Here is a 140535-nt window from a genome sequence, read left to right as displayed (position 1 = left end):
GGACCTCCAATTTGGAGGGAAAGGAGGAGCAGCTAGGGAAGTGAGCATTCTTTCCTCTAAAGCAGAAACTAAGAATTCGCCCTCTGAAAGTACCTGGCGCTTTACCCAGACTCTAGAATGGGGATTTGTGAAGAGCATATGGGGTGGGAGACCTCCTCCCTGGTATGGAGTTGGGGGTATACTTCCCTCTCCACTTGCACTCCTAGTGCACGCGCGCGCGCGCACACACACACACACGCACACAGACACGGACGCACAACAGTCCCTTAGAGTAGCCACACTACACAAACTTGTCCCCTTCCTGTTCTGGCGGCGCTACCCAGCTCGATTCCCGCGCGCGCCGGCTCTGGCTGCCCCACTGTTCTGTTGCCTTGACCCAGACACGAGGCTTCGTGCCAGGCCTCTCTGCATCATCAGGGCACTCGCTCCCTCCCCCGGCCACCTCTGGGCCCCGGGTGCCAAGTTCCCAGGTCTGAGTGACAGCCTTTTCCCCTCCCCAGGGCCTCCCGGGTCCCCGGGCCTCACTCGTTCTCCATGGAGCTGCCGACTCCCTGCCAAAGATCCTGCCGGTCTTCGCTGGTTCTGCTCGGTTGAGCTGCGTGGCCGTTGCGGTAGCCGAGTCTGGTCCGCACAGTTAGGGCACTGTTCTCCGGGCGCAGTCTTATATCCCCAATCCCTGGAGTCCACAGCCAATGGCAGCTGAGCACGCCGGCCAGCCCCGTCTCCATGGTGACACACCCGGATTCAATCGCCCCAGGCTGGGCTGTAAATCTAACCAGAGTTCTTTCCAGAGCTGGTCCCTCTCCTCTTTAGAGGCATCCAGCCTTTCCTCCCTGAACCCATTTCCGTTCTCAGGGTTAGGATTTTCAGCAAAACAGGCCTACGTGGAGGAGGGGTAGAAGAAGGGTGGAGAGCTCCTGAACTGCCTATCTTCATTCCGGACTGTGTGTACAGCAAGCCGTGAGGGATTTAAAAAGAGAAAAATTTTAAACCTTAGACTGTGAAACCGCAGAATAAAAATGAAGGGAGCCTTGTCCCCTGGACAAGGGAAGCCGGGTATAACAATGATGACTTGGAGGTTGCAGAGGTTGCAGAAACACATCCAGGCCTAGATTCGAAGAAGAAAAACTATGGCAAGAATTCTAGGATCCTAGACCCAGACAGGATGGATGGCCAAAGTGTGGTTGCGTTCATTTTATTGGATCCAGGCAATTAGGATAACAAGACAAGGAATTATCCCGCGATGAAAATTCCTGCAAAAGACAACACAGTAGAACATCTTTGTAAGAATTAAGCTATTTCTTCTCCCACTCTTACAAGTTTAACAAACCTCACATCAAATTATATCTCAACAGCCCTTGCTTAGCTATTGGAATCCTCTACTTTTTCTCTCTCCTATCTCTAATCTTTCTTGTTTGCCATTTTACCCACCACCATTGCTCAAGTCACTGTTTTCTAATCCTGTTTTTCTCATTCATTATGCAAATATTTATTGAACATCAACCATGCACCAGAACAGTCCCAGTGCTGTGAACACAAGAGTGAAAATAATATCTGTAAAGAAAAACCAGTATATGTAAAGAACTGGGCCCAATGCCAAATAAGTGGTTTATTCTATCATCATCATAATTATTATATTAATTAGTACCTGGCAATTATTGTTATTGCATTATTAGTGCTACTGTTACTATCCTAGTAATTTTTATTACTATCTAGTAATTTTAGCAATGATAACAGCAGCATGATTTGTCTCATTACAAAAGCAAAACTTTCTTTCAAATCATACTGTGTCTCAGTGGAATATTGAAAGCATTATTTAAAATAATGGAGACCAGTCATAAGTAAAAAATCAGTCCAAGGAAATATCTATCAATATTTGATTGCTGAACAGTTTTTTAAATTCCCCAAATCTAATCCAATTTACATAGAAGATATGATTAGAACATAATTATGCCTAAGGAAGTTCAAAGCTAATCAATTAATTTTAATGAACTCTTGCCTAAAGGAAGTGTATTTATTTTTATTTTTTTGTACTGGGGATTAAACCCAGTAGGGCTTAATCACTGAACTATATCCTTAGAGCCACCACGATCACCACCACCTTTTTTTTTTTTTTTTTAATTTTGAGACAGGGTTTCACTAAATTGCTTAGGGCCTCTCTGTATTACTGAGGCTGCTTCAAACTTGCAATCCTTCTTCCTCAGCCTCCCAAATCATTGGGATTATAGGTGTGCAACACCACAACCCAGAAATTAAGTGTATTAAAATCACAAAGCCTAATGCCCTGAATACACCTGTAATCTCAGTTACTCCAGAGACTGAAGTAGAAGGATCAAAAGTTTGAGGTCAGCCTGGACAATTTAGGGAAACTATGTCTCAAAGTAAAAATAAGTTAAAAAAGAAAAAAAAAAGGCCGGGGGTGTTGGCAGGGATGTAGCTCAGTGATTGAACCCAGTTATCACAAAAAATCAAAATTAAAAAGTCACAAAAATATGATCTGCCATATTTATCTACAAAAGGAAAACTGAGGAACAAGTTCAACTTTCTGTAGTGTTTCTCCAACTTTCTGTGAGGAACAGTTTGATTTACGTCTTACTACAGAGATATAATGTTATTACCAAAAACATTGATGCACAACTATAATCCCAGCTACTCAGGAGAAAGAAGCAGGAAGATCACAATTTTGAGGCTAGCCTGAGCAACTTAGTGAGACTCTGCCCCACAATAAAACAAAAAAGGGCTGAGTGTGTAGCACTATGGCAGAATACCTGTCCAGCATTTGTGAGGACCTGGGTTTGATCCCAGAACTGCAAAAGAAAAAAAAAAAAAAATGTACCTTTATGTGGTAGGCAAAGATTGTTTACCAGACAATATCTTGGTCGGAGTGACATAATCTTCAGACCTTAACACACTTTACTCTGTTTGTTTGTTGTTGTTGTTATTGTTTTCCTTTCTTTCACCACGCTGGAGATGGAACCCAGAGTCTCACACACAGTAGATGTATATTCTCTAAGCTACATCTCTACTTCTACACTTTACTCTGATTCAGGTTCAGCAACCAAACACCTACATAATCATTTGGACCCTATTTTTTTTTTTTTTTAATCCTGGATTAACCCATGACCCTGAGAAGAGTTTGCCCTATGAGGCCTAGCAGGCCTTAGATCACATCTTCAGGCTTTGGATTGCTTAAATCCTGTCTGAAGTCCTGTCCTGTCCCTGTCCTTGTCAAATCATCTTTACTTCTCTTACTGTTTTCCTCAGAGGTTTTTAACCACTGAAGGGTACAGATTTGGGTATTTTGTACATTTATGGATTTGTTGTACCATGAACATAAACACTGGATGGCCATATACATGAACTACCTATTAAATATCTATTATTACCCATTAAGCCATCTCAAACCAAATGTCCATACTCCTACTTTATGACTATTTTGATCTGTTTTCAACAATTAAGTCCAAAGTTTCCAATTTCTCAGTTCATAGCACACTTTAGTATCTCAACAACTTTTTCATAGCACCTCTAGATCAAAAGAAACACCTAATATCTTTCTTTGCCTTTTTTCTCCCTCTAAGTTTGGTTTTGAGTAGTTGATTCATAACAATTTGGTAGCCATTTGAAAAACAGTACAACTTGAAAGAAAATATACTTTTCTTTTTTTTTTCTAAAATAACCATAAATAGTTACTAATAGGTTATGTGCACCTGCTGGGTACTGTACAACTTCTCAAACTTTTTTTATCAGAAAGATCTCCTAAAACTAATATATTTTGTCACAAAAAGCAATGTAGCACAATCTAATGTTCAAACTATGAATGACCTCAAGATAATTATTCAGTGTGCAAGAACTACCAAATAGCTTGGTGCAGTGGTACACTCCTGTAATCCCAGCAACTCAGGAGGTGGAGGCAGGAGGATTGTAAATTCAAGGACTGCCTGTATAATTTACAAGACCTTGCCTCCCCCCCCCCAACCCACTTTCTCTTTCTCTCTCTCACATACAGACCTACACACATATGCATGTATGTAAGTGTGGTGTGTAGGTCTATAGTTCCAACTACTCCAGACCAGAGGCTGAGGTGGGAAGATCACTTGAGCCCAGGAGTTTGATACCAGCTCAGACAACATAGCAAGATCCTGGTTTTGACAAAATAAACAAAGATACCCTATAGTGCCGCTACAAGTTTGCACCTTGGTACAGAGTTTGGAAACCATGGCCCCAGTGACTCCATTGCCACCTCATTCTTGAATCCATGTGGTGTAGATGAGGCAAGTAAAAGTTCTACTATGCCTCAGTTTTCTCATCTGTAAAATAGCAATAATAATAGTACTTACAATAATAGTACTTACTATTTTTGCAAGGACCACATAAAATACCTTTTAAATGTTTAGATAAGTGCCTGGCATTATGACGAGAGAGAGAATAAAAAAATAGAATATGTGGAATACATGCAAAAAGAGAAATTAAATTGGGACACTTTGGGTCACAGAAGCCAGACATGTGTCTTTCAACCCACTCTCCATGCTCTCCATGCAAGCTAGTTACTACTTGGTTGAAAGGCTGAAGAAAAATTAAAAAATGGTAAATGTTGGCCATGCTTATTATTCCTCATTGTCTTTTTCTATTTGATCTTTCTAGATTCTCCTAACCATAAATTGGATTTAAAAAATAAAACTAGAGGTACAGTAAGCCTATCAACACTAAATGGAATACCACACTATTTGAATAGCAATTTTGCTTAACAAAAGCTATTAAGCTTAAATAGCTACTAAATGATTTAAATTTAATAAAATTAAGATTACATAAAAATAAAATTTTAATTTTCTAATCATACTAATTCCATTTCAACTGCTCAGTGGCCATATCTAGCTAGTGCCTACCACATTCCCTAGCATAGAAACATATCTATCACCCCAGAAAGTTCTAATGTAGAGTACTCCCTTTATCTGTTTTAGTCACTGCTACCCTGTATCAACATACAAAAGCTATAAGTGTTTTAGTCTTTATTCTTATGGTAAAGTGTAAGTACTTTTAGAGCTTCTATTGTAAGGAACTAAACAATCATAGGGTGATTATAGTTTATGATGGGCTTATTATTCTTTCTTCAGACTTCTTATCCTTTTTATCTTCAGAGGGAATCCTGTGTCCAGCACATATTGAGTAACATACCCATTTTCCACCCTCAAGATCAAGAAGTCTTAACAATAGAAAATAGAAAAAGTCTGAAAAAGTGGCAGGGACAGGTTCTAAGGCATTGGGTATTGCCTTGGAGAATGGGGCAGTGTCTCTAGAAAGTGACTCCCCACGTCAACGATTATAGGAGCAGGCTCGGCTTCTATAATGCTATAAGAATTTTTATGGAAGACTCTTAGGATTCTTTAGGTGGGGAGCCTGTTTAATTTCCTCAACTGAGATCTCTCATTCTCTCTAGACCATAAGACAAAATAAGCCCAGTATACTCAACATAAATGAATCCCTTAAACCAGAACACACCCTACCCCACCCTATCCAAACCTCCATATGTTGGCTCACTCTGCGTGTTAACAGAAACCTCTTTGCCCTGAAACTGGAGTAAAGGTTTGTGTTGTTTTCACACAGGTGGTAAACTACCAACTCAGGGGAGAGAAAAAAGAAATAGGGTATATGGAATACATGGAAAAAGAGAAATCAAATTGGGACACTTTGGGTCACAGAAGCCAACCACTCTCCATGCAAACTAGTTACTACTTGGTTGAAAGGCTGAAGAAAAAAAAAATGCTTATAAACCTAGTTTCTTTCTCTTTCTCTCTCTCTCTCTCTCTCTCTTTTTAGTACTGGGTACTGAGGATTGAACACAGGACTACTTAACCAAAGAGCCACATTCTCAGTCCTTTTTTTATTTTTTATTTTAAGAAAAGGTTCTCACTAAGTTGTTTAGGACCTGGCTAACTTGCTGGGGCTGGCCTCAAACTTGGATTTCTCCTGCGTCAGCCACCCAAGTCGCTGGGATTTCTGGTGAGTGCCACAACACCTGGCAGTTTCTTTATGCCTTCTGGTTATGAACTACATTGTGTTTTCCCAAAAATGTATATACTGAATCCCACCCCAATGTGATTGTATGTGAAGATAAGGCCTCCTCTTACTCTCTTCTTAGAGATGGGGTTTTCATGTGTTCCCCAAGCTAGACCTCAGACTTTTGGGCTCAAGCAAACCTCTTGTCTCCACTTCTAAGCGGCTGGGACTGCGGTGTGCATCATCACAACCAGCTTCTATCCTTTCCAATCTGCTAACAGATTATGTGAGTGTGAAACATTAAACCATAAATCAGGTGGGGTATGGTGGAACTCGATTGCATTCCCAGTTACTCAGGAGGCTGAATCAAGAAGATGGGAAGTTCGAGGACAGCCTCAATTTAGCAAAATCCTGTCTATAAATAAAAAGTGCTGGGGATATAGCTCTGTGGTCCAGCACGCCTGGGTTCAATCCCCAGTACTGCAAACAAACAAAGCCAGAAGGGAGTTCCGTCAGAGACAGCATGAAGAAATAGTTGTTAGACCACCTCTTGAGCAACAAGCCCGGCCTGTTCCAGGAGTTGCAGATGCCCTGAGCCCCGCTGCCCACTGGCCCCTCGCTCAGGCTGTGAAGAAGCCCAGACACAGCGGGCTGGCGGGTCTCACATCCCAGTCCTGTCCCGCCCAGGGTAAGCCACAGCTGAGGACCTGGCTAGGTGAGAGGAGTGGCGGCCTCAAAGACACTGGGGGTTGGGGGGTGTCCCAGAAGGCAACAGATGACCCAGAGCTCCACCATGCATTAGACGTGGGGCTTCGCCTTAACGCCCTAGAGGGGAGGAAGCCCGGGCCACGGTGAGTGGATCCTTCAGCAACCACCCGGCAGTGGTCTTTGACCTACCAAAGAGAAATAGATTCACTGGATATTTGTAGAAGGCCTGTGTGTATGATATGAAAAAAACGGCTATCCCCTAAGCTTTTAAAAGAAAAGTTTTGCTACATCCAGACATCCTAGATGTAAAAAGTTTGCCCACGGATGATAAACTAGAGTTAGAAAATAACGTGTCTTATAAATATACATCTGTTTTTAAAAATCAGAAAGAAATGACTTCTGGAAGTGACTTTGAAATAGAGTTGTTAGGGGCCGGGGTTGGGGCTCAGTGGTAGAGTGCTCACCTAGAATGCATGAGGCACTGGGTTCGATCGGCAGCACCACAGAAAAATAAAATAAAGATATTGTGTTCATCTACAAGTTAAATATATACACACACACATATAATATATATAAAAGAAAAAGAAATAGAGTTGTTAGACAACCTCTTAAAGCAACACGAGGAGTGACACTAATCCACGTTTGTGCACAGGTTAGGCGTGGAGCAGAAGACTGAGAAGGAAGGAAAGGATGCCATGTATAACCATTGTTTTGTGTGTGCATTACTCATTACTTTACATGTATTGACAATGCTATGTAATTTTTTGAATTAGCTAGTCTTGACAGATGTTCTAAAGTGTCTGCTATATGTTAAAAGTACAAATAGTAAAATATAACACATTTTGTAAATTTCTTTTTGTTAAAATTGTTAAGAGGGCTGGGGATTTAGCTCACTTGGTAGAGTGCTTGCCTCCAATGCACAGGGCCCTGGATTCAATCCCCAGCACTACCAAAAAAAAAAAAAAATTCTTATGAAATGTTTTGTGGGCAGAATAGACAAACCCCCTGTTGAGTAGCACATTATGCCCTGAGGTTCTCCTGAGCACCTGTGCTTATAATGAAACAAGAGTAACCATTGTTCCTTGTGTTCATGCTTTTGTTTTCTTTGACCAGTATAGAGTGTATATAAAGGACAGATGGGTCCTAATTTACATCTAGTCTTTCTAGATATTAAAAGAGGTTGCCAGTGTATGACAAAAATAGAGTAAGCAAATGTTTTATGTTTTGTATTAAAATTCCTAGGAAAGCTTGTCTTCTGAAAATTTGAGCATGGTGGCCCACTGGATTGGTGAACAGCCAGAATGCTCATATTTTGAAGATATTTTCACATTAGAACTATTGTGACATGTGCACAGTTTATTCAAGACTGTTGTATACACAGTGGACAAATTGAGTCTTTACTTGAAACATCAGTCTGTCTACATGTTTAGAAGTGCCTGACGTATATTAAATATAAAGGTAGTAAAATACATTTTGTAAATATCTTTTTTGCTAAAATTCATATGAAATATTGTTGATTAGGAATGGAATTATTAAACCACCTCTGTGAGCAGTATAGTATCATCTGTCCTTCTTCAGTGATGTGGAAGAAGTGAGAGGGAAGCAATTGCAAAACTAATGTTATTGCACTGATATGTGGACATTTCCAGACATCATTTTTCTGTATGTTTTATGCATTTTGTTTTACTGTGTATATAATGTATGTTATGGACAAATGAATCCCAATTTTGTAACACCTAATCTCAACACATTAAAGAGATTGCCAATATATGACCAAGTAGTTAATAAAATCAGCACATTTTACACATTTTGTGCTTAAATTCATAGGAAATCTTGTCCTCTGTAAATGACTTTTGAATATGATATTTTTCAGCCATCATTAAAACATCACCTATGCCTGTACTTGTCCCCTGGACTGAAAGTAGAAGGAAGTGAGAAGGGAAAGATTCAAGGACAAAATAATCATATTAGAAGTTACCCCAGATTATAACCATTGCTACAGGTGCAATTTTCTTTAACAGTGCTGTATGCATAGAGGACAAGTTCTTGTATGAAATATCTAGTCAAGAAGTGCTTGATATATTTAAATGTAGTAGTAGTTGAATAACACTTTTTGTAAATAGCTTTTCAAAACTGATGGGGAAAATTCATTTGGAAAAGAAAGAGGTCTACAATAGCCTAAGCAATCCTTAGTGAGAAAAGTGAAGCAGGAAACGTCACAATACCAGATATTAAGACCAATGGTACAGAATAGAAGACACAGAGACAAACTCACATAAACACAATTATCACATACTAGACAAAGGTGCCATAAACATACATTGAAGAAAAGATAGCCTCTTCAACAAATGATGCTGGGAAAACTGGAAATCCATATGTAACAAAATGAAATTAGACCCCTATCTCTCACCCTGCACAAAAATCAACTCAAAGTGGATCAAGAACATAGGCATTAGAACATAATAGGGCCTACTAAAAGAAAAAGTAGGCCTAGGAACCAAATTCCTCAACAAGACTCCTAAAGTGCAAGAAATAAAATCAAGAATCAATAACTAAGATGGTATCAAACTAAAAAGCTTCTTCACAGAAAAGGAAACAAGAATAGATGTGGGAAAGAGAATAGAATAAAATGGTACATAACATTGCTATATTTATATATGAATATATGACCAGTATAACACCAGATCGTGTACAAACACAAAAGTGGGAAGTTATACTCAATGTACGATATGTCAAAATACATTCTACTGTCATGTATAACTAAAAAGAACAAATAAATAATTTAAAAACTGATGGGAAAAAATGAAAGCCAGAAGACTTGTACTTTTAGTCATTTTAATCTGTCACTTAGTTTAACTGACTAGATTAGAGAGTCTTGGTTTACACATCTGTAAAATGAAGAAAGTCTTAGCTTTCCTGTTCATTTCACAAAGGGTTCTGAAATCAAATTAATACAGATATAAAAGAGCTATCTATGAGCAAATTATAAATATCATTGCTTTTTGTATTTCTCTGCCTATTGGCCTACTCAAGACAGAACTAAAAAATTATTCCTGCATAATAATATAATAATTTTTATATTTTTAAAGTTTTCCCTGACTAATCTGACTAGATAGAAGTGATCTCTTAATTCCTTGAATTTGAATTACATTGTTTAATTGATTTGTTATGCAGCATGTACTGTATGATGAGTTTCTAGCATCAATTCTTTTTAATGTAATAAGAGATATCAGTGTTGACATTTTATACTGTCAACATTTATATTATTATCTCTCTGTATCCTGAGTGTGAGTTTCTCAAGGAGTGTCTTTCACAAATAGTAGATATTTAACAAATATTTGTATTTGACTTGATTGCTAAGATTCTTCTCAGTTGTGGTAGATTGATAACATGGCCCCTGAGACTAGGGGAGTATAGCTTTGAGTTCTTGTGTAGCATGCACAATGACAGAGGAGCTATTCCCAATGCTGCAAGGAAAAAATGGAAGGAAGAAAGAGAGGGAAGAAAGGAGAAGGAAAAAAGAAAGAAAGCTATAATATTTTGTGACTCTTTATATTCAAAATCCCACACCTTGAATATATATTATATAAATTATACATGACAGTTGATTGTATTTTGACATATCATACATCGAGTATATTATATATAATCAGGCCTTATGATTTGCGATGATCCCTAGCCTAGAATGTGGTTGTGACAGTGCTGAAGCCTATGCCTAAGATGACAGCAGCCTCTCCTTTATTCCTCTTGGTCTGTCACCTTGCTATAAAGAAGCCAGCATATTTGTATATGTACATACAAATACCATATATGTGAGGCCATCTTGGGCCATTGAGTTGTATTTGATCACCTTCTGGTTGCATGTGTGTAAATGAGTTCAAGTGAGATTAATAAAAGAACCACTCAGTCAACATCACAGAGTCATAAGAAAAAAAATACATCACTATGTTCATCACATAGTAGTAGATAACCAAGAACCAGAAGAGGTATTCCTCTAAGCTGTAAACATTTTCTTCTTCCTCTTTTATGGCTCTTTTCACACAGATTACCTTGTTTTCTGGGCATGCATCTTCTAACCACTACCAGACTATAATGTGTGAGGGTAACACTAAATTTAGATTCATCTAAAGGGCTCTGCCTAGAACTGTGGATTATAGGTGATTCGTCCATTCATAGAATACATAACAGCAACTTAGGGAGTTTTGGAACTGAAGACCTAGAGGGATTTATTATAAGATAGTTTCATCATAAGAGCACTTAGAGAGCCACTGTACTTTTCCTTACCCAACACCTGTATGGGCAGAGGTTAGTCTAGGATTAAAAGTGATCTAAAACATGGTGTATTCAAGCATTGTTCCATCATACCTTCCCTTCAGCGCCTAAACAACAAAAAATAAGTAAATAAATATCCTTTATATGGTATCCAATGCTCTCTTCTTTCTTTTCTTCTTCTTCTTCTTTTTTTTCTTTTTCCAGCGCTGGGGATGGAATACAGGGCCATGCATATGCTGTGTAAGCACTCTACCACTGAGCTACACCCCCTGCGCACTGTCCACATTTTTTTTTAATGCCAGGGATTGACCCCAGGGGTGCTTAACCACTGAGTTACATCCCCAGAACTTTTTATTTTTTATTTTGGGACAGGGTCTCACTAAGTTGCTTAGGGTCTCACTAAATTGTTGAGGCTATATTTGAATTTGTAATCTTCCTGCCTCAGCCTCAGAGCTGTTAGGATTACAAATAGGTGCCACTACATGTTGCAGAACCAGATTTAAATTAACATGAAATATAACTTTGGTGAGGATGGGGGAATCACAAAAACCATGTTTTGGGATTGTATATCAACTAGGGTGCAAATAATAAAACCTACTCCAAACCCAGAGTGAATGCTTGAGAATCTGTGTGCCAAAAATAGAAGAAAGAGCAGCAGACTGTCCTGTCCCCCCTGCAAAGCTACAATCCCTCTCCATTTTGCATCTTATTTAAGTGTGTGTTGGATTGAGCAGTGGACTCCAGATCCTCCTGCCTCAGCCTTTCCGGCCACTGGGATTACAGTGTGGCTTTTACTGGGGACCTAACTGGTGGAAGAATACTAGCTTCTGTGTAAAGTGGCATGAAAAAAAAAAAAAAAAAAAACTGTACTTAAATAGCAGAACCTAGATGAAGTGTCTAGCCCTTGTAGTATCTAGCCCCTAAGTGCTGGGAAAGCAGTCCCTTTATTATTAAATATTCTCTTAGAGATCTTCCATCTAATAGAATTAAAAAATATTGCCCTTTTTTGAGGGAGGTACTAGGGATTGAACTCAGGGGCACTTGGCTTCTGAGCCACATTGCCAGTCTTATTTTGAATTTTATTTGGAGACAGGGGTCTCACTGAGTTGCTTAGCATCTCACTTTTGCTAAGGCTGACTTTGGACTCCAGATCCTATAGCTTCAGCCTCCTCAGCCACTGGGATTATAGGCATGGAACCCCCCCTCCCCCACCTGACTAATATTGCCCTTTTTATCAATCAGCCATTTCCCAAGAACTAAAATATCTTCCTTTGACCTCTCAGTACTCTCTTTTCATAACTATGGCCCTTCCCATTACTGTTTTTGGTTAACTGAGAGAGATAACTTCTGTAACTAAAAAACAAAGATCTCTTGCTGATTCACTTTGGTAGTGATTCACTTAGGAGTTGGTAGATCCTGCAGGACAGCTTCCTGAAGAATCCAGTCTCATGTTTTGTCCTAGAAGTGACTCCAGTAAGAAAGGACTGCGTGATGATCTTTAACTTTAAAATTTACCCTATTATCCACCATTAATCCCCAAATAATAATTTACTCATCCTACATTTACATAATTAAGAAAGACTTCCCTAATCATTCTCAGAACAAATATTTGTTCACCTTGACACTAGTCCCCACTGTATCCTCAAACATCAAAGCCGTGACACAAAGAAATCAAGTTTCCTTCAGTTTAGGGGAAAACACTAAAATTAATCTCTGTTGGGGAACCCTGTACATTTAGTAAGCAGCTTAATAGGTCGAATAAGGAGTGGTCTTAACTTCTCTACTGAGAAAGTTGAGCTGAATGAATTTGAATGAACAGGAGAGGGTAGATATGTAGGTATGTTCAAATGTCTGAAGTTCAAGGTCATCTTCAACACTTATTAAAATAACCTCCATTAGCAATCCCGTAGCTAAGGGCAAAGTTAAGACAAGTTTAAAGACTGTCACGCCTGCCTAATACGGTGACTAAAATATCCTTGTATTTGATTTGTTAATACAATCAACAATTTTACCTCTTTTCTTTCTTTCTTTTCGTTGTTTTCCGGGTACTGCGGATTGAGCTCCCGCATGCTAGGTGAGCACTTTATTACTGAGCTACACCCCTAGTTCTTTTTATTTTGAGACAGGGTCTCGCTAAATTGCCCAGGCTGGCCTCTATCTAATTTTCGATCCTCCTGCATCAGCCTCTGCAGTAGCTGGGATTACAGTCCTCGGCCACTGCACCCGACTACTACCTTGGTATTTTAAAGGGTTTTTGTTGTTCTTTGTTTGAGCAGTGGTTAATTTTGTTTCTGGTATTTACCACTCTTCCACCCACTGCTCAATTATGCACATGCCCAAGGACTGCTGGTCATAAAACTGAGAAAAACGGCCAGGAATGGTAGTGGATTTTCAATGGAATTTCAATCCCAGCAATTCAGGAGACTGAGGAAGGAGGATAATAAGTTCAAGACTCTGTCTCAAAATAAAAATAAAAAGGGCTGGAGATGTAGCTCAGCAGTAAAGTGCTCCTGGGTTCAATTCCTGGCACCACAAAATAAAAAAAAATTGAGCAAAATGATGAGCTCTTATTTCAGTATAGAAGCACTCATAAAAAGATGATCTGTTTTTGTTTTTCCCAGTGCTAGGAATCGAACGCAGGGCCTTGGCACATTCTACACAATTGCTCTACCACTGAACTACATAACCAGTTCCCCACCTCATAATTCCATTAGGGAGAGGAGTTGGTAGATCCTGCAGGACAGCTTCCTGAAGAATCCAGTTTCCTGTTTTGTCCTAGAAGTGACTCCAGCAAGAAAGGACTGCGTGATGACCTTTAATTTTAAAATTATTTTCTTAATGTATTGTTACCCTGACCCCTTTTCTTTTTCTTCTTGTTTTTTTGGGGGGCCAGGTACTGCAGATTGAGCTCTCATGTGCTAGGTGAGCACTTTATTACTGAGCTACACCCCTAGTTCTTTTTATTTTGAGACAGGGTCTTGCTAAATTGTCCAGGCTGACCTTTAATTTGCGATCCTCCTGCATCAGCTTCTGCAGTAGCTGGGATTACAGTCCTCGGCCACTGCACCTGACTTTTTCCTTGTTTTTTAAAAAGGCTTTGTTGTTGTTGTTTGTTTGAGCAGAGGTTAATTTTGTCTCTAGTATCTACCCCTCTTCTACCCGCTGGTCAGAAAAAAACAAACTTCCTAGCACTTTTACTGCTCCTCCTCTTAAAATGCTTAAGCCACGCCTCAAATGTTCTGGCGCTAAGTTTGGGCCAGTAAAGTTGTGCCTCAAGGATCACAAGACAAGGGAAAGGAAACCACCAGCCAATGAGAGGCTAATTATAATGTGAAGAAAAGTCTTTGGTGGAGTCTTTGCACCAATGAGAAGCAGACGGGGCGCGTAACGGAGGGTGGGTCGTTTCCTGAAACACGTGACCAGTGAACAGAAGCAACCCTGCCCCACCTCCTGGTCTGGAGGTAGCGCGATGGGCCACGCTTCCAATGGCTGGCAGAACCTCCAGTCACGTGCAATTTTTGCAAACTCAGCCGCTCCCGGCAAGTCATGTGACAGTGACGTTGGCACGACTCTCCCCAGTGGAAAAGGAGAGCTGCTTTCACTGACCGGGAATTGGTTTACCTCCACGAATGATAGCATGGCGGGGGCGGGGACAGCCTATCACGTGCTGCGGGACAGACCGGGGCGGGACAGGCCACTGGCTGCAGGGTGAGCTGGGCGCGCGGCGCGCAGGCGCCCTGGGGACCCGGTAGCAGCGGCGGCGGCGGCGACGAAGGGAGCTGGATCACTGATCCAGGCAGGAGGCGGCGGTGGCGGCCATGGCGGCAGATGGAGAGCGTTCCCCACTGCTGTCCGAGCCCATTGATGGCGGTGCCGGGGGCAACGGTTTAGTGGGGCCGGGCGGAAGTGGTGCTGGGCCCGGGGGAGGCCTGACCCCCTCCGCACCTCCGTATGGAGCCGGTAAACATGCCCCGCCCCAGGGTAAGCCGGGGCGGGTCCGAGGTGTTCCCCAGGGTACTCGGAGGGGCGGGGCCGAGGGCAGAGGCGGGACCCAAGCGCCAGGTGCGGGACTGTTGCACCTGTAACGGGGCGAGGCTTCCTTTCCTCTGCAATCTCGACAGAGTCTGGGAACGGACTTGGGTTTTGAGGAAGACGATGGAAGCGGCGATTATGAGGAGTCCTCCGAGTTTGGTCACAAGAGTTGAAGATCAGAAAAAGTTCCCTGCCCCCGTGGAGCATCAGTGGGGCATGTCTGCAAGCAAACCCAGCACCTCTTTTTATCTGGTTCCTCTTCAGCATTTCCCCCGTTTCCTGAGGGGCATCCAGCCGTGTTGCCTGGGGAGGATCCGCCCCCCTACTCACCCCTGACCAGCCCGGACAGTGGGAGTGCCCCCATGATCACCTGCCGAGTCTGCCAGTCTCTCATCAACGTGGAAGGCAAGATGCATCAGCATGTAGTCAAATGTGGTGTCTGCAATGAAGCCACCGTGAGTTATACAAATCTATAAAATGGGCCCTGCTTTCTGGATCCTTTTTCTGATCTCAGTTTTTTTGGCCAAGGGATCTTCATAAAACCTAGTTTCAGTTCCGCGAGTATCACTTAGCAATTTCCCCAGAAGCCACTCACCAAACCTAATGTTCACTGTACTTCATCCTCACACTTATCCTGAATACTTAAGTGTGGTACTTATTTGCAAATGTCATGATATGTGTGTCTCTTTCCTGGGTAGAACCTTATCAGTCTGATCTCTTATCAAAAAGTGTTTTTGGAGAGAAATGGAAGGGATTGGGTTGCTTGCTGATGTTCCCGTTATTCTCTAGCCTATCAAGAATGCACCCCCAGGGAAAAAATATGTTCGATGCCCCTGTAACTGTCTCCTTATCTGCAAAGTGACTTCCCAGCGGATTGCCTGCCCACGTCCCTACTGGTAAGAGGCACAAGGAAGGAAAGGGCATAAATATGTAACATTGGAAAGCCAAAAAAGGATGAATGTTTATAAGAACAGAGAAGTGAGAGAGCTTCATGTTTGTTTAGAAGGAGAAAAGGCTATAGAGCATTGTGCCAAAGGAATATTATAGCCAGCTTCCTCTTTTTTCAATAAAAAGATTTGAGATGAAGTGGTGTTCTTGGCAGCTGGAGTTGTAGCTCAGTGGTCGAGTGCTTGCCTAGCACATGTGTGGCATTGGGTTCGATCCTCAGCACCACATAAAATAAATAAATAGGGGGGAAAAAGGTATTGTGTCCATCTGCAACTAAAAAAAAAAAAAAGGAAATGGAGTTCTTTAGGAGAATGGAGTGTTGGGGGCTGGGTGAATTTTTTTGAGGTTAAAAGGGCATTAGAGACCTAAAGTTTAAGTAGTGCTATTCCTCAGGATTCTCTGGGGAAGGGTTGAAGGATTTGTACAGAGAAGTAGAACTTGATAGAGACTGGGAAATGCAAAGGAGGAACAGTGTGGGGATTCTTAGGATTAAAATCTTTAATCACAGTCTTTTTTTTTCTCCCATAAAGCAAAAGAATCATCAACTTGGGGCCTGTTCATCCAGGACCTTCAAGTCCAGATCCACAGCCAATGGGTGTCAGAGTCATCTGTGGACATTGCAAGAATACATTTCTGGTAAGGAATGATATTGGGAAGGCCTGGGGGGAAAAGCTTGAGTAATGACTATGAATCCTGAAAAGGTATGTCCTGTGGGGACACCATTTTCCAGCCTCCTTCTGCCTCAAGTTTCTTTCTATAATTAATTTTCTATAATTAATTTTTCTTTCTCCATAGTGGACAGAGTTCACTGATCGAACCTTGGCACGTTGTCCTCACTGCAGGAAAGTGTAAGTGATTAGTGATTGAGCTTGTAATTGGGTGATGTATAGAGTTAAAACAACAAGGCTATTGTATCTATTCGTTTGCCTCCCTGCAGATCTTCTATTGGGCGCAGATATCCGAGAAAAAGATGTATCTGCTGCTTTTTGCTTGGCTTGCTCTTGGCAGTCACTGCCACTGGCCTTGCTGTGAGTAACCTTGACCCAATCCTTTTCATTCTTCAGTCTCATCATGGGCTAAGCTTTGGGAAATTGGTATCCTAGAAAAAGATGAAAGAAACTGGGGGCAAGGGAGGTTGTTTTAAGGTATAAGTGAGCCAAAGTTGAAGGTAACTGATAAGTCTTAAGTGAAAAGTAGCTGTCTTCTGTGTAGGAGTTAGGACAATGGAGAGGGAGTTTTGAGTTACTATTTGGAAGCCTATCTTCATTGTTATACACAAGAAGTACTAACAGATGGCTGGGATGATTATGAGTATTTTCCTGCCTAGGGGATGGGAGTTAAACAACCTAGCCTTTTGGAGGAAGGTCCCTAAAGGTAGTTGCACATAAAGCTTGAATTCTTACTGTTCCCAGGGCTTTTAGGAAGTGGCAGGGCCTCAACAGCAACCTCATCTTTCTTTTTCCTCCTCTTCATCAGTTTGGTACATGGAAGCACGCACGGAGATATGGAGGTATCTATGCAGCCTGGGCTTTTGTCATCTTGTTGGCTGTGCTGTGTTTGGGCCGGGCCCTGTATTGGGCCTGTATGAAGGTCAGCCACCCTGTCCAGAACTTCTCCTGAGCCCCTTGATGATCCACAGACTGTGTCTGGCCCCTCCCTGGTGGGGACAGTGACACTACAAAGGGAGCTGGGGTAAAAGGTTCCCTGGGCTTCAAGTAAGGAAGCCAAGCAGCTGCCTTCCTTTTCCCTGGGGAGAGGTAGGAAGGAACCAGGCCCTCACTTAGGTTTGGAGGGGTGGATAAGACCACTGCTGGCCATCTGCTTTCCTCCAAGGGTTGCTGTGTATAGGGTGAAGTAGGCAAAATATTGCCCCTAATCCTGGGTCCAGAAGATGGGTCTAGCCTTGTCCTTCCTATGCACTCCCTGAGAGCCATTCCTGTCCCTTACACATTCCAGGGCAGGGTGGGGGTGGGTAGCCCTGGGGGGTTCCCCTCCCTCTTGTGCACCATTAGGACTTTGCTGCTGCTATTGCACTTCACCAGGGCTGGCTCTGGCCTCAGTACCCTCAAGTCTCCCTCCCCACATTCCGTGTCCTGTGGGGGTGGGGTCAGCCGCTGCTCTGTACAGAACCACAGGAACTGATGTGTATATAACTATTTAATGTGGGGTATGTTCCCCCAGTCCTGTTATTTCCCGAAATTCCTCCTTCCAACCTTCCTTGCCTCCCCAGTTGCAGTGTTTAACTGGGCTGGGTAGGGTTGCTCTTGGGGGAGGTTAGGGACTCATCCTGTGCTTGTAAATAAATAAGGTCATGACTCTAACCTTTGTTAACTTGTATGTATAAAAAGATGAGGAAGGGATTCTACAGCCCCACAAAGGGTAAAACACAAAACACAGCAAAGACAAAACTATGACCTTTTATTTTTACAGATAAGTCTTAAAAAAAAAAAAAAACTGGGGCATGTGTGCACACAACAAAAAACTTGGGCTTAAAAGAAACCTTAGTAACAATAGCTTCATTTAAGGATTCATTCTTACAGAAGAGAAATAAAATGCAGATTTCTCTAGCAAGCTACTAAAGAAGGAACATTGAGGCCACGTGGGGGAAGCTATTTCCAAGACTCAAAATGATTCTAAGAGGGTATCACAGTGCTAGGTATAGGGTGATGGGACAGTGATCACTGCCAAGGGCCTTGGAGCGAATCTTGCTGTCACACAATGCAGGTAAAAGAGAGTGGGACAACAAAAAGTAATCAAGGCGCCAACCAACGTTCTTGGACCGAGCATTCATCATGTAAGTCCAAAAGGTATAGGCATATTCAGTGTTGGGGTACAAGTGCCGGAAACTGTCAGCCAGTGGCACAGCCTGCAGCAATTCTCCAAAGCCTTGGCGCTCCTGTGGAGTGAAGCCAGCATTTTTTTTGTTTCCTTTGGGGTTACGAAGGTCAATTTCTTCATGAGCCACATTGAGGTCCCCACATAGCACAAGGGGCTTGTGGGAAGCCAAGCCCTTCAGGAATTGGCGAAAGGCTTCATCCCAGCGCTGGCGGTACTCCAGCCTTACCAGACCCCGGCCAGCATTAGGTACATAGGCTGTTACCAGCACAAACTTGTCAAATTCAGCCACAATTACCCGGCCTTCCTGATCATGTTCCTCCTCACCTATAAAAATGAAAACAATCAGCATGAAAAGCCTATAAGAGAAGGTAATAAGACTCTGCGGAAAGAAAGAAGTACTAACAATTGGTTGAAGCATCACAGGCATTAGGAATCAATAGGGTCTCACCGATGCCATAAGAGACTTTGATGGGGCACTGGCGGGAAAGTAGACCCACACCACTGTATCCTTCCTTGTCCGAAGGAGCTGCCCAGTACTGATGGGATAATCCAGGCAGCTCTTGAAGTTCAGGTGGTAGTTTATTCTCTGAACATTTGGTCTCTTGGAGGCACAGGATATCTGGGGCTTCTTCCTTTACCCACTGGAAGTTTAAAAAAGAAAAAGGTGGAAAAAACATTGTCAATTCAGCAAACATTTATTTTGCAGTACTTGGGACTGAACCCAGGACCTCATAGACAAGCATTCTACACCTAAAACACATTCCAAACCCTCCAGAGACATTTATTGAACAATTTATGAGTGAAATTACTGATCTATACACAGCTCAGACACAGTCCCTATGCATAAGGAGTTCTAACAGTCAAGAAGCACAACGTTTACACAATTACAAATTACACAACTTGACCACTAATCACTAATGGTGGGGGATAATAATATTTTACACATTGTACTAAGGACTTTTTTTTTTTTTTGGTATATGCAGTGCATAGTCAGCTAAGATTTTGAAGCAGCAGTTACTAGGATGGAGAATATGCTGGATATAAAACAGAGGAAGTCCAGTATAGAGGTTTTTACAACATTTAAGGGAAGAGGAAAGGACATGAAACAAGAAATGGCAATGGAATTGATGGAATGGACATTTAAGCAAGACTTGATGAAGCCCCCAGTTGTACTTCCCACAAGAAAACTACAGACAAGTGCCACATATGGTGGCACACAACTTGTAATTTCAGCAATTCCAGAGGATGAGGCAGGAGAATATCAAGTTTGAGGCCACCCTTAACATTCAATGAGACCTTCAGCAAATTAGCAGAACCCTATCTCAAAAAAAAAAAAAAAAAAAGAACGGAGATGTAGTTCCGTGGTAAAGCACCCATGGATTTCCCAGTACCCCCTGCCTCCCCCTAAAAATCAACTCTAGGCAAGAGAAAAATAACATCCTGGTGTTTAAACAATGAGACAAAGTGATTAAATTGCAAGACCATTCAAGATTATGGAATATGTCTTCCCCTCCCTGAATTCCACTTACATCTAAACCTTTCTTCTTAATCCAGGCTCGAAGCCCATCAACATTCCAAGAGCAGATCTTGAGTGTGGCAGATTTGCCACTGGGTGAGGTTTTCTTATCTGGAGGGTCTTCATACAGGACTGGGCCCTCTCCTGCTGTCTCTTTTTCTTTTTTTTTTGCTCCTACCTTACTCTTCTTGGACTCTGGCTCTACAGAATGAATAACAGATAATGATAAAATTGGCAATTTGCAACCTCAATAGTTTACTATAGACTACTGAGAATCGATAGTTGCCTTGTCTTCTCTGCCAATTCCTGTAAAAGTATGATTCAGCTTCCCATTTATGGTTCATCGAGGAAACCATAAACACTGTACCGCAGCTTGGAGGGAGAGGGGTTTATTTTATTTCTTTTTCTTACCAGTTTTGGGCTCTTCCCCATCTTCTGCCGCCGCTCCCTTTTTCCCACGCTTTGGCATCCCTGTAACGAACGCCCTTCGGAACCAGTACCACGTCGCCCACCGAAACAGTACTTTTACCGTGTTGCCTACATTCGCAAAAAAATTGTGGAATCATGTAAGACTAGGATGAAGACTCCTCCGTACGGCGTCCACACACCAGGTCCCGCCTTTCAAACTATCTTATCTCTGAACTCTTTCCCAGCCTTAGTGCAACACAGGTCCTTCAGCCCCTCACCCACATTAGGTCATTTAAAAATGAGTCGTAACCTCCTCGCAAAACCTGCCCTCTGGCAAAGTAAGGATCTTAATTATGAGTCACTAATGGGCTGGCCGGTCATTTAGTAGGACAGCAACCCTGAATCTGACCTGCTTGGGTCGGAGCGTGGCACCTCCTTACCCGAACACAAAGAATGGAGCACGCTTTGCGCCCACGTGGGTGACTGATGTGGTTACGTGATCCACGCATGCGGGCGATTGGTCTGTTTGGAACCACGTGACAGAGAAGTGCCCGCCCTTCTCTGGCTCTTCTCAGGGGACTGAAGGCCCCACGGTTCCATTTTAGCGCTGTTTATCTTTTTGCCAGATTTATGACTCATCCTGCCACCTAGACCGAAGATCCTAACGCTATGCAAAGAGGGAAGAAATCAATGGGGAGGGCTGGGCTGAACCACAGAAGAGAAGTTGGGGACCAGATACGGATGTTAGGCTCAGAGACCCGTCCCGCGCCCCTGGCATTTAAAAAGACAGGTCCTGAAGGGGCTTTAACAGCTGCGGCGCGGTCGGCGCGGTGGTGCCACCCTTAGACGTAGTTCTGTGCTTGGCCGTGTGCCGTTTGCTTTCTACTTGTGGCTGCCACTTCATCCTCAGTGCCGCGGAATCTACTGCCCAGCACCGAAGCGTGAGGGCCTCCGTAGCTCCACCGTTTCTAGTAGCCTGCCGGCGTTTTTTCTCTGGCTCTACCATGCCGACGGTGCTGGGTTTTGAAGGCAGTGCCAACAAGATTGGTGTGGGAGTGGTGCGCGATGGCAACGTGCTGGCGAACCCGCGACGAACTTATGTCACACCTCCAGGCACAGGTGAGTCATTAGGGTACTTCTAGTTGCGGCTGGCTTCTCTGCACAGCATCGCCTTCCATCTTCCTAAACACGAGTGAAGTGGGTGCGCGTTGTCAACTTGTACAGCATTAGCTAAGAGTCTGGTTGGGATTGTTATGTGGCCAAATGTTACAAGGCTGGTGACTTAGAAGAGTCCTAGACATTTGAGTCTGTATCTTCTTGGTTCGTTCAGATTTTATTCAGCGTCTTTTATGAGCTGAACATTCAAAAATAGGAGTTATGAGCCTGGGGTAGAGTCGGACTTGTAATGTAAACAGATTCTTCTGCAGATGTGTCAGAATTTTCTAGAATAAGGGGGGAGAGGAGAGCAGAAAGTCTTATTAGTTTTGGTGTCAGAACTGGATAAGTATGTAAGATTCATATTCAGTATTCTGCTCTTAAAGTGGGAAAAGTAACACCTGTATCTCTGGGCCTTGAGGACTACATGAAACTACCAGACACATTATAATTTGTAATTAATATTACTTATAAGATATTGCATCTTGCCTAGCCTCTCTTATAATAGCTGCACAGATAGATAGGACAGTTGACTTGCATGTACCTGAAAACTCTAGAAACAAGTGCTGTTGTGACAGGTTATTACTTAGAAATATGTATTTATGTTTGCCATTAACTTTTCTAAGTACTTGGATACTGGAAATATAAATAAAATGGCTAATGCTCTGAGATACTTATGGTTAAACTGGGGAAACTATAGATAATTATAGTGCTGTATTTCTTCTGCGTCATCTACAGCAATGTAATTTTATGTAGGGTTCTTTAGAGTCATAGAAAAGGTCACCAGAAAGTATGGGTATCACTTTAATTGAATTCCAAAAGCTGAATAGAAATTGGATATAAAGAAGGGCAATTCTGAAAGAGGAACAGATTGTATAGAAGTTGGAAAAAGACTATCTAAAAATTTGGTAGAATGAAACAATTCTTCCTTCATTACTAAAACCTCCAGTTTTGTTTTTTACTTCTACTTATCTTCTACCGGAAAACTATGATCTTTCATCTGTGTCCATTTCTTAGGGTTCCTTCCAGGTGATACTGCCAGGCATCACCGGGCTGTTATCCTAGACATTCTGCAGGAGGCACTAACAGAAGCTAGAGTAACCTACCAGGATATCGACTGCATTGCTTACACCAAAGGTATGACTGGGAGAAGGGTAACAAAGGAGAAGAATACCTGGAATATAGTTAAAACAGCCTACCCCTTGCCTATGCCACCATCATTCTTTGTCATGTACTCTCATGTCTACTGTTTTCACCCGCTCTTTCTAATCTCTAGGATTCTAACTCCCATTTCTATGCCTCTAGGTCCTGGCATGGGTGCCCCATTGGTTTCTGTAGCCATTGTGGCCCGTACTATGGCCCAACTATGGAATAAACCATTGCTAGGTGTGAACCACTGTATAGGCCACATTGAAATGGGCCGTCTCATCACTGGAGCCACCAGCCCAACTGTGTTGTATGTCAGTGGAGGAAATACGCAGGTATTTATGGTACCTATTATATTTTAATAATTTCTGAGGCAGTCGACCTAAAAGTTTCCTACTGTACCTGAGTTGTAGGAACTGTAAAAACAAAGCTGGGCTTATCTGAACCTAGGTATTGTAGAAAACTCAAAACAGTTTTGATTTAGAATTGGGCAAGATAATTAGAACATTATGTGATTTTTCTATATGTGATTATAAAAATAAGGAATTTCTAATTTAGAAAAGGAAAGAATGATAAGGAGACTTTGACTATTTTGAAGTTTTGGGGTTTTTTGGTAGTACTGAGAATTGAACCCAGAGGGGCTCTAACTCAGCTACATCCCAGCCCTTTTTATTTTCTATTATGAGACAGGGTCTCACTAGGTTGCTTATACCTTACTAAATTGCTAAGGCTTGCTTTAAACTTGCAATCCTCTTGTCTTAGCCTCCCAAGATGCTGAGTTTACAGTCATGCACAACCACGCTGAGCTGCCACTCCTTGCTACCGTTTGATTTTTTAAAATTTTATTTGGAGATGATCTCATTAAGTTGCCCAGGCTGGCTTCAAACTTCCAGTCCTCCTGCCTAACCCTCCTGAGTTTCTAGGATTACAAGTGTGCACCCTGTACCTGGTTTTATTTATTTATTTATTTTTACTAGATATTGAACTCGGGCACACAACCACTGAGCCACATCCCCAGCCCTTTTTTGTATTTTATTCAGAGATAGTCTCACTGAGTTGCTTAGCATCTCACTGTAGCTGAGGCTGGCTTTGGTTAACAAAGGAGAAGATATCCTTCTGCCTCAGCCTCCCGAGCTGGGATTATAAACATGTGCCACCCTGCGCAGCTGGTTTTAAATATTCTTTATGATAAAAGTTTGCCACATATGAAGAGTGGACATAAGTGGATTGCCATTGCTATGTTGGGTAGGCCATGTATCTAATCTCATACGAGATTTTTTAATTCTTCGATTTCTTGTTTCCAAATATTACCGCACTGATAAGAATTACCTAGAATGACTCTTGTTCCCTGCCTCCAAGCAGGAAAACACATTTCCTACTCTATACCCTCAAGACTGCTTTTGAGGGATATACTAGGAACCTCTAAGCTGGAAAAATGTCTCTGTAATGTCATTTTTTGTGTATGCCCAAAGTATAGTGATAGGTTACCAAGTCATCTTCTATAGATTTAAGAATCTGTTGTAGGAATCCTTAGGGTTTTTAGGCTTCTCATCAGAGAAGAACCATATAGAAATTACCCACTCAGGGTTTGGGAAAATACTTGTTTTTCCATTTCTCATTGGAAACTAACAGCCATGTTGATACTCTGCTGCTTTCTTCCCCAAAGCCAAATACTCCCTTTTACAGACTTGAGGTTTCATGGACATCCTCATCGCCCTTAGGTGATTGCCTACTCAGACCGTCGTTACCGCATATTTGGTGAAACCATCGATATTGCTGTTGGTAATTGTCTGGATCGTTTTGCTCGAGTGCTGAAGGTAAGCTATTGAGTCTGCAGATAGTATAAGATATGGGCAAATTTCTGGGGAGCAATGGAAAATGGAGGAAGTAGTAAATAAATAGCTTCTTACACTTTTTGCACATCTGACTTCATCCTCTTTCATTAACTTTTTTTCTTTTTAACATGGATGGATAATAAGCACTTATATGTTTAATAATAAATATGTTATATCGGTATGTTATTTTTTTGTTACAAACATTAGTTTGTACCTACATGTAGTCATGATTCCATAAAATAAATAAATATATACACATATGTAAATGTTTTATTATACACATAAACACATACACAAAAAAAAGACAGGTTTTCTTTAGCTTGTTATGGAGAATGGCACACTAGAATGACAAGTACATCCATATATGTACAAGAATATGTTTCTGTATTTTATAATAAGCATGTTTGTATAGTCATCTACTTTGTTTTTTCTTCTAGATTTCCAATGATCCTAGTCCAGGCTACAACATTGAACAGATGGCAAAGAAGTAAGAGAACATATGATGGAAGAGGCCTGGCCGTTGGGGCCATTATTATATATGCTTTTGTCCCTGCATATATAGTAATGAAGTTTGGGAAGATTTTGGGAGGGAGAGCAGCCATCTGAATGTATGCTTAATGCCTTTACTCATTTCTACATAGAGGCAAAAAGCTTGTTGAGCTGCCATATACTGTAAAGGGAATGGATGTCTCATTCTCAGGGATTCTGTCTTTCATTGAGGTGAGTGTGAGAGGTAAGGAGGTGGAGGCACTTTCATACTTTTTCAGTGGAATATATCTATTCTGCTCACCATTGTATTTCCTGCAGATAGTTCTGCTCCATATCAGATGCTGAATATGTTCTCCTGGCACATGTTTATTGAATGTCTTCTGTGTACCAGCACTGTTCTAGATAATAGGAACATGGCATGGAGCAAAACAACAATCTGTGCCTAGGTGCTGTAGTTCACTTGTCTAGCATGTGCAAGGTCCTGGGTTCAGTCCCCAGCACTGAAAAAAAAAAAAAATAATAATAATATCCCTGACAACATAAAGCTCAGATCCTAATGGAGAGAGGCAGGCAGCTAAGCAAAAAAAAAAAAAAAGAGAGAGAGAGAGAGAATAATGAAATGTAGCATGTCGGATAATTATGAGTACTATGAGAAAAAATAGGCAGGGTAAGTAAGAGGTGAGAGATGCCAGGACAAGCATTCAATAAATAATCATTGAATCTTTTTTGGGGGGGGGGCAAACTCTCTTATTTTAATATTCATGTTAAAATACAAAACATAAACATTAAAACACAGAATTTGTATGATTACATGAATGGTGTGACTCTACAACATGTACAACCAGAGAAATGAAAAATTGTGCTCCAGGGCTGGGATTGTGGCTCAGTGGCAGAGTGCTTCCTTGCACATGTGAGGCACTGGGTTCAATCCTCAGCACCACATAAAAAATAACAAAATAAAGATATTTTAAAAAACGAAACAAAACAAAAAAACTTTACATAAATGTAAAAAAAAATTGAATGTAAATAAATGGAAGTCCCACTGCCCTACTTTCTAAACAAGTACAAGGATATATACAAAAACAAGATTATTTTGAACTTAACTTTACACCCTTAAATGAGAATACCTGAGATGTGGGGTAAAGGAACATGTAGAGCAAAGACCCTGATGTGCTTCGAAGAGTATAGTCTGGATCTGTAGATGAAGTCTCCTATAATTGGGTGTGGGGATGGGATAGGAAATGGGGTGAGGTTTTCTTGTTTAGTGAAATCAATCAGTCATGTGACTTTGCTTCTAAAACATAAAAATTAGGGCTTAGAATGTAACAAAGTGGTAAAGCAAGTGCTTAGCATTCATGAAGTTCAATCCTCCCCACAGCAGTCCCACCCCACCAAATCTGAATTTACTATGGAAATGCAAAGACTGCTAGGACTTTATATATTTGCAACTTTCCTGATAGTATGTTCCCTGGCTCCTACTCAGGAAAATCAATAGCATTAATTTAGTGTACTTCAAGACACGTCAAATCCTAATTATTGAACCTTAAATGAATGTTGCCCATTGTATAGCTGGGTGAGGAAGGGCAGTATGTGCTAAGAATGCTGGTACTTTGAAGTGTGATGAAACATGGTGATCCTTTGAGTGTGCTAATTTTTGCTCTCATTACATTCCAAACCACTGTTCATTTTTTTGTTTTCCCTTTATTTGTAGGATGTAGCCCAACGGATGCTGGCCACAGGCGAGTGTACTCCTGAGGATCTATGTTTCTCCTTGCAGGTAATGAATGAAAAAGTGGGACAAAAGTTGAGGCTAAAGTCTGATTTTTTTTTTTTTTTTTTTTAATTTTTAAAGTGGGTGTGGTAGGGTGGACTAGGGATTTAACCCAGGGTAACTCTACCACTGAGCTAAATCCCTAGTCTATTTTATTTATTTAGTTAGTTAGTTATTTTTAAAAAATATTTTCATAGTAGATGGACACAGTATCTTTATTTTATTTTATGTGGCACTGAGGATTAAACCCAGTGCCTCACATGTGCTAGGCAAGTGCTTTACCAACTGAGCTACAACTCCAGCAAGTCCTTTTTTATTTTTATTTTGACATAGGGTTTTGCTAAGTTGTTGAGGCTGGCCCCAACTTGAAATCTCCTGCCACAGCCTCCCAAATACCTGAGATTATAGGCTTGCCCCACTGTACCCAATCTAAAGGAGAGATTTTATACAGTAGAGCAGAAATGAGCTGGGATGTGTCTCTGACATTTTCATATTCTCTGTTCTCCATAGGAAACTGTGTTTGCAATGCTGGTAGAGATCACAGAGCGAGCCATGGCGCATTGTGGTTCCCAGGAAGCCCTCATTGTGGGAGGTGTGGGGTGTATGTATCATTGAATGGTGTTCCTGATTCATATTCTTGGCTTTATGTATCTTCCTCTTAATATTCTAAATCTATGGGTTTGGGAAAATGATCAGTTTCATTTTTGCCCTGTGTATTCCAATTCTTGCCCCCAGTTCCCTGCTTTATTCTAGTAAGTACACATGAAGTGTATGACTGGACTATGGAGAGGCTGAAACTAAGCTAGCCTTGAACCTTACTATTTCATAGGTAATCTGCGGCTGCAGGAGATGATGGAGACAATGTGCCAGGAACGGGGAGCTAAGCTTTTTGCCACAGATGAGAGGTAAAGCCCCTTTCCCTTTCTTCTTTTTTTCTTCTCCCATTATTGTGGTTTTCTGCCCTTAATCACAAGTTTCATATTTTCTTTCCTTTATAGATTCTGCATTGACAATGGAGCCATGATAGCCCACGCTGGCTGGGAGATGTTTCAGGCTGGACATAGAACGGCCATCAGTGACTCTGGGATTACACAGAGGTGATTTACTGCTTGGAGGAGATAGATAGGATTAGATAAGGGAGGTAGGCAGAAAATCCAGAAACTTGAGGGTAGAGAAGATAGAAAATATTAAAGGCTTGTCCCTCACCAATTTTCCTCATTTTTCTGCAGGTATCGTACAGATGAAGTAGAAGTGACCTGGAGGGACTAACAAGATTAACAAGATAAGAGTACGTAGTTCCCTAATTAGAACTCAAAGGACCCTGGCCCTTAATCTCTCTCCTGATGTGGGAATCTTGGCAGTGCTATGGACTCTGCTCTTACCTGGCCTTGCTGTGGACTCTGATGTGAGGCTTGATGTCTCATATGGAACTTCTAGATGACTCAGCAATAAAATGCTTTTGGTTTTGTATGTTGGTCTTGGTTTGTGTTGTTAGGACCAATATAGAGTTAACACTGGGTGAATTCTTATTGATGGAGTCAGTGGATAAGGACTCAAGGGTATCACCCTTGCTGACTGCAGCTGGCTTCAGAGGCTGCCACTCAACAGCAAAGCATGAGAGGAAATCATAGGTACTATCATAACATCCTCTTAACAATAATATCATCACAATTCAAGGTATTTTAGTATTAGGCCTTATACTGACTGCCTTACAGTCATTTCATTTAATTTCTTTGAGTAATTAAACTTCCAAATTTGTAATTAAGGGCAGAAAACCACAATAATGGGAGAAGAAAAAAAGAAGAGAAAGGGCCTTTACCTCTCATCTGTGGCAAACTCAGGACCTCTCCTCAAAATAGCCTGGTCTAATTTGTAGGTCTAATTTATAAATCAAGAGTTTACCCCTCTGTACACTTTCTCGTCTACTCCTATTTGCACTCCTGCTAGCAGACCTGAGGGGGGCCCAAAACATACCTCTCTTCTACAACTATCAGAACTAATCCCATCTTAGTCACCTCATCAGTTATACCCTCTTAACCATGTATCTCTCTACCCTCTTTTTTTTTTCCCCCTCCCCATCTCTTTCCCTCTTCCAATTCCTGAAACTCTTCTGTGCTCTCTGGAACTAACAGTCATTTATAAACATCTGTATATCCCATCTCTCTTCTGTTCCTTTCGCATTCTTGCTTTGAGGCCTGGACCTCATTCCAACTCCCCACATTCTACCTATACCACTGATTGAACCCAGGGGTGATCTATCACAGAGCTACATCCCTAGCTCTTTATTTTTGTTTTGAAACCTGATTTCTTGTGAGGACTGTGTTTCTCCTAGTGCCTTTGTGGTGGTCATGATTTCTCTTCTGCACTCATTGTACCATTGAGAATGGAGGTGGTTCAGGTGTCTTCCTTTCTCATACTATTTTCAGACCATTTTTCTTCATCCCCAAAATCCCTTTGAAGCATTTAGACTATACCACACCACACCATTTTTGTCATAATCCTGATGATTTCGGTATTCATGTAGGTCATCCTCCTTTTCTGGTCATATTCTAGACCTGTATCTCTTCCATATGTCTATCTCAAATATCCCACTCTCATACCAATACTTTCTGTCTTTCCAGATCTTTCCCTTTAGTATGCTCAATACAGCAATTCATCCCTTCACCAGGACCTACAGTCCTTTGATCTTACTCCTTTCCACTGACTCTATTCTCCATGTCTTCATTTCCCTTCTTCTCAAGCTGAATTCCAGTAGTGAGTATTGAATAAACTTCCTGTCCTTTGCTATTTTATTTTTTCTCTTATTCAACTCATAACCTACTCTTTACCTAGATCCATGCAACTGAGAGGGTGAGCAAAAAACAGCCATGCTGCAGATCTGTCTTAAGTTTATCACCTAAAGTGGGTTCTATATGTTATCCAGCCATATTCCATCTCCCTAGGCATTTTACTTGCCCTCTGATAACTTAGATACCTACTGACCCTCATAACTAATATCCCTCTCCATAGTCTCATTCTTGACTTGTTTCTATTTTGGTGAGAAAATAGAAATATCATGAACATTTACAGCTTCCACTACCACATCTAACTACCTTCCAGCACCTGTATTCATATACTTCAAATTTCCTCCGTTGTTATAAACAAGTGGTTACCAACCATAATTGATTTTGTTCCTCAGAGGACATTGGGTTGTCAAAACTGGGAGGTAGGTGCTGTTGGAGAAAAGCCAGTTATACTATAAAATATCCTCCAATGCACAGAAAAACCCCACAATCTCTGTCCTTAAATATCAGTGGTGTTAAGGTTGAGAAATCCTGCTACAAATGGTCATGATCCTGTCCACACACTTGTGCAGTGGATCTTATTCTCTAGTTTTTGAGCACATAGCTCAGCAATTCTCCCTCCTTCTTTGTAGTCAGTAATTCCCTTTTTCCCCTGAGAAAGAATGCCCTCTTGGCCCCATTTCCCCTTCCACTGCTTCCTATTTTTCTGTTCCACTTCACAGCAAGAGTTTTCTTCCCCAGAAATTCCATCTGTATCAAAACTGTTCTTACCGTGATCACTGATGACTTGGTCATAGCTAAGTCTAATTATGCATTCTGCTTTATCTTATAGAATATCGGTGGCATTTGACACTACTTTGAAATATTTTCTTTACCTGGCTTTAGAACATATTCTCTGCTTCCTAGCTGACCACCCTATGTCCTTTGATAGTTTCTTGCCATACTCTCCTGACTTTGCAGAGTGCAGTCCTCAGGCTGCTCTGTTTTCACAGGTATTGCACTGATTTCATCCAGTCTTGTGCATTAAAGCCATTTTTGATGTGGGTGATTCCCAGTTTTATAGTTTCAGTAAGAAATTCTCTTCTAAATATATCTAGTTGCCCATTAGCATCTTGGATACTCAATGTGCATTTCAAATTTAACATATCCCAAATTAAATATCTCTTTGCCAGTTTATTCCTGCAGTCTTACCAATTTGACCTCTTCTACTTAAATCCATGCTTTCTCTGTCTCAGCAGCACTGTCTCTTTTGTTGTTCATTAGGCACTACAGGTATGCTGACCCTTAAGACCTTCACACTTTCCTGGAAATCTTCTCCCAGATGAAGGGTCACTCCATCATAGTCTTCCAAGTCTGCTCAGCTCAGTTCCCCACCACCACCACCACCAAGTGAAGCCTTCCCAACAACCCTCCTTAAAATTGCTTTCCTTCAGCACTTCCTAAGCCCTTCTCTGTTTTACTTTTTTTTCATTCTATACAATCATCTTTTTCTTTTTTTGGACTAGGGATTGAACCCAGGAGTACTTTACCACTGAGCTACATCCCTAGCCCTTTTGTATTTTGAGGCAGGCCCTTACTAAGTTGCTGAGGTTGAGACTGGCCTTAAATTTGTGATTCTTCTGCCTGTGCCTCCTGAGTCTGGGATTACAGGTATGGATTACACTGTTTTTGGCTCTTTTTTTTTTTTTTTTTTTTTAAACTAGGGATTGAACCCTGTGGTGCTCTACCACTAAGTTACATTCCCCAGTCTTTTTTGTATTTATATTGAGACACAGTATCATTAAATTGCCCAGGATAACCTTGAACTTGAAATTCACCTACCTCAGCCTCTCAAGTCACTGGGATTGCAGGCATGGGCTAACATGCCCACCTTAATCATTTTTTGTGTGTGAGTGTCCCCTACTGGGAATGTGGTGGAATATTTTAATCTTGTTTTATTTATTGCTCTATCTTCCAACTCTTAGAATATGGTCTATCAGATATATGCTATTCATTTTGCTGAATGAATAAGTTGGAAAAGTAAACCAAAGGGTTGATCAGATGACTACAAAAGAAAGAGACAAAAGGATTGGGGGCTGGGGATTTAGCTCAGTGTCAAAGTGCTTGCCCAGCATGTGTGAGGCCCCAGTATTGCAAACAACGATAAAAAGAATTAGAATCATATGAGGTTGGAGAAGGTAAATTTCTATGTCTGTATAGAAAGTGGCTGCACTTTTTTTTTATTTACAAGAAATTAGGCAGTTGGTTGAAAATGTACTGAGAGAGATTTAAAATCAGAAACTTTGGAGTGGAAAATAGATACAAATAGAAGTTAAGTTCTTGAATGTCTTTAAGAACAGGAGTGATCTCTGTCTCTTTAGGCTTGGGAAGTTAATTTTATAAATGAGCAGCAACTGTATTACTTCACATTAGCCTCAGGTATTAATTTCCAAGTTTTATTAATTTTATGAGGTGGAATGGATCTTGAAAAGAAGAGCTGCTTCAACACTGTTGCCCCAGTTTACATTGTTTAATTGAGGAGTTCTTTCCAGTTTTTTATTGGTGCATTATAGCAGCACATAATAATAGAATTTGTTGTTCTATATTTGTACATGTACAAACAATATAATTTGGCCAGTATCATTCAATTCTTTCCAATTTGTGAAGCCAAGAAACTATAAAATCAGACTAGGGGTATAGTTCAGTGGTAGAGCACTTGCCTGGTGTGGGTGCCTGGGTTCTGTCCCTAGTATCATATAAAAAAAAAAAAAGAGAGGGGTAAAGGAAGGAGGAAGGGAAGGAAAAGAAACTACAATCAAGACTCCTTAGCCCTAAATTGGGGAGTCTTCTTCCCAGCTCAGTTCTTTTCTTGAGGCTTTTACCAGCAGTGTAGGATAGAGGGTCCTGCTACTTTCAATGAAAGAAGTCAATGGGGGACTCCAGACTCCTGAACAGCATCTCCAGCCAGGTCAGGTCATGTATAGGACCCCAAGACTGGCTATCCAAGAGATCACAGGTAGGCTCCTGGTACAAAAGGCAGCATGAGGCATGGAGCCTGTCCCTCAGTGTGTCCAGTCATTGGGATAGACCTGTTGCTAGAATCTCTACCCCTGTAGTTTGAAATTTTTCCAGACTCTCATGACTAGGACAGCATTTTGGGAATATTGCCATAGTACTTCACGAAGATACATGTTCCACTCCAACAACTTGGTTAGGAAGGATGGACAAAGGACAGGGAGAGCTGCCATTGTCAGGTTCCACTTTGGGACAATGGCCCTGTTCCTGTATACATTCGTTTGATTCTTATGCAGGTCATGCTCTGAGATATAACCTGAAGAAAGAGTATTGAGAGAGGAAGGTTCAAGTCCCCCTTTGGTGGTAGCTCCTGCAGCTGATGTAAGGTCACCAAGTCTTCAAATGACTTCTGGATGCAGAGAAAGGAAGTCTCAGATATAGCAAGGAGCAAAGAGTATTTGTCATCTGAAATTTCTGTCCTTGGGAATTGAGAAAACAACAGGGCTTTTTCACTTGGGTTTTTCTCTATTTTACTGCCTAGTCTTGCATTTCTTCCCAACTGGTAACCATAAACCCATTCAGATACAGATAGAAGCTAATGTTCCTGTTTCCCCATAGCCAAATCCTCACAGTAGCCCTCTTTCATCAAATTTCAGCTCCTCCCTCTTCCTTTTTTGCTTATCACATATTCAATTAAGTTATAAATTGTCTGACCTGACACTTGCTTCTTTGGACTCTTAGCTATAAAGGAGGAAGATGGGAAGAGAAGTATATAGGGCATAGAGCTCAGTGCTGACCTTTTCTTCTTTTGTTTTTAAGATTTGCCTATGAGTTCAGGCAGTATCAACACACGTTGGAAGCCATACATTGAAATATTCTGCGGAAAGAACATATCCTAGGCAAAGACAAGATAGGAACTGGACTTTTATTTATTTACTTTTTAGGCACTGGACATCAACCCCAGGTTCTGAGGAAGGAACATATTCTAGACAAAGATAAGACAGGAACTGGACTTTCACTTTTTCTTTAGGTGCTGGGGATCAAACATATGCATATGCTAAGCAGGCAGTCTACCACTGAGCTATATTTCCAGCTCAGGAACTGGATATTTTACCTAGTCTCCCAGTAGTTTCCCTATACTTTCCTGTACTTCCATCAACAGCAGGTATCCCAGTACCCTTCCCTCCCCTGCTATCTTCTGCACTTTGAGCCCCTGAGCATAACTGAGTTTCTGTGTTCAGCTCACTGTTTGAATTTCTTCTCAGCTACGCAGAGGGCCTGCTCACAAAGTCTTAAAAGACACCGAGGGGGCTGGGGTTGTGGCTCAGCGGTAGAGTGCTTGCCTAGCACATGCAAGGCCCTAGGTTCGAGCCTCAACACCACATAAAAATAAATAAATAAAACAAAGGTATTGTGTCCAACTACAACTAAAAAATAAATATTAAAAAAAAAAAGACACTGAGTCTATGTTTTCCTTGCATGTCACTAGATAGGGGATCTTCAGAGTCAGCCCTATAAAGATAAGAGGAGAGGAGATAAGCAGCCTTCCTGCTTGCTTATTTATTATTTTAATTTTATTTATTTATTTATTTGTACCTGGGATTGAACCCAGGAGTGCTTTACCACTGAGCTACATCCCCAACCTCTTTTTATTTTTTATTTTGAGACAAGGTTTCACCAAGTTGCTTAAGGCTAAATTGCTGAGGCTGACCTAGAATTTATGATCCTCCTGCCTCAGTCTCCCAAGGCTCTAGGATTGTAGGCATGCACCTTTTCTTGAGACTGAAAAAGACGGTAGAGCATGAAGGCCTCAGGGGTGGGAGGAAGACATTGTGTGTTTTGTCAATGCAGAGTGTATTTTCTAGCCCTTTCTGCTTTATTTCGCTTTTCTTTACTTCCTCCTCTTTTTAAATAGCTAACTTCCCTTTCTTGTTTTCTGGAATTTGGAGAGTTGGTGTTTTTTCAGGAGCTAGAGACCCCCTACCTACTCTTATCATTGAGCTAGGACACATCCTCTGTCCACTGGCCCTGCTTGGACTGGAATGTGGTTTGAGGCTGCTAGTGTAAGGATGCCGCCCAAAAAGAGAAGAAAAGAATGAAAATACTTTCTTATCCAGCTGTACAAGTGCTCCTAACTCAGTATCATACCTTCCTTACTAGAATTGTTGCTATCCCAGAGAAATGTTATATGGCTTCTTGTCCCATTGACTAGCCACATTCTCCTTTCTATTTACTTTTTTAGGTGCCTGCTTCTCTTCTCTACTCTTCAACTCTGTTTTCCCTAAAACAGAACCTGTTTTAGAAGGAGTTACTATTGAGTGTCTCTTCCTGTGTCATCCAAATACCCTGGATTTACTGGGAAATGTTGAGGTAAAACAAAAAAGAAAATTATCTTTTTGCATCTTTGCTTGAATCCATCTATTCAGTGAGGACATTCCAAGAATAAGATATGCAGTATTATTAGAATTGGGGTACTGTTAGAAACCCTACTCTAGAATTGGGTGATATCACCACTCTAGTTTATCCTGCTACTTTATATATTTTAATCCAAATTTCTCCCCCCTGAATTTAGATAAATATTAAAACTTTCCCCATACCCTAAAGTTTCAGGGGAACTAAACATACTGGTAGGCTCTTCAAAGGAAAAGTCATTTCTTTCACATTTTTATATCCTGGCTCCCAATTCTCTTCAGTCTTATTAACTCTAGATATGTTCTCTTACCTCCCAGACTGCATATTTTGTTTTGTTTTTGTTTTGTATCAGGGATGAAACTCAAGGGTGCTTAACCACTGAGCCACATCCCCAGCCCTTTTTAAATTTTGAGATAGGGTCTCACTAAGTTGCTGAGCCTGGCTTTCTTTTTTTTAATTAATTTTTTAATTTATATATGACGGCGGAATGCATTACAATTCTTAGTACATATAGAATACAGTTTTTCATATCTCTGGTATACAAAGTATATTCATGTGTCTTCATACATGTACTTTGGATAGTAAGGTCCATCACATTTCACCATCATTTCTAACCCCATGCCTGCTCCTTTCCCCTCCCACCCCTGAGGCTAACTTTTATTTTTTTTATTTTTATTTATTTTTTTTTTTCTGAGGCTGGCTTTTAACTTATGATCCTCCTGCCTCAGCCTCCCAAGTTGCTGGGATTACTGGTGTGTGCCACTGCACCCAGCCCTCTCACACCACTTTTTTTAAAAAAAAAAAATATATTTATTTATTTATTTTTTAGTTTTCGGTGGACACAACATCTTTGTTTGTACATGGTGCTAAGGATCGAACCCGGGCCGCACGCATGGCAGGCGAGTGCGCTACCGCTTGAGCCACATCCCCAGCCCTCACACCACTTTTGAAAGCCAATTTCTATACTCCCACACCTAATCTTTCTCTTAGGCCCACCTGTTTTGACTCACCTTGAGATTAATATTGGACAGCCAAACTTAACCTTCCTGGCATCCTTAAGAGGCAGACACCACAGTTGTGGTCAAAGGCATCACTTTTGAGGAGGGAGGTATGTGAAATAAAAGCAAATACAGGAGAAAGAGCTGGAGTAGATGTACCTTTCCTATACTATGTAGGCACTGCTGGTAAGCCAGGGAAAACAAAGCTCATCATGATTATGTGCCTTTTCATTCTCATTCATTTCTGACCCTTTCTATGTCCATCTTCTGCTTCTCTATCCCACACTTACTATAGAATGCCTACATAGTACTCCACAGCAGATACAGGCATCTTCTGCCAATTATGCTTACACCCAAAGACCAGAAAGTTGGGTTTCAGTCTACCTGAGACCTGAATGGAGGAGCAGTGAGGAAAGAAGGGGGAGAGGTAGGGAAAGGAAGGACAAAAAATGATCCAGTTAATCCAGCTGACTTGCAGAGACTCTGGGTCCCAGAATGAAACTTGCAGGTGGATATGATGTATAGGCAGAATGAATCTTCCAGACATTCAGCCAGTTGACATGATTCTCAGACTCTTGAATGGCATGGGGTTCCTAAAAGGGGGAAATAGGAATGTGGTGAGGACTGCACTGCCTCTAAAGCACCCTTCTGCTCTCCTCTCACAGTTCTTATATTCTCTATGTGCACTCCCTTGTCATTCTCTCCACCTCTTTTTTTGTTTCTCTAGTCTACAGAGGGCACATTCCCACAAATCATGGGACTCATGTTCTTGGTAAGGCTCTCACAGAGTTCACCTGTGCTGGACATTCAGTGGGCATGGGGGATGGGTTAGCACCAGGCCCTGAGGCCTATAGAAAGGAAGGAAGGTATAATGTTGAGAATAATGCTTGACTCTTCTCCACCCATTGAGGGATTTTAAAATTTTAGGGCAAAAGAAGGGTGTTAGAGATGCTTCTCCATCTCATGGCATGATAGTGGAAGCTGGGAACTCACTCTTGTGGTTTCTGTCTTGTCATGGAACCATCCTTTCTTAGGGAACTCATCTCTTCTGTCTCCTTTTTGTTCCTCTAGAATTCTGTTCCCTTTCTTTTCTTCTACTGCCCTGCTCAGAATTTAGAAAGCTGATTTCCTTTATGTTTAGAGCAAGGATTAAGAACTCAAAAGTCTACAGGAACCAGTGACATAATAAAGAATAATGTGAATTAAATAGGAACTGTGGCAAACTGAAAAGTACATGCCTCGTCTCCAGGGACAGCAGCTATTGATTTCGGCAAAGTACATCATGTAGGTTGGAGGCCCAGAATTAACAAGCCTGGATCTTAAATGTTGGCAATATATTTTGAAAATTGTGAATGCTGTGCCCTCTGAACAAACCTCATTTGCAGATCCCAGTTCATAGACCATCAGTTTTCAACCGCTGCCCTAGAGATTCCCTTACCAGAAGTTCTTAAGATGGCCCTGCACATTGGTCAGGCTCATGAATAGGACAATGCCATGTGATAGGTGCCCACCATGTGATAGGTGCTCCAGTTTGCATCTGCAGAGGAAGGAGTGGTAAGTAAGGATTAAAGGTAAGGCATTACTTGTCAGGTAGAAGCAGAAATAGAGACTTAATGGTGATAGCTCTGGGCTTTTATTGGGGTCAGCCTCCTGCTGTAGCTCACTTCCTCACTCACCACCTGCCAGTCATTCACCAGGTTTCTTGTAGAACATATGGAGCAGTGGCAAAAAGATAAACAGCACAACAATGAGTGTAGCCCACCAAGTAAGGAGGAACATGATGAGCAGGCAGGGTAAAGAGCCCAATAGGGAAAGCCAGGGACTGTACCAGTGGAAGGAAGGGTATCAGCCCTTGCAGTACCACTCTTGCACCCAAGGATTCTCTCCTATAATTCCAGCAGCTCTGAAGGCTGAGGTAGGAGGATTGCAAGTTTAAAGCCAGCCTCAGCAATTTAGCAAGACCCTAAGCAACTCAGAAATACCCTGTCTCTAAATATAAAAAATGGTTGGGACTTTGTTTCAGTGGTTAGGTGCTAGAGGAACATTTGGAGATGATCCAAGTTCATCAGTTCTGCCAGCCTTGGACCTGACCCTAACACCTGTCCATATTAACCAGGCAATTGGGTAAGGGAAGTGAAGTTGATGAGGGCATAGGAGTAGAGGAAACAGTTGGAGATGATGGGAGCAATGGCATTCAGCTCAGCTTTGAGAGTGACTAAAGGTCAGCCTCCAAATTAGTGTCGTGGGATCAAGATCTAGAGAGCTGAATACATTGTCTTCTGGTTTCCCTTTCCCTGTTCTCAATTCCTCATTCCCTTGCACACATGTACCAACACCCACTACCACGTTAGGAGACAAGTTTCATTTATTTTGAGGACTGGAGAGATAGAAAAGAGGCTTAAGCATTAGGCCCTAGAAATCAGAGTTAGGACTCTGGGAGTCATGAGAGAAAAGGTAATTAACAGTGTCTGGAGTAGAGTAGGGAGGGAGTTGAGAGGAGAGGGCACTCACCAATAAGAATGAAATGGAGGGGCACATCTATAATTAGTGGAACAATGTGGCACACTCCTATAATCCCCGCAACTCAGGAGGCTAAGGCAGAAGGATCACAAGTTCAAAGCCAGCCTCAGCAACTTGGTGAAACCCTAAGCAACTTAGGGAGAACCTGTCTCAAAATAAAAAATAAAAGGGACTGGGGATGTGGCTCACAGGTTAGGCATGCCGGAAGGTTCAATCCCCAGTACCAAAGTACATTGATTTCATGCCCTTTTTCTCGGACCATGAGCATGGAGTCTGCCTTCAGCCTCCTAATGTCAGCTGGAATCCTCAGTGCCACTCTGTCCTCTGCCCTTTCCTGCTTTATTTCAGTCCCCACTGTCTTCCAGGTTAGTTGGTATCTTGGTAAGAGGCTTAGGGGAGAAAGGAGAAAATGTGGTAGACAGGGCCATCCCAAGAGTATAATTTTGGGAGGAAGAACAGCAAAAGTGGCCTCATTTCTCAGTACCAAGGAGTTAGATAGTGACTTAAAAAAATGGAGGTGACAGTGACTGGTTGGTATTCTGGAGATGGTCCAAGTTCAAACAGCAAAATTTAAAGTCTAGGGCTGGGGATGTGGCTCAAGCAGTAGCACGCTCGCCTGGCATGCGTGCGGCCCGGGTTCGATCCTCAGCACCACATACAAAGATGTTGTGTCCGCCGAAAACTAAAAAATAAATATTAAAAAAAATTAAAGTCTACCTGTAAATCAAGGCAAAATATGAAAATGGTGCCAGTCTTCTATCTGCCTCTCAACAGTCTTTTCTCTTCCCACATTCCCAGGAGGCTTACACACCTCACCCCTTCTATCTTTTCTTCCTATTAAGATACCTAGGCTCCTTCAACTCTTCCCTCTGTGCTTCCACTATCCTGACTCTTTAGAGTAATGGGCTCTTATTCTCCTATGTGGGACCCTCCCTAGGATAAACTGTACTCAGTCATTGGCTTTTTTGAGGGGAAAGCTATGACAAGAAGGAGGAGCCTTCATTCTGCTCACCTTCCTCATTGCTGTAGACTTCATTCTGTTTGTGTTTTTGTGGGGAGGGGTACCAGGGATTGAAACCAGGGCACCTAACCACTGAACCAAAGTCCCAGCCATTTTTTATATTTTATTTAGAGACAAGGTGTTTCTGAATTGCTTAGGGTCTTGCTAAATTGCTGAGGCTGGCTTTAAACTTGTAATCCTCCTACCTCAGCCTTCAGAGCTGCTGGAATTATAGGCATGCAATACTGTTCTGGTAGAGGCAGGACCTTTGATCTTAACAACTGCTGAAATCCCAGCCATGTGGGCACTCCAGCCCCAGGCAGCTCCTATTCCACACACCCACGTCAGTCCTATTTCCTAAAGCATCTCAAATCATATGGAAGCTTGAAAAATGCGATTCAGATTAGACATTTCTTTATAAGAAGAAAACTCTACCCCAAAGCAGTAGGTCTGGTTAGGTAGATACCTCCAGTATCAAAAGGGGGAACAGAAGTATATGCCTAGGGGTAGCAGGAGTAAATTTAATTATCAAAGAACATCATACAGTTCACTAACAGAGTCATAGGGAGAAGAGGTAAGGGCCGGTACCACAAGATAGCTGCCTGTGCACTTTTTTCTTTTCTTTGTGGGCCAGTAATGGTACAGCCCAAGAGTGCTCTTCCACTGACTATATTCCCAGCCCCCCCTTTTTTAAATTTTGAGATAAGGTCTCCCTAAGTTGCTATGACTGGTCTTGAATTTATGATACTCCTGCTTCAGCCTCCTGAGTTTCTGGGATCACAGACTGACTGTGCCAACATGCCCAGCTATACACTACTTTTTTGTGTGTGTGTGGAGAAAAAAATTACTTTTATGTAATAAAAACTTTATAGAAATATGTTATAAAACAGTTTGAATCAACACTCCTAAGCAGAGCATTTAAAATATAAAGACAGTAAGTTTAAGTAAGTTAATAGTTTTGATGACAACTAAAATTTGAAAATGTATAAAATACACAAAATTATGAAAATCATTATATTTAAATGCTAAAGTCTTACTCCTAGACAAAAGAACAGATTTATCTATATAGAGATGGTGAATTTGCTAGTAATTCTAGCTACATGGAAGTTTGAAGCAGGGGAAATGCAAATTCAGCTTCAGCCACTTGGCAAGAATCTGTTTCAAAATAAAGTCAAAATGTGCTGGAGATGTAGTTCAGTATTATAGCACCATTGAGTTCAATCCCCAATATAAATACATATGCCTGCACATATTTATATAAACAAATTTTGATAAATTAAATGAATAATTACATAAATAGAGTAAACAACCATGACACTATATACAAATCATAAACAAAACAGGGATAATATTTACACATGTAAGTAAAAGCATATTTGACTTTGTTAAAAATGGGCACGTGGTTTACATGTGTTTTAATTTCAACTTACATTATCCTCAAGTAAAAAGTCAGAAAATTTTTCTTTGAGTTTTAACATATAGGTATAAAAATTTTAAAAAATTCATTGATGTGAGAAAACCTACTGAACAACACTGAAGCTACTGGGGCTGGGGATGTGGCTCAAGCGGTAGCGCGATCGCCTGGCATGCATGCGGCCCGGGTTCGATCCTCAGCACCACATACCAACAAAGATGTTGTATCCGCCGAGAACTAAAAAAATTAATATTAAAAATTCTGTCTCTCTCTCCTCTCTCTCCTCTCTCACTCTCTCTTAAAAAAAAAAAAACACTGAAGCTACTCTGTTATATATATGGGAAATATGATTTAAGTGGAACTCAAAAAGAGACATGAATTAAAGAAAATATAACCCACAAAATTCTGAATAACTCTATTACTTTAGAAATTCTTCTTTTTGAAGTTTTTGTAGTAATACATGGACAGAATGCTATTATTTACTTTGCTTTTTTACAAGTGGTACTAAAGATCAAACCCAGTACCTAACCTGTGTGTGTGTGTTTGGGGAGAACCTCAGTCACTGAGTTACATTCTCAGCCTTATAAATCCTTCTTCAAACTACATTTATCAGCTGTACTTACATTGTCACTAGGAGCAGATATTTTGAATCATTGCTATTCATTACAAGGCACAAAAAAATTTTATGGAGAATCTGTAAGTATTCATAAAAAGCTCTGATGAAAAAATTTTAGTGAACAAATATTTAAAAAGTAGCAAAAATTGTGGAATGTGATGGACATCATTATCCAAAGTACCTGTATGAAGACAAGAGATATGAAAAAATTGTGGTATATATGTGTAATAAGAATTGTAATACAAAATAAAAGAGTACATTTGTAAAAACATAAATTGGCATAAATATACTTTATACACAAAGATATGAAAAATTGTGCTCTATATTTGAAATAAAAATTGTAATGCATTCTGCTGTCTTGTATTTAAAAAATAAAATCAATAAAGTTATATATATGTATAATAAAGTAACTCTTCTATGATATTGGTATATTACAAAGATTTAACCTATAAATATTCAGAAATTTGTGTAGATTTTCTAGGGAGTTCCCCAAGATCAATAAACATCTATCATTATGCAAATCCTCACAGGCATTAGGGAGTACTTTTTTAACTTTAATATAGAGAGATCACTGGAGAACAAGAAGAAGCTTAAAAGATGGGGTCCACACAGAGCAGGGTATGCTCTTTAATAAATACAACAGAAAGAAACCTAGGTTTGGAAAAAATACTGGATTTTAGCTTCTCAGTTAACATTTTAAAATGTGACTTCCTCTTTGACATTTAGACATCTTATTCTTTGCTTCATTGATTTCTACATACTTGGATATATAGCTACTATCACATTTCTCTTGAAATTACAAGGTTACTCCATTGGGGACAGAAAAATGACCAAGGATTACTTAGGGACAGAAAGACATGTTTGTTAAAAAAATAAAATATGGCTCATTTTGTTATTTTGGGATAACTGTGCCTGTTTTGTAATACTATTCTCATTATAAAAAAAAAAGAAAAACAGGATATCATAGAAGATTCTATACAATTATTTTTCTAATTTTTTTGACAAAATACTTGTCAAAAAAATATTTTGAAAGACAAAATACTTGGAATGATTTTCAGTTTCCAGATTGTAAGCACTGCTTTGCAATGATAGGTTAAACATAAAAAGAAAAATCTTTAACATTTTTTTCTACATAAACAAATGCCCAGTCTTCATCATAAAATCAAGAACCTTACACTTTTTTCATGCAGAATAGAAACTGCCAAAACATATTCCACAAATTTAAAAAATTAAACATTGTCAGTGAATTAAAAATTCTGAAGGGGGCTGGGGATGTGGCTCAAGCGGTAGCGCGTTCGCCTGGCATGCGTGCGGCCCGGGTTCGATCCTCAGCACCACATACCAACAAAGATGTTGTGTCCGCCGAGAACTAAAAAATAAATATTAAAAATTCTCTCTCTCTCTCTCCTCTCTCACTCTCTCTTAAAAAAAAAAATTCTGAAGGAAGTTTATGCTCACCCACAAAGACCAGGTTTCTATAGACCTCTAACATCACATCACCATATAAAGTCTGCTGAGCTGGGTCCAGGCAATTCCACTCTTCTTCAGAGAAATCAATGACCATGTCCCTGAATGTCAATGGTTCCTGAAAGTCTAAAGTGGACAAATCTACGCAGCACACAAGGAAGCCATGCAGAGTTAATTCCTTTTCAACTATAAACAATGGTTCCCAATTCTGGATAAAGTGTACAGTCACTATGGCATTTTCATGCTTATACACATGGCATGAAATGCTCTTCAATATCCAAAATCCAAATTGCATTAAAACAATGTAATTCATGTCCCATTTCCTGGCTTTCAGGGTTCTCAGCATCCTCCCTGTGATTTGTTTTCAGATTCTGCATAGCATAGAAACCTGGGCTCCGGATCCAGGACAGAAAGCCTACAAAAAGATCGAAAAGAAAATGTGTACACTACTTGCAAGTGACAAAGATAATGTGAGTGATGAGTGCATAATCACTTATACCCTAGTCCTCTGGGGAGGTAGAAACCAGGGCTCTAGGTCATTCTGCACAGAAGGCAGGCAGAAGGCTTTCTTGATGGTGACAAATGCCCAAATTGAAGAGTATGGTGCACACTATGCTCCCTTGGGGATAACCATAGCAGGGTACTAAGAACAAAAGTTGGACCATTCGTGGAGTGAAGGATGAGAAGGAATGCACCCCTATCCTGGATAGCCTCTTACCTTGAGGTTCCCAGAGGACTGGCCCCAGCCAGGACTCCAGGAGCTAAAGGAAGAATCTAGACAAAGTGCCCCTCAAACTGCCCTCTGGACCATGCCATTTTGGGACCACATATGCTAAGAAAATATTTCCTATTTGAAAGAACAGCAAGGAGAGTTACTGACTTCTCTTCACTCAGCTAGGATCCTCATTATCTCCTTCCCAGTGAGTCAGTGAGTTGTTAGGCTAGAAAGGAGGGAATTTTGCCTCCTAACTCATCCAAGGACTTAGATGACTCTGACTGGTGTGATGATCAATTTGCAAGTGACAAAGATAATTAGAAGTCAAGGGTCTTTTCTGGGATCCAAGGGGAGGTGACTTTCTGAGGCATTCATTCCCTTTAATTTCTCAGCCACCTTCCTACTGTCTCACCCTTCTACCCAAAGAAGCTAGTGGCTTGTTGACTGAGGTCTCAGCAGAGGAGTGTCCCCAGGAATGAGAAGAGGATCAGGAAGAAGAAAATAATTTGGACCTGACCAAAGAAAGGCAAAAATGTGAATGGAAGGGGAGGGATAGTTACTCCCCCTCCTCACTTTCCTCATCCTAGCTTAATGCTCCTCTCAACCCTATAGTTCCCTTTCCCACCAACCTTTTCCCAGAAAGGAGTCCTGGCAAAATGGGCGTCCTTTTCTTTTTTTCCCTTAAACTGCAAGTTATCCCTCCCCATGCCAGAGGGGTAGATCTTAAAATTATAAACATACGGGAATAGTAAATAATATTTCTTATCTACTGTCCTCCCCCCACCTTCACTCTTGTTCAACACTCATCCCAACACATCCTCAGAATAAGGCCTCTTTTCTTTCCCCTTGAGGAGCTGTGATATAGAGTCTCTCCCAGCAAAACCATCCAATTTCAGGTCTCTGTCCATGGGAATCTGCTTCACCAGCTCCTTCTCCTTATTTAGCTTGGCCTATTCAGGCTGCAGCTGCTTTTGCCCCCCACATACAATCCCACATATTTCCCCATTGCTCCTTAGCCCCATCCAGTTCTCACTGTCATTCCCTCAGCCTCCTCATCAACCTCAATTCTCTGGCACCTGCCTTAGATTCCCACTTATACAGGCCAGTGTCACTCTCAGAAGAATAGTTACAGTCATCACACCAACCACCAGTAGCTCATCTTCTGGATCTATGTTTAGCTGCTGTGCCCAGTGTTTCTGGAAAGGCAGAATGCATACACCACAGAGTGTTTATTGGCTGAGTTGATGCCCCCTCATGTGATTTGAAAGATTTGCCCAAGCTGGAGTCACAGTGCAAGGTAAGACCTTCCAGTATCAACAGACTTGAGACAGAGTACAAAGAGGGAAAGAATCAGCACTATCCAAATCCCAAAGTGTGCCTAGCCACAGCTACAGTGTTGGCAGAAGCAAAAAACGATCCCCATGGAAATGCCAAGCTCTGGACCCAGACTACATGAGATGAAGAAATATGTGCCACCTAGGAGAAGAGAAAGGAAGAGCTGGTCTGTGATCTCAGAGATTCCTAACAGGACTGGGGGCTCTGAGAGATAACAGTCACAACAGACTCACCAGCCTTCACTTTGCCATTGGCTGAGATGCCTGTTATAGGCAAGGTGCTAATCTTAGTGACTGAGGCCAAGAGCAGGATGATGAGCCATGTGAGCCCTGGGTAGGAATGAGAATTCATTCATTCAGGCCGTGTTCCCTAAATCCCTTCCTACTTCCCAGAGCTCTGAGCTCATACTTGTGTCTGCCTGAGCAGTCATCCAAGGCAACAGCAGATAGAAGATGAGCACATAGCACAACTGTGGAACAAAGAAGTGAGGGAGGAGGTCATTCCAGTGCACGCTAATTCTCCAGCTCTCTTCTCCATTGCTCAGAAGTATCCTCTATGTTCTCTGGAACAAAGTCTCTCATCAACCTACATACCCTACTTTGGAAATCGTGAGCTCTAGTCTTAACATGATCCTCATGACCCAGCCAAAGTGTTCTGGCGTCTTGCCGGTCCTGGCCCGGAAATTATCTGGATCATCTTCTCAAGAGTGTGGCTTGGCACAGGACTTCTCTGCAGAGGTGGAAGTTATGCTGTCCTCTGGTTGAGACTGTACAGACATGACTGAAATGCCATGACCGCTGTGCAACCAGGAGCATGGTGACGGGAAGGATTTGGGGGAGGAGGGAAGTCCCAGGCTTTAATGGAAACGAGTGGTGGCTCAGACAGCAGATTTTTTTCCTATCTTTGAGAGTTCTCTGTGGGGCATGGGTCTTTCTTACCATGGTGGAGCCACACAGAGCCTCCAGGAATTGTTGGTTGTGGCACAGATATCCTGGGACTGTAGAATTGTCATACCACTCATAGCTGGATCCAAAGTCCCTGTCCTTAGAGGCAGATGACAACCAGAGGGCAGCTAGAGATATGTCTCTGAAATGTATTTCCTCCACTTACTGATGATGGCTTAAGATGCTGGCCGCATTGTTTTGCTACAGGTAGTCTGGAATGTCTGGTCTGGGGAAAAGAGTATAGAAAGTGGTCATTATCTTCCCTTTCCCTAGCCTAGTTACCAAGAGTTGCCTCTCTAAGTCAACCCATTTTGGGGAGTGTGGCCTGAGGATTAGGCTTACCCAAGGAATGCTACCCCTGGTTACCAGGGTATGAGGGCTGTAAATGGGGAAACAGAGACAACTCCAGAAGTCGGAGGGGATGCAGTATTGGTAAAATCACCTTCCCATTCCATCCCCATAAGAGCGCACTCACCTGAATCATTTCTTTCCCTTGATAAGTCTGCTTCTTTGGTCAGCCTATCAAGATTGGGCCAGCCCTTCTATAGATTAGGGCATCCACCCCTAGCAGCCTTTGGCCCATCCTGACTCCCTAGAGAGGGGAAGGGAAATACATTTCAGTCCTCTTCCTAAATTCTTTCCCCAGGATGATATCCAGAACTACCTTGCAAAGTGATTATCCTGTTTTAGGATTTTCAACCAAGCATTCAATCTCAGGATGAGAAAGAAGGGAGTAGCTGTTGGTGTGCCACCTCAAACACTGGGAATACCTGTGTATACCCAGCCCAGGACACTGGTCCCCCATACATTCCCCTTGTTTTGTCCTCATCCCAGTGGTCCAGGTTAGAGTCTCCAAAAACACAGTGCTAGGTTTTTGGATCTCACCTTGGAATACAGAAGAAGCTCTGCTCTGCCAAGGTGAGGCACCTAGTCATGTAACACCCCCATCACTTCACTAACCCTTTCTCCTTTGCCCTGTGCAGACCAGGCCAGGCTGTTTGTGTTTCATATCAGTATTGTTTGCTCCAGGGTCCCAAGTTTATCATGCACTGAAGAGTCATCAGTAAAAGCCCAGGACTAACTTAAAACACTCTTCTTGTCCAACTCAGTGTAGTCCAGACTCTTCAGCCTCCTACTCCACTGCCCACTGGGTGGCCACAACCTTCTGGCCTGGCTCACTTTACCAGATGCCCACATGCTCCTTGGCCTCCAAATTCCCCTCACTCAGCACCTCCTAGTGACTTACAGGTGGAAGGGTAGGGGAGTCATCTCAGGACAGAACCCAGGAGATTGGGTGTCAGAGTTTGGGCACTGGGAACCCAGCCTTTAGCCCTCTTGCACCAGCTATAATTAGCCAGGTGGGGCTACTGACTGGGACAAGGGTGAGTTCCCTGTGCACACAGCAGTCCCAAGCAGAGAGAGTAGAGTGCTCAAGTGAGAGAGCAAATAGAAGGCTGGTGTCTCCTAATGGGAACTAAAAGGATGGGGGCAAGATGGGAGGGGTTGGGTCCCTGGTCTTGGATCTTTACATTTCTTGCATGCTCATTACACTGGGTAAACCCCATGCTTGGCAGTGGTTAGCCCACTACTCTAGACTTGAGTGTCACCTTAGGGTGGGGGGTGGGTGATTGGAACAGGGGAGGGACTGACAGTTCCATGAGGTGAAGCCATGGTACCTCTGGTCACTCTGGATACAGCTAAGATAACCTTCTCTCTTGCCTGCTCACCTGCAGCAATCCAGCAGACCTAGGCCATGAGCCTCTTGGACACAGCACATCATCCCTCGGACCTGCAGCCCGTCTCCCTTCCCCTGCAGAAGGACGGTTTTGAACACCCTTTGCCCACTGAAAGAAACTCCTGGCCTTCTTCCCCAGATGAGGATCCTGATTTACTGTCCTTTCCTCTGCAAGAGCATGGCCCCAGATCCCTGGTCCCGGGGAACCTTCCCTCCCCGGCTTTGTTCCTAGAGGAAGAGGAACAGAATGAAGACGACGGAGACACAGCCAAGCTGGAAGGACTGTGTAGTGAGGAGCATCCGAGCCAGTTCTTCGCAGAAGCCCAGAGGCTGCGGGAACACAGGCTCTTGTTAGACGAAGAGGTGACAGTCAGGGGACGGGTGTATGGTGTGCACCGGGTGATCTTGGCCGCAGTCAGCAGCCTCTTCCGAGACAGGCTGCTGAGCGGCGGAGCGCCGCGGCTTGGCTTCAGCCTGGATGTGGCCCCGGGGGGCTGGGAGGCCGTGCTGACCTTTGCCTATGAAGGGGTGCTGGGCCCCGCCTCATTGGGGGATGTGCTGGCTGCGGCCGATGCCTTGCGGGCGCCCCGGGTAAAGGCCGCGGCACAGCGGAGATTCGAGGGACCAGGAAACGCCGGGGAAGAAGAAAAGAAGCTCAGCCAGGCACAGGAGCTGAGGGAGAATCTGCGCAGCATAGAGCTTCTGTACCGAGAGGGCGTCGGGTGTGACCTGGAGCTGGAGGCAGACGGCTACAGGTTGCGGGGTGAGGGCCTGTGGGGCATTACATGGCTGCAGGTGCAGATGCTACAGAAATGGTGTGCAAGCAGCAGGTGGTTTGAACTCCACCACAGCGATTTTGGTACTGCTGTCAGAATTTCTCTAGGGTGACTTGTGGCGCTCAGCCAGTCACCGAGAACTGCGCGTGCGCAATACAGTTGTTTTGCCAAGGCGTCGGATAGATTTAAAATGACCCTTCAGGCTCTGGGTTTTTTCCTGCTCACTAACAAGGAATTTTCAGCCAGCTGGCTGGATTTAAGGGTACAATCCGTGGCAGTAGAACAAGCAGAAAGCGACTGACTCAAACAGATTAACTAGAGGCCCTTCTTGGCATCTTCTGTAGTACACAGGAAAAGGCAGAGGTATTGGATGGAAAACAGTGTGTCAACAGTGTGCTTGACAACATGCAGACTTAAGGGTTCTGCAGCTAATGAGCAAGGTTTGGTACTGTTTTTTTTTTTTTTTTTTTTCCAGAATCTTAAGGCTAGCAGGTCATGGCACTTTGACTTTAGTCACTAGGAAAGCTAAGTAAAGTAGGGTTGAATAAATTGAGTATTATTCAGATTCTTCTAATACTTAGTGAAGTACAGGGTACCAGGAATTTTTACACATGACATCTCTTTCAATTCTCACTGAAAACTAGTGAGATAGAAACCATTGCCCCTAGGTGCAGATAAGGAACATTAAACTCAAGAGTTCTTAGCTGATGAAAACACGAGTACAAGCTCACTCTTATTAGTTCAGTCAGCTTCCACTAGGCCTTGCATTACTTCCTCTGCAGTTAAACCAAGATACATACGACTTGGAAAATGGATGTGACACTTAAAAGTTCAAAGTTACAAGGAATTAGTTTAGAAATTATCTAGTTCAGCTCTTTACTGACAAAGAAACCAGACCCCAAAACATGTCCAAAGTCATATAGTTACTGCTCGGTACAGGAATGACTGGGGACCAGAGTGTTTCTGGAACTCCCAGAAAGAAAACTATCCCAAAAGCTTTTTTTTATCATTTCTGATAGCATTTGATGGAAGGGGACTTTGAAATTTCATAAAAAAAATTTCACTGGGGCTTGAAATTTAAATATATCCCTATCACCGTCTAGGAACCCCTCACTTAAAGTGTTAGGAGGCAGTGATAAGTACAAGTGGTTGTAAGCCCTTTCATAGTTGGATCTGAGCTACAGGTTGATTGATGATATGGAAGCTGAGTGGCTTAGAATGTAGATATTCTCTGACAATATATAATGGAAAACTATCACTGACGTTCTTGGGAAGTGCTAGGCCACTACTTACTGCTTAAAAAGACAATGGAAAGCCATATCAACATCAGTTACCATTTGAGAGAGGCACATACATCATATTGGGCCAAAACAGCATGGAGTTAATAAACCTCACTAAGAGTTTGGCTCCTTTGTGACTTGTCAGAGAGGACTTCTAGCAGCATTTCCCCCTTTTTACTATGAAGCATCTCAAGCATATAGAAAAGTAAAGAGAATATTAAGATGAAAAGTCAAACACTTTTCATGCAGACTTAACAAATAACATCTTATTACTCATTTCATCTCTATTTTTTTTCTAAAGTTTAAAGGAAGTTTATGACATGTTTCTCATAAATGGTTAGGTTAAAAAAAAAAGAAGGACATTTGGGCTGGGATGTGGCTCACTAGTAGAGCATATGCTTAGCATGTACTACATACTGAGTTCAATCCCTAGCACCACAAAAAAAACCCCTGCTTTTCATATATCTACAATATCTTTATCATGCCCAACAAAATTAACAATAATTCTTTAATATAATATCACCTAGGGGCTGGCGTTGTGGCTCAGTGGTAGCACACTCGCCTAGCAAGCCTGAGGCCCTGGGTTCAATCCTCAGCACCACATAAAAACAAGTAAAGGTATTGTGTCCAACTACAACTAAAAAATAAATATTTTTAAAAAATCACTTAGTCCACATTTATATATTCCCAGATCCTAAAAATGTGCTAGTTTATTCAACCCAAGAATCAATAAAGGGCTATACAGTATTTAGTCATATGTCTCTTAAATTTCATTTAATCTAGCTGAGTGTTCTCTCCACATTTTTATGACTTAGTATATTGAAGAAACAAGATTAATTATCCTATAAAATGTTCTATTTCCTGATTTTCCCTTATGGCTTTATTTTGTTAGTTCCTTTAGTTTTTAAATTTCTTACAAACTTGACTTTAGATTTAAAGGCTTAATGAGATTTAGGTTAAATATTTGACAATGTTTGTTAATAGGACAGTTTCATAGTCATGAAGGCCATGCAGATAACCAAAATACTGGTACACAAGATTGGTTGTTGCAGGTTAATGTCAGTGACAATGGATGGTAATGATCTGCCCAGACAGCCACTGGATGGAAATAGAAAATAAATAACATCCTTTCTGTAAGATTCAGTTTCCTTTTCTTAAAACACGTAAATGAATTAGATGATTTTGAAGACTGATGTTCCAAATCTTGTGATTTCATGGACTATACCAAGATGAGCAGAGGGAAGTACAGAGGAAAGTTGGGACCCATGGGAAATCTTAAGCATTAAATCTTAGGCAAGAGAAGATGGCAGTCAGATGGGTTTGGGTTATAGCCATTCTTGAGTTGTACCACTTTTCCAGCAAAATCTAACAGAATGGATTATGGCACTGGCTCTTGCATTTGTAAAGAAAAGAACTTTATTCTGTGAATATAGAGAGACTTATATAAGTTGCACATTGGTCTGTTCAGTTTATTTTGTGCCCCCTTATAGAAAATACTGTCTATGACGTTGTCTTCATAACTTGATCCATCAGGATTTGTTTTCTAACTCACCTGGAACCAAAAAATTAAAGCATCTTGAAGCCACACTGAATATGAGACTCATGCAGGGTGCTCAAAAATATTTTGTGGGTTTTTTTTTTTTTTTTTTTTTTGAGACAGGGTCTTGATAAGTTGCTGAGGCTGGCCACAAACTTGTCATTTTCCTGTCCCAGCTTTCTGGGTAGCTGGGATGATAGGCATGTGCCATTGTACCAGGCTTAAAATGTTAAAATTCAAATTCTTGGCTGTCTCTCCCTCTGGAGATGGCCTGCATCCTCCCTTGAATATGTATTTCTTACTTTACTCCAAAAGATGTGTCTCCCCAAGATATCCTGCATTCTCCCTTGAAAGCATATCTGCTTTCCTAATAAATCTGACCAGATCTGCTAAGTCAGAATCCCTGGGGTTGGGCACTGAAGGCTGCATTTTAACAGGCATTCTGTGGTATTCCAGTGCACACCATAATTTGGCCTGTGGCCTTGGGTGGTTGGCCCACTTTGGGGTTGTCAACTTAGGATTGTGCCTTGTAACACTCTGGGTCTTCCTCTGCTTCTTCTCTCCTGCAGTGCACCGAGCAGCCCTGGCCTGTGGCAGTGAGTTCTTTGGGGCTATGCTCCTGAGTGGGATGAGGGAATCCCAGGGCACAGAGGTGTCTCTGCACACCATCTCTAGCCAGGACCTGCAACTCCTTGTCTCTTTTGCCTACTCTGGAATTGTTCGAGCAAGATGGCTAGGACTGCTGAGAGCTGCCCAGGCTGCTCTGCAATACCAAAGCTCTTCCTGCCTGGCTTTATGTCAGAGAGCCTTGGCACGAGACCTCAGCCCTGCCCGATGCCTGGCCCTGTTCCCCATGGCTGAAGCCCCCGGGTTGGAGAGGCTCTGGAGCAAAGCCCGACACTACCTCCTCACCCACCTGCCTGCTGTGGCTTTGTGCCCTGCTTTCCCTTCTTTACCAGCTGCCTTCCTGGCTGAGCTCCTGGATAGTGATGAGCTTCATGTCCAAGAAGAGTTTGAGGCCTTTGTGGCTGCACGGTGTTGGCTAGCTGCCAACCCTGAGACCCAGGAGTCAGAGGCCAGGGCCCTGTTGCGATGTGTCCGCTTTGGCCGCATGTCTACCCGAGAGCTGAGGAAGGTGCGGGCAGCTGGGCTACCCCCAACCCTGCCCCCAGACCTGCTACACCAGCTGATGGTGGAGTCTGAGGTTCCAGGTCAAGAGAGGCGGAGGGAACCTGACCGGGCACTGGTGGTGATTGGTGGGGACGAGCTCAGACCTGATATGGCCCGAAGACAGCCATCTCGAAAAGTGTGTTGGGCCCGGGCCTTCCACTGTGGCATGGGACTGGTACGAACTGTGGAGTGGGGGCGGCTGCCTGCCCTGCCTGCCCCAGGTCGTTTCCGGCATGGGGCTGCAAGCGTGGCAGGAAGTGAACTCTATGTGTGTGGGGGACAGGATTTCTACAGCCACTCCAACACTCTGGCTTCAACTCTCAGGTATGGTCCTCTAAGAATGGGCAGGGTGTGGCAGGCCCCAAGGTGGGCAGGTGAGAGAAATTGATGACCCAACTAACTATAGATTCCCAGAGTCATTCTTTCCATCTCTTGTCCCACTGTGCCCAGGTGGGACCCCAGTCAAGAGGACTGGGAGGAGGTGGCACCTTTATGCCAGGCTCGGAGTTTTTTCCCCCTGATGGCATTGGATGGACAACTTTATGCCCTGGGTGGACGATACAATGGTGTTGCTCTCAACTCTGTGGAAACATATAACCCTGAACTCAATATCTGGAGGTAAGCAGGCAGGGGGCCATCAGGGAGAAATTAGAGTTGGAGTAGAAGCAGAGTTGAAGATGCTGGTTGCCTGATCTTATATCCTGTTCTCCCTTAGGCCAGCACCTGCACTTCCGGCACCCTGCTTTGCCCATGCAGCTGCCATCTTGGAGGGCCAGTTGTATGTGAGTGGTGGCTGTAATGGGACTGGTCAATACCTGGGCTCATTGCTGCACTACGACCCCAAACTTGAGAAACCAGGGACATTTTTGAGCCCAATGGGCATACCTCGGGCTGGCCATGTCATGGCTGCTCTGGGAGGACGACTATATGTGGCAGGTGGACTGGGTGAGACTGGGGACTTGCTGAGCTTTGAGGCTTATGAGCCAAGGACTGATAGCTGGACTCGCCTAGCACCCCTGCCTTCCCCCCATGTGGGTGCTGCAGGTGCTGTGCTCCAGGGGGAGCTACTGGTATTAGGAGGCTACAGCCACCGTACCTATGCCCTTTCCCACCTTATCCATGCTTATTGTCCTGGCCTGGGCCGATGGATGTGCCTGGGAACTCTGCCAAGGCCTCGGGCTGAGATGCCTGCCTGCATCCTGACACTCCCCACGGTGCAGCACATAGCATTGGTTCCCACCCTGCACCAAACCAAACCTGCTGGGTGAAGAGGGAGCAGCAGTGTATCAGGGGAGGAAGGGATAAGGAATATCTTAAGGAAAGGACAGAGATTATGATGAGAGACAGAGAAGGCTTCTTGATAATATTTTATTCTCATTCAGTATTTTACAGCTCATAAACTGCTTTTGTACATATGATCTCCACTGAGGAAAGGGTGTTGGGGAAGCCCAGGCAGCTGAATAGTTGGGTAAAATAGGCAACCCAGGAGTAATTCCACAAGGCTTAGGGATTCTTGGTAGGGGAAGTGCATCTGGTTGGGAAGAGTTAAGAAGCTTCAGTAGACACTTCAGGTGTAGCTCAATGGTATATCATTCATGAAGCCTTGGGTTCCATCCCCAGCACCAAAGAAAAAAAGAAAAGATCAAAGCCTGATGCAATGGCACATACCTGTAATCCCAGCTACTCAGGAGGCTGAGGCAGGAAAATTGTAAGTTTGAGGCAAGTCTATGCAACTTAACAAGACTCTGTCTCAAAATAAAGCCAAACCAAACCAAAACAAAACAAAAGCTCCAGTAGCAAAGCATAGGAGACATACATGTAGGATAGTTAGAAAAGAAATTCTAATCCATGGATTGAGGAGAAAATGGGGAAAGGCCATCCATGAGCTTAGGCGTGTGGGAGGAACTGTTCAGCTCTCCTTTTCCTAGCACTTGCTCCTTTCTACTGCCATTCCTGGGATGCCTCTTCATAATATTCTTTCTTAGGCAATTTTTGTAGGCTGAGTCTAGTGTTTCCAGCCTAGAGACTAGGCTTTCCATGAGAGTCTTTTGGTTTCCATGAGAGACAGACGCTCCCATCAGAACCTGGACAGCATAGGTGACCCAGATGCCTGATGACCTCTCCAGGGCAATGAGGTGAGAGTATTGTGTAAGTTATGGGGAGATAAAGAGGCCCAGGAGGAGATGCCTACCGTGGAAAAGAGATGTGGTCTGAAGGGATGGGATTAAAGAATTTAGAAACCTATCTGGCCTCTTTCCTTCCCTTTGGGTAAACTGAGGGGCCAGAAGCAGAAATGGGACAGTTGTAGTGTGAAAGGGAACAGCTGAAAGAAGAGCACAAGGCAGAGAAGACGGAAAGGCCCTTTCTCTTTGTCAGTCTCTGTCCCCAGAGTTGTTTTAAGTTTATTTCAGGCAAGGTTGAGTCACATGTTTTCTTTCTCCCTCCAGCCTTCTCTTCCTTGTGGACTTGTTTGGTTTTTTGCCTCTTTTTTTTTTTTCCTCCCTCACATAGTTATTAATTGCCTGTTATATGCCAGGCACTGTGTGAAACACCAAGGATACATAACACAGAGAGCTCCTGATCAGAGGACAGACTTGTAAAGCAATACGGGTGTCATGGTGGATATAGAAGTCTGAGCAAAGTCCTGTGGGAGTCCAGATCGTGAAGTGAGAACTCTGTTCAGGGAAGCTTCCATTGAGGAAGGCATCATCAAATAGGTATAGTCTGAACTAGAATTTTTGTTTTGTTGTTTTTTGGCAGTAGGAACTGAACCTAGGGGTGCTTTACCACTAAGCTCCAACCCCACAGCCCTTTTTATTTTATTTTATTTTTTACTTTGAGACAGGCTCTTGCTAATTTGCTTAGGGACTTGCTAAATTGCCAAGGCTGGCCTCAAATTTATTTATTTATTTTTTAAAGGAAGATATATATTTTTTTTAAGAGAGAGTGAGAGAGGAGAGAGAGAGAGAGAGAGAGAGAGAGAGAGAGAGAGAGAGAGAGAGAGAATTTTTAATATTTATTTTTTAGTTCTCGGCGGACACAACATCTTTGTTGGTATGTGGTGCTGAGGATCGAACCCGGGCCGCACGCATGCCAGGCGATCGCGCTACCGCTTGAGCCACATCCCCAGCCCAAGTAGACGCCCAACGTGGGGCTCGATGGCCTCAAATTTACAATCCTCCTCAGCCTCCCGAGTCATTCGAGTGGCTGGGATTACAGGTGTGCGCCATTGTGCCCGGCCAACCTGAATCTTGAAGGCTGTCTAGAAACTTACCATTTGAGGATGGGGATGTAGCTCAGTGGTAGAATGCTTGCCTAGCATTCACAGGGTCCTAGGTTTGATCCCCAGCACTTCGAAGAAATAGCATAAAATAATAAAAAAAAAATACAGAAACTTGTCAGAGAAGGTGGAATGCATCTTAGACAGAAAAAAATGAAGAAAGGAGGATCTTCTGTGCCTTGTTTCTTCTCAGCAAAGGACAAGTGGGTATTCCAGAGACTCTTCAGAGAACTCTACTGTTGTTTCTAGCGCCCTCTTTGGAGCCTTTTTGAAGACAATTCCTTTCACTTAATTGTATATTCACTCCCCACACAGTTCCCCTAAATCTTTCCTCTCTGGTGTTTTTATTTCTGCCCCCTGGGCTGCTCAGGGCAAAGAAAAATGAGTTCTTTGCCATAGGTCAGTTTTCTATTATCATTGTTTAAGATTTTCATACTCCTAAAGGTGATAATGGAGTCTCCTTTGTACCTTTCTTCATTCTGTCCCTAGAAGTTCTTAACCTGTGTTTATATATTTTTGTGATTTTATTATTTTACTAAGGTTTTTTTCCCCCTATATCTCTGTTTAAGATTGTCAGGCCAGGTGGTTGCACACACCTGTAATCCTAACAACTCAGGAGGCTGACGCAGGAGGATTTTAAGCTCCAGACCAGCCCCAGCAACTTAGCAAGGCCCTAAGCAACTTAGCAAGACCCTGTCTCAAAATAAAAAATAAAAAGGGCTGGAAATGTGATTTAGTGATTAAGTGCCCCTGGGGTTCCAAAATAATAATGAAAATTATGATAGATTAAAATTCAGAAAGGACTGAGGATATAGCTCAGTGGTAAAGCACCTCTCAATTCAATCCCCAGTACCATGCGCATGTGCAGGCTCACACACACACACGCACACACGCACACACACACACACACACGCACACAAGATAGACAAGGAATAGAGTTGAGAATGAGAAAGAATAAGTGGGATATATAAAAGAAAAAAGAAATTAAAGAAGAAAAGGAAGCAGGAAATTGGAGGGGATGAGAAACTGTAAGAGTTGGGTGAATGTCTGTAAACATTTTCTTTGTGATTTGTACCTAAACAGAGGCTTAAATAAAGATTTTGCAGTGATTAAATCATTCTTGTCTGAGTTTTCTTCTTTTTGTTGTTCTGAGCTCAAACTCAGGACCTTAGGCATGTAGGGCAAGTGCTCTGCCTCTGAGCTACTTTCCCACCACTTATAACCAATGCAGACATATCCCATAAAGAGGTGTTATTATTATCATTCCCATTTTACAGTTGAGATGACTGAGGCTCAGAGGACCTAAGTAGCTCACATGAAGCCTCAGAGTGTGTAAATGTTGAGTAGCTATTTAAACTCTGGTGAAAGGATTTGAGAGCCTGCTTTCTCTGTTCTGCCATTTCTCTAATGCAGATCCATCTCCACTGAGCAGCAGGCTTTATTCATGAAATTCATACTTGGACTCTACAAATAGAAGCAAGTAGCCAGTGTAAGTGGCACTGGAGGCATAGAGGTATGGTCTTGAGGAATCTAACATCCAATTTCTATAATACATAGTAGCTGTAAATTTCAAAGGAGCTCAAGCAGAGCAAGAGGTAGTGGGTTCTTCTTTCCAACAGTTTGTTTCATTTTTAGCATACACTGGGGCAAGTATTATTATGCGAATTATATACCTGGTGAGATTTTAAAAGAAGGACCCAGTGACAATAGAGCCTCCTTTGCACCTTTGCCACATGAGCATGCTCTGTGTACTGCAGACTCAAGCACCAGCCTCCAGTGGGGCATGGTGGTGCACACTTGTAATTCCAGTGACTCAGGAGGCTGAGGCAGGGGGAATCACAATTTTGAGGCCAACACTCAGAATCTGTCCCCCACCTCTGCCAAAAAAAATCAGCCTCTAGTCCCACTGAGAGGGGTTATGAGATTATTGACCTTCTTTTCTTTTCCATATGCAATGCTGGAGGTTGAATTCAGGACCATGTATATGCTAAGCATGCACTCTATCACTGAGCTACACCCCAGCCCCTAACCATGTTTTCTTTTGTAGCCTTAATCACAGTGCTAATCAGTGATAGAGGAGGACTTAAACACAGGTCTGTTGAACTCCATAGTGCATGTTTAAATAACCATATTTTAGTATATACTGTATTGTCTCCACCCATATCTTGAATTATTCCAACATAATAACCAAGTATTCCAGATGTCTCCTAAGACCTGATTTTTTTAAAAAAGTCTAAGATGTCATAAATTTAATTGCAAGGATCCATATAGCTCAGTGGTGGAGAGCTTACCTGGCATGCATGAAGCCCTGGGTTCCATCTACAGCACTGAAAGACAACACTTCCACCCTTATAATTATGAGAGTCAGAGAATGAAAGGATGGAGAGAGGAAAAACTTAGGAAAATTAGTTGATCAGTTAACAGTTATAGATAAAACCAACAAAAAGACTGTTTAGGACTTAAATGCCTTCATGGCAGACCACCAGGAACCCCTTACCTCTTTGCATATGAGCTTTCTGGACTGTTAATCCCAAGCAATCCAGAAGCAGTAAGTACTTCTCCATCAAGTAACTCTCTTTGTGGACTGCTCTCTCCTACCCCAAAACTTTCCCTGCTTTGTGTTATTTCACCCCTCCTATCTATAGCCCAATGAACATTCAATGTAAACATTGCCTTCCTTCCCAAAGTTTATTAAAATACTTTTAACTGGAGGTCCAGGGACATTCTCCTAACAAGTACCTAGTCCTAGTGCTGGTAATTGTGGAAACTTGTTCTAGGATCTGATCCTTTTCTGGCTAGCATCTACAATATCTCAATAACCACCCCCCTTTTTTTTCAGAGATGCCTCAGTCTCAAGAATTTTGTTTTAACAATACAAATTTCACAGTTTGTTTCATTATTCCTACATGACATTAAAATATTCCCTCAAGTCCATTATTTTGATTTCCAAATGCCCTCCTGACTCAAGAGTAGCACTCAAATCCTATGTGAAATCAGGTATCCTCATTTTAATGTGATTATTCTTTTGATGTAAGTCTGTACTCCTCTGGCAGGCCCCATCTTCCAAGAGTTGTGGACTGCTGTCTAAGGCCAGCTGGGAAACCTACTAAGACCCTGACTCAAAATAAGATAAAAATTGCTGGGGATGTAGTTAAGTAGTATAGCATTTGCCTGACACGTACAAGGCCTTGGGTTCAATCTCCAGTACCATGAAACAAAAACAAACAAACAAACAAAAAAAAGCAGAAGAAATGCCAAAGGGAGCAGGTGCTACTCTGGCCACACACCAGATTGAAAATCAGAGGACTTGCATTCTAATGTCAGCTCTGTGTCAACCAGCTATTTAAACTTGGGCAAGCCATTCTGCACCATTTGAATCAACTACGTAGTGAGAAATAGGAGAGTAGTTAGGAAAGTGAGGATAGCTGTTTCTAACCAACTGCTAAAATGTGGCTGGCAAGCTGCAAGTAGGATTGTTTGGGTTCTGTTCAATCTCTAGGATTGTCAGTCCTCTTCCCAGGCTCCCCCAAGAGACAGTGCTCAGGGATTATCAGATTGTAATATGTGTTCTAGTCTCTCCTCTCTAGACCAGTTTCACTTTTTCTCCTTTTGGATTTGCCAAAAGATAAAGTAACAATGTCAATCCCTCTTTATGTAACTGGCTACACAGTTCCAGCAGGTGTCGCAACAGCTCCCAGAGTGTGCCTAAGAAATAGAAGTCAGGGGCTGACATTCTGGTAATGAAGCTGGCTAGATTGCTGGTCAGAGCAAATTTTATGGTTAAGTTGGTGAGGTTTTATTGTGGCTACAAATCTAGAATATTCACACTCAGGGTAGGGTGTAGCTCAGTGGTAGAGTGCGTGTAGTGTATTTGAGGTCTTGGGTTAAATTCCTAGCACTGAATAAATAAGAAGAGTATTGCTACTCAAAATAGCCACTGACCTTTTATTTAGCCTGTTCAAATATTTGTTTGCTAATATGCAAGAAACAAGTTCTAAAGTTACTTCCTGGCCAGGGTTTAGACATCAAGAGTTTAGCCTTCATATCTTCTAAACAAGTGTCCCAAGATGGTATGGAAGTTGATTATTAAATTTTTATGCAAAAGGCAGATGTATGTGGGAATAATGCACTAAATTTGTCCATTATCGTATAACAAGACCTCTTCTAATACCTCTGTAGGTTGAAAAACATACCCATTTCCCTGATTACATGAGGAGGGAAAGAAGTGCTAAGCTTTATGGATCACCATAATGTTTCCCTGGATTTGTTGACCCCAACTCTAGGTTTGTACAGCTACTAGGAAAAACGTGACATTACTGTATATATTTCAGGACATAGTTTGGATGTTGAGTAACTTGAAAATGCCAATTAATAATTGTTTGTTGGGTGAATGATGAGGGAGCATAACAAACTGTGGAAGTGAGTCTCCTTGTCCAGGGAGATTAGCTTGCCACATGGGTTAGCATGTATCACGGCTAATCTACCACCCAAGATGAGCAAGTCCACTAAATGAACCTTCTGCACAGTTCCAACATGTTAGGAATTAAGTGTTTTAAAAAGTTACAGAAGGCCATTGTTTTGGACTGAGCTCCTGCAGGTGGCTCCAACAAACCAGAGTAAAAATTAAAATGAAGCCATTCATACTAAAGTTTCATGTAACCAGAACGAAACTAAGTTGTCATCTGGGTTTCAAGAAATCAGGAGAGCAAAATAACAACCAAGTGGTACACGCCTGTAATCACAGCTATCTGGGGACTGAAGCTGGAAGATTGCAAATCTGAAATCAGCCGGAGCAATTTAGCAAGTCCCTGTATCAAAATGAAATTTCTAAGCAAGGGCAAGAGATGTAGCCTAGTGGTAGAGCACTTGCTTAAGGCCTTAGGTCCAATCCTCAGCACTGAAGCGCGCGTGCACACACACAGAAAGACACTTGAGGTAAATAATCTCATAAGGACAAAACGTTTGTTTTGGATCATGGTTGAAGAGGTTTCAGTCCTTGATCACTTAGCCCCATCCCTTTAGTGCCTGTTGTGAGGCAGTACATCATGTGGGAGCATGTGGTAATGATGAGATAGGAAGCCTCTTGATAATGGAGATAAGTTGATACCTGAGGTAAGATCTTAGCAGAGATTACACTGTATTCTCTGCTCCTGTGCTCCTGCATGAGAGAAGTTCAAGCAAGATATAAGACTTAGTAAAGTACAGCAAAGTTGATTAGAAGATAAAAAATCGGGGAAAGATACTCTCAAGGGGGAGAGTAGGTCCTCTCGGAGAGGAGAGTGACAACTCACTTCTTTGTGTGTTCAGTATTATTAGGGTTGGCAAGGAGGTTTCTGGAGAATTCTGCCCAAGCATTACCTCTTAACTTTTGACTGATAGTAGGACTTTTTTTAAGTCAGATTTTTTAAAGTCCTTATTATGCATATTTCTACCAAAAGGCAACTCTTGGTCATTTTGGTTTGTGTAAAAGTCACAAAGGCCCTCTTTCATTCAGGACTAGCTGGATCAGGGTAACTTGTTTGTTATCAGTGAAGGAATTTTTGGATCTACATTCCTCATTCCTAAGAATGAAGTATTTCCCTGAGAGTAACAAGCTTATTAAGGGTTGTAAACACTGCTATCTTTTTAAATCACAGCTGGGTCAGAATGGTCAGAATGTGAACTGCTGCAAAGAAAGACGAGGTGAGAGTTAGCACGTAGGCTCAGTCTACAAAATCAACCCATTCAATTCCACATTCCCACTGCTCATGTCTACCTGCTACTTAACATGCTCATCTCAGGGCAGCAGAGAAGCAAAAGAGAGAGGAAGGAAGAGGAGGGACCTAACATCTCCATTAAGGGCACACCCCCAGGGATCCAACTTCCTCTCACTAAGTCCCCCCACCCCTTAAAGCTTCTACTGTTACCCTGCTCCACTCTTGTACTGCCTACGTAACTAGTGAAATTTCTATCCTTCCCTAATCTTGCTTGTTTTTGAGGAAACAGGTTGCCTGAAGGCCAGTAGTTCCTCTTCAGATGGGCTAGCTTAAACCACTTGGATCTATGTAGCTATCAGTATGACCACCAGAAAACCTCCAATTTCATTAGAATCCATCTGCATGCTAAATGATGCTCCTCTTACCCCCGTGCCATGACAATGACAATTGCCATAATGATGACCAGGAAGAACCATAAAAGCATCAAAAAGAAGTGATGTCTGAATGCCCAAAAAATCTCCACTATTTTCAGAAAAGACATGAAAATTCCTTTCCTTTATTAGCCTATCCTCCAAACCAAGTTTTTTTTTAATTTTAATTTTACTTTTTTAGTTGTTAATAGAACTTTATTTATTTGTATGTGGTGCTGAGAATCAAACCCAGTGCCTCACACATGCTAGGCAAGTGCTCTACCACTGAACCACCACCCCAGTCCCCAACCAAGGTTTTTATTTGAAGGAAGAGCATATTATTTGGGTGTGGTACTGGGTATGAACCCAGGGCCTCACACATGCCAGGCAACCACTCTACCACTGAACCATATCCCCAGCCCTTTCTCTCATTTTCTTTTACCCTGTATTTATAATGTCCTAGCCCCCAAGGCGTTGAGAAGCTGATCTGTGACCTTTTCTCCCTGTTTCTCTTATTTCTGGTTAAAAATAAACCTTCCTTAGCTGGGTGTGGTGGTGCATGCCTGTATTCTCAGTGACTCTGGAGGCTGAGGAAAGAGGATTGCAGATTCCAGGTCAGCCTCAGCAATGTAGCGAGACCCTGAGCAACTTAATGAGATCCTGTCTCAAAATAAAAAAATTAAAGAGCTGGGGATGTGACATAGTGGTAAAGCAACCCTGGGTTCAATCCTAATAATAATTAATAAAAATCAATCAATCAATCAATCTTCCTTCAGTTTGGGGGTCAAAATCAGTTACACTACCATATCCCAATAATATTACATGCTGGTGACCATGCCTTTAACACATGGACCTTTGGGGAACATTTGTCTGAATTGTACCAATGCTCAAAATTTATATGACTTAAACTGGGTATGGTGGCACTTGCCTATAATCACAGTGACTCAGGGGGCTGAGACAGGAGTATCACAAATTCAAGCTCAGCAAGCAACTTAGCAAGACCCTTTCTCAAAATTAAAAAAAAAAAAAAGACTGGGGATGAAACTAGTGATGAAGTGCCCCTGGATTCAATCCCCACTGCCAATAAATAAATAAATAAAATTTAATGACTTTGAACAATCATTTTATTTCAATAGTCCTCCCTTATCTCTGGGTAGTACATTCCAGGACCCCCAGTGGATGTGTGAAACCTCAAACAGATCAAATTTTATGTATACATGGTTTTTCATATATATATATATATATATATATCTGCAATAAAATTTAATTTATAGCCAGGCATGGTGGTACATGCCTGTAATTCCAGCAACTAAGGAGGCTGAGGTAGGAGAGTCACAGGTTCAAGGCCAGCTTTGGCAAGTAGCAAAAACCAATAAGCAAAAACCACTGGATCTCAGTGGTAGAGCACTCCTGGGTTCAATCCCCAAATAAATAAGTAAGTGAGTACAGTTTAATTTATAAATTAGGCACAGTAAGAGATTAATTACTAATAATGAAATAGAACAATTGTAACAATAGACTGCAAAAGTTATGAATTGTTTATTTCTAGAATTTTCTATCTGATATTTCCTGACCATTATTGATCATGGAAAGTGAAATCATGAATAAGGGTGGGTCTGCTGTGTATCTCACAGTTTTGTGTTATTTGTTTCACTTCATTTGGGCAGTGTTCCATTAGATAATTCTTCTATTTCATGTGTCACTGATAAAAAAATTATATGATGACATTCATTTGGTAGGTGGGCTGATCTGGGGGGCTCAAGACAGCTTTGTTCCTATGTCTGGGGCCTTGGTGGGGGTGGCTGGAAGACTGAGCTCAGTTGAGACTGTTAACAGAAGTGGCATCTTGAACAACACAGTCTCAAGGCTTCTTGAACAACACAGTCTCAAGGCAGTTGGACTTTTTGGCAACTCAGGGCTTCCCAAGGAAGTATTTCAGAGTCGTGGGTAGAAGGTGGAAGTTTCCTTTGATGTGACCTGAAGTCCTGGAATGTCACTTCTGCCAAGTTATATTGGTCAAGCAAGTTACTTGTTCAGCCCAGATTGAAGAAGTAAGGAATCAGACTCTCAGTGAAAGGAGAAGCAAAGAATATGTGGTTTCCTTTCATATACCATACCTGATAAGGGAGTCTAGTAAATGGGGAATATCCCTTAAAAGAAAATGAAGAAAGATGATGTTAACAGTTACCAGACCAGAGACCAAATACAGGATCGTTTTCGGTCAAAGGAATCAGAAGGGAGATGACCTCAAGGTTCTTTTAATCTGCTGATTGGTGTCTGCTGCTTTCAAGTGGCCCAGAAGGGTTTATCTGGGGTGTCAAGGGCTATCAAGTAAGTGCTTGTTCATATATCACAGATTCTGTGATGCTTTAAAGTTGGTAGTAGTGATGAAAGGTTAATAAAATAGGTACTTGTCACTCTGTTTTTCTATATGCTTAACAAAACACTGTTGAAATCTTGTTCCCAGGATGTGTTGTGCCCAACTGCGAACTGTTTGCAAATCTTGTTCCCAGAATGTGCTGTCCCCAACTGCCAAACTGCAGGATGCACTCCCTCACTCGGTTGCAGGCAAACTGCCCACTCGCCCTGACCCATCAATGAACTTCCCTCCCTGCCCTCTCCAAGAAAAGTATATAAGCTCTGCTCAAGCTGTTCTCAGGGCTCTATCTCTCTTTGCTATAGAGAGAGCCCTAGCATGCTGGTCTCCAAATAAACCCACCCTTTGCTGTTGCATAAGACAGTCTCTTGTGGTCTCTTCCTCCGACGTTTCGCCGGTCCCTTACAGTGATATCATAGGAAAAGAGATGCCTCTGGAGAAGGGAGGTCTCTCAATGAGTTCCCAGCTCAGGACTATGGGGTTCTTGGCATTTTGGATGGAAAAGGACTTCAACACGCCCGGTGAGAGACACAGACAAAGGTTTATTTTGAGAAGCAAAAGCACATTCAAGGGAGAATGCAGGCTATCTCCAGAAGGAAAGACAGCAACCCACTGGTGTAGGGTGTAAATATTTATAGAGGAATGAATGCTAGGGTGTTATAGTTAAAGCTTTGTCCCAGGGTTTCATAAACTGACTTCTAGGCCGCTCACGTATAATCAAATCAAGCCTTTATTGAAGCACACTGTGGCGACTGACCAGAACGTAAAGCTGTTCCCCTGATCAGCCCGAACAATTGCAAGGGTGCTCCTTATAAGCTTGAAAACCACAAAAGGGATGTTCAGGGGTCTAGCCAATGCAAGCAAGCCAGGTTACCAAAGTGGGAAGCCTAACCAATCACAGTTAGCCTAATCACCCCAATTACAGAAACAGAGCCCCGTTACCCTAGTTACAGAAACAATGCCCCATTAGGTAGTTCCAGGTTCTTAAAGGTTTCTATAGCAAAAGGAAAAGAACACCTTGCCCCAGTCATGACCATTCTACTTGGCATGGTTGTTTTACAGAATGGAGTCACATTTGCTTTTACTATTACAAGGGACTGGACCAGAGGTGGAGTCAGAGCAGAGTTACATAATTTTGTGCAAGTTTTTCTTGCACAATGTTAAATTTTGCAGGTAAAGTCATGAGTCATGAGCATTTCTTTTGAGACTCAGTCTACCTTTCCTTTTCTATTTCCCCAAATTTGATTAAAAAGAAACATACTGTGAATCTATTGGTAGTTATTCAAAAAGGAGCAGGGGGCTGGGGGATCAAATAAAACCAATGACTTTTCCACTCCCCACCAGCTCACTCCCTTCTCAGCTTCTTATCAGAGGCCTGCCCTTCCCAGTTCCAAGTCCATCTCCTTCAGGAAGTGTCCTGAGATCCCTCCCCACAACATAAACACATATAGTTTGTTCCTTAGTCTAATATAGCACTTCTCATTATCTTCCATGTGTTTCTGTGACTTCTGTATGTGCCTGTCTTGGGGACCATGAGTCCTTGAAAAGAAGGCATGACTTACACATTTTACACAGGAATTGGTACTATGCACTTGATAGGCACTTAGCAGATGTTTCACAATGAATGTGCATAAAACTGACCAGAAGTGAGCAATTTTAATAGGTGGTAGGACTCTTCCCTAAAGAGAGTGTAAGTCATATATGTAGGAAAAAGTAAGTGGTCCTGAAACCTAGAATCTGAAAAACAAGGAAAATAAGATAATTTTGTGGGAATTCAATGAATTAAATCCAGTGGGAAATGGCAGAATGTTTCCTTGGCTTTGGGATTTTTTTCTTGATTGGCAAAACTCCTGATTTGATCAATGATTGTAATCTGAGGAAATATTGCTCTGACTCAAGGGAGTAACTAGTTTAGGAAAACAGGACCTCAAAGCAGCAAATATTGGCAATGCATTTAACACTGTTCATGGGAAAGAAAAGCTGAATTTGAACTTCATGAACATCTTATTAGTTGAAAGATTTTCTCTGTTTCAAGCAAAGATAGTTTATCTGGTTCCCCACCCCCCCAACCCAACTGAAATAGTCGTTAGGGATTGGTTACTGTCTGATTGGAAATAGAATCTCTGGAAACTGGTTCAAATTTTTAATTTATATATATGCAATTCAGGTGTGGCAAGTGCATTCCTTATTAAACTAGTTAAATAAAAACTATCAGAGGCCATCATTTTGAACTAAACTTCTACACTAGGCCCCAACAGACCAGGCAACAGATAAAAATGAAGTTTTTTACTCACATATCACCAGCCAAAACTAAGCTATTTATATGATTTTCTGAGAAACCAGGATTAGAAAGATACCTGCCAAAGTTCCCAAGAGGCCAGTTTCAATTAGCAGGATAATGAAGATTTCTCTGCTTTAATCCTTAACACAAAAGAAATAGCCTGAAATAATCTGATACTAACCAATTATTTTTCTATGATTTTGACTCCTCATGCCACTGTTTAGTAGAAGAAAGTAACTTTTGAAATGACCAATCTGCTTTTTGTTCTTTTGTTTCTTCTTTCTTTAGAAACAAAAGATTTTTTGCCTATAAGACAAAACTCTTCTGCTCAACCCATAGGAACACTTACTATATTCTATGAAATAAAGTGTTGCTCGATTCTAGAATCACAAAGAGAATTAAGATCTTCAAACTACTGCTCGTTTCAGTAGCACATATACTAAAATTGCAACGATAAACAGAAGATTAACATGGCCCCTGCATAAGGATGACATACAAATCTGTGAAGTGTTCTATATCTTTGGTGGAATGTGATGGTCATCATTATGTAAAGTACACGTATGAAGACATGAATTGGTATGAATATACTTTGTAAACACCCAGAGATATAAAAAAATTGTGGTCTTTATGTGTAATATGAATTGTAACGCATTCTGCTGTCATATAAATTTTAAAAATTAATTAAAAAAATGAAAACAACAACAACAACAAAGATCTTCAAACTAAGGGTTGGGGTTGCAATATGCTTAGCCTTGAGACCCTATGTTCAATTACCAGCACTTCCCCCTGCCCTGCCACAGACCCCAAAAGGAAGAAATATCCTACGTGGGTCCTGCCTCTTCTTGCTTCCTTTTTCTGGATATTGCCTCCACTCATAAAGACATATTCACCAAATAATTTTACTTATATAATGTCAAAACTTAACTTTTTAGCCTTAATAGTTGTCTCAAGTAGCTTTCATTTTGGAAAGCTATTAAGACATGAAACAGCAGCAAAATGACCCTCTGGACCTGGTACTTTTGAGTTTTCATTTTTGCTTAGAACACCAATTTAAAATTAAAGCAAAATCATTCCCACATTATACTCATGTAGGAAGTCTTTTTATGTACACATTAACACAAGACGGAAATGTCAAACTGAGTAAGTTTTACTTTTTTTTTTTTTTTTTTTTGGCAAATCACAGAAATAAAACAGTGGTATCAGAAACAGAAACATTTGCTTTAGTGTTTTATAGCCAAAGAGACTGATGAATGTCATTCAAATTCTCATCTCCTTCTTCCATGGCTTTCAAATTAAGTACTTCCAAAGAACCTTTGCCTTTGTTTCCTTTTTTTTTTTTTTTTTTTTCATTAGCCTATCAATTTCTTGGAAGTAGCCTGGGTCAAGAAGACACGATTTCTAGCTGCTGGCTGTAGTCTTCACTTTCTATAACCTTGATCAGTGGCCTGAGCTTATTCTTCAGCTCCTTCTCTTCATTCACTGGAAGAATGAACCCACCCTCATGTGAGCACATGAATCTTCATTTTTCTCCTTTAGCCGCTAAATCACTTCTAAAGCCTGCGGCTTTATACTCTTGGTGGGTTTGACTGAATAGTGGATGTACTTCCTGGTTCTCTCAATAAGGATCACAGTATATGGTCTCTGTTTCTTGGCTGACACATTTGTCTGCACAATGGTTGTAATATCCCTAAACATCTGCTCCAGCTGTGTGTGCCTTTCTTCATCTTGATACCTGAACTTCTCCGTTAGTCAAAATCTGCTTACAGGGCTGGGGATGTGGCTCAAGCGGTAGCGCGCTGGCCTGGCATGCGTGCGGCCCGGGTTCGATCCTCAGCACCACATACAAACAAAGATGTTGTGTCCGCCGAAAACTAAAAAAAATAAATATTAAAAACTTCTCTCTCTCTCTCTATACCCCTCTCTCACTCTCTCTAAAAAAAAAAAAATCTGCTTACAGATTTCAGTTTGGTCATCTGTTCCAAATGCACTGATGAGATCTTCCTTCTTTGCAACCCGACCTTTAGAAACATTTACAAACACTGAGTGGGTTTGCAGGACTTCATCAAGGTCTCTTTCTCTTGTTCTTGTAACAGGTGATCTCAAAGCACTTACCCGTGTGCTTCATACCAACTGCTGCCACATTGTCAGGTGGATCTGGTTGCTAGGGATGAAGATGTACATGGAGATAGCTTACAGATGGCAGCCAGGGAACCAGAGCTCTACCCCTCATGACCACTGGCACCCACCTCCAACGACCCCAGGCAGGCACAACCCTAACTACTGCTCAGAGCGTGCCACCCTCCAATTCTTTTCATTTTTTAAATTTATTTTTTAAAATTAATTAATTTACTTTAAGTTTTTGATACAGGGTCTCGCTAAGTTGCCTAGGGCTGGCTTTGAAATCGTGATCCTCTTGCTTTAGTCTCCCTGGTAACTGGGACTATAGGCATGTGCCACCTTGCCTGTTTCAATGGTGGTTTTTAAAGTGGGGGAAGGATTGTAATGTGTAACACTGGGGGTATTTGTTGAATCTCACAATGATTAAGATTTTTTTTTCCATTTGATGAGTAGGACTCAAGATTTGCTAGACATTTAGCAATTGTGCAAAGCACTCCCATATAATGTGGGACATTCCTACATTTCCAAGTTGAATGCCTATCCAGTCATTCATGTTGTTGAAATCCATTGTAATTAGGATTTAACTTTATTTAAAATATAAACACAAGGCATTTTATGCATAGCTTTAATACACATTAAACTTTTCAGGAATGCAATTACCCTAAAAATCATGAGATGATCGATGATCATGCCTTGTCCGGTTCAAAAATCTGCCAAAAGTTTTTCATTATTTTGGAAAACTGTGCTACACTAGTATCTCTGTTCATGGTATGTGAATCACAATTTGTCTTAGTCAGTTTTATGTTGCTGTGACAAAATACCTGAAATAATCAACTTATAAGGTGGAAAGATTTATTTTGGCTCATGGTTTCAGAGATTTCAGTCCATAGTCATTTTGTCCTGTTGCCTTTGGGCCTGCGGCATGGCAGTACATCATGGTGGGGAGTACATAGAAGAGGAAACTGATCACATTAATGATGGATAGTTGGAAAATAGTGAAAAGAAGGGGCTAGGTCTCAATATCCCCTTTGAGGAAATGTCCTTGTGACGTAGTAGGCCCTACATTCTAAAGGTTCCACCAATACCCAGTAGCACTACAGACTGGTGACCATACCTTTAGTATATGAGCCTTTGGGGGATATTTTAGGATCCAAACTGTATCATCATTATAACATGTTTATATCATTCTGCATTTGTAGTAGTTATGTTCAAGGTAATTCTATACAGTACGTAAGCATCTAACTACCAAATTTTGAATACTCTTGAATATTATGTCCAACATTCATTGGTTTATGTATGTATGTATTATGTATTTATTTGTGGTGCTGGGGATTGAACCCAGGGCCTCGTGCATGCAAGGCAAGCATTCTACCAACTGAGTTGTATCTCCAGCTATGCCCAAACATTTATATATATATACATATATGTATTATTTACTTACAAATCACTTTCTTCTGATATTCTTATATATCTTTTTAGGACATTTTATTATTGTTATTGTTAATTAGGGGGCTCAAACCCAGGGACTTGCACAGGCTAAGTGCACAATTTACCACTAAACTCTATCTCCAGCCTCACATTTTACTATTTTTTACATTGTGTGTGTATGTGTTATATTGTTTATGAATTGTATTTTAGGATAATATAAGGATATATTTATATATTTATTATAAAGGGGGAGTGTCTTAGTATGGGTTGCTATAACAATTACCATAGGCTGGGTGGCTTAAGCATCAAACACTTACTTTTCATAGTTCTAGAAGCTGGAAGTCTGAGATCAGATGCCAGTGTGGCAAGAGCCATCCTCCAGGTTGCAGATGATTGACTTTTCATTGTATTCTCACTTGGAATAAAGAGAGCAAACTAGCTTCCTCTCTGGCCTATCATTATGAGGCCAGGAGTATCATTTGTGAGGGTTCCACCCTCATGACTTAATTGCTTCCCAAAGGACTCACCACCCAAACACTATCACACTGAGATTAGTGTTTTAATATTGAACTTGTGGTGGGGTGTGTGTGTGTGTGTGAAAATGCAGTCCACCGCAGGGAATGTGGAAATGATGGGATGAGTTGTAATGGAGGTATCTAAGGAAGGAAGGTGGGATCAGGATCAGTTTGAAATAGGAATTTGGGGACACAGAAAAAAGAGTTTCAAGAGAAGTGCCCACAAACTAATGAAATGCTGGAAATGTTACGAATCTTCACAAATTTCTGAGCAACCCAGCCCACAGCCTTGGCCTGGGCTATTGACCCATACCTTGCCTGTACATGGGGCAATGCTTTTGTGCAGAGAAAACTGGCACAAAATTGTGTGGCTGTACCAACTCCACCTCCAGACCAACCCTTAGCCACCATTCCTCTACAAATATTAATACCCCACACCAAGGGGTTGCAGTCTTTCCCTTTGGAGATGGCCTTCATTTTCCCCTCGAATGTGTATTCCTTGGTTTGCCCCTAAACTTCTCACTCTGGAGACAGCCCACATTCTCCTTTGAATGTACATCTGCTTCCCTAAATAAACCTTTGTCCGTGTCTCTGAGTGATGGTGCTGGAATTCTTTTCCATCAAGTACGCCAAGAACCCCACTTGTTCTGAGTCAAGGTCCCCCTCTCTGGGAACTCGGTACCTCCTGTGACAAGTTAATAGATAAAACAGAATGCCACCAATTCTGAACCAAAGTTCAGTTGTTACCTGAGATTCAAGGGTACCTACTCCTTAAGGAAAGCAATAATATTTTCCAGAAGGCAGCTAATCTATTTTGCATGAGGAAAGTTTGTTTCTCTGCTTCTATTTGTTTGGCCCTCATCTTTATAACATAGCACTAGCATTATCACCCTAACAGGTGACTTGTCTCTTTCCCAAGCCTGTTTCGATTTTGGGGGAAAGGATTCCACATTAGCCATTCAGAAGACCTGAGATAGATGCTTTGTCAACCAGGAATCTCCCTTCCAAGGGACAGGAGTGGGACGTGCTCTCAGTTTACCCTGCTTCATTTTATGTCTCTACTTCTTTACAGGCCTTTTAATTCTCTACTTCTTTAATCTCCTTTTAATCCTTCTTTAGTCTCCTTTTAATCCACCCCCTTTTAATCTTATTTACCCAAAGAAACTTTAGGATAAATTAAGAGTCCAATTATCTTTGATACCAGGAAAAAAGGTACACAGGCAGCGAACATGCCAGTCCTTTCCAAGAAAGAGTGTTGGAAGATAGAAAAAAAAAAAAAAGGACACGAAAATTAGCAAACAAGGAAGGGAACTTGGGAAAGTCTGAGTAACAGCAGAAAAGAAGGCTAAGGAAGAAAAAGGAGAAAAGAAAAACATAGACGCCAGAAAAAGCTTCGGGTATCCTCTAGGCGTTCCTTGCTGGCCTCTCGGCTCCCTGTGGGCAGTCCCTCCAGCAGCCGCGCCCGCGTCCGCGCCCCGCCCAGGCCCGTGCGTCTCCGGGGACTGCGCGGCTCTGTCCCCTCCCTGGTTTTCCGCCTCGCTTCTCCTCCGACTTCCACCTCTCCCAGAGCAGAGCCCAGAGCCGGACTTGTGCTTCCGGTTGCCCAGAACCGGGATCCCCACGTCCTTCATCCACTGCTTCAGCCCCCTGTCGCTCCAAGAAGGGTCCGAGCTCAGGTGGAACCTGCCCTGGCCTGGGGTCTGGGCGCTGGCTCGGCAGCTGAGCGCCGGTGGAAAGGGACTGGGTCAGTGTGAGTAGCCACCTGAGGTCCCGGCTGGGCGGGGGCCGGTGGGGACAAATCTTCTCCTGGCAACCCCGGGAGGGCGTGCAGTGTGTGAAAGGGAAGGTGAGAAAGGAGGAGAAGGATGAGGAGAAAAGGAGGAATGGGGGACAGAGGGGTACAGAAGAGGAGGGAGGAAGAGATCAAGGGAGAATGAGTCGTCTTTTCTGTCCTTTGCGCTCCTGGGAGGAGAAAGTAGCTGTCACGAACGGAGCGCTTTGTATTAGAGAAGCCTAAAGCATGCATAACTCTGCTATATACTGCCTCTTAATAGGGAGGTGGCTATCAGTGTGTTAACGCGACAAGGTCTCCAAGATCTTAAGTTCAGAATAGTGTCTAAAGTGCGGTCCAGTTTGTGTAAAGCAAAAGAAAAAGAGATGGTGGTGATGGAGAAGAGTCATATACATATATTTGCCTATATATTTGTATAGGCATAGAAATTGTTTGAAACACTATAAAGCTGTTCATGAATTTAAAAAAAAAAAACTCTGTCCTTGTCTCCACTGCCCATCCATAGATTTTTTTAAAAAATTTTATTTTTAGATGGACACAATATCTTTATTTTATTTATTTTATATGCTGCTGAGGATCAAACCCAGTGCCTCGCACGTACTAGACAAGCTGTCTACCACTGAGCTACAACTCCAACGCTATAACAAGATTTTGAGAAAAAGGAAAAAGAAGTTTATTGATTTGCTTGAAAAGGGGGAAATACTGGAGACTATTGTCCCAGAGGCTGTGATTCTCTCTGCTAGGGGGAACACAAGTCTTTTTAAAAGAGAAATATAAGAGCTGGGACCCAATATTATCAGTAGATTAAAATTAATTTGTGTCCAACTGGTGTCCTTCAGAAAGGTATAACTTCAATTCCTAGATTTGGAGTTTCCTTATTCTTGTGAGCAGTGACACTCTTCCAGGAAGTAAAGGACATGATAGCTTACTTAGCCTGGAAGGAAAAAGGTGTTTGTTGGTCCTGTCCCCAACCTCCCTGCAGTCAGTAAGCCACCTGCAGTCAAGCTGCAAGCTTTAAACTCAAAGCATGAAATGGACCCTGGTTACATTAGCAATGGTTATCTATGGGGAAGGGAACTAGATATGGGGCAAGGACTTTTAACTTTTCAGTTGTGTAAATCTCCCTTCACAAACTCTAGTGTAACAACAACAACAAAATGTTTTTTACATGTTTTATTTTTCTATTCATTTTTCTTCTGAGACCTTTTTTTGTTGTTGTTGTCATTTTGAACCATTGGAAATTGAGTCCAGGAGCACTCTGTCACTGAGCTATGTCCCCAGTTCTTTTTATTCTTTATTTTGAGACAGGGTCTTGCTAAGTTGCTAAGGCTGGTGTAAAACTTGCAATCTTCCAACCTCAGTCTCCAAAAATCTTTTTTTTTTTTTTTTTTGTACCAGGCATTGAACCCAGAGGCATTTAACCACCGAGCTACATCACCAGCCCTTTTTATTTTTTATATTGAGATAGGGTCTCCCTAACTTACGTAGGGCCTCACTAAGCTGCTGAGGCTGGTTTGAACTTGTGATCCTTCTGCTTCAGCATCCGGATAACCACTAAGCCACATTCCCATCCATCCATTTATTTATTTATTTATTTTTGAGACAGAGTCTCATTAAATTGCTTAGGTCTTTGCTAAATTGTTGATGTTGGCTTTGAATTTATGATCCTCCTTCCTCAGCATCCCGAGTCACTTGAATTACAGGTGTGCACCACCACACTTGGCTATTTGTCTTTTGGATGTTACGTTTTTAAAAGTTCTTTATGTGTTCTGGACATTAGTTTTCTGTCAGAATAGTAGGTGCAAAGATTTTATCCCATTCTGTAGGTTCTTTTTTCACATATTTAATTGCTTCCTTTGCTGTACAGAAGCTTTTAATTTGACACCATCCCATTTGTTAACTCTTGGCATTATTTCTTGAGCTTTAGGCATCCTATTAAGAAAGTCATTGCTTACGCCTATATGTTGGTGTATTGACCCTACATATTCTTCTAGGAGTTGCATAGTTTCTGGCCTAATTCCTAGGCCTTTAATTCTCTCACCTTTGTTCATGGTGAGAGATAAGGATCTAGTCTCATTCTTCTTCATAGGGATAACCAGTTTTCCCAGTATTATTTGTTAAAAAGGCTGTTTTTTCTCCAGTGCATGTGTTTTTTTTTTTTTTTTTTTTTTGAAACTGGGGATTGAACCCAGGGGTGTCTAATTGAGCAACATCTCCAGCCCTTTTTTATATTTTATTTAGAGGCAGGGTCTTGCTGAATTGCTTAGGACCTTCTAAGTTGCTGAGACTGGCTTTGAATTCATGATCCTCCTGCCTTGGCCTCCTGAGCCACTGGGATTACAGGTGTGCACCACTGTGCCCTGCCAGTGTGTTTTTGACACTGTTGTCAAGGATCAGATGATCTTATCTATGTGGGTTTGTCTCTGTCTTCAATTTCTGTACCATCGGTCTATATGTCTATTTTTATGACAGAATCATACAGTTTTCTTATTAAAGGTGTGTAGTATAATTTGAAGTTGGTATTGTGATGCCTCCAGCATTGCTTTTTTGGCTGGGTTAGAGGCTTTCAACAAAGATAGTAACAGGGGGAATGGAGAAAATTGGATAGATTTGAAAGATGTTCAGGGAGTAAAATCAATAGGATTTGGTAGTATACTAGAAAATAATAACAAAGAATAGTATCCATTACCAAGAATAGTCTCCACTTACTAAGTGTCAAGCACTGCTCTAATTGCTATTTAAATTTTTTTTCTTGCTTATTCCTATCACAACTCTGTGGGGTAGGCTTTATTCTTAATTTTGTAGATAAGAAAACAAAGATGAAGAGAATTTAAGTAACTTGTCCAAGGTCCCAGGGTAGGGAAGCCAGGATTCAATGTCAGGTCTGTGTCACTCCAAACCCTGTGAACAGAGGTGACAAAAAGGGGGAATCGATTTGGGACAGAGGTGGGAGGGAGGGAAAGATCATACATTTGGGATCTGTGGAATTTGAGGAACCTTTAGTCATCTGAGTAGAGATATTCAAAAGGCAAATGGATAAGTGAATATGGAGCTCAGAGGAAAGATCTAGGTCAAGGAATAAATCTGTGAGTTGCCAGCATGGAAATGTTACTTGGTACTATACGGTAGGTACAGTGAGACCACCCCAAGAAAGTATACAGAAGGATTAGAATAGAACTGTAAGGAACATCACTGTTAAGAAATGGTAGAAAAAGAGCCCTATAAAAGATGTAACTATAGTGGTAAGAAAAAAGAAGATCAGGACAATAGTATCGTGGAAAACAAAGAGAGTTCAACAGGTCATATTCTACTTGAGGGCCAAAATGTGTGTTTGGATTTATGGTAAAAGTCTATTCATTATCTAAGACGACAGTCTTGGTAGACTAACAGGGAGAGGATCCCACTTAGCTGATTGAAGAGTGAGTAGAGGACAAGGAAATTTTAATGGTAGGCATAAACAATTTGATCAAAATATTTGTTCTCTTCAGCTCAGACTCTAAAGTTGACATTATAAGTGAGGTCCTTTAGCTGGATACAGTGGTGCACATCTGTAATCTCAGCAACTCAGGAGGCTGAGGCAGGAGGATTATAAGTTCAAGACCAGCCTGGGCAATTTAGCAAGACCCTGTCTCAACAAATAAAAAGGGCTGGGGATGGACCTCTGTAGTAGAACATCCCTGGGTCTAATCCTCAGTACTGAAAATAACGAAGAAAAAAGTGAGATCCCTTTACTAAGTTTCAATCATATTAATAGTCATGGGGGTCTCTTTTACCTCCTCATGAGAAGACATATCCCTTTTTGTGTTAGTCAGCTTTCTGTTGCTGTTGACAAAATACTTGAGATAAATCAACTCAAGGTAGAAAGGTTTATTTTTGACTCATGTTTTCAGAGGTTTCAGCCCATGGTTTCTTGGCCTCATTGCTTTGGGCCTCAGGTGAGGCTGAACTTCATGGCAGAGAGTATGGGGTGTAGCAAAGCTGTTCATCTCATGGCAGCTGGGAAGCAAATGGAAAGAAAGAGGAAGGGCCTGGGGATGAGATTTATCCTTTAAGCTCCTTCCCCCACTGCTGTGACCTACTTCCTCCAACTAGGTCTCACCTCTGAGAAAGTTTGCACCACCTCCTGCCAGCTAAGGACCAACCCTTCAACACCTGAGCCTTGGGGGAACATTCTAGATCCAAACTGTAACACTCCCCCTCCAGCTATTCCTTTTTTCCTCCTTAAATTTTCCTGTTCTTAAGTTTCTGCATTGCCCTTTCCTACTGTTCTCCCTTGGATATTCCCTAGGTGGTAAACAGGATGAATCCTGTCCTGGGGGAGATGTGTGTGTGTGTGTGTGTGTGTGTATGTATATATATATATATTTTTTTTTCTTCCTATCTCTTTCTCTTTCTCCCCTCCCCCAACCCTGCAGTACCAGGGATTGAACCCAGGACACTCTACCACTGAACTCCATCCCCAGACCCCTTTAGAAAGTTTATTTTGAGACAAGATCTTGCTAAGTTGCTGAGGCTGGACTTGAACTTGTGATGCTTCTGCTTCAGCCTGCTATTAGTTGTTTTCTATCTGAAGATCACTAGTATAACCAGGAGGGATATGGGGAAGACATATTGCCAAGGCAAATACATTCACTTTTTGCCAGTTCTCATTACCTATCTTTCTTTCTAGGCATATGCTAGTTGGGTTCCAGCTATGGAGAAACTCCGTGGGCATGTTTCTGCCCACCCAGACGTCCTCTCATTGGAGAATCGGTGCCTGGCCATGCTCCCCGTCTTGCAGCCCTTGGAGAAAACATATGAAAATATGTCTGCTCACTCAGACATCCTCTCCTTGAAGAGCCAGTGCCTGGTCAGAATTCTTGATCTGAAGACCATTGAAAAACCACATAGGCATGTGTCTGCCCACCCAGATATCCTCTCCTTAGAGAACCGGTGTCTTGCTACCCTTCCCAGTGTAAAGAGTACTGTGTCTGCCAGCCCCTTGTTCCAGTGTCTCCAGATACCTCACATGATGCAAACTGATTTGTGCAGCCTGAACACCAGCAATCGTCTGGTCTCCGAGCCTCCCAGCTGGAGTACTCAGGGTCTCTCTGAGGGACTAGACCTTCTGACTTGCCCAAAGGTCCTGAAATCCATCTCTGCTACAGAAAGAGTTCAGAAAGGAACTCTACAGAAAGAGTTCAGAAAGGTAATACCTCCAGGCACTCATCCTGACTCTAGTCATGTCTGTTAAATGCTCTTGTCACTAGTGTTTGGTGCCTCAGTTTCCCTTTGTACTGCTCTGTGTTTGGGTACCTTCTCTCTTCAGAGCCTCTTCTGAGGGGCTCATTACTTTGGGGCTGTCTTCTTTAGCATATTTATTCTTACTGCAGATCTATTTCAGAGACTAGACAATAAATCAAAAACAGTTCTTGTCCTTAGAAAGCCTCTGCTTATAAGGAGCACCAGTGTGATATTACTCTAGCATACTAGTCAGTCCAGTGCTTTTGAAATCAGGCCTGAGGTATATCTGTTCTATCAGAGCTCAGTTTTCTGTCTGTATTCTTATAGATATGTTCACCAAACATACTTATGTAAGCACATTTAGTGCACAGGTCAGAACTGATAGACAAGTACACATTGCTTCTGTATGGACTTGGGGTTTGAGCTGATGGAAAGCTAACCTGAGCCCCACATTATCTGTTAATAGACAACAAGTAGACAACCTTGGCCAAGACTCATAACACTTCAGAGCCTTAGTTGTCTCACCTTTGAAATGAAGTCAATAGAAACATACTTCACAGGGTTATTGTCAGGATTATAACTATTGCCATCATACACTGATTTAGGGCTTTGCAGTTGGCAGAGTCATACATACATTATTCCATTTAGTTTCCTAACGACCCTATCAGGGAAGTGGTAGTGAATGAGGAAGCTGAAGTTAAGCAATTCAGGGTTTCTGGAGGATTCATATGGGATTTGGCTCCTTTTCATCTGACTCTAAAACTATGTTAATATTGTTCTAGAAGGGTGTGAGGGGACCTAGACTCCCAGGCTATGACATCAATAAGGAGATGACAGCTGGGAGGAAGCCCTAAAAGCATTTGGGCAAAGGCTCTGAAGGTTGAGTTGGGAAAGGTGTGGGTGACAGAGCACTAAGTCAGAGACAGGATAGACCCATGCCTATCCATTCGGGGGGATGAAGAAGGGGACTTATGGGTGCTAGATAGAGATGTGGACATTATTTACCTCTGGGAGCTGCCTTAAGATCCGTCTATTTGAGGGGCCATGGGTACATGCTGTGATTTAAAACTACCACTATCCCTAGGGTCATTGGTACTATTCAGAAGAAGAGAAAAAGCCAGAGGAGAAGGAAGAGGCAGAAGCCCCAATGCCTTTATATTGTCTAAGCTTGGGAGAGGAAGAAGAGGAACTGGCCCTGAAACTCACCTCTGAGGACTCTGAATCTCCTCTGGAGCCCACTGACCAGGTCCTTCAGGAAAAAAAGGTGAAACTTATAGAGATGGAGAGAGGATGGTGTTGGTGGAAGGGAGGTTGGGTTGGAGACCTGGACTAGGGCCCTTCCCCAGGAGGAATATGACCAAGCTCTTATTTATCACTTCCTAATCCCCCATTCAAACCTTAGTTGGACAGATGTCTTCCTGAACCTGGAGTCCATTTTCTTTGTAAGTTGTCCTGCATGGATGCTTATTACCTTACTCCTTCCTTCTCTCTTCTTCCCAATTCCTAGATGGCTCTCATGAGTTTGCTGTGCTCTACTTTGGCCTCAAATGTAAATGTAAAAGATGCATATGACCCTACCCAGGTTTCCATCCTTAAAGTCTGTACTGAACTTGCTCCCTTGGAGCCTGAGTTCATCCTCAAGGTATTGTCTGAAGGAGTGGGTGGGAATGGGGAATTTGGTTATGGCCTATACGGGAGGTGGTGACTAGCCTTCTGTTGTGGGTGGAAGAAACTTCACTTAGGAAGGATGTAGAATCTCTGGGTGAGTCTGAGGCCTGGTCCCTGGGGTTCTGGGAAGAATGGAGAAAGATAAACCTGGGAAACAGAATACCAGGGTTGGTTAGTTTAGCAAGTACACAATGCCAGGCTGCAAGGGTTATCTCAGCAGATGATGAAATGTGATTGTGGCTCTTAAGGCACTTATAGTGTTGTTAGGAAAGTGAAACACTTCCCCCAAATATCATATAAATGCAAGTGGAGTAGTAGAAAGTGAATATTTCAGAATATTAGTTAGCACTTCTTATTTGGCAGAAAAAGGGTGGGAGACATTTTCTGTAAGGCTTTGAAAGAGTGTGGGTTTAATTACCAATTTGAACCTTTGGTAAGTTTTTTGATGGATGTTGATCTGAACCCTCTTCCAAAGAGGGAAGAGGCTGGTTGACTTGCAAGGCAACCAGTGGACTCGGAAGAAGACCTGCTAGAAACGAAATTAAGAGCTAGAGTATGGCTTAACCTGGTTTAATATGCCAAGCCAAGAGGCTCTGGTTTTATATTTCGTAGGCAATATGGAGGGCTCTGGAAAGGTTTTATGCAGGCAGATTCAATAAACAAGCTCTGTGCCCTAGGCAGCTTTGTACACCAGGCAGCAGCTGAATATCCGGGATTTGGCCAATAAAGTCGTGGCCATTGCTGCCTTCTTGCCAGTGTGCCGCCCACACCTGCGACGATATTTCTGTGCCATTGTTCACCTGCCTTCTGATTGGATCCAGGTAGCAGAGTTCTACCAGGTATGGCATTCACTTCCTTGAGCTTTGGCCCTCACTGTGTTTCTTCTCTTTTGCTTACTGCATCCCTAGAGAAAATTCTGAGACAGTTCTGCCTTGCCTTAGCATTCCTCAGCTTTGGTGCCCAGATAGTAGCTTCTCTCTGTACCAGACTGGGTTGCCTAACAGGAAGAGTACTGTTGAGAAGGGTTGGACTATAGTTTCAGAAAAAAAAAAATCTATCTTATTCAAGACCTTATGTTTATAATGAAAAGAAAAGAAAACAAAAACCAGAGAAAACTACTGACTTGCTCACAATCACTGAAATTATCGTTTTAGAACTGGTGCTAGGAATTTGCTCCCTATTTGGTGGACACTCAACACCAGAGCCTTGTTTTGTTTAGAGGGTGTGGTTGGGTCTTTCTTCTGATGGTCTCCTCTCTCTGACAGAGCCTGGCTGAAGGAGACCAGACAAAGCTGGTGCCCTTGCCTGCCTGCCTCCGTGCTGCTATGACAGACAAATTTGCACAGTTTGATGAATACCAGCTGGCTAAGTATAATCCACGAAAGCATCGTGCCAAGAGACGCCCCAACCGTCCGCCCCGCCCTCCAGTAAGTCCCTGCCTCTGCCCTGGTCATTCACAGTCTAGGCCCCTTTTTTGTGGGAAAGAAGGAACAAAGGAACATGGTGATCCCGGGGTCTATACTCAGTCTGACTGTTTCTACACCAGGAACTAAAGGAGTCTGAGGGGTTAAGAGGAGATGGGTAGAAAGAGCAGGGAGGGCCTCTTTCCCAGCTGGCTTCATTCTGGTGGAGAGGGATTTTCAGGCCTATTGGAATGGTTGTTTCTAAGGATAATGTCCAGTTCCCTGTTTGAAACTGCTTCTCCTTTCCCTATAGAGGACAGAGCCTCTGTTTTCTGAGCAAAAGAGATACTTTGCAAAGTCCCTTTGGCCTCTTGAAAGAGAACAGCTTGAGGTGAGTCCCTTGTTCTGGGGTGATATATGTCCTGTTATTATCATCATCATTATTGAAACAGATTATTAAGAAAATATTTATTGATATTACAAAAAAATGACACATTCCCAGTTCGTCAACTCTTCTTTCCTCCTCATCCTATTAATATATCCTAAACTCAACTCTTTTGCCATAGAAGATTCTTTGAGCTTTTTAACTCCTCACAGGCTGCATTGTGCTGATGCCTCCTGTTTTAGTCAGTTTTGTTTTGTTTTGTTTTTTCTGTTGTGACTAAAAGACTTGACAAGAACAATTTTAGGGGAGAAAAAGTTTATCTAGGGGCTCATAGTTTCAGAGGTCCATAGGCAGCTTGCTCTATTCCTTAGGGCTTGAGATGAGGCAGAACATCATGTCGGAAGAGTATGGTAGAGGGAAGCGACTCACATGAAGATTAGAAAGCAGAGAGAGATTCCACTCACCAAATACAAAATATTTACCCCAAAACCCACCACCTCCAGCCATGCCCTCTCACCTTCAGTTAATCCCCATTAGGGACTAATTTCACTGATTGAGTTAAGGCTGTCATAACCCATCATTTCACCTCTGAATGTTCTTGCATTGTCTCACACATGAGCTTTTGGGGGATACCTCACATTCAAACCATAACACCTTCGTTTACTTGGTCAGAAGCTCTGTGACTTAACAAGAGCTGCTTTTCCTTTTCCCTCTGAGAACAAGGATGTTTTGTGTTCATTCTGTTTCTGTCTTTGTTTTTATAAGCCAGTCATCCCATGTTAACCACTAATAACTCAATCTTATGTGAATGAAAAATAGAGACCCCCAAAACCTGCTTTTTTTTCTTTTTCTTTTTCTTTTTTTTTTTTTTTGAAATTGGGCCTGTGTTGTTCAGGCTGTCCTCAAACTCTTGGGCACAAGTGACCTTCTTATCTCAGCCTCCTAAGTAGCCAGGTGCAGGTGCACCATTATGCCCATCTTAAAATCTGTTATCTTTCTTGTCATGGAAGCTCTTGTTGCTTTTTACCCTCTATTCCTATTCTTTGCCCAAGTCTATTTGGGGGAAAGAAATTTTCTCATAGGTATAGGATGGTCTCAGGTTCTGCTTTCTGAAGAAGGCCCTGATTCTAGTGAAGCAAACTCTGTTGGAACTTGGGTCTTTTTCCACAGTTTGAGGCCACCTACAATGCAGTACCAGAGAAAAAGAATCAGCCGAGGTTCACCTTGAAGAAGTTGGTCCAGCGACTGCATATCCATGAGCCTGCCCAGCATGTTCAAGCCCTGCTGGGCTATAGGTGAGAAGCTTATGGCCCAAACATACATCCCATCAAGGTAATTCCATCACAGTTCAACATCCATGGCCCAATCCTGGGAGTTCTCAACCCCAGCAACATGCGTTTGGGCCAACAACCTGTAAACATGACTGTCTTTGACTGACTCATCTTGCCTTTTTCATTTCCTGTTAACTTTGAAATGAGAAACTCTTTCTTCTTTGTCCTAGGTACCCTTCCAACCTACAGCTCTTTTCTCGGAGTGGCCTCCCTGGACCATGGGATTCTAGCAGAGCTGGGAAGCGGATGAAGCTCTCTCGGCCAGAGACCTGGGAACGGGAGCTGAGCCTGCGGGGGAACAAAGCTTCCGTTTGGGAGGAACTCATTGGTAGGGTGACCTTGCCATTGTGCTCCCTTGTCCTCTTCCTCATTTAATCCACTACATTTTTAAACCCCTGACTTCTGTGGCATGATGCAGTTTTTCTCTTGCCTGGTAGCTGCATCCTGAAAATGATTTGATTTATAAAGTATCCCTTTGACTCCACCGAAGTGGACAGTGGTGCTTGCTTTGAAGTAGTGTTGGCATCACTAAATAGATCATTATTTCAGATGTGATTTGGTGGTATACAAGTATTATTAACATGTGACAAAAGTGGTTACCTCTTCTCTGACTGTACTTGTATCAACATTGACTTATTTCAAACAAGGTAGGGCTGGCTTTTGGCATATTGGAATCTCTACAGAAACTCATATTTAGGACATAGGAGTTTTAGGTAATTTGCCCACTTTGAAAAAGAAAAAAAAAATCCGGAGAACCAAGTTCCTCTTTTTCTCTGAGGGTTTTTTTTTTTTTTTTTTTTTTTAACAATAGAAGGCTCCCCCACCCTCTCTCTGTATATCTTGTTTCTATTTAGTTTCTACTTTCATCTTTGAAAATTTAAAGTCAATTTCTCCTTATTGAAAAACATCTAACTTTACACCTTTTGACCAAGTTTTGTAGACTTCATAATTTGGAACTTTAGAAGCCCAGATGTCTTTGATTCTTTAATCTGTGCACTGCCCATCATAGATTGTACTTAAGTAAGCCTGAATTTCATAGCTGCTTGTCACTATTTCCCACTGTGTAGGTATTACTGGTGGTGTATATTTCAGAATCACCTGGGAATTAAAACACACATTTACATACACCCTGCCTGACTGAAACAAGTTAAGGTGTAGTAGGATAAAGGAGCCTGGGTGGCAGCAGGTATAGGCAGAAGATCCTGTGGGTACCATCTTCACTTCCTCCCTCTGGTTAAGAACCAGTGACCCTGAAAATTTAAACTGTGTTGGTTGGGCATGGTGGGTGGCACATACCTGAAATCGCAGTGACTCAGGAGACTGAGGTGGGAGGATTGCAAGAACAAAGCCAGCCTCAGTAATTTAGTGAGGCCCTAAGAAACTTAGTGATACCCCATCTCAAAATAAAAAATAAAAAGGGCTGGGATGTGGCTCAGCGGTAAAAAAATCCTTAGAACCAAATTTAAAAAAATTATCTTTTTGTACTAATATATTTTATACTCTAGGAAATGCATAAATAGAAATATATAGCCAGTCCAGTATGGTGATACAGACTTGTAACCCAGCTGTTTGGGAGGCTGAGGCAGGAGAACAGCAAGTTTGAGGGTGGCCTGGGCAACTTATTGAGATACTGTTGCAAAATAAAAAAAAATTAAAAGGGTGTAGCTCAGTGGCAAAATGCCCCTGGGTTCAATCCCAAGTATCAGCAAAAAAGAAAAAAAATTATCTATATGCACACATAAATAAATATAAAAGAAGGGAATATAAAACATATATAACCATAAGTGTATATAAGTCTAAAGTCAGATGTTTTTCAACAAGGAGAAATTGACTTTAAATTTTCAAAGATGAAAGAGGAAACTAATTGGAAGCACACACACACACACACACACACACACGAAGTATAATGTAAAAAATATAAGATAAAATGTAGTTAGGTATAGAGACTCTTTTTTGGGGACCATAGGTTTCATTAATAACAAACATTTAAAAATAATGAACAATTTTTTTTGGAATTAAATCAGTGAATTTCTCAATCTGAAAGATAAATGTCTAATTTTCTAATGTTATAAATATAACTTTATTTCTTATAAAAATGATCTAGAAAACCTTTCATATAGTTTTTCAAGCAACAGTTGAGAAAAACTTGAGATGATAATGGATGCATTCATGCTTTATTTACCAGACATCATTTACATTATGTCTACAGTATTTTCCATACAGTTTGTGAATCAGAATTATGACTGGAACTGGGCTTACTCGTGAACCTATGAGTTTGAGACCAGCCTAGCGGCATAGCAAGATTTTGTCTCAAAAAAAAAAAAGCACTTGTTTGCTAGGAGTGTAACTCAGTGGTAAAATGCAGGCTTAGCATGCATGCAGCCCTGATTTCAATACTCATCACCAAAAAAGAATTATGACTAGAGAATCATAGAACTTCCAGAAGGCTGAAAGCTTCTATCTACAATTGCAGTGAGACTTAGATAAAAAGGTACCATCATCCTTTGGGTGAAAGCTGCTGGTGGTATGGGCTAGTACTCAGGGTGAGTCCTTAGAGTGGAGGGCTCATAGGCCTGGGGTCTAAAGTAGTCTCAATGAACCTCTGGGAGTATTCAGGAAAGAAAGCTCATACTTCCTATTTATATTCACTTTGGTTTAAAAGAAAAGAATGAAGGCTGGGGATGTAGCTCAGTGGTAGAGCACTTGCCTAGCATGTGCAAGGTCCTGGGTTCGATCCTCAGCACTGAAAGGAAAGAAAGAAAGGAAGGAAGGAAAGAAAGCAGAAAGAAAGAGAAGAAAAGAAAAGAATGTTTCCATAGAGATGGAAACCATATAGTCACCTAGTCCATATATTATATGGTAATGTAGTACATACAATAATTGAGGTTTACCGAGGGAAGGGTAGGTGTTCTGCCTGAGAGCAATGGGGGTACCCTTTGCTGTTCTGATTTTTGCATAATATGACTCAAAGAAACTTACCTTTGAATTGAAGATGCATTTAGAATGATATTCAGTATTAACCAAACTAAGCCTCTAAAATTAACCTAAGTCTTAAAAAGATAATTATTAAAAGATACTATTATCACAGGGACAAGTGAACAATAAGAAAGCAACAAACATGAAGTTGTACTAACCATGCAAATCTTTTTCACATATATTTAAATGAAAAATAATGAGCAATTGGATTTTATGAGAAGTTGGCCCAAAAAACTTAAAAAATTAGGAAGAATATTTTAAATATGGATTTATATTTGTTACTATAAATAGTGACACCTTATGTGTATATATATCATGCCTTGAAATATAACTAATGAATGTCCTACATATATATAACTTATAAACAAACAAACTTACTCTAGGAAATTTCTCTTCAATTATCTAAGAAGTTTGGAAACCATTGCCCTAAACTAGAGAATACATTTTGTCAGTTGAACCCAATCTCAGGACTAGAGTCATCAGATATAGTGTAAGTTGTTTATTGAAACAGCTATTGTATAAACAGTGTTGTTTTGCTCCATACTTTAGGCCAATCCTGGTTCTGTCTTTCCACACCTTTAAAACATTTTGAGTAGAATAGATCATATGTTAGTCCCTCACTCCCTCTATTTTGAACTTTCCACATGGCCTCTGAACTTGCTCTGGCCTCTGACCTCTCTCTTTCATCCCTCATTTTGCTTTCCTCACCTGGTGTCCCACCTTCCACAGACAATGGGAAGCTTCCTTTCATGGCCATGCTTCGGAACCTGTGCAACCTGCTGCGGGTTGGCATCAGTGCCCGCCACCATGGGCTCATTCTCCAGAGACTCCAGCATGAGGTACATGTGGGCAGGGGGTCCACTGAGGCCCAGTGATGAGACATGGGTATGGAGGTGCCGCTGCTGCAGCCAGACTTTTCCCAGGTGGCTGAGGAAGGCCATGGCCACCACCAGTCTGTTTTCATGTGGGCTATAAATAGGTTTGGAAATAGACGTGTTTGGGAAAGACGGGCCTGGGGATTCCGCCAGTCCTTTGAGAAATTACATTGTAAGAACTTGCATTTTTATTTTCTGAGCTCATTGACTTATTAGAAAGAGGACCTTCCATAATTTAACTGACTTCAGAGGGAGTGTGTTTTGAAAGAAATGGGACTCCTGTTATTTCCTCATCTTTACCTCTTCTCATACTCTAAAATGACAACTTTTTTTCCCCTTTATTCTTCTCCCTTCTTTGTATTTCTTCCATTTTCTCCCTTGCTCACCTTCCCAAAATTTAATGAAGTAGTTACTTCATCATCTTGATCCCTGAGGCCCTGGTGGCCCCCACCCTCCCCGTCCTCTGCTCATGTCCTCATCTTGCTTTTCAGAAGTCAGTGATCAACAGTCGGCAGTTTCCATTCAGATTCCTTAATGCCCATGATTCCATTGATAACCTTGAGGCTCAACTTAGAAATAGAGGTAATTCTTACAACGCGCCTGCTTACTTCATGTCTAAATGAGACAGCCCCTCTGATATTTTTAGCCTCTTGCCCTAAAGACTCAGGGTGTGGGGTGGGCAGACGTTGGACAGTTGACAGCCCTAAGGATCAGGGCTCAGGACACACCACTGGTGGGCCAAGATGAGGGAATAGAAGCTTCCTGATTCAGATATTTACTTGTCATCATACAGCATTGCCCTTTCCTTCTAATATAAACCTGATGAGGCGGATAATGATAAGAAAATCCAAAAAGGTCAGGAGGCCTGCCAGGTGGAAGCATCTTTGCAAGCTAAGTCGTCGGGAGCTTCGAGCAGCAATGAAAATACCTGCGATATATGAGGAACTCCAGAGGGAGAAGCTGAAAATACACAAGGCCAGGTGTGTGTGCACCATCTGGGAGCCTTAAGTGGACAGTAAGAGGCATGGTGGTGACAGGACATGGGAGTCACTTGGGAACCCCAACCCTTTTTTTGTAAAGGTCTGCTTATTGGTCTGCTTATTATGACTCAGACCTGCTTGGTCCCATTCATTTCTAGCATAGCACATCTTGTCTTTAGCATTTTTCCATAGAGAGATGTTGAAACAAAAGCTGTGCCTCCAGCTTCCACTTTGTTATGAGTAGTTGTTTCATGGCTTCCCATAATTCTGAGTCTATGAAGCATCTCCTTTTTATTTTAGTTTTTTCTCTCATTGCTCTAGTTTATGATCTTCTTTCTTCTCTGGGACACCTGTGGATTGGTCTTTTTTTTTTTTTTTCTTTTTGTATTTTTTTCCCCTCATACTGGGGATTGAATCCAGGGATGCTTTACCACTGAGCTACATCATCAGTCTTTTTTGGATTTTATTTTGAGACAGGTCTTAATAAGTTGCTGAGATTGAACTTGATACCAGTCTAACATGTATGGCTATCCAGACCAGTGTAGTAGCCACTAGCCATGGGTGGTTATTTGGCCATTAAAATGTATCTGGTCTGGGTTGAGACATTGAGCTGTGTTAAAATATGCTGGATTTTGAAGACAGTCTAAAAAAATAATGTAAAATATCTCTTGTAATTTTTGTATTAATTGCATGTTGGTGTGAAATTTTTGTATGTTAGGTTAAATGAAATTGAATAACAAATTAATTTCATCTGTTTCTTTTTACTTTCTTTATTTTTTAAAGTGCTGGGAATTGAAGCCAAGGCCTCAGATATGCTAGGCAAATGCTCTACCACTGAGTTACATACCAAGCTCTTTTTACTTTATATAAATGTGCCTTCTAGATCTTAAATTATGTGTGTGCTTTTAATTTAATTAATTATGATTTAATTCTATTGGACAGTGTAGGTAAGACTAATGAATTGTCTAGATTGAAAAGTATAATGAAAAAATTTAAATATGTACATGAGAATAGGATAATAGACTATTTTAATACTGTCAGCTAGAGCTGGGGATGTAGCTCCATGGTAGAGTGTTTACCCAGTATGTGTGAGGCTCTGGGCTCAATTGCCAACACTGAAAAAATAAACAAACAAAGCAAAACAAAACTCAAAACAGTAGTGAAAAACTATTAGCTGGATTCAATGATAATCTAGATTTTATCACATGTTCTTTATTGTTCCCTTTTCTCTTTTTCTGTTTCTTTCTTTTGAAGATGACTATAATACAAATTCCAAATAATATGACACATTTTATTTTATCCCTGTAAATTTCTCCTCTTTAAAAAAAAACAACTAATAAGACTAAGAGCAATTCCTAGGAATTATCATTAATTATCTAGTCCATATTCGTATTTCCTAATTATCTAAAAGTATTATCTTACAGTTTTATTCAAATCAAGATCCAAACAAGGTCTACACATTGCATTTGATTGTTCCCATCTCTTAAATCACTTTTAATCTTTTTAAGTTGTTTTTATGTTATTGACTTGCTGTGGAAGCCAGGCTCTGGAACCCCACAATGTTCCATGTTCTTGATTTGTCTACTTCCTCATGGTATCTTCTAACTTGTTTTTCTATTTTGTATACCCTAAGAACTAACTCTAAATGCCTAAGTACATTCAGATTTACCTTTGTTATTGTTGGTGTTGAGGAATCAATCTTTCTTTCTTTCTGAACTGGGTGTTGAACTCAGGGCTACTTTTTCCACTGAGTTATATCCCTGCCCCTTTTCCTTTTTTAGACAGGGTCTTACTAAGTTGCTGAGGCTGGCCTCAGGGTGGAGAGCATGTGCAAGAGGAAGGGATCTCATCCTGGGCCTCTTGATAAAATATAAGAAAGATCAAAAGGGATAAGAGTCTGATCAGTGCTCTTAGGGAGTTGATAGCCTCATCCATTTATGATCTTTTTCTGAACCAATTACTTCATTGACAGTTGCAGAATAGGAATTTTCCATCATTCTCTCATATTTATTAGCTGGAAACCCAAAAACAAACAAACAAACAAAAAACTCCCTCATATGCTAAAGCTATTTAATTACCTTGATATAGAGATTGTATAGGAAAGGTAGGATGAATCTTTTTCTCCTTTAATTGCAAGTTTTTAGAGTAAGGAGTTAGTATTTGTTCTTTAAAATACAATTTAAAAATATGTAAATATGGATCAGCGGGTAAGTATGGCAAGCGATTTCTGAGAGGGCTCTCCAGGTGACTTCCCCATCCTGTCGGTAAGAATGGATTACTAGTCCTGTGGAATGGGGCAAAGGGAAACTCTTGTGCCTGAGGAGAAAGAGAACTTGGTAAACTGGAGCAGCGAGTTCTTGTCTTCCCATCTGCCTCAAAATAGCAGGCAGATAAGCCCCTGAGCCTTTGTGTCTGTGTCTTTTTTTGCAGACAAGGGAATTATGACTTGGAGATTCTGGACCAGTATCGACAGGCCCTGGAGGCAGCTGTGAACCTTTCTGTGAAGCACAGCCTGCCCCCACTGCCAGGCCGCACCCTCTTGGTCTACTTGACAGACGCTGATGCAGACAAGCTGTGTCCCAAGAGCAACATACAAGGGGTAAAAAACCAAAAAGCATCCTCCCCGGGGTTGGTAGGATGCTAGGGATCCTGACAGGTATCCTGATGCTGCACCTGGTTCTCCTAGGGAAGCATACAGATTGAAATAAATGACATGGTTGCTTCCAAGTATCTGTCCTTGGTTCCTTAGTGACAAGTGCTAGGATGTGATCTCAATCTGGTGTATGGATTATAATACTAACATTTCACATTTGGCTGGTGTTTCATATTTTTAAATTTCTGTCACCAAAAATTGATCTCACTTGCCTCATTATATCCTAGCATTGAATTTGGGCAGGGATCCTGGCTTCTCCCTACCCTTCTCCCTGTCAGCTTTTCCTGAGGGCCACTGAAATTGACCATCCTAACTGGAGATTTTGTCCCCTTTTCCATTCCCCCAAACCAGTGAAAGTGTTTGGCCTCTAGGAGAAGGTGGTCAAGGGTGGGTTCCAAAATAGGGGAGCTTTATTTCACCCAGATGCTTGTCCTCAGCCCTCGCTGAACTATGTGCTGCTGCTGATTGGAATGATGATGGCTCGGGCAGAGCACGTGGATCTCTTGCTGTGTGGAGGAGGCACACTGAAGACTATAGTGCTTAAGGCAGAAGAAGGTATCCTGAAGACTGCCATCAAGCTCCAGGCTCACGTCCAGGTCAGATTCCCACCCTCATCATCAAAACAGTACACAAATGGGACCTGGGAACAGCCCAAATGGTTAATAAAGGCATGAATATATACAATTCTGAAGATTTTCCCAAATATACTGTGGTGTTTCTTGCTTATTGATTGTATTAGTTTGGTTTTCATGGCTGTGATAAAATACCTGAAAAGGCCTAACTTCATAAAGAAAAGAGGTTTATGTCATGCACAGTTCTGGATGTTTAGGGACATGGCACTGGCATCATATTGGCTCTGCTAAGCAACTCAGGGTGGAGAGCATGTGCAAGAGGAAGAGATGTCATCCTGAAATGGGAAAGTACAGAGCAATTCATGGGCCAGGCTTAGGCTTTTGTAACAATTTGCTTCTTGCAGGAGCTCAGGGGTCTCATGAGAGTTACCTTAGCCTCCTCTAAGAACAACTCTGTCAATGACCTGAACACTTTCCAATGAGCCCCATCTCTTAATACTATAGTTTGACTAAGTTTTTAGCCTCTTAATATCTCACAAAGGGGATCGAATTTCAACACATGAACGCTTGGGGGAACACATTCAAACCAAATCCACACCAGAGCATGGATCATCTTATGTGAACCTCTAACATGAGTTTCTCCTTCAGGAGTTAGAGGAAAAGGATGAATGGCCCCTGCATACTTTTGGGAAGTACCTACTGTCTTTGGCTGTCCAGAGGGTCTCTGTGAGTACTGCTCAGTCCTTGTGAAACTCTCCCCTCCCCCACAACTGCTATTTCTCATTTCTTGACCCCTCAAAGCTAATTTTTCACACTATCTACAGTGTTCAGCTCCCTGTTTGCTGCAGCCTCCTACCCAGTAGTGTGCTGATGAATGTTCAATAACCAGCAGTTTGGAGAAATAAGTCTTGATTAATAGTGCTTGCTTATTTCTATAATAAGCAGTCCAACCATGGCTGACTTGAAGCTACTGATATCATGTTGCTCCATCACATTCCACAGTACTGATAGGGATGTGAATAAGCTCAAGAGTAGATAATAAGATAATTTGGAAGTGACAAGTTTTGAGGATTTATTACCTTTGTCTTAAATGTAATTAATTTTTCTATTTTTCTTTTTCTTTCATTTTTTTGGCAGTGCTGAGTGTGGAACTCAGGGCCTTGTGCATGCTAGGCAAGCACTCTGTCACTGAGATACATCCCCAACCCTTAATTTATTTAATTTCAAGTTTATATAATTTAATGTTTAAAATGGCCATATTGGTTGAGGGTATAGCTCAGCAGTAGAGTCCATACCTAGCATGCAAAAGGCCCAAGGTTCAATCCATAGCACCAAAAAATAAGATAAAATGTCAGTATTTAATAACTAGCTCAAAAATGCCTAGAAATTAATGAGTTAGCTCTCATGAGCTGAAATGAGCTAGCCACAGCACATCACTGCCTACACCCCAATCTCCATTGTGATGTGCCCAAGTTCTGGAGATAGCGGCTTCCCCCATACTAAGTACTCTTAGAAAGAGGCAATTAACATCCTTTTCAGAGTTCTCCTAATTCCCCAATCCTTGCAGTTCTCTTTTCTTGATGTCCCAACTGCTTTAGTTTATCTTCTATTGTTCCCTTTCATCTTACAGGTGGACAGGGTCATCCTCTTTGGCCAAAGGATGGATGAGGATATGTTAAATGCAGCCAAACAGCTTTTCTGGGAGCATGTGAATTCCAAGTGTCTCTTTGTTGGTGTCTGCCTAAGAAAAATACAATACATGTAAGATTGCCTGTACTCCCTACCAGTGTCAGAAGATAATGATCCATATTTCCACTCTACTCCTGCCAAAGCTTGGAAGCTTTCATTTGTCTGGCACCTTCTATCTAGCCTAGCACCTAACCGTGTGTGTGTGTGTGTGTGTGTGTGTGTGTGTGTGTGTGTGTGTGTATGTGGGGTTCAGTCCCAGGGCCTCACACATACCAGGAAAGTGTTCTAACACTGATCTACATCCTCAGACACATAATCTTATTAAAAATGCAGAGGTGGGATGTACATCTGAGAGTGTTGTGACAATGACTCTGTATCCCAGGCACAGTTTCTGATGCTTAATGACTGCTTCTTCCTTTACCAGATTACCAAGTTTGAATCCCAATGATGTGACACTCGCAGGCTGTACTGATGGGATACTGAAGTGAGTACAAGATGGACACTGCAGTTAAAATGTCTTTAAGAGATTGTCTGACACCAGGTGTGGTGGTGCATGTCTGTAATTCCAACTACTTGAGAGATGGAGCCAAGAGGATTGACGGTTTTAAGGCCAGCCTGGCCAACTTAGTGAGACCCTATCTCAAAATAAAAAGCAGAATGAGGTTGACCAAATTATGCTGTGTGAATATGTGAATGTATCACAGTGAGTTCCAACTTTACATATAGTATAATTTTGTATACTATAAAGTACCAATTTATAAAACAATAAATAAATAGGGGGAAGGCCAGTGGAGTGGAGGAGGAAAACCATGTGGCAGGGAGAAGGGGAGAGAGGGAGGAGGCAGTGGGGACCAAAATAGAACAAATTATATTCCATGCATGTGTTATTATGTCAAAATAGCATATAAAAGTGATTCTACACTATTGTGTATGGCTAAAATATACTAATAAAAACATTAAAAAAAAAGAAAAAGAAAAAAGAAAAGCTCATTGGTAGAGTGACCCTGGGTTCAATCCCCAGTACCACAAGATCATCAGTGCTTTCTAGTCTGTTTGCCTCTTTTTTGCCTTCATTGCTTCTGGTCATTTTCTTAAGGAGCTCAAGTTAACCTGGGTGGCCTAACTTGGCCATATTTTTGTTCTCATTCTTAGAAGACTTTCTAAGATTCTAATATTCTACTCTCATTTATTTTGTTGCTATTTGTTAGGTTCATTGCAGAGCATGGGGCCTCCCGTCTTCTGGAGCATGTGGGCCAAATGGACAAAATATTCAAGATTCCACCACCCCCAGGGAAGAGCCAGGTCCTGACTCTCCGGCCACTAGAAGAGGATACCCTGCGTCCCTTGGCTCCTATTTCCCAGCATAGGTCAGGCTGTTTTTCCGTGAACAATCTTTGTGAACTGGGAGGGCTGCAGTCAAGACCTTGAGAAATTTCATGACTTACATTCTGGCTTTTGGGAATGGCACTTGTTTTATTCACTAAAGTACCTACTGTCTTAGGCTGTCCAGAGGGTCTCTGTGAGTACTGCTCAGTCCCTGTGAAACTCTCCCCTCTTCCACATATTCCTCCACAACTGCTGCATCTCACTATAGAGAAAGAGGAAGCATGTTATTGTCTTCTCTAAAAACAGAAATTGTCAGATTTTGAACTTGTACCTTTCTCTACTGGGAGGCCTTATAGCCATATAGCCAGGGTTTAGGCAGAGGACTTAGGAACATGGCTTTGCCAAGTGGTAGTTTGAACTTTGGGTTAGTTGCTTAATTTCTTAAAGCTATGGCTTTTTGATTGGTAAAATAGGACAATGTTTACTTCACAGTGTTGTCATGAGCATATAGTAAGTACATAATAATCATTAGCTGGAAAAGGAGGGGTGCAGGAAAAATGGCACATGGAGCTTAACTTCCAGGGCTCTGCGTTTTGGAGGCCTGTAGGGCATCCTCCTGCTGTCTGTCATACCTGGCTGTTGCTCAGTGTTGAAGGGTGATTGCAGCAGTGTTGTATGGATTTGAGAGGTGGCTGATCCCTAGACTGAATCCAGCCCTCTACTTACCTCCAGGTGGCGCAGCATCCGGCTGTTCATTTCATCCACTTTCCGGGACATGCATGGAGAGCGTGACCTGCTGCTGAGGTCTGTACTGCCAGCACTACAGGCCCGAGCAGCCCCCCACCGCATCAGCCTTCATGGCATAGACCTGCGCTGGGGCATCACCGAGGAGGAGAGCCACAGGAACAGGTGCCGGGGCAAAGAGAAAGGGGCTTGGTCAGAGCCAGGGGCTTGAGTGGGAAATTAAGTAGTGAGCAGTCTGGGGGCTGCAAGAATGGATGAGGCCGGATCTGGGGTTGTGGCTCAGTGGTAGAGTGCTTGCCTAGCCATGTGTGAGGCACTGGGTTTGATTCTCAGCAGTGCATATAAATAAAGTCCCATCAACGTCTAAAAATATATTTTTTTTTTTTAAAAAATGGATGAGCCTGAAGGCAGGGAGTTAGTTGCCTCTTGGATGCCGTCAAGAGTAGCCTGGTCATATATAACAAATTAGAATAAAAAAAAATTTTTAAAAAAGAGTAGCTTGCCTTCACTTTGCTCAGTGTGAGCTAGGTCCCCATCTCCCCTGTACTTGTGCCGTATTTATTCCCTGACACTGTGCCCCAGTGACTCCTGCATGTTCCTATAACCATGCCCACAGACAACTGGAAGTGTGCCTCGGAGAGGTGGAGAACTCGCAGCTGTTTGTGGGGATCCTGGGCTCTCGCTATGGCTACATCCCCCCCAACTACAACCTCCCTGATCATCCTCACTTCTCCTGGGTAAGGCAGACAAGGTTGGAAGAGGGGTTGGGGAGGAAACAGGTGGGAAAAAGTCACAGTTTGTCAGGAACCCTGTATACAGGGACTGTATACAGGCAAGTCCTTGAGGCTTGAGGTGAAACACAGGCAGATGATCCTGTGATTGACCAGATCCTACATGAGGAATTTCCTTTGAGAAATCTCTCTAGAATTGGCCAAGAGATGTGAGAGGTAAGAGGTCTGTTTAGGTTTTGCCATCAGAGAAATCTGGATTTTGATCTCCGATTTGTCATGCACAGGTGTTGCAGCCTTGTTGGAAGCAATGTATTCTAACCCATCTTCAATTTCCCTACCTGTTAAAGAGATACTACAACTTCTACATTGTAGGGTTATTATGAGAATTAAAAAAAATATACATATTTTAGGATTGAGGGTTGAACTCAGGGGTGTTTTACTACTAAGTTACATCCCCAGCTCTCTTATTATTTATTTTATTTATTTATTTATTGTGTTTATTTTACTTTTAATTTTGAACAGGGTCTTGCTAAGTTGCTGAGGGTTTTGCAAAGTTGCTGAGGCTGGCCTTGAACTTGCCATCCTCCTGCCTCAGCTTTCTGAGTTGCTGGAATTAAAGGCGTGCAACACCACACCCAGTATAAAAATCTATCTTAAAAATGCTTAATGCATGTCAAGTATTCAATAATATTAGCTGTTAGCTATCTTTTCTTGAATGTGTCTGAAGGGAGGGAGGTCTTTACTGTAACAAGAGAGCCCTAGGGCCATTGCAGTTCAAGGGAGAGATTTGTATGACCTTAGACTGAATCTGTGTCTATGCCCTCTCTCTGCAGGTGCAACAGTACCCTTCTGGGCGCTCTGTGACAGAGATGGAGGTGATGCAGTTTCTGAATCGGAACCAATGCTTGCAGCCCTCTGCCCAAGCTCTCATCTACTTTCGGGATTCCAGTTTCCTCAGGTATCTTCTGTTTCCTCCAGGGCCAATTTTTTCATCCCCAGGAGGCCAAACAGGCTCAGTCTTCTCTCCCCAACATTCAGGGGTACTCTCTGAAACAGTACTCAGGGAGAAACAATACTCCGAGAGCATGCTTTTGACCCCAAATTAGCCTTGGAGCTGAAGTCAGGAGACCTCTATTTGAGGAGTTTCAGGGAGTCACACCCAAATCTGATGGCTAGAGGTGGAAGACTAGGATCTGAGTCTAGCCTCATTCTTGGGGTGTCTTTGGTGCTCAGCTCTGTGCCAGATGCCTGGAGACCTGACTTTATTTCTGAGTCGAAAGAGGCTGCATATCGCATCTCAGAACTGAAGAGCTACCTGAGCAGACAGAAAGAGATTACCTGCCGCAGGTGAGCTGAGGGAGGTAGAGAGCACCTGTACATAGAGATATAGTGGGGGAGCCAGGACCACTCTGACTTGGTTGTGCTTGTTTTCCCTGCAGATATTCCTGTGAATGGGGGGGCGTAGCAGCTGGCCGGCCCTATGTTGGGGGACTGGAGGAGTTTGGGCAGTTGGTTCTCCAGGATGTGTGGAATATGATCCAGAAGCTTTACCTACAGGTCAGCATGAGGGCTGATAGCCAGAGGATATAAGGAGAGGGTATAAGTGGTCTGGGTAGTCCTGCATGGGAAGTATCAGGGTAGGGGCTCTGTTTAGGCCTGGGGGTCTTGAGGAGCATGAAAACATGGAACCTATATGCCTTATATACCTGTACCCCATATACCTTCAGCCTGGGGCCCAGATGGAGCAGCCAGTCCCCATCCCTGATGATGACTTGGTCCAGACCACCTTTCAGCAGCAGCGGAACCCACCAAGTCCTGCCCGACTGCGCCTCCTTCAAGACACAGTGCGGCAGCTGATGCAGCCCCATGGGAGGCTGAGCCTGGTGACTGGGCAGTCAGGACAAGGAAAGACGACCTTCCTGGTATGAGTCTCAAAGGCCCAAGCAGGGGGGATGGCTGTATGGGCTAAGGAAGTGGGGCATGGTGTGCTTGGGCATGTAATAAAATGTGAAAATGTTTCTGTTCCTTTCCCATACAGGCATCCCTTGTGTCAGCCATGCAGGCTCCTGATGGGGCCAAGGTGGCCCCCTTAGTCTTCTTCCATTTTTCAGGGGCCCGCCCTGACCAGGGTCTTGCCCTCAATTTGCTCAGGCGCCTCTGTATATATCTACACAGAAAACTGCAAGAGTCCAGTGCCCTGCCCAGCACTTACCGGTACGTATCCCCTGGTCACCAGCCTCATTGCTATATCTCTGTCTCCCACTAACCCTGGCTTCCCCTCTGCATGCAGAGGCCTGGTGTGGGAGCTGCATCAGAGTCTACTGCCCAAGGCTGCTCAGTGCCTGCAACCTGACCAGTCCCTGGTCTTGATCATTGATGGGGCCGACAGGTTGGTGGACCAGAATGGGCATCAGATCTCAGACTGGATCCCAAAGTCCCTTCCCCGGGTGAGTATGAAATGGAAGTGGGGGTGGGAGACAGGTTGGAAAGAAGGAGGGATGCTATTGGGAGGAGAGGGGCCTCACTAATGTTGTTCTCCCCATCTTTTTCCTACTTCTTTGGTCCTTTGCCTGATTATCCCAGTGGGTACACCTTGTGCTGAGCATGTCTAGTGACTCAGGCCTTGGGGAGACCCTTGAGCAGAGCCAAGGTGCTCACATCGTGGCCCTAGGGCCTCTGGAGCCATCTGCCCGGGCCCAGCTGGTGAGAGAGGAGCTGGTACTGTATGGAAAGCGGCTGGAAGAGTCACCTTTTAACAACCAGGTTGGACCCAGGCCAGGGTTGACTGGGTATGTGGGGTGGATCTGGAAGTGATGAAGCTGTAGTGTACTGAGGCTGCCAGCTGCCTCACAGAGACAGCTGTTTTGTTTTCTCAAGAACTCCCTACCAGGGGAAGTTGTTAATATGATAACACATGATTCCTTGTAAAATCACCCAGATGTTTTCCCCTGGTGAGTTGCCTGTTGGAGTGAGGGTTGAGTAAAGCTGTGGTTATGGAGGGTAGGCTGAGCCAAGGAAGTTTCCCTGACAGAGAGGCTGGCTGGGAAGTAGAGGGATGATTGTATCCTGAGGTGATGCCATGGACCTGTCCCCTGATGGGACTCTCAGAAGAGGAGTTGTCTTGCATTTAGCTTGGTGCTGGGGGCAGAGGCAGGCTGTGGTCGGCTTCCTGGTTCCTACACTGAATCTTCTGAGGTCTCATCAGATGCGGCTGCTGCTGGTGAAGAGGGGGTCAGGTTTGCCACTCTACCTGCGCCTGGTCACTGATCACCTGAGGCTCTTTACAGTCTATGAACAGGTTGGTTGCTCCGTAATCTCTAAGTCTTGACCCACTTCACATTCTTCTTTCAGCTTCTTGGACTTATCTCACCTCCAATCTGTCATCCTTTGCCATCTGTAATCACCCACTCCCATCCTCACCTTACCCTACCACCACTTCTTTCCCACCTTTTTACTTTTCTTTTTACTTTTTCATTCCTTCCCACTCTTCTTTCTGTTGCTTCTGTCTTACTCTGCCACCAAAGTTACCTTTCTGCCTCCTGCAATGACAAAGTCTAGTCTCCTTCCTCTCCCAGGTGTCTGAGAGATTGCGGACCCTGCCTGCAACTCTCCCCCTGCTGCTGCAGTTCATTCTGAGCACTCTGGAGCAAGAGCATGGCCATGATGTCCTCCCCCAAGCCTTGGCCACTCTCGAAGTCACACGTAATGGTTAGTGGTTGGGGAAGACTGGGAAAGGCTGAGGGTTTAGGGGTCAGATAAACTTGGTTCTGGTGGGATCTCTGCCAGTGGTGAAGGAGGGATCAAGTGCTATAGGGGTGGGTACACTGTGTGGTTAGGTTTGGGCCTCAGAGAACTTGGGTTTTCAGGTCTGACTATGAACCAGCTGCATGCAGTGCTGAGTGCGTGGCAGATTCTTCCCAGCAGGACTCAGAGCTGGGAAGAAGCAGTGGATGCTGTTAACAATGGAGACCCCTATCCCATGGGCCCCTTCGCTTACCTCATCCAGAGTTTGCGCAGGTACAGGTGTCCCCAGCTGAGTCCCCATCAACCTCACTTTGCCCTCCCATCTTTGAGCCAGGGCTCCATGTAATCCTTTCTTCATCCTACACTTCCTTTCCTATAGCCCCAATGCCTCCTTTCCAAGCCTTTAGGGAGCTGCTGCTCTAGTTACCACTGTTTGGGGTGAGAACAGGAGCCCATTGCTCTGCCAGGTTGCTCAATGACAGATCTCCTCCTTATTCCCCTCTGCTCCTCTCCTTTCTTCTCTTGAGGACAGTTTGCTGGGAGAGGGCCCTCTGGAGCGCCCTGGTGCCCGCCTTTGCCTTCCTGATGGGCCCCTGAGGACAGCAGCTAAACATCGCTATGGGAAGAGGCCAGGGCTGGAGAACACAGCACACATCCTCATTGCAGGTGATTGTAACCCGCATCAGCTTGGGTACTGGACCTGGAGGCCAGGCCCACCTACTGGCTGGCACTCCCTATCTGCTGGACACTTCACTTGCTACTCTAGCAGGCAGATGACGCTGCTGTAGCATGGGAGATATGATCTTGGGGATACTGCAGGGCTGAGTGAGACTTTTTTTTATGTCTGTTACAGCTCAGCTCTGGAAAACCTGTGGTCCTAATGCCTTAAGCACCTTCCAAAGTTGCCCTCCTGAGGCTCTGGGAGACCTGCCTTATCACCTGGTTAGTCCCCAGACCCCATAGTCACCTTTTCCCAAATAATGTCTTTGGCTATTCTTAGACCCTTCCCCTTGACCACTACTACTATCACCACTGCCATTACTGCCCTCCACATTCCATTTGCCTCTCTCCTTTTAGTTTTCCTGCCCTCCTTCTTCAGGTCCTTTGACCTGGGTGTAGGTCTTGGCTGCACAGGCAGGGCTAAGAGCAGATTGTCCCTTCTCAGAGACCTCTCACATTCCTAATGAATTCAATCTGACCTCCCCAGCTCCATAGTGGGAACCGTGGCCTCCTTGCAGAGTTCCTCACTAGTCTCCATGTGGTGGCCGCACACCTGGAATTGGGTCTGATCCCTCGGCTCTTGGAGGCTCATGCTCTCTATGGTGAGATGTGTCACTGCGACTTTTTTTCTCTAAGGCATGGGACTCCTGAGTGTGATCATGAGGGACCTGTGCAGAGGGAGGTATAATGGGAAAAAGAGCCAAATTTCCATTCCAAGTTGAAAATACCAAGAGGGTGAGTGAATGAGCCTCAGGAGATCTTTTGCTTAAATCTCTTAGATTAGGGGTTCTCAGACTTTTATTTAGTGCACAAAAAATTATCCAGGAAACCTGCTTGAACTGCAGCTCCTGAGATGTCCAGATACTGCTTTTCTAGCTCTGGAGTGGAGCCCAAAGCTTTATCCTTTGAACAGGTGTTTCTGATCTGAGGCTGGAAGGCCACACTTTGAGACTTACTGTTTGAGGCACACCGTATGTTTTTATTTGGTACTGAGGTTAGTGGGGTCTAGCCTGGCTCCCCAGTGACACTCTATCTCACTTCACTTTTTTTTTATAGCTTCTTCAGTCTCTGAAGAGGAACAAATGGTCCCTGAGGCTAATGTTGCCGTATTCCGCACCTTCCTGCAGCAGCAGGCTCCAATCCTCAGCCAATACCCACTACTCCTGTACCAGCAGGCATCCAACCAGCCTCTGGACTCACCTCTTTGCTGCCAGGCTCCTTTGCTGTCCCAGCGCTGGCACCTCCAGCGTACACTACATTGGCTTAATAAACCCCAGACCATGGGGGATCAGCAAAAGTAAGACCCTTGATGCCAAGTCCTGCTAAGCCCACAGAGAATAGCTATAGCCCTTTTGAAACTAGAGAAGAAAGGACAGACCAGAATCACCATGGAGGGGAATTTCAGACACAGAAATGAAATATATTCCCATTTGCTTTCTTCCATTCAGTTTCTTTCTTTATTCCTATTTTTCCTCCAGCTCCAGCTTGTCTTTGGCAGTTTCCTCATCTCCTACTGCTGTGGCCTTCTCCCCCAGTGAGCAAAGAGCGGCTGTGGGAACTGCCAATGGGACAGTTTACCTATTGGACCTGAGAACTTGGCAGGTGTGACACTCAAGGCAGGCCAGAAGTTACCTTCAGAAAACCTTCATAGATTTCCCTGAAGCCCTGGAGAAGCCAGACACACCCATTACCACCCTGTTTGATTAGCAACTTGACTCCCCTCACATTGGGTCAAAGGACTTGGTCAGAAAGTCAATACTAAGTACTGCAGGGAGCTTGGTCTTGGTACATTGTCTCTGTCCACTAAGTGATCAGCATACTGGGAGGTAACACAGACAAGGTTAGAAAGGAACCAGAACAGCTGTTGCCATAATTAAGAGCTGTGTGAGTTGTATAGAAAGAGGGACACAGAATAGAGAAGGGCAGGCCTTCTGGGTTGAGTGAGGTGCCTCAGAAAAGACACAGGAAATGTTTCTTATAAATTTCTGGGAACAATTTCAGCAGAAGGTAATGGCAGATTAGGCTGGGGAGGGGAGTCCCATAGCCACAGCTTCCCTCTTCTCTTCCTACCACTTGTTGTAACTCATATATATTCATATATATATATATATATATATATATATATATCTTCACTCCCTCAGACCCATGAAAACCCATGACTTGGGGAACAGGAATAGGGTTTGGAGTGAAGATTTCTCCATACTTGGATCATGAGCCCCACTAGAAGCTGTGTTAAAGCTGGGAATGCAGAGAGCTCAGGGCTTAAGCCCTTCTTGCCTTAGTCTCATTTTTGGTTGGGACCTGGAGTGGTTGGACATGGAGGGTGGAGGGAGTGGCCAAGCCATGCCTCCCTGCTTGCTCTCATAGGAGGAGAAGTCTGTGGTGAGTGGCTGTGATGGAATCTCCTCTTGTGCATTCCTCTCAGAGAGTGCCCTTTTCCTTACTGCCTTCGATGGGCTACTGGAGCTCTGGGACCTGCAGCATGGTTGTCGGTAAGGGTTTCTTTCCCCATGTCTCCTAGTGAGGACTCCCTTTACTTCCTTGGGAAAAAGGAATGAGGAGGGAGCATATGGCTAGGCAGCCCCAGAGACCTGACTTTGTCTTCCTGGGACAGGGTACTTCAGACCAAGGCTCACCAGTACCAAATCACCGGCTGCTGCCTGAGCCCAGACCGCAGGCTGCTGGCTACTGTGTGCCTTGGAGGATGCCTAAAGGTAATGACAAAGTGGTCCTAAATTGTGAGTGAGCCTTGTGAGTTTGTTCTCTCCACATGGCAGGGAGGTCCTACCTGCTGAGGTAGGGGACTAGACAAGGCAGCCTCTGGAGCTTTGGGACTAAGAAACTCTGGCATCTGTATTCATACCCTGAAGCTTCTTCTCTCTCTCTTTAGCTGTGGGACACAGTTCGTGGGCAACTGGCCTTTCAACACACCTGTCCCAAGTCCCTGAACTGCACTGCCTTCCACCCTGAAGGGCAGGTAGTAGCCACAGGCAGCTGGGGTGGCAGCATCAGCTTCTTCCTGGTGGATGGCCTCCAAGTCATCAAGGTAAGGTCCTGTGTAATCGCTGGGGAGGAAGCACTTGAGGACAGGAGTGGGAAGAAGGAATGATGGACATTTGCATTCTGTATCACTTTGGGCTTATGCTAAGAGTAGTTCCTGACATTTCCATTTTGGCCTCCTGGTGTAGGAACTGGGCGCCCCTGGAGCTTCTGTCCGGACATTGGCCTTCAATGTTCCTGGAAGGGTTGTGGCTGTCGGCCGGCTGGACAGGACAGTGGAGCTGTGGGCCTGGCAAGATGGGGCACGACTGGCTGCCTTCTCCGCCCACTGTGGCTTTGTTGCTTCTGTGCTTTTCCTGAATGCCAGGTGTCAGTTGCTGACAGCTGGAGAGGATGGCAAGGTCAGGTTACAGAGGGCACATGGTGGGTTTCTAGGAGGGAGTAGTGAAGACAGGGAATACTTGAGTGAGGGCAGAGGGCTTTGTCAAGGCGATTGGAGTCACAGATGGTGGCAGCTACAGGGAGAGTGGTGTGGTATATGCATGGGCAGTTCTCATGGAAGGACTTTACTGGGGTGACTATACCTTTAGTGGGAAGTACCGGGTGGTAGAGATGGAGTATCCTTAAGTCATTTTTCCCTGTTCCTAGGTTCAAGTGTGGTCAGGGTCTCTGGGACAGCCCCGGGGATGCCTGGGCTCTCTTCCTGTCTCTCCTGCCCTTTCTGTGGCTCTCAGCCCAGATGGTGACCGGGTGGCTGTTGGGTACAGAGCAGATGGCATTAGGATCTACAAAATCTCTCCAGGTACCAAAGGGAAAGTGGATGGGTTTTTGTACCTTTGGAAAGAGCATACGTCTTGCTCCACCCCTTTTTAAATGTCTTACTCTCTTCTCTCACTCCATAGGTTCCCAGGGAGCTCAGTGTCAGGTGCTAGATGTAGCAGTATCTGCACTGGCCTGGCTAAGCTCCAGGGTGTTGGTGAGTGGTGCAGAAGACGGATCCTTGCAGGGCTGGGTGCTCAAGGAACACTCCCTCCAGTCCCTCTGGCTCCTGTCCAGATCCCAGAAGCCTGTGCTGGGACTGGCCACCTCCCAGGAACTCTTGGCTGCTGCCTCAGGTACTACTGAGCAGTGGGCAGGATTACCAAATCATTCCTTTAAATATGCTGATACCTGCCTTCAAGTTATAATTATATACATGTATGTATGAGAACACATACGCATAGGCAATGTCTGTTTGCTTACAACTTTCATGGTGCTTTGAATGCATTTGTCTTTCTATAATCATTGTAGACTGTTTCTTCTTGTTCCCCTACCCTCATTTTGGGAACTCTAAACTCCCAGTAATGCTTTGAGTTTCTGCCCAGTGAGAGAAACACATAACAGTGTGAACACGTGGGTTTCCTTCAGGAGGAGAGAGAGATGTGAGGTGAAAATGCAGAATGGGCTTGGCTCTCTGTGGTTAGAGGCTTGATGTTCACGGATAGTAAGCTGAAAGTGACACTGCACCCTTGAGAAGGGGAGGGCCCTGGAGCAGCTGCCCTGTGAAGTTAGAGAGAGGTGTGGAGCCATGCTCCTTGCCTAAGCTGCAGAGCTGGAGCTGGGAGTTGCCGAGCATTTCTGTGTGACCCTTGCCCAGAGCCTCTCCACATCAAGTGACTCACTGCCTCCCACCCTTGAAGCTGTAGCTTTAGACATCACCCTTAGCCCACGTGGTTGCCTTTGTCTCTGGCCTCCCAGGACCATGTTGCTCCTTCCTTCAGAAATCCTTCTATTCTGTTTCCAATGCAGAGGATTTCACGGTGCGGCTGTGGTCAAGGCAGTTGCTGATGCAGCCGCTTAAGGCAGAAGACTTTCCCTGTGACACTGAGCTCCTGGGACACCAGGGCCCTGTAAACTGCTGCAGCTTCAGCTCTGATGGAGGCAGACTGGCCACTGGGGGCAGGGATCGGGTAAGCTGAACAGGGACATATCCCCAGGGCCCTGCAGTCCTTCGGGTTCCTGGATTTCTTAAACAGCCCATTTCCCAGCACTTCCTCCTGCTTTTTGCTCTGCCAAATCTCCTGCAAATCTTTCTATCATCTCTTGTGCTCTCTCTCCTGAAAACTTTTTACCTGAAATGGCCCTTGTGTTCCTATCTCCCTCCTATGATCCTGATTGTCTGCTGTCCTGGAACCTATCCAGAATCTTCTCTGCTGGGACGTGAGGATGCCCCAAACCCCTCTTCTGATTTGCTCTTTCCCTGCCTGTCATCGTGACTGGGTCACTGGATGCTCCTGGACCAAAGACAACCTTCTGGTGAGTGCCAGAACAGGGGCAGCAGAGTCCAGCAGTATTCCTGGGGGAAGACAACACTCCTTTTCTAGAACTTGTTAATAATAATCATATCTAACATTTACAAAGTACTTAGTGCCATTTGCTGAGTGCCAGGCTCATTCGAAGCTCTTTGAATAAGATTGTTACACTTAATCTTTATAGTACCCTGTAAAGTACCTACTTGTTTATCTTTGTTTTACAGATTCAGATAGAATAAAGAACATTTTCCAAAGTCATGTCAATTATAAAGCTAAGCCAATAAACATTCTGATAGAAAAGCCCATGTTCTTAACAATAAGATAATACTATCTCTTTAGAGCTTGGGATGCCCTGGCTCTGCAGCTTGAAGGTACTGCTATGACTTCTTTGGTTCTAAGGCACAACTTGAGTCTCAAATTTTGCACTCAGTGTTGGTAAAGCCTAGTTTCCCACTGTAGAGAAGAGATGAGAAAGGAGGGAATATCGGTTGAATAGTCTATCCTGTCCCTGCCTTCTAGACAGACAGAGCTCTCCTTAGCATTGTGGATTTTTCACCTTTATCTGGATTTGTTGATTGATGTAATATTAATCATAAGAATAATAATTTTTATGCTCTGTGTACCAGGCAGAGTGTTAAGTCCTTTATATAGAGGCACCCAGCCCCCAAATCACTGTCTCAAAAGAGATACACTATCATTATGTTCCTTGAATAGTTGAGCAGCCCAAGGCTCAGAGAGATAAACTTGCCCCAGATCACAAAGCAATGAATAGTTGAGCTGGGATTGAGCCCTGGATAGCCTATGCTCTTGATTACAAGGCTTATTACCCTCCAGTCCACATTGTGAACATACAGAGATGATGAAGAGATGCCAATAGTCCCACTCCTCTGACTTCTGCTTCTGCAGCTCTCCTGCTCCACGGATGGCTCTGTGGGGCTCTGGGACCCAGATTCGGGACAGCAGCTTGGCCAGTTCCGGGGCCATCAGAGTGCCGTGAGCGCTGTAGTGGCTGTGGTGAGAATGCAATAGACTTTTCTGGGTGTTTCTAGAAATGATAGGGGGCTTTGGGAGGCTGGACCATTGAGTACCTAATCTAGGAGTGAAAAGAATGAGATACTTGGGACTGGATTATAGGGTTGAGGCTGAGGGTTGATATGAGGAAAGAGAGAGGGCGAGAAAAATATATAGAGAGATGGAAACATGAAAATATGGCATCCTAGTATCATGACTTTGTGGCAGGATTGTAGGCCTGAGCCATCCAACTCCACTGTTCCTGAGTTCTCCTCATTCTTTGACATCTTCCCAGTCCCTGATGCTCTTAGAGGGAGTCCTACTTCCCATGACCTTCTCAGTATGACCCCGTTCTGATTCTGTGCTCTTGGGGGCAGGAGGAACATGTGGTGTCCGTGGGCCGGGATGGGGCCTTGAAGGTGTGGGACCATCAGGGCGTGGAGCTGACCAGCATCCCTGCTCACTCAGGACCCATCAGCCACTGTGCAGCTGCCCTGGAACCCTGCCCAGGTAGTGACATGTCACCTGTCTCCCTTCCTCCCTGCCTCTTTTCTGCTCCTTTGCTTCTCTCCTTCTTCTGACCTGGTCTGTCTCTTATCAGCTGGACAGCCTGGATCAGAGCTTCTAGTGGTGACTGTTGGACTGGATGGGGCCACACGTTTGTGGCATCCTCTCTTGGTGAGTTCCCTGCAAAAAAAAAAAAATGAGGTGGAGGAAGGTGTAGAAGGTATGTGGGATAATCATCTGTAGGGTCAGACCCCTCAATGGCCCATCTGCAACCCTTCCTCCTAGGTGTGCCAAAAACACACCCTCCTGGGACACAGTGGCCCCGTCAGTGCAGCTGCTGTTTCAGAGACCTCAGGCCTCCTGCTCACCTCCTCAGAGGATGGTTCTGTGCGGCTCTGGCAGGTACCTAAAAAAACAGGTAAGTGAAGTATAGAGGCAAGGCATGAGAGAGGGTTGTGTTACCAAAACAGAGAAGGTCAAGGGTAACTGCTGTCATTTCTTGTAGCCCAGCAGTAGCTTAGCTCCTAACAAATCACTTCCTGCCTTTTGCAGATGAAACACACAGACCTAAGAGTTCTGCAGCCATCACTGCTGTGGCTTGGGCACCAGATGGTTCTGTGGCAGTGTCTGGCAATCAAGTTGGGGAATTAACTCTGTGGCAGGAAGCTAAGTCTGTGGCCACAGCACAGGTGAGTTGAGGCAATTCATTTCTCTGTCCACGTGAATTCTGCCCTGGTTGTGTATTTCCTGGTATTTGCTAGGGCTAGAGGTTGCTTATATGTCTGGGAGGGGAAAGAAAGTTAATCCTGTGTCCTCAGAAATAATGAATGAAACTTGTCTTATACACCAGGCTCCAGGCCGTGTCAGTGCTCTGATCTGGTGCTCAGCACACACCTTCTTTGTCCTCAGTGCTGATGAAAAGATCAGTGAGTGGCAAGTGGAACTACAGAAGGATTCAACATCCAGAAATTTCAGGTGAAACAAAGCAGCTGGGTGAATGTAGTAGGAATGGTCGTTTCCCTGTACTAGGGATTTTATTCAAATAACTCCACTCCTGCTTCTGAACAAGGTCAATAGGTTGTTAGTTGTTGTGCAGGCAATTGTTTTCTGCTTCTGGTCATGACAATTTAAATGAATAATTCTCAAATGCCCACTTGATGACAAGCTCTAGGCCAGGCAGTGTGAACCAGATACAAATTAATTTTATTACCAGAATATATAAAGAACTCAAAAAATTAGACAATAAGATAACAAATAACCCAATCAATAAATGGGCAAAGGACCTGAACAGACACTTCTCAGAGGAGGACATACAATCAATCAATAAGTACATGAAAAAATGCTCACCATCGCTAGCAGTCAGAGAAATGCAAATCAAAACCACCCTAAGATACCATCTCACTCCAGTAAGATTGGCAGCCATTAGGAAGTCAAACAACAATAAGTGCTGGAGAGGATGCGGGAAAAGGCACTCTTGTTCATTGCTGGTGGTACTGCAAATTGGTGCAGCCAATTTGGAAAGCAGTATGGAGATTTCTTGGAAAGCTGGGAATGGAACCACCATTTGACCCAGCTATTCCCCTTCTCGGTCTATTCCCCAAAGACCTAATAAGAGCATGCTACAGGGACACTGCTACATCGATGTTCATAGCAGCACAATTCACCATAGCAAGATTGTGGAATCAGCCTAGATGCCCTTCAATAGATGAATGGATAAAAAAAAATGTGGCATTTATACACAATGGAGTATTACTCTGCATTAAAAAATGACAAAATCATAGAATTTGGAGGGAAATGGATGGCATTAGAGCAGATTATGCTAAGTGAAGCTAGTCAATCTTTAAAAAACAAATACCAAATGACTCCTTTGATATAAGGGGAGGAAACAAGGACAGGGTAGGGACGAAGAGCTTGAGACGAAGATTTACATTAACAGGGTTGAGAGGTGGGAGGGAAAGGAAGTGAGAAGGGAAATCGCATGGTAATGGAAGGCGATCCTCAGGGTTATACAAAATGACATATAAGAGGAAAGGAGGGGTAAGACAAGATAATACAAATGGAAGAAATGATTTACAGTAGAAGGGGTAAAGAGAGAAAAGGGGAGGGGAGGGGAGGGGAGGGGGGATAGTAGAGAATAGGACAGACAGCAGAATACATCAGACACTAGAAAGGCAATATGTCAATCAATGGAAGGGTAACTGATGTGATACAGCAATCTGTATACGGGGTAAAATTGGGAGTTCATAACCCACTTGAATCAAACTGTGAAATATGATGTATTAAGAACTATGTAATGTTTTGAATGACCAACAATAAAAAAACAAAAAAACAAAAAAAACCCCAAAAAAAACAAATTAATTTTATTAACTAAGGAAGCCTATAGTTGTTCCTGGGACTGCAGAATTTGAGAAATTGTAGGAAAGAGTTGGCATTTGAGGTTGGGCATAAAGAATGGAAAGGACTTTTCTGGACTAGTAAAAGAAGTTCCCTTCTTTTAGTGTTTCTGGAAAAGGAAATAGCATTAATGAAGTTCTGAGGGCATGAGGGTACATAATGTTCTGAGTGTAGCCAAGATCTTGGGTTCTTGCAGGGAGAGGCAGCTGGGCAGGTGGAGGATTAGATTGAAAAGGTAAACTGGGGCTAGGTTGTAGAGAGTACAGTGCTGATTATTTTGAATAGAATAATGATATGAATTTTATTTATCATTTATTTACTTATTTATATTCTTGGTGCTGAGGATCAAGCCCAAGGTTGCACACACACACTAAGCACACACTGTTCCACTGCACCCCTATTCCCCATGATCTGAACTTTAGAGAGAGAACTCTAGTGATAATATACAGGATGGACCGTGATGGAGAAATACTAAGAGAAGACACAGTGTGAGCCCTGATATGGGCAGTAGAGATGAGAAGAAAATATACAGATTTAAGTATGTGTATAGTATTTAAGTATAAGTACAGATTTAAGTATTTAAGAATCCACAGGACTTATTGATCAGTTGCAGGTAGGAATATGAGGGAAAAATAAAAATGTTAGCAATTCCTACTTTGAGCAAGCAAAGGAACAGTGATGGTGAATATAAGAAAAATAGGGGCTGAGAACATCAGTCAGTTGTAGAGAATTTGTCTGGCATGCTCAAAGTCCTGGGTTTGATCCCTAGTCCTGCAAAAACAAACAGAAAAATAAGGAACAGGGTTTGGAGGGGGCATTAGTGCCTTTTGCTTTGTGCTTCACTCATGAAGAATTCATGGGGAACTAAGGGAGGTCAACTAAAGTAGGATCTTTGTCTGTCCATGTACATTTTTCTAGCTATAGTCTTCACCTGAAACAAGTTCTGCAAGATGTGGGGGTGCTGATAGGGCTGGGCCTGGCCCCTGATGGATGTTCCCTCATCTTGGCCAAAGCAGATTTGGAATTACTACACATGAAGCCAGGGGATGCTCCCTCTGTAATAGGGTAAGATCTGAAATGCTCTTCTCTCCTAAGCTGGAGAAAGAAAAAGTGGGATAGTGGTTACCCTGAAGTAGAGTAAAACTTAGAACAAACGCTGAGGTCTTTAAGAAAAGTGGTCCTGGCTCAGCCTCTCACTTTCTTATAAACCAGGAAAAAGTATGCACAACATCCTGTGATATTGTCCACCCATAAGGAGTATGGTGTGTTTTTCCTGCAGCCAGGGAACCCTGGATGTCTTTCTTTCTGGGTAAGTCCTATCTGGGTATGTGTTAAAACTGACATTTGTCTAGGACCAGTGTTTTTAAACCACGAGGCCCATCATGCAGGATATGGGGAAGGGAAATGCATTTGGCTTCAAATCTCCTTATCCTCCTTCAGCTGGAGCAACACTATTTTAGAGCTTTAGATATTGGGTTTCCATGTGAGATTTCATTGGTACAAAAAAGAGTTCTACTTTCTTAAACATTGTGGGAAATTATAAACCTAGGAGCTTTCTCAATGCATTTTTTCCCCCACATCTCTTGTCTTGCTGCTGTGAATGTTAGCATCTTGCAGGCAAGGACTGCATCTTGTCTCTCTCATCATGCTTAGCAGATAGTTACCTTGTAGGCATCTGATACTTCTTAGATGTTTACTTCAAGGATGAGCCCCTTGTCTCCAGAAAGTTTATTAAATCCTGACCTGCTACGTATTAAAGCCTATCCATGACCCAGTGATTCCACTTCTAAGCATATCCCTAAAAGAAATGAGTGCACCTTCTCTCAAAAGATAAGTATAAGAATGATGATAGCAGCTTTATTTTTCATAACCAAAACAACCTAAAAGTTTATATATAGGAAAAAGATAAATAATTTGTCAAATATTTATACAATGGAATGCTACATGGCAATAAAAAAGAATGTTATATTGAATGTTGATGAATGAAACAATACAGACTTATATCATAAGCATTTTTCTAGGCAAAGGAAGCTGGACTCAGAGGAGTCTGTACTACACAATTGCACTTAGTTGAAGTTCCAGAACAAGCAAATTACTTGTGGTGACAGAAGTCAGAATGTTGTTGGCTCTGGGGATAGCCTGGAATTGACTAGGAAGGGGCAAGAGGGTAACTTTGGGGGTAGTGGCATGGATGCATGTATAAAAATTCCTTGCAATATACATTTAAGATTTGTGTACTTCTCTGTATCTACATTATAATATTTATCTTTTTTCATGTGGTGCTAGGGATTCAACCCAGGTCCTTGTACAGGCTAGTCAAGTGCTTTATCAACTGAGCAATATTCCCAGCCCTATACTATACTTTTAAAAAAGCATCCTGACTATCCTAGGGCAGAAAACTCTTGCTTCATCCAACAGATATGGATAGCTAAACAAAGTTACCTGTCTTTTCACAGAAACAAAAGGAATCAGGAGAGTTTGAAGGAAGCCCAGATTTTGACTTGAATTTAGATAATCCTAGTAGGACCCAGATAACAATAACTCAGGCCAAACCTGAATCTGGTGAGTGGGAATAGGAGGACCCAAGGATCCCTAAGATGGTTTAGGGGACCTCGCAGTCCCTTTAGGGCCTGAGATCTGGCTCTAACTATCCCTTTAAAATGGCAGAGTCCTCATTTTTGTGTGCCAGCTCTGATGGGATGCTGTGGAACCTGGCTGCATGCACCCCTGAAGGAGAATGGACCACAGGTCATCTCTGGCAGAAAAAAGTAAAAATGCCTAAAACACAGACTCCAGAAACAGACTCATCTATGTGCTGTGAATTAGATACCAACATGGAATCCTGGCAGACAACCAGACATCTAAAGACACGGCAGTGTAGAAAGGTGAGTTTGAGGGAGGGGTCACAAACGTAGTAGAGGAGGCTCTAGATCTACATAGCAGGCTTCTATGCTTCCTTAACTGAGGACTCACCTTGCCACTGTCCCATTCCTTTCAGATTCACTCAGGCTCTGTCACAGCCCTCCATGTGCTGCCTGAGTTGCTGGTGACAGCTTCAAAGGATAGAGATGTTAAGCTGTGGGAGAGACCCAGTATGCAACTGGTAAGTGTGTGTGTGTGTGTGTGTGTGTGTATGCATGTCCAATAGGGGCTAATGGAATATTGCAAGAGAACAAATTTAGGGTAAGGGCAAAAGATTTTTAGAAATCTGTTTCTTAAATCCCTCTTGTGCTGACTTACCTGTTTCTAAATAAAAGACACTGACATGAGCGAAAAATAAGTTAGGAAGGAGATCCTACTTTTATAGCCCTCACCAACTCTTGTTTTCATTCCTTTTTTAGCTGGGCCTGTTCCGATGTGAAGGAGCAGTGAGCTGCTTGGAACCTTGGCTGGGACCCAACTCTACCTTGCACCTTGCTGTGGGAGACACACAAGGCAACGTGTACTTTCTGTGCTGGGAATGAAAGTGCACTACTCATGGGAAGGATGATACCACTTGTGCTACAGATGCAAAGCCTGAAGATACCAGTGGCTATTTTCTTTCTTTTTTTTTTGTTTCTTTTTCTTTTTGGTATTGGGGATTGCACTCAGGCACACTTAACCACTAAGCCACATTCTCAGCCCTTTTTTAATTTTTGAGGCAGGTGCTCCCTAAGTTCTTAAGGCTGTCTTTGAACTTGTAATTCTCCTGCCTCAGCCTCCCCAGTCTCTGGCTCCCAGGGGCTATTTTCTTAGTAAGATTATAAAAATAAAGTGTCAGAAACTCTTACGTACAGCCCTACTTGTGTTCTCATGTGCATTTAGATCAAGAATATGGATATTCTGATATGTTTCTATTTTGATTTCACATTAAGTATTACTAGAACTGCAAGAAAGTGAGCCACATCTGTACTCTTTGAAACTGCTTTAGATTTCTGGAGGAGGAACAAGAGTAATGTTTACCAACACTTGGTCTGAATAGAGAGCTAAAGAACTCTCATTTGATGGAAGATAAAGTTAGTGAGGGAAGGAAGGCTGAGTCAGTACAGCATCAGGGCATTTAGAAAGAACTAGCATAGGGCTGGGAATGTAGTGGATAAGTACAGTGCTCACCTCATTTGTCTAAGGCCATGGGTTTAATCCCCAGCACTGCAAAAGAAAAAACAAAACAAAACTGGAATGTAAGTAGGACAACATTAGGTTCCTCACGTAGAAACAGCCCTCTTCTCAGAACCAACTGCCCAGATGAAAGGTGAGAAGCCAAGGTACTAAAACCAGACCCAGTCTCCTTTGGCTTGCCACATGACTTGAAAACATTAGTCACCAGAGTAATTGACATTCTTGGAAAAAAAAAATCACAAAATTGTGTCTCTTTCAAATTGAGGTTTATAAAGCCTCAAACATGTTGGAAGGTGAAACATTCCTATTCATGGACTTACTGTGGACTTACATGGTCTTACTATAGGAAAACAAGAACTTTTTAAATACTTACTTCAATACATATTTATTTTTCAGTTGTGGATGGACACAATACCTTTATTTTATTTATTTATTTTTATGTGGTGCGGAGGATTGAACCTAGCGCTGGGAGGCAAGCATTCTACCACTGAGCTACAACCCCAGCCCTCCAGAACCTTTTTGTTTTCCCAAAATTCTATCTTATGGATGAGGTAATTCCTTTAGGCTCCTTCTAAGGCTTAAGGAAGAAGGAAACTCTTCAAGAATTCAAGGACTTATGTATAAGACAAGCCAGGACTATATGACAGGGATTTTGTTCTGGTCAATAGGATTCTCTCATAGATATACCACTGAACTGTGGGATACAAATGGATTTTAAGAATTTGGGGAGTTTAGGTGTACTGCAATTTTCTGTCACTTTGCCCAGATTCCAGATTTTACATGGAGAAGTCATCTGAGGGACTTTACCTTTTCTTCCCAATGTCCTAAGACCTCTCAGCCAGAGGATAAGAATATCAGCTGATGTTTTTATAGGTCATGCTTCTATCTTTTCATATTTGCCTCATGCAAAGGCTCTAAATATACCTTTTGGATCACAACTTCCATATTTACCTTGTGACTGGAAGGTCTACTTGAGGTTAATTTGAAATTTATGATTTATAATCCTACCCAGAAATCCTGCAGAGAACTATGCATTATTCTAAAAGTTACTGAAGGGATGGGAGTGTAGCTGAGTGGTTGCCTAGCATACACCAGACCCTGGGTACAACCCCCAACACTGCCTAGGAAAAAAAGTGGGGGAGACTAATTTTAATTTTGTTTTTTTCTCTCCTAAAATTATGGGTTATAGGCAGAAGGAAGCTCTAGTTGTCTGTCTTCCATTTCCCTGAAAATTTTACAAAAACACCCTTGTTAAGGCTAGCAGTATCAGATGGGTAATAATGTAGGCTTATATGTTCAATAGATTCAGCCTTATTGAATCTTAAGTGTCTTTCCCTCACTTCTTATCTTGGAGATATACACCCAGGTCATAGTATATTTGTGGGATCATATTACGTTTGCTGTGAGAAGACAAGAACAGACTTTAGTAAGAATGAATGCAGTTGTTCACCCTATCCATGGTTTCACTTTTTGTGATTTCAGTTACCTATTTTCCACCATAGCTTGAAAATATTAAATGGGAAATTGCAGAAATAAGCAATTCATTAGTTTTAAATTGCATGCCATTCTGAGTAGCATGATGATGTCTTGCTCCGTCCTACCCAGCCCACCCAGAACACAAATCATCTCTTTTCCCATTTATTTACTTAGATCAACTGTAATGATATTAGAGGGCTCATGTTCAGGTAGCCCTCGCATAGTGGCCCAACACCACATTACAATGCCTACAGCATTTGCCTCCCTTCATTTCATCCCAAAGGATTTGTATTATCTCATGGCACTGCAAGAAGGCTGAGTACACTACAAGATAGTTTGAAAGAGAGAGAGAGACCAAACACCTCACTTTTGCTACAGTATAGTGTTATAATTATCCAATTAGTCTTGTGGCTAATCTTTTATGGTGCCCCATTTATAAATAAAACTATCCTAGATGTGTCTGAACAAAACAGGGCATAGACACTGAGCTTGGTGGTGTGTGCCTGTAATCCCAGCAGCTCCAGATGCTAAGGCAGGAGGATCAATAGTTTAAAACCAGTCTCAGCAAAATGAGGCACTAGGCAACTCAGTGAGACCCTGTCTCTAAATAAAATACAAAATAAGGCTGGGGATGTGGCTCAGTGGTTGAGTGCCCCTGAGTTCAATCCCTGGTATCCTCCCAAAAAGAAAGAAAAGAAAACAGGGCATAGTATATATAGGGCGCAATATCATCATCTGTGTTATCATGTTTCCACTAGCAGTCTTGGAACATGTCCCCCATGCATTAAGGGACCACTGGATGTACCTGAGGAGTTGAAGAGAAGATCCAGTTATGTTTAACATAATTATCCTTTAGGTTCTTCTTATTAAGTGAAAAATTTGAGTGTCTCCCAGTGCCTGGGTAAGTTCTAGAGTTGTAGTCTCTAGACTGTGGGATCATAGGACATATCCTCTCCTACCCATCTACAAAAGCATCTTTCTCATATACTAAATTTTTATACAACTATTTTTTAAAATATTTTTTTTAGTTTTAGGTGGACACAATATCTTTATTTTATTTTTATGTGGTGTTAAGGTTGAACCCAGCGCCCTGCGCATGCCAGGTGAGTGCACTACCGCTTGAGCCACATCCCCAGCCCCAACTATTTTTATTTTTATTTATTTTTGGCACCAGGGATTGAACCCGAGGGTGCATAACCACTGAGCCACATCCCCAGCCATTTATTACATATATTTTTTTAAATATTTATTTTTTAGCTATAGGTGGATGCAATATCTTTATTTTATTTTTATGGGGTGCTAAGGATCGAATCCAGTGCCTCATGCATTGTAGGCGAGCGCTCTACCTCTGAGCCACAGCCCCAGCCCTCCCCCCCATTTGTTATATTTTATTTTGAGACAGCATCTTGCTAAGATGCTTAGGACCTCACTAATTTTCTGAGGCTGGCTTTGCACTTGCAATCTTCCTGCCTCAGCCTCTTGAGCTGCTGGGATTACAGGCGTGCATCACTGCACTGGGTATATATATCTGTTTTGGAAATCTTGAGCAAAGACCCTCAAAGTTTGGTTCACAGACTAGTGCTAGCCCATAAGTTATTAATAGTTTGATAAATATAGAGGTTGAGAATAAGCATTTAGAACTATATAGACATTTGAAAAGTAATCTTAGAGCTGACAAATTTAATAAAAACATAGCCTTGCATTTTGTTTTTTATTTCATTTTACTAGTAATGATATTTTACTGAAGTATTATTTCATGATAAGTCAGATTAAAACAAAAAAAACAAACAACTGGTCCTTCATCACAGAAGGCTTAAAAAATACTTCCTTAGAGAGACTGAGTAACAGTGGCTAAATGCATGGACCTGGAACAAAACTGTTTGAGTTCCAATCTCCATGCCTCCCTTTCCCCACCTAAAAAATGGTCATAATAATGGTATCTACTTCATGGGGCTCTTAATAGTTTTAAAGGAATTGAGTAGTGAAAAACTGACTTGGTCTAAGTTAAGTATTTAATAAGTGCTAACTTGACTATTCTTTTTATTTTCCAGTGGTACAAGTATCACCTCATTATTCTTTCACAAAAATGGCTACTAGTTTGTATTTAATCAATCAGATGAAACCTGGATTCAATTTTTCAGTTTTTTGAAAATATACATGTGAAACTGACATTCTTTCAAATATCTAATATTTCCATCCAGATGATGGGTGTCTCTATATCAGTTAAGTATTGAGGTTATACTGTGGTAACAACCCCCAAATCTCAACAGCTTGAAATAGTAAAGATTGATTTCTTATTCATGGTATATGTCCAGTGAGGGGGCTCTAATCCACACTAGGGACTTTGCTTCATGCAGCAAGTAACTGCTGGCACTTAGATCTTCCACCTGGAAATAAAACACACCACTCCCACTCAGATTTCATAAATATTAACAGAGAAGTCTCATGGCTATACAAATGTCAAGGGGGAAGGGAAATTTAATTCAGCCATGTATCTGTAAAGAGAACCAGGAACCAAATACAGATATACCCCGTGTTAGTCACCTTTTCATTGCTATCACAAAATAACCCAGGAAGATCAACCTAGAGGAGGAAAGATTTGTTTTTGCTCAGTGCATAATCACTTGGCCCCATCACTGTGAGCTTGTGGTGAGACAGAACATCATGGCAGGGAACATGTGATGGGGCAGAGCTATTCATGGTGGCCAGCAAACAGGAAGGAGGGGCCAGATATACCCTTCTAGGGCATGTCCCCAGTGACCCAATTCCTCTAGGTGTTACCTCCTTCAGATTCCATCACCTACCAATAGTCCATTAAATTATTAATCCATCTTTATATTAACCTGTTGATATGATCAGAGTTCTTATGATCCAATCACTTCCTTAAAAGTACCACCTCTGAATATTGCTGCAAAGGGAACCAAACCTGTTCCAAATTTGGAATTTGGAACATTCCAAATTCAAACTACAATATACCCCTACAGAACTTATCTGTATTGGTACTTTTTCACTAGATGATTCTTAATTTTTTTAAAAAAATTATCTTTTGTGGTGTGGGGGATTGAACCCAGGACCTTATGTATATCAGACAAGTGCTTTACCACTGAACTATATCTCCACTTTGTTTTTCCTCTTTAATCATTTATCAAAAAGTTGCAACGATGGTACAGATGGTTTGTGGATACCCTTTACCTCACTTCCTCTAATGTTAACATCTTACATAACCATGCTACATTTATCAAAATTTAAAACACTTCTACTGTATTATAATTTGGTACTACAGATGAATCCAGAGGTGCTTTGCCACTGAGCTACATCCCCACTCCTTTTTATTTTTAATTTAGAGGCAGGGTCTTGCTAAGTTGCCCAGGCTGGCCTTAAATGTATGATCCTCCTGCCTCAGTCTCCCAAGTTTCTGGGATTATAAGGCATGTGCCACTGTGCCCAAGTCTACAATATTAACTAAAATACGGACACTTGGGACTTCTTCAATTTTTCACTAATATCCTTATTTTGTTCCTGGATACCATATTTCATTTATTTCATGACTCCTTAGTTTCCTCCAATTGTGATGGTTTTTCTTTCTGTATTTTCAGCACTTTTGAAGAGTACCGTACCGATTGGGTGTTTTGTAGAATGTCCCTCAATTTATTTTTCTCTGCTGTTTTCTTTTTTTTTTTAAATATATTTATTTTTTTATTTTTTAGTTTTTGGCAGACACAACATCTTTGTTTGTATGTGGTGCTGACGATTGAACCCGGGCTGCACGCGTGCCAGGCGAGCGCTCTACCGCTTGAGCCACATCCCCAGCCCTTCTCTGCTGTTTTCTCACAAATAGACTGAGATTATGGATTTAAGGGGAGAATCCAAGTGATTACGTGTTTTTGTTGCATCCTGTCAGGTGACAAGTAATAACAACTTCACTTATTACTGGTGATGTTAACCTTGATCATTTCTTGGATTAAAGTGGTTGCCAGTTTTTTTGTTTCTTTTTTTTGGGGGGGGTCAGGGAGAGGTTGATGGTGTTAGGGATTGAGCCCAGGGTCTTGCCCATGCTAGCCAAGTATTTTACTACTGAGCTAAACCCTCAGCCAACATTATTTTTAAAAAACTGTACCTTTACTATACTCTATTAGAAGCAAATGACCAAGTCTATTCCACACAAGAAGAAGCAAATTAAACCTCTAGGAGGGAGAAATTCCAAAGAATTTGTGGTCACATGTTAAAAAATCATAATAACAAATTTTGAGATATGTTTTTTTCTTTTTTTGTAGGTAGGTACTGGAGATTCAACCAGCAGTCTTGTAACACTGAACTACATCCCAGACTTTTAAATAAATAAAAGTTTTTTTAAAAATGTTTTGAGATAGTTTTTCGCTAAATAGCCAATGTTTACCTGAAAATTTCTTGTCCAGTACCATGCTGTTTTTATTACTATTGCTCTGTAATATAGTTTGAAATCTGGTATCGCTATACCACCTGATTCACACTTCCTGTTTAGAATTGTTTTTGCTATTCTGGGTCTTTTATTTTTCCATATGAATTTCATGATTGCTTTATCTATTTCTACAAGAAATGCCATTGGGATTTTGATTGGCATTGCATTAAACCTACAGAGAACTTTTGGTAATATTGCCATTTTGATAATGTTAGTTCTGCCTATCCATGAACAGGGTATATTTTTCCATCTTCTAAGATCTTCTTCTACTTCTCTTTTTAGAATTCTGTAGTTTTCCCTTCCACCTCTTTTGTTAGGTTGATTCCCAAGTATTTTATTTTTTTTGAGGATATTGTGAATGGAGTGTTTTTCCTCATTTCCGTTTCAGACGTTTTGTCGCTGATATACAGAAATGCCTTTGATTTATGCGTGTTGATTTTATATCCTGCCACTTTGCTGAATTCATTTATTAGTTCTAGTAGTTTCTTTGTAGACCCTTTTGGGTCTTCTAGGTATAGAATCATGTCATCGGCAAATAGTGATAATTTAAGTTCTTCTTTTCCTATTTTTATGCCTTTAATTTCTTTCATCTGTCTAATTGCTCTGGCCAGTATTTCAAGAACTATATTGAATAGAAGTGGTGATAGGGGGCATCCCTGTCTTGTTCCAGATTTTAGAGGGAATGCCTTCAATTTTTCTCCATTCAGAATGATGCTAGCCTGAGGCTTAGCATATATAGCTTTTACAATGTTGAGGTAAGTTCCTGTTATCCCTAGTTTTTCTAAAGTTTTGAACATAAAGGGATGCTGTACTTTGTCCAATGCTTTCTCTGCGTCTATCGAGATGATCATATGGTTCTTATCTTTAAGTCTATTGATGTGGTGAATAACATTTATTGATTTCCGTATATTGAACCATCCTTGCATCCCAGGGATGAATCCTACTTGATCATGGTGCACAATTTTTGTGATGTAGCTTTGTATCCGATTCGCCAGAATTTTATTGAGGATTTTTGCATCTAGGTACATCAGAGATATTGGTCTGTAGTTTTCTTTCTTTGAGGTGTCTTTGTCTGGTTTCGGAATCAGGGTGATGTTGGCCTCATAGAATGAATTTGTAGAGCTCCCTCTTTTTCTATTTCCTGAAATAACTTGAAAAGAATTGGTATTAATTCTTAATTCTTCTTTAAAGATTTTGTAAAACTCCGCTGTGTACCCATCCGGTCCTGGGCTTTTCTTGGTTGGTAGTCTTTTGATTGCTTCTTCTATTTCATCCATTGATATTGGTCTGTTTAAATTGTGTGTATCCTCCTGACTCAGTCTGGGCAAATCATATGACCTAAGAAATTTATCAATGTCTTCACTATCTTCTATTTTATTGGAATATAGGTTTTCAAAATAATTTCTAATTGTCTTCTGTATTTCTGTAGCATCTGTTGTGATATTGCCCTTTTCATCTCGTATGTTAGTAATTTGAGTTCTCTCTCTTCTTCTCTTCGTTAGCATGGCTAAGGGTCTGTCGATCCTATTTATTTTTTCAAAGAACCAACTTTTTGTTTTGTTAATTTTTTCAATAGTTTCTTTTGTTTCAATTTCGTTGATTTCTGCTCTGATTTTAATTATTTCTTGCCTTCTGCTGCATTTGCTGTTGTTTTGCTCTTCCTTTTCTAGGGCTTTGAGATGAAGTGTGAGCTCATTTATTTGTTGGTTTTTCCTTTTTTTGAGGAATGATTTCCAGGCGATGAATTTTCCTCTTAAGACTGCTTTCATTGTGTCCCATAGATTCCGATATGTTGTGTCTGTATTTTCATTTATCTCTAAGAATTTCTTGATTTCATCCTTTATGTCTTCTGTAACCCATTGATCATTCAGTAACGTATTGTTCATTGTCCATGTGATGTAGGGTTTTTCCTTCCTTCTTTTATCATTGATTTCCAGTTTCATTCCATTATGATCAGATAAAATGCATGGTATTATCTCCACCCCTTTATATTTACTGAGAGTTGCCCTATGGCATAATATATGGTCTATTTTTGAGAAGGATCCATGTGCTGCTGAGAAAAAAGTATATAAAAACAGCATGGTACTGGTACCAAAACAGGCGGGTGGACCAATGGTACAGAATAGAGGACACAGAGACTAATCCACAAAGCTACAACTATCTTATATTTGATAAAGGAGCTAAGAACATGCAATGGAGGAAGGATAGCATCTTCAACAAATGGTGTTGGGAAAACTGGAAATCCATATGCAACAAAATGAAACTGAATCCCCTCCTTTTGCCATGCACAAAAGTCAACTCAAAGTGGATCAAGGAGCTAGATATCAAATCAGAAACTCTCCGTCTGAGAGAAGAAAAAGTTGGCTCCGATCTACATATTGTGGGGTCGGGCTCCAAATTCCTGAATAGGACACCCATAGCACAAGAGTTAATAACAAGAATCAACAAATGGGACTTTCTTAAACTGAAAAGTTTTTTCTCAGCAAGAGAAACAATAAGAGAGGTAAATAGGGAGCCTACATCCTGGGAACAAATTTTTACTCCTCACACTTCAGATAGAGCCCTAATATCCAGAGTATACATAGAACTCAAAAAATTAGACAGTAAGATAACAAATAACCCAATCAACAAATGGGCCAAGGACCTGAACAGACACTTCTCAGAGGAGGACATACAATCAATCAACAAGTACATGAAAAAATGCTCACCATCTCTAGCAGTCAAAGAAATGCAAATCAAAACCACCCTAAGATACCACCTCACCCCAGTAAGATTGGCAGCCATGACGAAGTCAAACAACAACAAGTGCTGGCGAGGATGTGGGGAAAAGGGTACTCTTGTACACTGCTGGTGGTACTGCAAACGGGTGCAGCCAATTTGGAAAGCAGTTTGGAGATTCCTGGGAAAGCTGGGAATGGAACCACCATTTGACCCAGCTATTGCCCTTCTCGGACTATTCCCTGAAGACCTTAAAAGAGCACACTACAGGGATACTGCCACATTAATGTTCATAGCAGCACAATTCACAATTGCTAGACTGTGGAATCAACCCAGATGCCCTTCAATAGATGAATGGATAAAAAAAAATGTGGCATTTATACACCATGGAGTATTACGCAGCACTAAAAAATGACAAAATCACGGAATTTGCAGGGAAATGGATGGCACTAGAGCAGATTATGCTCAGTGAAGCTAGCCAATCCCTAAAAAACAAATACCAAATGTCTTCTTTGATATAATGAGAGCAACTAAGAACAGAACAGAGAGGAAGAGCAGGAAGAAAAGATTAACATTAAACAGAGACATGAGGTGGGAGGGAAAGGGAGAAAAAAAGGGAGATTGCATGGAAATGGAGGGAGACCCTCATTGTTATACAAAATTACATATAAGAGGTTGTGAGGGGAATGGGATAACAAACATGGAGGGAAATGAATTACAGTAGATGGGGTAGAGAGAGAAGATGGGAGGGGAGGGGAGGGGGGATAGTAGAGGATAGGAAAGGTAGCAGAATACAACAGTTACTAATAGGGCATTATGTAAAAATGTAAATGTGAATGTGTAACCGATGTGATTCTGCAACCTGTATTTGGGGTAAAAATGGGAGTTCATAACCCACTTGATTCTAATGTATGAAATATGAGATGTCAAGAGCTTTGTAATGTTGTGAACAACCAATTAAAAAAAATAAATAAATAAAAGAAAATTTCTTGTCCATTAAGTTGCTGAGATTACAGGCTGGCAGGGGCCACCATAGTTGGCAAGATAGGTTTTTTGAGTTTGTGCAAACATCTTGTTTTGCCAACTAATTTTACCATTTGTTTATGAATCTTTGTGTGTGTATAGTGCTGGGGATTGAGTCAAAGGCCTCTTACATGCTGGGCAAGTGCTTATCTATCACTGCACTACACCTCAGCCCTGTCTATGAATCTTTTTTTTTTTCTTTTACCTTGGCCTCCAACTTACAATAGTACTGCCTAAACCTCCTGAGTACCTGAGATTACAGGTATATGTCACCATGTCCTGTCTATGTATCATGACTGCAACAATTACTACTGTGGTTTTCTAATAGTGATCTTCTATTTCTGTTAAGCTTTCTACATTTATTAATTGAAATTCATCTACAAAGAACCTTATTACTTCTCCATCTATTTATTCATCACTGAATTGTTGCTGCTTCTTGGATAGTCTTCATATTGTTACCAACATTTATAATTTTCCTGTGAACATTTCTCCATTCTCTTAGTTATATAGGTAGGAGTGGAATTGGTAGTTTCACGATAACTCTGTGTTTAACTATTTGAAGGATGGCCTGTTTTTCAAAGCAGCGGCTCTACTTTATAGTCCCACTAGCAAGGTGTTTACGGGTTGTAATTTGTCTACATCTTTGCAAACATTTGTTATTGTTGGTCTAATTATGGTCGTGCTGGTTGGTATAAAGTAGTATCTCACTGTAGTTTGATTTCTTTAATGCATAATGATACTAAGCATCTTTTTATGTGGTTATTTGGATTTTTCTTTGGCAAATGTCTGTTCAAATCCTTTGTTTTTAGTTGGGTTGTCTTTTCACTATTGAATTTTAAAAGTTCTTTATACATTCTGGAAAACAGGCCTTTATCAGATGATTTGCAAATATTTTCTCTTCTTTTATAGGTTATTTTTTCACTTTCTTAATAGTGTCATTTGATGGGCCAAGTTTGAAATTTATTTTTTGTTTGCTTGTGCTATTGGTATTGTCTAAGAAACTGTCACTTAATCCAAGGTCATAGATTTTCCCCATGTTTTCTGAGAGTTAATTTTGATATATTTGACTTAATTTTTACATATATTGTGAAAATTTTGGTAGCATTCCAAATTCATTATTTTAATTTAAGTTGTCTTAGCACCATTGTTGAAAAGACTACCATTTTTCACCACATAATTGGTGCAGATTTTATGCCAAGTTTTTTTTTTTGGGGTGTGTGTGTGTGCGCGCTAAAGAGTGGGGTGCAACTACTATATAAAGCTTTTTTTTTTTTGTACCAGGAATTAAACTCAGGGCACTCAACCACTGATCCACATCTCCAGCCCTATTTTGTGTTTTATTTAGAGACAGGTCTTACTGAGTTGCTTAACGCCCCGCCATTGCTGAGGCTGGCTTTGAACTTGCTATCCTCCTGCCTCAGCCTCTGGAGCTGCTGGGATTACAGGTGTGCACCACTGTGCCCGGCACAAATTTCTAAAAAATTGTTGCTGGTAATACTTTAAAATCATTTTTTGCTAAGCTGTCTTTGGTGCAAGGTTAGGATGCATCACTGGATACTTGTGAATATCCATTAAAATTGTGTAGTCCAAATTGACACATAGCTTTCCTTTGATAACAGTTTTGAGAACATTTTTTGGTCTGAAGGAAAATGTTAACACATTAGTTGTCATTGATTTGTGTACCAAAGTGGAGGTATCACACTTGGGAACTTTTACTATAGTCTTGTGAAGTATGAACTTAAAAACTTAATTTTTTGTTTCCAAAGATTCTATGCTGCTTTCATTGGTCTTGTTTTCTGACACATTGTCCTCAGTGCCACTCATGAAAGATGTGTTTACCATTAATACTGGGGCACTTTTAACAAACCACACAAGTCAGCTTTTGGAAATATGCTGACATTGTGTGCACTGAGAATTCTAGGCTCATGGCTTGCAGTATGTGAGAAGACAAATGCACATCCATATGCCACTGAATACATTTCTGCCGTTTACTTTTTAAGTGGTGTGATGTGGTGTGATGAACAGAATTATACAATACAACAATTATGTGATGAAGGGCTATAAACTAATTTTTTGGACTGAAAAAACAGGGTGATTATTATGTGGTGGTGACAATTATGCAGTGAAGTATAGTATTATTTTCTCATTGAATGGTCTTGGCACCATTATTGAAAACCAAGTGGATTTATTTTGGGATTCTCAGTTCTGTTCCATTGATCTCCGTCTTCCCTATGCCAACACCACACTGTCTTGATTATTATATAGCTTCACAATAAATTTTGAAATCAGAATGTGTAAGCCCTCTATATTTACTCTTCAAGACTGTTTTGGCCATTCAGGATCCTTTTGCAATTCCATTTATATGTAAAGTTTTCTTGTCCGTTGTACAAAAAATATTAATCTTTCAATCGATGGACACAGGATGACTTCCCATTTATGTGTAGGTCTGAATTTCTTTCAACAAAGTTTTGCGCCAGGCCTGGTGGTGCATGCCTGTAATCCCAGCGACTCAGGAGGCTGAGGCAGGATTGTAAATTCAAGGCCAGCCTTAGCAGCTTAGTGAGACCCTGTCTTGAAATAAAAAATAAATAAAAAAAGGACTAGGCATGTGGCTCAGTGGTTAAGTGCCCCTAGGTTCAATGCCTGGTACCAAAACAGAAAACAAAAACTATTGCATTGAAATATTATAAAAATGTTTTATAGTACCCAGTATACAAGATTTGTGTTTTCTTCATTAAATCTATTCCTATGTATATTAAAATTTTGTTGTTGTTGTTTTGTGGAGCTGAGGATCAAACCAAGGCCTTGCTATGTTAGGCAAGCATACTACCAATAAGCTACATGCCTGGCCCCCATATTATTTTTGTGATGTTTAATGGAATTCTTAATTTTCTTTTCAGATTATTATTAGTAAATAGAAATGTAAGTGATTTCATATGTTGATCTTGTCTCTGGTAGTGTTGTTGAACTTTGCTCCAATATTTTGTGTAAATTCTTGAGAAATTTCTATATATAAGGTCATGTATATTTCAGTTATAGTCTTACCTCCTTTTCAATCTGTATACCTTTAAAATTTTGTTTTCTTTGACTAACTACCATGGCTAGTACCTCCAGTAAAATGCTGAATGGAAGTGGTAAGAGTAGACATCCTAGTCTTATTCCTTTCTTTCACCATTAAGTACGATGTTTGTTAGCTGTGGGTTTCTCAAAAGATGTCCTTTTATCAGGCTGAGGGAACTCTCATTCCTAGTTTGATGTTCATGAAAAGATGTTGCTTTTTTTTGATACCAAGGATGGAACCCAGGGGTGCTTAACCATCGAACTAAAGTTCACTTCAGTTTTAGTAGTGGCATAATAGTTCAATGAATGGATATATTTAACTAACTTCCTTAACTATGGATCTTTTCGTGTACATAAATGTTGCAGTAACATCATCTATACAAAACATCTGTTAAGTTTTAGAATAAAACTTAACATTTTGATCAATACTGGTAATCTAGTTTCTAAAAAGTTATAGGTTATTGACTTCATTTAAATCCTTATTAGAGAGTGAGGGTGTAATTCAAGGCTTTGGGTTCAATCTCTTACACCAAAGAAATAAAAATAAAAAATCTTCATTATTATTTAAGATGTCTGTTGCATGTGTTTAAAAATTATCAGAAAGTTCTTGGTCTGACCTGATTGTCAGGACTTCTTTGATGGAACAGTTTATGTAAACTCATCCTAATTCTCTCTTTTCTCCCCAAGATGTATGGCTTAGTGACAGTCCTCCCAGGGCTTCTCAAATATTTGGACGTCTGATATGGATTATGATGTTAAATGATAGGAGGCCTGTTCTGCAGTTGCTGAACAGAAAAGGGTAATCAAGAAGAAATGGATGAGAAAAAGGGGAATAATTCAACCTTTCGGACCTCTACTCTTCTTTCACTAATTCTAAACAAACTCCAGATTGCAGAAAAATTGAATTCAATAGAGAAAAGCATTTGCTCCCATTAGTGTCCTTCAGGGTACATGAGCTGTTACACTGTGAAGTAACAAGAACCTGAGTAATCTGCAACTAGCTGTGGGAGACACAGAGCAATGGGTATTTTCTACCCTGGAAATGAAGATATACTAATGTCAGGATAAGTGCTTAGAGAGGTTAAGTCCACAGAAGCCAGCAGTGGATTTATGCTCATTTTATTACACAAAAGATCAAAAAGTTCAAAAGTACAATGTCACTTATTGTCTTGCCTAAAGGTTATTTATATCTTCTCTGGTTTACCTAATATCAACATTCACCATAGCTGCAGGAAATTAAATTGAACCTTTAAAAGGTATCGCATACGAACCTGGTTGGGGTTATAGACAATAAACTCATTGTAATTGAGGGTATAACCCTCTGGATTCACAATTCCTGTATCGCTTGGTGGTCCTAAGGGCACTGTACTCCCATTCCTGCCAAATGGAAGAAAATGTCAACATCAGCCTTGGTTCAGAAATTGGAATGCAGAAAATAGAGTCTTATTTGTTTATAAGAAGTCTTCTAGCCCTCTTGGCTTTGAATACTTACAGGGTGACAAAGTGGGCAGGACTGGGAGCCATCTTGCCCAGCCCTTTTGTGCTGTGTTTGTCCTGAAGTAATCCCTCTGCCTCAGGATTGGCTTCTAGTAGCTCATTACACTGACCTAGAGCTACCTGCAAAGCAAAAGATCTCTGAATGCCTACATTCTACTAAGAATTAGGTGGCTCTTAAGCCAACCAGATAATCCCATTTGTATTTTCTTCCTTTACTCTAGTAAAGGAATCTAATGCAATGATAATTTCAGTTGGTTCTTCTCAAGTCATCCCAGGTAAATATCTTTGTTCTTGGGTCAAACTTGTCACTAGAAAAACACAGGAATTAATAACAAACTAGACATCACAGATTTGTTCCTGCCTTACCTCTGATAAAAGTAGCAGTCCTGTGTTCTTTAGGCGAGAGGCAAAGCAGTAATTGGCACTCTTGGAAGACATGTCAGCAAAGTAGATTCCTTTTCCAAACTGAAATACATAAACAAAACCAAGGTCAGCTGCTTATTAACTCATTGCGTTAGAAGGATGGCTCATACCACTGACTGTTTTCCATTCTCTTAAACACAATATAGACCCTTCTCTATTACCCTTCACAATTCTGTTCCAGAGAGGATAGAAAGATTTGTAAATCTCTATTTTATGGAGAACAGGAAATCTATTTCTTGAAGTTTAAAGAAATAGGGATAAAGTAAGAGATAACAGGATTATCAGTGAGCTTTGGTTTAATTCTTGGGAAGAAGTACCACCTAAACCCAATCTAGAAAAACAAACAAAAAAGGACTACTGTATCCTAGTATGCTTTTCCCCTTATGTTCCATTCCAGAGTTTAATTTCTACTTACCATGTAACCTGTGATGGGAGCCTCAGGTGGGGCAATTCGAAGCCCATGGCTCAGAATTCCTACCCAGTTACTTAGCCTGGAACCATGCCATAGCAGCATCCTAAGAAAAAGCCATTATTATACTCTGGAGCTCTTCTGTAAACATAGGTCATAAATGTAAAAAAAAAGCCAAGAGCTGCCTCTGCCACCCCTTGAAGTTCCTTAATTGTTATTTCAGAAAAGGAAATGTCTTCTGAAGTCCAAAGCTGGACTCACCTGTTATGAAGGTCCTCTCTGAAGGCTTCTCTTTCACCTTCCTTCTCTACTTCAAAAACATCCAGCAAGGTCATGGTATAGTCATTGTGTGTGGGAGCATGGGTAGACTGTAGGTATTGGGAAATCACCTGTGGAAAAGTGGAAAATATGGCTGCTGTGTACTCTTGAAGAGACGGGGCTGAACTGAAGAACTGGTGGCTTCTGGTATAACTTGGCAGAACTTTTTGCTCCTAAATGGTCTACAAGGCAGTTAGAAAGAGCTCTAACTTCACAAATTCCTTGTAAAGAGAAATCCTGCCTTCTTTGACAGTTTGCTTTTTATCAGAATTAGAGAATAATAGATGAGGAAAGGCTGGTCTTTGCAAATAAAACCATTTTTCTTACTTTGAACTCATAACTTTCATGGTCTAGAGGGTGCAAGGCACAGTGCAGGTTTCTGTAGTGTTGGTCCAATGGGTGTTCTGGGCTTTGCAGTTCTGTCTTCACCAGTTTAATGGCAATTTCAATGTCTCTCAAAGCCTAAGAAGAAGAGATATAGAATCAATGCGAGGAAACCTGGAATAAGAGATTTAATATTTCCCAATCCATATATACCTCACCTCTAGCAGCTGTATTTTGTCTGACAGTTCCTTCTCTGTCTGGATTAATGGAGGAGTGCGGAGTCTAAGGACAAAGATAGAATCAATAATGAGCTATCTTATTTGTGGCTAAAAGGAACATGATTGAAAATAGCAGGCTAAAAATCAATCCTTTACAAAACAGATCTTAGGAACTGGGATTTCCCACTTGAAAGAAAGAGGTCCAGATATATAAAGGGATATTAAATATATACTCTGAGTAGAATAAAGGAAACTACATAGATTTTCACATTTGGGACTACAGTTGAATTTCTTTTTTATGGGATCCTTTTAAAAATAAGCTCTGGTCCGGCACAATGATATAGGCTTATAACTCCAGTGACTCAGGATGCTGAGGCAACGTCAGTTTCAGCAATTTAGTGAGACCCTTTCTCAAAGTAAAAAAAAAAAAAAAAAAAGATAAACATGTATTTTATGTATCTAGTATCATTTGAGTCACAGAAATGTTAGTGTAGTTGTAGTCATCTTAAAGAAAAGGGGTGATATGTCTTGATAGTGTTTTACTTGGTTGGATAGCTAAACCCATTCTCTCTTGAGTTGGTAACTTCTGCTTGGTCAGAGATTATGGTTGTAGTCAGGCCAGGAGATTCCATCCCATATATTTTTTTTTACTTTTATTTTATTTATTTATTTTTTAAATTTTTTATTTGTTTTAATTAGTTATACATGACAGTACAATGACCTTGACATATCATACATTTGAATCAGATGGGATATAATTTCTCATTATTCTGAGTGTACAGGTTGCAGAATCACAAAACTGATTAAATATGTGATCTATAAATCATTTTGGCACTATTTAAGATGATAATTTCCTTAGGAATAAAAGATTAAAGGATAATAGCTACTGCTGATTTGATTCAGGGAGTATGGATAGGGAGAAGGATGAAGTAAATGAATAGCACAGTCCTTACCCAAAGTCATGTGGGATCCTGGTATAGAATTCATTGCATGCTTCCAGGAGAGCTCGTCCACACCGGCCAGCCCGAATACAATCCTCAATCTTTTTGAGAGACTGGTAACCTGCCTTGATTTGTGCTACTGTCAGCTTCCCTGTAGACCCAATCACAGACAAGACTCTGAATTAGGTCTCATTCTGTAAACAATACTTACATCCGTGCTCAGCAAAGGTTCTCACCTTTCAACTTTGAAAATAGTTCCTCCCCTCACCTCACAACTTTTTATCTCAAATTTTGTTTTCTCTATTCAGTACTATCAGCAAGCTTTAAATCATCATAGTAATGAAATATTCCATTAAAGAAGCTAGGATGGGGCTGGGTTTGTAGCTCAGTGGTAGAGTGCTTGCCTCGCATGCGTGAGGCCCTGGGTTCAGTCCCGAGCACCACATAAAAAATAAACAAATAAAAATAAAGATATTGTGTCCATCTACAACAAAAACAACAACAACAAAAGAAGCTAAGATGTATAAAGAGTGAATGTATGACAGAATGTGAAATCCTACCAAGCGGGGCTTTCTTTGTATCATACTTCATTTCAATCATCATCTCTTCCATGGTCTGGACATTACAGATCAACTTTACCAGCTCCTGTACACGAAGATCTAGCTGTGACTTTGGCTTCAAGGGGGCTTTAATAGATTCCTCTTGTTTTGTTTCATCTTCATCCTACAGAAAAACAAACAAAATCCACAAAATTTGAAAGGCTCTATTGTAAGACCCTGAAAGAGGTGCTCTACAGAGTGATCTTCAATCAGTCTCTGCTTGAACACAGGAACATTCCATTCTTAACCCAACTGGAATACCCACATAGTTAGTTACCTGCTAACTACCATAGCCTCCCACAGTTAATAAGGCCCTCTTGATGGTCATTAAGCATATAAAGATATTACTATATCTTAAATCTTCTGACTCCCTCCCCCACCCCCCCTGCCTGGGGATTGAACCCAAGGCCTCATGCCTGCTAGGCAAGCAATATATCACTGAATATGTCCAACCCTTTTTTGAGATAGGATCGTGCTAACCTGCTCAGGCTGGTCTCAACTATCCCTACCTCCTGCCTTAGCATCCAGAGGAGCTGGTATTATACGTGTGTGTGCCACAAGGCCTGGATTTCTAAAATTTCTGTTTTTCATATATGTGATAGTTTTCAGTTTTTCTACTGCATCTCAGTTTGTGAATTTCTTTACAGTGGTACAGAACTGAAAATGAAGACAATTTTAAATGTAGTTCTTTCAGTTTGGTTATATATTACTGCTTTCTTGGTCCATAACATTAGAATTCTGGGAACAGGGCTTCAGATTTTTAAATAATTTTAGTAAATAATAGAGCAAAGATTTTAAAAGGCACATTCTAGCCTCACTCTTTCTGCCCCTTTGAGATTATAGAGACAAGTGACAGTTACCCCTGAGGTGGGAAACAGCAATGACTCACGATATTCTGGCCTGATTGGTCTTGGACTTTTATAAATCTTCCTATTAGACTTTACCCTGAGTAAGAGGAGACAGCTTTCCCCCCAAAATAGTCAGCACTTACCTGAGTACTGGTGGAATAGTCCATCTGTAGCATATCATATTTTCCAGGCACCTTCTCAAACTTCTCACGATCCTCCCAATTATTTTTGGTTTTGTCAAGGAATCTGTAGAGTGCAAGGTGGTAAGATAAATAAAAGTTTAGGAATGGATTTACAACTACTTCCTTAGGCAAAAGTCTCCAAAAATTTATTAACCTTCTCCCTCAGCTCCTTTACATCTCAGCTTTCCAAAAATATGAATCAAAGAGAAAAAAAACTCTGGAACAAAGAACTTAAATAAAACGAAACAAAATAAGTGGTGGTAGGGGTGAGGAGAGAATCCCTAGGCATCCCAAAGGTCCCCAAACACCACAGAAACCATGAGATTTAAAGCAAAAGATATCTATTCAATACCAATGAAACATATTCCCAGAGAATCCTAAAAGTTCTACTTTCATATCATAGGGAAAGTTCTCAAAATTCTCACTTGATTTTCTCCACCCAAATGATGATCTCTACTTTCCCCAAATTTCTTTTGTTTATTGTCAATTTAATATATTAGATTCTTCTAGTTTTAGTTAATTTCAAGGCTCTACATTAATTTAGTCACTAAGAATGCAATTTAGTCTTCTAATCACAGATTGTTAAAGTGGGAAAAAATTCACATTCAGGCCAAATCACATTCATTATAAAATTTTTTTTTTGAAGAAGATCAATCTAAGAAGGGTATTTTTTGTACTCATTTTCTACTACTCACTTTTTCTGAAAGATTTCCTTGGCCTTATGGAGGTTGCTTGAACAAGCCACCAAACTGTGCTGCCCAGTTTTCCCAACTGCAAAGTAAATGGCACATATAATAATATGTTTTGTTCTGTACTTCAAGAAGAGTTTCCTAACAATAACAAACCAGTTATCAGACTTCTCTGTTTATTATCTGGCAAATGAGCAGGAAAAGAAGAGAACGATGAAAGCACTAGGGAACTAATTGTGTTGACACAAGTTACCTGCTAACTACCATAGCCTATGAGCAGTACTAGCTGTCTAATCACAGGAGAGTTTTCAGCCTCACAGAATGCTCATTCTATCCAAAGGGAACTTCCTCATAAAGATGCCAGCCATTATCCAACTTCAAGAAGCCTAATTTGATTCCTAAGCCTCTTCCAAACTTCAGACCCTCTACTTTTCCAATTTAAACCCAGCTACTCACTATATGGCCTCTGGCTTTCTGAATGACAATGCATAAAATCTATAATAAAGGTCATTACCTCGGCCCCATCTCATCCAAACACTGAAGTTTCTCTGGGCATCATCTTCTAACAACTGAATAAGATAGTACTTGTTGTTGTTGAACTGAAGATTGGTCTATGATGAGTGAGAGAATAGTGAACATAAAAAAAAAAAGTTTTTCAAATGTAAGTCACATTAACCAATGATTCTTGGTCACAGGTGCTAGTAATTTCCATAAAGAAAAGGACAGCATGGGGCAAAAAATTAGATTCCTATAAGAATAAGGATATAAAGAAAGAATAAGGTTTATATATTAAACTTTGGATTTTCAGCAATTCAAGTGGGGGCCTGGAAGCTTCCTAAAACCCTCCACCTAACCTCAATATCTTACATTATTGGCTGCTCCTGCTTCAGTTGACCTATGAATAGTACTATGTTTTCCAAATCCTAATCCATTCCTTATAATTATTTCCCAAATGAAAACATTTTCTTTTCTTTTTTCCTTTTTTTTTTTGGTATTGGGGATTGAACTTAGGAAAACTTAACCACTGAGCTATAACCCCAGTCCTTTCTACTTTTTATTTTGAGACAAGGTCTCACTAAGTTGCTCAGGGCCTCAATAAGTTGCTAAGACTTGTCTCAAACTTCCGATTCTCCTGCATCACCCTCCTAAGTCTCTGGGATTACAAATGTGCACCACTGTACCTAGCCCAAATGAAAACAATTTTGATGCTCCATAGGTGTACAATCACTATGCTTGTTTGTTTAGATTACTTCTTACTCTGATAGTTCTTAGAGCTTTGGTTTGTCAGGGGCAGAAATTTGACAGTGAACCTCAGAGTAGGACAATGTTGCAAGGGGACAAATGATATCCACTGTCACATCTGTCTTATTCCTAACCTGATTTGCCTTGGAGACATTTAAAGAGAATATGAGTAGTATCTAAAAAGAGGTATTTGTAAGTTAACTCACTAAGAGTGAAGAGTGGTCTGTGATAAGGCACAGCAGCCAGTACTCGAAGACTGAACCCTGGTTATCAAACACTGCCCCTTTCTATCTCTACCTCCTGCCTGCTGACATAAAATCTTGAGAGCAGAAAGGGATATTAAGATATTTTCTGTTTGTTCATAATACTTAAGATGGAAGAAACAGTAACAAAGGAATACTAGTCAGCTGCTAAAAATTTATGTTGAATCAATAAATTCAAACATGAAGTGGTAACTAGGAAATATAGTAACCAAGCAAATATATCATCTATTTAAAACCACAAAAATGAGTAAATAGAAAAGTTTAATTAAAAATAAAAAATAATAAATTTAACTACAAACAAATTTACATCTTCAATATAGGCCAAAGTGTATATACCACAAGGAAAATCAAAAGGCAAATGACAAACTTGGAAAACATGAGCAATTTATATTACAAATAAAAAACTATTCTCCACATATGTACAAGTATTCCCTAAAGCCAGTTAAAAAACAATATGAAACAAAAACCCAACCAACAACTCAGTAGATAACACACGAGAAAATATGAAGAGTTTATAGGTTCAATAAAAGATCTAAAGTTTGCAAAACAATCTCATAGAGGACATCACTCTCTGGCAGAGTGTGTTAGGGCTGAGTACTCAGGAATCTAACCACAAGTAGCTAAAAGAAGGGACTTCAGAATTAAAGATCTGGGTATTAATAATTATCAAAAAGAAATTCCCATAAATAGAATGGATGCTCTTACTTGATTTAGCATGACATCATAGACATCATTTCCTTCACAATACACATGAGCCTAGAGAGATGGAAAAAAAAAAATGACATTGGTATATTCTCAGCTCTGAGATCCAAAGTGAGGCTCTAAATTTTCTTATGCCTCAAGGTTCATTCCCCAGTATCATCACCATCTATCTTTCAGGGAAAGAAATGCAAATGCATTTTCTATACATTGCCTGTCATTTCTATAATGAAAACATGCTGTCTTTTTCTAATTACAGAAACACAAAAGATTACAACTCAAAAGAAACGGCTCCAAAAGCAGCCTTTCTTCTATATTTTTCAAATCCTTTTCTATTCAACATTCACCCATGCCATTCCAGGGAAGTGTCTCATTAGACCAAGACAGTTTGACTTTAATAATCATAGCATTTCCTGATTCCAATAGAATAAAGTATAGAAGGGTGATGGTGACCCAAAAGGTAACCATGATAACAACTTAAACATTAATCCCAAACCTTACTACTCCTCTCATCCTTGGAGAAAATAAATCATTAGTGAAATTTTAGAGATAGTTTCTAAAAATGAATATTGGCAACATCCCAAACAGGAATCCTAATAACAAAAGAACATTGCTCTCAGACAAATTATGGAATGATCGTTCCACAGTCTCTCACCTTTCCCACCTTGGCTGTACACTCTGGGTCCACAGGGGCTTTCCCCTTTAACAACAAGGCTTTCACGGTTTCTGAGGAAAGAGAAACATGTACTACCATTACTTATATGGGAATCAAAAGTAGCTGTCATGATTAGAAATTAATTATAACTAATTTGCCATTTACAAGTAATCCTGGTCTTCTGCCTAGGTCTCAATCTACCTCAAATACAAGAAAATGAAGAATCAACAAAGTAGATTAATAATGTGGTATGCTCAAAGGATAGAGAAATCAATTATACCGTCAAGGAAGGAAGAAATGAATTGAAAGAACAACATATTACCCTCGCCCCTCCCACAGACTATCTAGCTGGCCCATGTCCTCCTTGGCCCACTACCTTGCCTGTCTTCTGTCCTGTTCTTAGCTTCTTCTCCAGCTGCATGATCCTTTTTCACTCCTTTTCTCTCACATGTTCGAGCTTTCTTGACAAGAGGAGAGTCTTCTGTTGTTGAGTTGCCATTGTTAACTTTCTTGGTTTCATTTGATGCTAAAAAAGTCAAGGGCAAGAACAATGAGAAAATAAGGAGGAATGAATACACAGTGAATTTGATCCTTTGTTGGAAAAAGTTAAAAAAAAAACTAATTTGATTTGGGCCAGCTGTAGTAGTGCCTGCCTATAATCCCACTGATTCCAGGCAGGAGGATCAAAAGTTTCAGGCCAGCCTCAACACTTAGTGAAATGCTCAACAACTTGTGACACTGTCTCAAAATAAAAAAAATAAAGGCCTGGGACTGTGGCTCAGCGGTAGTGCACTCGCTTGGCATGTGTGGGGCACTGGGTTTGAATCTCAGCACCATGTATAAATAAATAAAATAAAGATCTATCAGCAACTAAGAAAAAAATTAAAAATAAAAAGGACTGGGAATGTAGCTCAGAGGTAAAGTGCTCTTGGGTTCAAACCCCAGTACCAAGAAAAGAAAAGAATTTTTGTAAGAGATGGTTTGGAAACTTACAAAGCAACAATAACAACTGCTACACCATCATTCTTAAAAAGGTCTTATCTTTGCTAAATTGCTATTGTAACCAAATAACATAAAAAAAAGTGGAATCACAGGGCTCTTCTAAATTCATTGCTGGAGGCATGAGTGTCCAAGCTTGCTTTAATCTTATGCCCTAAAGCACTTCCCTGAAAATACCTACTCTTAAACCAGAAAACAGTATCTAATTTATAGAAAGGACCATTTAGAGAACATACTACACGAAGAGCTATATCTCAACAATTCTTAGAGTTTCACTCTGAAAACTGTGACACTTCTTACCATAATAAATATCGAATCAAGATTTAATTGAAGCACTTATCCTTACTTAGTGATTCATGAAATAATGCTGCACCTCACAATATTTTAATTGTATGGCATTCGGTTTTAACAGTACTGGCACTACGTTAGCTGTTAGGTCCGCAAGCTTTTTGGACTTAAGAGCTATAATATGAAAACAACAATTTAAAAAGTTTAGGACTAAAACTAGTTTGGGGAGTCAATTGCTGGTCAAGGGGAAGAGGAATAGTGAAGAATCAGGGCAACACGTTCCCTTTTCAACTGCGGGGACTCAAGCATTCCACGCCCTAGGACAAAGCACCCGCGACCCAGACAACGCGCTCCGAACCTCGCCGTCGGCGGCCGCTAGTACCCCGTCGCCGCGCCATGGAGGTTAGACACTGATGTCATCAGCCAGCTCCCAGGAATCGCAGGGTCTCTGTCACAGTTCCGCTCCACGCAGCGCGCCGGCGCAGAGACGACCAGGCGCGCGCGGGAAGACACTCTCTGCTATATTTGCATATCGCTGTGTGTTGTGGGTAGTTACCATGACCGAGAAATGGCTGTACACATGGGAGCCTTATAAACTCTGCTTGAGCAGCGTCCCTTTCATAGGGCGGAGGGAAGCTCATCAGTGGGGCTACGAACTGAGTGCGTTGCGTCACTCTACCCCATGTCCCTTGGGAAGGTCTGAGACTAGGGCCAAATAGCGGCCCTAACAGGGCCCTCCCTGAACCGCGGGGAGGTGAGTTCCCAGAGAACGGGGCTCCGCGCGAGGGCAGACTGGGCAGGAGATGCCGAGGACCCCATCCTCCGGGTGGGGCCCGGCGGATGCCTCCTTAGCCGGAGCTTGGAACAGACTCACGGCCAGCCAAGTGAGTTCAATGGCTGAGGTGAGGTACCCCCGCAAGTGGGGACCTCATAACCCAATTCAGACTACTCTCCCCCGTCCTCTTTTAAAGAGGGGGGAAAAACGTGTGTTGGTAACTTTTTGGTCACGGGTTCCCAAACGGAATAAAAGGTGTGTCTGCATAGTTTTCCAGGCTTCATCTGAGTCAAACACAAGTGGGGAGCCAGGGCATTAGGTAATTCTGATTTGGACACTGAAATATAGTTTTATGCTAAAATGGTCCCCAGTAAGAAGAAACGAGAACTTCATATATATAAGCATACACACATACATACAGGAATGCTAGATAACATTTTAGCAAGTCAAATTCAACAGTATATTAAAATAATGTAACTCAAGTGCATTTTACTCCAGGACAAAAAGATGGTTCACATTGAGGCAGTTCATTCTTTCAACAAATATTTATTGGATACCTTGGTGGATTCTTGGGATAAAAAAGCCTTGCCAAAAGAGACATAGTTCATGTCTTCATAGAACTTGTAGTTGATACCGATATTAATCAAGTAATTGCACAAGCAAATGTGAAAGTATAACTGCAACATGTACACTACTAAGGGAAATACTAATGGGGAGCAGACTGGGGAACTCGTCACTAAGGAAACGACATGAGTTGAATAGTACGAAAAAGAATCATTGAGGGAGGAGGGGAGAGACCCGTGGCTAGAGAAATGAGAACCACGGAAAAAAGTGGTTCTCATTTAGTAAGACCCTGGAGTGAAACTGGAGAGGAAGTCAATGCCCACAGCAAGCCAGGCTTTCCCTATCAAAGTCAGAAAGTTGTGCCTTGGTTTTTTTTTTTTTTTTTTTTTTTGGTGTGTGTGTGTGTGTGTGTGTGTGTGTGTGTATTAACAAATGGACTAAATGCTAATATTCAAAAATAAAACAAAACTTGAAAACTCTTAAAGAGAAAATGGACATATCTTTTAAACCTTGAGATGGGTAATAGCTTCTTAAGACGTAAGTCATTGAATATAAGACAAAATATTGGTGAATTTGATTATTGATATTAAGAATTATTGATATTGTTGGGCATGGTGGCAAGCTCCTGTAAACTCAACGATTTGGGAGCTTGAGGCAGGAGGATAACATAACCAGTCTCAGCAATTTACTGAGGCCCTAAGCAATTTAGCAAGACCCTGTCTCAAAAAAAAAAAAAAAAAAAAAAAAGATTTGGGAATGTAGCTCAGTGGTAAAGCACCCCTGGGCTCAATCCCAAATATTAAAAATAAACAAACAAACAAACAAATAAATAAAACCTAGACATTTGATTATATTAAGAATTTTTGGGAGCTGGGGTTGTGTCTCAGCAGTATAACGCTCACCTCACATGTGCGAGGCCCTGGGTTCGATCCTCAGCACCACATAAAAATAGGTAAATAAAATAAAGATAAATAAGTAAATAAAGTTATAGTTGTGTTCAACTACAACTAAAAAATAAATTTTAAAAAAGAATTTTTGCTCATCAAAAGATGTAAATTTTGTTCTGGTTCAGTCGTGCACACCTATAATCCTAGCTACTTAGGAGGCTGTGGCAGGAAGAGCCCAAATTTGCTGCCAGATTGGGCAATTTAGTAAGACTCTGCCTCAAAATAAAATTTGAAAGGTCTTGTTGCCAAGTGGTAGGTGCTTGCTCAGCTTGGGCGAGGCCTTGGGCTAAATCCTCATTGTGTATGGTGTTGGGGAGAACTTAAAGTTTAGGAAGAAAAAAATTCTAATTATTTGTATGTGGTGTTATTATGATTATTTAGAAAAATCCAGAAGAGACTACAGGGTAGTTTCAATATGAAAGCTTAATAGGAAACTTAATATGAAAGCTTAGCAAGGCTGATAAAAAATAACATGTAAAAATAAACTGTATATTTATAAAAGAACTTGAAGCAACTAGAAACAAAATTTCAAAAAAGCTACCATTTATGGCAACGTCAAAGCATATCAAATACTTGAAAATAAATCTGAAAAAATTTAGTTACTCAATATATATACTGGATTGGGTTGGTTAACTTGATTCCATAGCAGGTCAAAAGCACCTGACAATTATGATCCAAATAAAGTAGAGAACATATAAAAGGCAATAATTTAAAAATATGAAAAAATGTAATAAATATTGAGAATAGCTAGTAGAATTTTCTTTGTGTAGTAGACCCTGAGCTTTAACATTCATAATCTCATTTAATGTGCATAATGAAAACAGAATATGTTTAGTCCTTAATATGATATGAGCTTTACATATATATTTTTTACAATTATGCCTGTGAGGCAGGTTGCTCTCTCCATTTTACAGCTGAGGAAATCAAACTGATATGAATAATTTCCTTAAACTCTGTAGCTATGTTACCTTTTCTGTAAATAGTTGTAATAAAAGTGTTTACATTCTTTGATTATTCTGGAGATTAAATAAAGCAACAAATATGAAGTGCTTATTACCATTTCCAGTTTAAAGTAAACATTTGATAAATGAAATAATTTTGACTCTCTGAATTACAATTAAATGAATAAATTATGAATCAACAAACTAGCATTTGATGCTGAATATTGGAATATTTGGGACATTCAAACTGAAGTGGATTGAAATGGATAATAATTTCTAGTAAGACTGGTTAGGATGAAATTATTAAAAAGGAAGAAGTACTTATGAGTTAGAGTTGTATCTTTTCCTTTTATAATTCAATATAAAATATTAATCTTCATACTTCTAATATACGCACATATTTATATATATTCTGTAGTATTTGTTAAGAATTATGATGAAAGTTGTGCGTTGAGTCCTTTAATTATGGCTTAAGAGGCAGTCCTAATAGAAGAAGGACATACAGTTTAACTGGAGGGGACTGTGAACAGTCAAAACAACCTCTTAATCAATTATGACCTTAGGGATTTATAACCCATACACTCATCGCATACACAGATCGCCCTCTGATTGTTTATAGTCTACTTGGGGAGATAAATCTAAGGAGAAATTATGTAATCACAATAATAATAGGTAACATTGTTGAGTCCCTTGCAGCAAGCATTGTACTGGGTACACTATATGAGTTATTTAACATAATCCTCAAAATGGTCCTGGAAGGAAGATGTCATTCTCTTTTTATAGTTGAGGAAACTGAAGCTTAGATGTGTGCAAGTAAATGACCAAAGCTTGGATTCAAAATCAGCTAAGTTTAAAGCCACCCATCTTTTGCACTGAGGCTGTTAGCTAAAAGGTAAACCTGCAAATAACTTTTAACTGGATTGATGAAGACTGTTTATACTGGGACCTGTTATCTTCTGTAAATTAACCATGA

General features: G+C 41.6%; 7 protein-coding genes, 1 non-coding gene and 1 pseudogene across 20 annotated transcripts in view; 5 read left to right on the top strand and 4 right to left on the bottom strand.

Annotated features, from left to right (window-relative positions):
- Pnp (purine nucleoside phosphorylase) overlaps positions 1-725 on the bottom strand; it is a 9672-nt gene extending 8947 nt beyond the window's left edge. The window contains exon 1 of the mRNA XM_026412010.2: positions 526-725. Within this exon, the coding sequence (XP_026267795.2) occupies positions 526-536 (11 nt within the window). The 5' untranslated portion in view covers positions 537-725. The remainder of the gene's footprint in view (positions 1-525) is intronic.
- A 13972-nt stretch (positions 726-14697) lies between these two features.
- Pip4p1 (phosphatidylinositol-4,5-bisphosphate 4-phosphatase 1) lies at positions 14698-18275 on the top strand. 4 transcript variants are annotated; one of them, XM_026412005.2, is made up of 7 exons: positions 14698-14934; positions 15271-15461; positions 15796-15902; positions 16485-16590; positions 16750-16802; positions 16892-16982; positions 17431-18275. In XM_026412005.2, the coding sequence occupies exons 1-7, from the start codon at positions 14793-14795 to the stop codon at positions 17572-17574; spliced, it is 834 nt and encodes a 277-aa protein (XP_026267790.1). In that variant the 5' UTR covers positions 14698-14792; the 3' UTR covers positions 17575-18275. The 4 variants fall into 4 exon arrangements, with proteins under 4 accessions (XP_026267790.1, XP_026267789.1, XP_026267792.1 ...); XM_026412004.2 differs by having other exon boundaries at positions 14698-14955; XM_026412007.2 differs by lacking the exon at positions 16485-16590.
- A 124-nt stretch (positions 18276-18399) lies between these two features.
- Apex1 (apurinic/apyrimidinic endodeoxyribonuclease 1) lies at positions 18400-21222 on the bottom strand. Of its 2 annotated transcripts, none has more exons than XM_026412003.2 (5): positions 21157-21222; positions 20720-20845; positions 20322-20509; positions 19241-19433; positions 18400-19116 (listed from the first exon to the last, which is right to left on the bottom strand). In XM_026412003.2, exons 2-5 carry the CDS (start codon positions 20775-20777, stop codon positions 18599-18601), a joined length of 957 nt encoding a protein of 318 aa, XP_026267788.2. In that variant the 5' UTR covers positions 20778-20845; positions 21157-21222; the 3' UTR covers positions 18400-18598. The 2 variants fall into 2 exon arrangements, with proteins under 2 accessions (XP_026267788.2, XP_026267786.2); XM_026412001.2 differs by having other exon boundaries at positions 21126-21184.
- A 70-nt stretch (positions 21223-21292) lies between these two features.
- On the top strand, positions 21293-28582 carry Osgep (O-sialoglycoprotein endopeptidase). The gene is made up of 11 exons (XM_026412008.2): positions 21293-21835; positions 22889-23008; positions 23177-23352; positions 24739-24834; positions 25290-25339; positions 25494-25572; positions 27053-27118; positions 27623-27713; positions 27942-28017; positions 28111-28209; positions 28342-28582. The coding sequence occupies exons 1-11, from the start codon at positions 21721-21723 to the stop codon at positions 28379-28381; spliced, it is 1008 nt and encodes a 335-aa protein (XP_026267793.1). The 5' UTR covers positions 21293-21720; the 3' UTR covers positions 28382-28582.
- A 19072-nt stretch (positions 28583-47654) lies between these two features.
- On the top strand, positions 47655-57190 carry Klhl33 (kelch like family member 33). 4 transcript variants are annotated; one of them, XM_026411999.2, is made up of 5 exons: positions 47655-47692; positions 48044-48808; positions 52208-53132; positions 53259-53426; positions 53524-57190. In XM_026411999.2, the coding sequence occupies exons 2-5, from the start codon at positions 48064-48066 to the stop codon at positions 54074-54076; spliced, it is 2391 nt and encodes a 796-aa protein (XP_026267784.2). In that variant the 5' UTR covers positions 47655-47692; positions 48044-48063; the 3' UTR covers positions 54077-57190. The 4 variants fall into 4 exon arrangements, with proteins under 4 accessions (XP_026267784.2, XP_026267783.2, XP_026267782.2 ...); XM_026411998.2 differs by having other exon boundaries at positions 47690-47744; XM_026411997.2 differs by lacking the exon at positions 47655-47692 and adding an exon at positions 47693-47763.
- Positions 57191-67267: 10077 nt separating this feature from the next.
- On the top strand, positions 67268-67374 carry LOC113199170 (U6 spliceosomal RNA). The gene has a single exon (XR_003302938.2). It is a non-coding gene; the product is annotated as a U6 spliceosomal RNA (small nuclear RNA).
- A 706-nt stretch (positions 67375-68080) lies between these two features.
- LOC113199150 (ribosome maturation protein SBDS pseudogene) lies at positions 68081-69033 on the bottom strand (annotated as a pseudogene).
- Positions 69034-72450: 3417 nt separating this feature from the next.
- On the top strand, positions 72451-112733 carry Tep1 (telomerase associated protein 1). Of its 5 annotated transcripts, none has more exons than XM_026411993.2 (55): positions 72451-72657; positions 77375-77893; positions 79013-79192; positions 79436-79570; positions 80274-80435; positions 80862-81023; positions 81313-81390; positions 82555-82679; positions 82886-83043; positions 86421-86530; positions 87058-87148; positions 87360-87546; positions 89977-90145; positions 90637-90795; positions 91420-91497; positions 92402-92532; positions 92885-92944; positions 93669-93827; positions 94519-94695; positions 95147-95267; positions 96095-96219; positions 96495-96608; positions 96701-96818; positions 96989-97183; positions 97300-97475; positions 97552-97708; positions 97845-98024; positions 98467-98559; positions 98837-98969; positions 99128-99278; positions 99538-99671; positions 99859-99947; positions 100213-100327; positions 100782-101022; positions 101204-101327; positions 102093-102217; positions 102340-102439; positions 102616-102771; positions 102914-103126; positions 103374-103527; positions 103628-103840; positions 104514-104674; positions 104907-105020; positions 105923-106030; positions 106405-106537; positions 106629-106705; positions 106820-106952; positions 107087-107223; positions 107385-107509; positions 109847-109993; positions 110141-110237; positions 111385-111490; positions 111596-111813; positions 111927-112031; positions 112270-112733. In XM_026411993.2, the coding sequence occupies exons 2-55, from the start codon at positions 77399-77401 to the stop codon at positions 112390-112392; spliced, it is 7827 nt and encodes a 2608-aa protein (XP_026267778.2). In that variant the 5' UTR covers positions 72451-72657; positions 77375-77398; the 3' UTR covers positions 112393-112733. The 5 variants fall into 5 exon arrangements, 4 of the variants coding, with proteins under 4 accessions (XP_026267778.2, XP_026267777.2, XP_026267780.2 ...); XM_026411992.2 differs by having other exon boundaries at positions 72451-72663; XR_013343790.1 differs by lacking the exons at positions 110141-110237; positions 111927-112031; positions 112270-112733 and having other exon boundaries at positions 72451-72663; positions 111596-111679.
- Parp2 (poly(ADP-ribose) polymerase 2) lies at positions 106637-136808 on the bottom strand. 2 transcript variants are annotated; one of them, XR_003302931.2, is made up of 19 exons: positions 136694-136808; positions 135425-135574; positions 135049-135119; positions 134400-134450; positions 132704-132800; positions 132196-132271; positions 131462-131564; positions 130432-130594; positions 129884-130022; positions 128931-128994; positions 128716-128850; positions 128332-128459; positions 128077-128176; positions 127605-127703; positions 127234-127358; positions 127013-127118; positions 113021-113056; positions 111902-112004; positions 106637-106714 (listed from the first exon to the last, which is right to left on the bottom strand). XR_003302931.2 is itself a non-coding variant. In XM_026411996.2 (16 exons), exons 1-16 carry the CDS (start codon positions 136731-136733, stop codon positions 126959-126961), a joined length of 1701 nt encoding a protein of 566 aa, XP_026267781.2. In that variant the 5' UTR covers positions 136734-136808; the 3' UTR covers positions 126845-126958. The 2 variants fall into 2 exon arrangements, 1 of the variants encoding a protein (XP_026267781.2); XM_026411996.2 differs by lacking the exons at positions 106637-106714; positions 111902-112004; positions 113021-113056 and having other exon boundaries at positions 126845-127118.
- Between the last annotated feature and the right edge of the window lie 3727 nt (positions 136809-140535).

Source organism: Urocitellus parryii, chromosome 6 (assembly GCF_045843805.1).
Source record: "Urocitellus parryii isolate mUroPar1 chromosome 6, mUroPar1.hap1, whole genome shotgun sequence".
Lineage (NCBI taxonomy): Eukaryota > Metazoa > Chordata > Mammalia > Rodentia > Sciuridae > Urocitellus > Urocitellus parryii.
This window is presented reverse-complemented; position numbering and strand designations above follow the sequence as displayed.

Coding starts and splice junctions, on each gene's coding strand:
- Osgep (XM_026412008.2), top strand. CDS start 21,721: ATGCCGACGGTGCTGGGTTTTGAAGGCAGTGCCAACAAGATTGGTGTG. Junction 25,340..25,493: donor ATTGAACAGATGGCAAAGAA/GTAAGAGAACAT, acceptor ATTTCTACATAG/AGGCAAAAAGCTTGTTGAGC. Junction 27,119..27,622: donor ATCTATGTTTCTCCTTGCAG/GTAATGAATGAA, acceptor TGTTCTCCATAG/GAAACTGTGTTTGCAATGCT.
- Pip4p1 (XM_026412004.2), top strand. CDS start 14,793: ATGGCGGCAGATGGAGAGCGTTCCCCACTGCTGTCCGAGCCCATTGAT. Junction 14,956..15,270: donor TAAACATGCCCCGCCCCAGG/GTAAGCCGGGGC, acceptor GTTCCTCTTCAG/CATTTCCCCCGTTTCCTGAG. Junction 16,983..17,430: donor TCACTGCCACTGGCCTTGCT/GTGAGTAACCTT, acceptor CCTCTTCATCAG/TTTGGTACATGGAAGCACGC.
- Klhl33 (XM_026411999.2), top strand. CDS start 48,064: ATGAGCCTCTTGGACACAGCACATCATCCCTCGGACCTGCAGCCCGTC. Junction 48,809..52,207: donor AGACGGCTACAGGTTGCGGG/GTGAGGGCCTGT, acceptor TCTCTCCTGCAG/TGCACCGAGCAGCCCTGGCC. Junction 53,133..53,258: donor ACTCTGGCTTCAACTCTCAG/GTATGGTCCTCT, acceptor CACTGTGCCCAG/GTGGGACCCCAGTCAAGAGG.
- Parp2 (XM_026411996.2), bottom strand. CDS start 136,733: ATGGCGCGGCGACGGGGTACTAGCGGCCGCCGACGGCGAG. Junction 131,565..132,195: donor AAGGAAATCTTTCAGAAAAA/GTGAGTAGTAGA, acceptor TGCACTCTACAG/ATTCCTTGACAAAACCAAAA. Junction 130,023..130,431: donor TACAAAGAAAGCCCCGCTTG/GTAGGATTTCAC, acceptor TTGGGTCTACAG/GGAAGCTGACAGTAGCACAA.
- Tep1 (XM_026411993.2), top strand. CDS start 77,399: ATGGAGAAACTCCGTGGGCATGTTTCTGCCCACCCAGACGTCCTCTCA. Junction 91,498..92,401: donor TGGCTGTCCAGAGGGTCTCT/GTGAGTACTGCT, acceptor TTCATCTTACAG/GTGGACAGGGTCATCCTCTT. Junction 102,772..102,913: donor ATGGCCTCCAAGTCATCAAG/GTAAGGTCCTGT, acceptor CTCCTGGTGTAG/GAACTGGGCGCCCCTGGAGC.
- Apex1 (XM_026412003.2), bottom strand. CDS start 20,777: ATGCCAAAGCGTGGGAAAAAGGGAGCGGCGGCAGAAGATGGGGAAGAG. Junction 20,510..20,719: donor TGGGGAAGAGCCCAAAACTG/GTAAGAAAAAGA, acceptor TTCATTCTGTAG/AGCCAGAGTCCAAGAAGAGT. Junction 19,434..20,321: donor TTAAGAAGAAAGGTTTAGAT/GTAAGTGGAATT, acceptor TTAAACTTCCAG/TGGGTAAAGGAAGAAGCCCC.